Raw genomic sequence first — 144,179 nt, 5'->3', positions numbered from 1 at the left:
ACACTAAATTATCAGGGACCTTAAATCTGTAAAAATGAAGAAATCTGTGAAATAATAAGATTCTAAATATTCTCTGATGTAGAAACGTGCCAGCAGGCAACTGCAAGGGAGCGATATATGCAATTGCTATTGATTTCAGCTATGCAAGGATAACTCACAGCTGCTTTCAAGATATCCATTCTTTTTTCCTTTTCTAGCTAGTATTGCACAAGAAGCCATGATCTTAGCATGCACAGACCTTCTAGAAGCAAGATTCTGTACTCCCCATTTAGGGTGTTATCACTGAAAACTTCACTAGGCCATCCAGTAAGGAGAGAAAGGATTTATTATGGCATAATCCCTAAGAGTTAGCCATCCTAAAAGTTTTAGTGAACAAAAACTGGAAAGTACTCTGTGCTATAAATAAGCCCACAGCTATCATTTTCTTGTTCCTTCATCACCTCTTTCTACAAACCTGCTGCAAATATACACATTTTAGATGTTTGCTCTTTACAACTCAGAGTAGACAATGACATAAGATGGTTTCACAGATCTCAGATCACCAGCTGTGAAAAATATGGTGGCTATGGTGGGAAAAATACCGTATCTGCAGGCCCTGCTTTCCTAACATTAGATTACTTCAACAAGTAAAGAATTTCAATGCTATTCAGATATTTTCCTTGAGTATAAACCTTTTGTAACTGCATTCACCCAGCTGCATGCCACTAAACTCATAATTTTAAGATGTTTGTAAAAGCACAGTGCAGCTGGGAATCTTAAAGTACTTACAATGCAGCTGAGAGACGACAAGTTATGAACAGTTATTTGTATTGCAGCCTAAACAGAGAGATGCAAGGCAAATATCCCTCAGTGACTGCATCCCAGCCTAGTGGCAAAAGGAACGATTGCAATGTTCGACATCTGGAAGATAAAAGATATTATTAATCTCTTTCGAAAAGACTCAAAAACTGCTGTACAGTGATATCCAGAAGCTTAAAAACATATAAGGCAACTGTTTCATAAATTAATTTTTGTTCATGGTTTTATTCAAATAAACCTCAAAAAGAAGAACGAAGTTTTCCTTTTTTTTTAAAACTTCATTGACTCATATTAGGCCTGAGTTTGGCCATCAGACTTTAGCAGAGTAGTAAAACAAACATTACAATAGTCTACACAAAGAACTTCCTGCCATGCACCACCTCGCTGATTTCTAATACAAAAGTATTGCTTGGAATTGAATAGTGAATGGGACACATTTATGCCAGACAGATACATACTGAATCTCTGGCACTTCAGCAAATAATTTCACATTAGAAGTTACTAAAAAAGGGCACTGGATTGCATTGAGCATTAACCACAGTACATCTTAATACTTATTTCTAATAGCCTACTTGTGTGATATGTAATTTCTGACATAAATTACTAATAGCTTTTTCTTCCACTCTTTAAAAAATGGCCCAAAAGCCTGAGCTGGAAAGATAAACAATGATTTCTTGGAAATGGAGAAATCCACAGTAGGTAAAAATGCATGATCAGGTTTGACAGAGACTGCACCAAAATACGACATGCTCTGGTAACCTTTCTCCCACACACATCCCCAGTGATTTAGCTCAGCAAGTCCTTTCATTTTTCACTTCCAAGTGCCAAACTACTATAGAATAAATACTACACAGATTTTCAATTCGGCAATTTTTTGTGAAAGAGGGAAAGGTCTACTATGCAGCACATAAATGCCAGAACCTCAAAATAAAATCTCTGAGTACCACTAACATAAAATCGGCACCTTTCAAAACCTGAGGTACCCAAAATTTAACAGACTCTCAAAAACTTTTCCCACACTTGTTCATCAATCGTAACACCCATCATAACCCAGCAATAGAATTGATAAGTAAAAAAAACCAAAACACTATAGACAGTAACATATCACAGTGCTAAAAATCCATTTCCTGTTGTTGAGCAGTTTGGGACTATGAATTTATCTGCACAGTGATAATCAAGATGTGCACAGTGGTAACCAAGATACAGAGATAAGTGTTCTGCATTTTCTTGTTATGGGTGCCTGCAATTACCAGCTATCAAAATATAAAATGACTTTCCAGATGGGCTGGCTGGTCTGGTGAATTGTCTTAGCTAAATGAAGCTTATTTTTCTGATGAAAACTGGTGTGGACTTTCTATTGAGTAGAGTCTCTGGTAGGATAAACATACAGATGCTTGTGGCCCACTTTTTTCTTTTCGTCTTCAGTCATGTTATTATGGTACAAGTAGCAGAGGTGGCTTGTCCAACGTAATTCTTCCCTCCGAATATCCAGGGCTTATCCCTCAATTTTACTTTATTTTCAACAGATACTGAGCTCTCTTCCATTTACTAAAATCACTCTTCACAGGACAGAGTTCTCACTTTTCTGATGTTCACTAAAAATCTCAATGCCTGCGAGCTGCAGGACTCCCATGTTGGCTCTACACCAGATCTGACTGGTCCTAGCACAGAGTTTCTCTCACCAAAAAGATGTTTTGTAAGTGATGATAGGAGACAGACTTTGGGGCAATGTCTCCACAAGGTAAAACTGTGGGAGGAGACACAGCTAGGACAGTCTAGGCTATATTTGATAGTGTCCTATAAAGATGAGATGTACCTCTGCAAAATGGCATTAATCAAGCAATATACTAAAGCATCTTCAGATATTACGTCACAATTTTTTACATGTCAGTATATTGGCATGTCTTGATATGTAAAAAACTATCATTTATGACTATGTTAGCTCTGTCAGGTTACCATAACACAATCCAAACATCCTATTAAAAGGCAAGTTAGCACCACTGAACCATACTGTTTGTCTAAATGTGGCAGTCTAAACAGTTTTAAATTGCCAGTCTACTTCTAACCACATATTTTGATCCTGTTAAATTTTATTAGAACAGAACAATTCAAAGAGAAATATTACTGCCAGAAGTAATATGTCTAAATGCTTGTCCATAAAGGAGGTGCTTAGAGCGTTACTCTTACAGATGTACAGCTAAACTTTTAAGATCATACCAGTGTAACTACTCCAGGTTAATATTTTGATTACAAAATAAAAGTAGCTTGACATTATTTAAAACATTTTTAAAATAAGCAACATGAATTAGAAAAAAATAGGAGAAAATTTAAGGGAGAAAAAAAGTATGTGAAAAGAGATTGTAACCTTTAATTATACTGAAATAACTAAACTGAAAATTTACCTGCTGTCTTAGATTGCTGGCCTTTGTTCTCAGTAGGAGTGTTCATACTGTAAGAAATACTCTGCAAAAAAAAGTTCTTCCAATCTTCCCCAGTCAATGGGGTCAGCTGAAGATCTTAATGTAAATATATTTAATTATCGACTTTTACGTTAGATTTGTTCTTATGAGCAGTATTAACTGTGCAAACAAAAGGCATGTAGAAAGGGCCATGATTTCTCCCCCACTGCAGTATATATGGTCATTGTATAATGAACTTCAGTTGTCTTCCTTAATTCAGTGAGTAGTGAACGTTACAGTATTAGTCCACCACTCACTAAAACCAATTCAGAAAAAATTAAAAACATTATTTTTTACTATTCAGTAGAAGAAAGGATACTACCTGAAGACTACAATGGGCCAGATCATTAACTAATACAGCTGTAGCCTACCTGCATTTGTTGCAGCAGGGGCTGTTTTTTCTAACAGGTGAAAACCTCTTCCTGCATCTGTAATACATGATTTGTCCATACTGCATTTGCAGAGCAGACTTAAGTTCCTGTTAAGACTAATTAATCTGCACCAAAGCAAGCTACATCTGCAGAGCACAGCTCTTTGTGACAATGTGCATTTTATTATCAATATTGAAGGCATATAAAGTTCAATGCTTATTAGGTCCTTGTTTATAACATTTTCATGGACAATTGTCTACTCCATATTAGCCTGGAAATCCTCCAGTCATCTCACACTGGTTTGTGTCCCAGCAGGACAGACCCTTCTGAAGCCCTCCAGAATTCTGATCTCAAACCTGTTTAAAACAGCTGCAAACTGCCAGAGCCTTCTCATCAAGGCTGCCCATAAACCAAACAGAGAAAACACTGCAGGAGTACCCTAAAGGCTCATTGCATTATGGCACCCAGATACAAAGGAAATAATTTGGAAATCAAAAAATACAAACCCTTTCAATCTGCCAATACCAGGAGGAAGCCAAAAGTTGCAATCAGAATTGAGGAGAGAAACTTTTTATTGTAGACTTGAAATGAGTAACTGTGCATACTACCCACAAGTCCCACAGCTCAACGGGCATAATCCACAAATAGAGAATCCATAATGATACAGCATTTAACAAACCTATGCTGAATTACAGGGGGGGAAAGAAAACAACAAAATGTACATTTAGAGATCTCTTAGAACATGGAAAGCAAATACAGATGGCATAAAAATGCATAGGATTCCTCTTGTCTGAGTAAGAGGAATTAGCCACTCTGGTTCTCACTTTGCTCAGGAATTGGCTCAAAGAATACCATAAAGTTATGAAAAAGTGCCGAGACTATTTCTGAAGATCACCAACAGGCAGGCTGGCTTCATCAAAAACACAGTGAAGACACGCTCTTTCCAGCACAGCAAAATAGCTTCTTCAAGACATCACCCAGACTACACTGAGGGTGCTAAATCTCTGCTCAGCACAAGCTGCTGCTCTCCTCCACTTCCAATGCAAACCAGCACCCACCTTGTCAGCACCCAAACTGAGCAGCATTCCACCACGGATGTTACCTGTGACATCAACTACAAAAAGCTTAATGAGTTTCAACTTGCACACAAAGAAACTCTTTGCTCCTGACTTTTTCTTGTTTTCAAAATGCTATTTCATTATATTTGCACATCTAGTAGTTAAATATTCTTCAGTTTTGGATTTGAAAAATATTTTTCAACTATTGAATGCTAAATAAAAATTAAATATTAAAATTATATATACTTCACTATCTCAATGTAGATATGTGCAAAAAAATTCTATGAAATGTTACAGAATTAATAAGGAAAATATTATGAGTTTAATAAAAAGAGCATTTAATATTGCATAACTATATCCCTGTAGGCAAGTAGGAATATGAGGCACTGACTGCATGGTCCCCCCATTCTGCTTGAGGGATTCTCATGTTACATACAGCATTCCAAATACCTTGGCCCTTCTGCCTCTTAACCACTGCTGAATACCTCTTTGTTTTCCATAGCCAGGGAAAGGAGTTTCTTTTTAAAGTAACTAAGCTCTCTAAATTAGGGGATGGGTCTTCATGAGTACAAAGAACTGTAAGAATGTTTGCATTACTATTTTTAAAAGAAACATGCAAATTTTTCAGATACACATTTTCAAGATAAATAACATTTTCACATGCCCACATGGGGAGAGATTTGTAAAGAGCTCCTGTACTCATGTGAGCACTCCAGCAAAGCAGTAGCTTTTAAAACAGTAAGAGCAGTGCTCCGCATTGCTACTACATCTCTTATGAAGAGCACCTCAATATTATCCAGCTTTTTCGTTCTTCATCTGTTAGAGATTCTGTTTGGAAACAGGATTTTTTTTCTGCCTCATCCTCTTATTACATTACAAAGAGTAGCAATCTAGCACAAAGTCTTTGGTTTTTAATTCATCATTATGATTCAAGTAGTATGATACCTTAGGAACAAGACCTTGTCACAGAAATAATTTCAGGTAAGATCCTTATAAAAGCTAAACTTAGCAAAACTGAACTACCAGTCTTCCAAAATGTACTCAGGAAATTCTGTGTGTCATGTTAAAACAAGCAGAAAAGGAAACATTTTAATTAATGAACTTGAATGTTCAAACTCACCACGAGTCTTGCAGAAAAGGAGGAAAAACACAGCAAAATTACTGTTCTTGGTTAAGACCCCAAGGACATAAAATAAACAATATTTAACAGAGCTCAATTTTCATTTATCATTGAAATAATGAACAGTAGAATAATAATTAAATGTCATAAAGATTTCTATGGTAGCTGATAAAAGCAATATCATGAATTGCCTAGTAAATTTTGATTCATTCACTGTAGGTATGTTGATTTAGTGGCCTGAAATAACTATGGTACAAGTCCATTTTCCTGTTTGTATATCCACCATACTTGTGTGCCATGGGGTCTGACTAATGGGCCAGAAGATCTGGTTCAAAGATCTGCTGCAGCTCTGCTACCTCAATATCCTTGGACATTACCTTAAACTGTGTGGGTCTACTCCATTCTGCAGGTCAGGGCAGTCAATAGATAGATTACTGTGACTCAACAGTGTCAGGATTCCACTTCTTATTTAGGTCTACATATTATTGTTTCCTGATACACAATAACAAAATACAGGAAATGTAATGAAAGCACTTGCTTGCTTCATTATTGGGCAGAGGGTTGGGAGGCAGACTCCAAACTATTAATTCCTTTCCACACTGGTCTATACCAGTAACAGCAGAAGAAACAGGGTTCATACTTAATACTTCTTTTCTTTGAAGCATCAGTTATTCTACAAATGGCAATTTCAGAACAGATAATATTATCTATTTCCTGTTAGTAAAGATCTACAGCACAAGAGGAACTGATAAGCTTGCTTGCTGACTTACCAAGCATTCAGGGCAGCACACAAGCAGGCAGCAGTCAAACAGAATGAAAGACCTGAGGCCATTTCATGAAGGAACACTCAAGAAATCAGTGAAAAAACCACTAAGTTTCCATGAGGATTTTCAAGTACATTAGTGAAATGGCACCATATTTCTATAGCTTTATTCTCCTTAGATCTCTATCACCAACAACTCTTTGTTCTAAGAATACTTACAATAGGTGTTATGGTTTAACCCCAGCCAAACACCACACAGCCTCTTGCTCACTCCCCCACTAATGGGATCAGAGGGACAATCAGAAGGGTAAAAACTAGAAAACACATGGGTTGAGATAAAGACAGTTTATTAGGGAAAGCAAAAGCCGTGCACACAAGCAAAGTAAAACAAGGAATTCATTCACTACTTCTCATGGGCAGGCAGGTGTTCAGCCATTTCCAGGAGAGCAGGGCCCCATCATGAGCCATAGTTACTTAGGAAAACAAATGCCATCACCCCAAATATTCCCCTCCCCCCACCCTTTCTCCTTCTTCCCCCATTTTATACTCTGAGCCTGATGTCACGTGGTCTGGAACATCCCTTTGGTCAGTTGGGGTCACCTGTCCTAGCTGTGTCTCCTCCCACAGTCCCACACACGCCCAATTCCCTCGCCAGCGTGGCCATACGAAAAGCAGAGAAGGCCTTGGCTCTGTGCAAGCCTCGCTCAGCAATAACAAAAACATCTCTATGTTGTCAATCCTGTATTCAGCACTAATCCAAAACACATGCCCATACCAGCCACTGTAAAGAAAATAAATTCTACCTCAGCCCAAAACAGCACAATAGGATGGCAAAACCTGTGTCGGTATGGTTACATACAACATCAGCCTTGTTCCCATTTTATTTGTGTAGAACTGAAGGGGTTTTTTGTTTTTTGTAAACTGATAGTTATTGCAGGAAAATATAAACAAAATATGGTGTTGCTGACACTAACCACCTACTGATTTTACAGCATGTAAATGTTTCTGATTCTGATTACCTAAGAACTCTGCATGGGGTGTGTTTGTTTAGGTGTGAGAGAAAGCTTAACTAAAACAGTTTATCAGCAAATGCATCTAGTGGTATTTAATTCTGCTACAAGTTTAAAACAGCAGTAAAAGCAGGAAGAGCTCACTTTCAGGAGGTTATACCTCTTTCAGTTGTTATAATACACTAATGGTCAGAAAGCAAATTTTAAAATATAAAACAAATTTTAACAAGTGCCAATCCTGAAAGTCTTGAACAGATATTAGATCAATGCTTTGTGTCCCAGCCAGTTCCACTCCTCCAAAGGTGTGAAATAAAATTAAACCTAGATCTATATCCTTCTCCAGTCACCATGTACATTAAAAAGTACTTTTTCTTAATAGAAAATGAACAACTTTGTTTTCAAATTATGAAATAGAATTTTAAATAACGGAAATAACTCAACTGACCTAAACGCAATAATGTACTTTTTAGAATAAATCTAAGCTGATTGAGGAAAGCATAATAAAAGTTACTGTTCAGATGTTACCCACCTGAAATTACTACATGAATAACTCTCTAAGCCTATCTTCTGCATTTTTGCAATGGAGTAATGTGAAGAAAGAAAATCCATTCCTTTCCAATGCTTTTCATCTAATCATAATATATGTCCCTTTTCTAAACTGTTGATTAGGAACAAAGAAAATACACACAGAACGTGGTACTTGAACAAAGCATAAACCACTAATGTTGCCAGGAGAAACTGCTGCGCCTCCTACCCCAGCCATATGATCCCACACACATATCTCATCCTTTGTCCTAGCACACACTCAAGATAAGATGTGCCAGGATAGCCAGGACAGCAGGGCATCCCACCCAAGTGAAAACCCAGTCACACAAACACTTGGCCTCCCCCTAAGAGTGGGCAGGCAGGCCAGGCTACCTCCTTCAGCAGCAGCAAAGCTGGTAGGTCTGTAGAAGCTCAGCTTTACTGGGCTGGAAGCAGAGCCAACAGACAGCACTATCCTCCGTGACAGAAGAGGAGCTGGGCTGCTCCTCCCGAAGACACAGCAGGCTGCACAGAAAATACACCAAAGCCACCGCTGAGCTAACACAGCTCAGCACCAAGTGCCAATTCCCAGATGGATGAAGAAGTTGTGCATTGCTGGCCTCCTCACTCCTGCGCCATGGCTCTGTCTCTCAGCTCAGAAACAGACAATCCCAATATAACAGAAACAATCAATCTTCTTGTCCTGTTATGGTCTTGAATAGATTTATAGTTCTTTGTAACACACTTCCAAGAAGACAAATAGTGTCAGCAGTTTTGTACTAGTGGGATATTCTCAAAAGAGGAAGCACCTCCTTTCCCCCAAAACCAAAAGAAATAAAGCCCTAATGGAATAAAACTGTTCAGTAACTGTTTTGGAAGTCAGTCAGTGAAGGTATTTTGAAAAATATCCATACAGAAGTAAAAACTGATGGAACAGTAAAAAGCCATCTCAGAAAGTGTATCCAAAATTATCATGTTTTCTATTTCAAGAAGCGCAATTCTAAGTGGGGGTAACTTATCATAGCTCGGTGGGAATTCTACAGTAGCTGAAAATTCAGTTATTGAACCATAGAAATTCATATTTGAGCAGAAGAGACAGAATCAAATTCTATATATGCCTGAGAACACCAGCATGTTGGCTAGTAACAGAGCTGGTTTTTAATGCTGCCTTTCATCAGTAAAGCTAAGGAGAAAAAAAAATAAAAAACAATGACTGCCCCCATGAAAAACTAGGAGAGAAGTATTTTATAAACCTTTGTTAGTTTAGCTGTTATGAGGCTATTGCCTAACTACCCCATACTAATTTTATTGGCTCATAGCAGATATAATTTGAAAGTATTATGTTACCCACATAAACCATGCATATGGTTCAGAATGTCAGTGTAATCTGTCTGTGGGTAGGGTAATGTATGGTTCCAGAATAGAGATGGTGTATATAAATTATGCAAGGTATTTTCTAATCCTCATAATATTTCAGTGAATGGGACAGTCATTATGTAACAAATGTCTCCTACACCTTCCTGACAGATGGGACACGAGCATTATTGCTTTTCCCTGTTCCTTCAGGGCAGGTCACTCTCTCAGTTCACTACAGTAATGTTGCCACTAATTCTAAAGGCTTCATCATTCATTCAGATTTCAGCATTTCATTGTGGTGGAAAAGCTACCATTTTCCATTTGTTTCACATTAAGTCAATTACCTTTTACCACAGGAGTGCCAAAGGAATAAGAAAGTCACCAAGATGAAGTCTACAACAGTGCATGTAATGAACAGTTTTTCTGGTAATATCAAATGGCTATTTGCTTTTTCTTAAAAATTGCTTTTGAACCACTGTGAAACATTCCAAACATCTTAGTCTCCTAATTAAACAAGGACAGATTTGCAATCAGACCAAGGAGTATAAATATCTGCATCAAGTGGACAACTGCCACAAACCACAAACCCCCTGTATCACTCTGCACAATTTGATTTCTCTGGGCTTCACTCAGCAGACTGACACCAACATTATTTACTTTCTTTAGAACTTAGTTAAAAGATAAAGTTTTTGGATAATAACCCTAATTGAGCATATGTTACATTTAAATCAAGAATTTCACAATCCAAAAGCATGTTTTGGCAGTAAAAATGCTGTTACAGTTACTTTTCTTAAAAAAAAATAGGTACGTCCAGAAGTACAGGCAGGCCTATAGACTGAGATTTTGTAAAAATGCATTAAAAATAATACAAATAGCATGGCAATTCATATAACATGAAATTTCTATTTTTACCATTACATATCATAAACTCTCTTCTCTCAACCAGTTGCTTTAATTGGACCAAACCATTTTAGTCATGCTGTATGCATGGGACAGGCTCAGAAGAGGAGACTAAAGGAATCAACATTTCCTACCTTTGCAGTGACAATTCACACTACAAAATATGAAGCTACTTACAAAGATAAATGAAAACCTAAGGTCTCTTCCAATATTGTTGGGGAAAAGCCCCTTCCAGACCTTGATCAGCAGCTGAACGTTTTACTTCACATAATGTGCAATGTTCTCCAAACACTGAAGTCATGATCTTCAACACAAAGAGCAAAACACCACTGTGTCTGAAGCTTTTGTAGTGACAAGGATACTACAGGTGTGTTACGATTGTATGTCACAGCTGCCAAGATGATGAAAAACCTTTGCATTTTAGGAAGCTTTGTATTTTAGGCTTATTTGGATATACATTTATGAAGGCTGAAGGAAAAAACTTCATCCCACACACAGGTTATTTTTCTGTAATTAGAAGACGGGGAAAAAATTCTTTTACCTTTTATGTTTCTTTTTATCTATTATTTTTAATTGCTGTTGGAAGAAAATGAAAAGATTAAAATAAGAGCATCATCTCTGCCAACAAACATTAATTCTCATTAGCTTCTGAGAACCCAAATACTTTTCAAGAAATATCTTTTGTTAACATATACACTGTTTTAAATTAAAGATTTCTGATTCAGCTAATCCATTTCTTAGGCCAACTACCTGGGATGTAGGTTGGTGTTTTTCCTCACCTCAGATATCTTCTGAAAGGAGAAAGTATTTGTTGCCTTGTGGTCATCATACTCAGAGATGGAGAAATAATATGCTGTCATTTCTTCCGATTTGTAGCGCAAAAGTCAAACTCTATTTCTATAAATCATTGTCTTGATTTGATATTGCTTATAATTTGTTGAATCTTCTCAAATAGCAGTAACCATGATAATGCAGTTATGGCATATGATATAGCTTTGTAGAGTAAATGTAAAAAAGGACTGAACAAAGTACATGGTAAAAGGCATTTGGAATCCATGAGCTCAAAGAATTTAGATCAGCATATCAGTTAAATTGTGGTGAAACAAAAACACATGCAAGTGTTTAGAGATTGCACTCTAGTACAATGCACACATACCCAGAGAAGAGGGCCAGTTCACTGAAGCATTACAAATCAAAATGCAATCACTTTCTTGTGCTTAAAGTGCTCTACAAGGAACTGAAAGGTTAATGAGCAAGGTGGCTTTAATTGCTTTTCTCTAAATACATGGCCCATAAAATAAACATACCTGCCTTTAAAAGCTCCGTATTCCAAAATTTCTACAGTAAACATTCTCTGTTGGAATTTTCTATTCACGGAATTGGACTATAAATAGGGATATAATATCTTTAATATGTTGCAGACACAACACTCTTTACAAATACCCTGACTTTGCTAGAGGTTATAATGACAACAGTGAAATAGCTTAGATACCACTGGGAGCAATTTGTCAGTGCTGTGCACAAGGTCCAGTATTTTCCTATTGTAATTAGTGGCAAGTGCATGCTCACCATTACCTGAAAGTTACTGTAGTAATTCCAGATTCAACCAGATGTCCAGTGACTAGTGGAGTGTGCATGTACATATGTTTGGATAACACACCATCTTAAATTGCTCCTCTTAGTCTTTTGCAATTTATTTCATGTTTCCAACAGTTTTGAACTGGCAGTGTCAGCAACACATTTTTTACATCATTGAACAAAGACAACAATTATTTAAGTCATTTTTCCCCTCTCAGATTGAAAAGGAATAAAAATTGTCATATGTAGAAAGCCATAGGCCAAAGATAAAATCTTGGAAAACTTGACATAGATGCAAGGTGTGAAGATGAGAATTTTATGTTACTAGAGTTAACACCACAGGAATCGTTCCTCAGTCACTTAAACAATTTTTTTTTTCACATAATAGATTTTTTTCATAGGACTGAATGGTTCTAAACATTTGTATGGTCTTCAAAAAATAAGTTCAGTGTTTCTTCTTGCTTTGGAGGTGATATTGTCCGTTACACTTCACACCAAAATTCATGCTCTACCCAGCTCAATTACAGCCAGTGCCACAAATCCAATTACTTTCAAAAGGAAGCAGTATTAAGTCTGATCCTCACATTCATTGGATGGATTCCAATAGTCTTGAACAATGATCACATCAAAATGCTACAACTGCATTTTGTCATTATGAGCCACATGCTCCACACTACGCTCTTGTGTTCAACGGTATGCTCGCTGCTCACAGATCAGGCTCACGAGGTGTGAAACAGCATACTCAATTTCATGAGAGGGAAGTGCACACACCAGCCCTTCTTTTTTTCTTCCTCGTTTTTCTCCCTACCAGGCCATATGCTTGGTCTTACTAGCCAAAAAATTTTTGCTTGAAATAAAAAAGCACATTTTAGGAATACACAAACTCTCTGCAAAGGATTGCAAGTAAGCAATGAAAACCACAAAAATTGTTGATAAATTAACTTGATAATCTTATCATTACAGAAAACAGAATCTTTCTTTTAACTGATTCAAGCTTTCATTTTCTGTTACTGGATCTTATTTGTGCTTTTTGGGTTAAATGATGGTTTGATGCACTGTTTGCAGGTGGAGGGGGTTGTCTCCTCACTGAATTTTGACCCATTTAAAAATAGGGGAAAGTACTTGACTACTTCAGCAGTACTAAGAAATTTACATTCTAGAAATTACATTCTAGAAATTATTTTCTGCATTATGGTCATCCAAGTGTTCCCTTGATGAATATTATCTTTGAAGCTAAAAATGATTTAGTACATATTTATGAAGAATAAAAGGGAAGGTGCTTTTGTTGCATTAGGGAAAAAGCAAACCTCAACAAAAAACCAAAACATTGGCAAACTGGAGGTGAATTCAATGCTCAAACTAACTTGAAGCAAATAAACAAGTGATGGGTCAGATTATTTCATTTGTATAATTAAAAAACGCCATCAACTTACTCAAAAGCATGTAGAAGATCTAGATATTAATTAAATTATGATATTTGCTTGCATATCACTTTCAATGCCTGAAGATCCCTGCATAGCTGAGAAAACCCTTAGTTTCCTATATATATTTTATATTTTTACCCTAAAACTAAAGCTTGAACAAGGCAAATTAAAAAATACCTGAACTCAGCAAGTTTCACCTCAGCATTGAGAATAATGAGTCTGTGAGAGACAACAGTACACAATTTTTTGTCAATAGCGTAATGATTTAAAAGCCTTTTCTCCAGGGCATGGCATCTTTTCTCAGCTGAAAGGGCAAGCTTAGGCTATTGCATTGTTAAGCAGCTGACAAATGACCTTGTTGTCACACTTGTTTTAGGAATTGATCATGTCCAATTAATTCCTAGAAGAAATCAATTGTTCTTACCTAGCTCATTTACATTAATAAGAAAATATTAATGACTCCACTGCCTATAAGTATTGGAAAGAGAGGCTGCATTCACATTTCAGCCTACTGGTCTTTAAAGAGGATTCATTATCTCCTCCTACGAGAGCAAAACAAATACATATTTTTTCCCAGTTATTCAACATTAAAACCAAGTATTTATCTATGTATTTAACTGATACATGAATCATGTAGAAAATTGTCTTTGCATTGTTGGCTTATTTTTATGGGTGTAATATTTATTATGCATGACAGAAAGCACATGATAATTTTCTTCCATTGCTAACTTTATTTTGAGAGAAGAACTATGCACAAGAACTCAAGACCACAATTAGGATTTCCTGATCTGAGTCCAACATACCACAAGAGGAACAATGATACAAATGTGCAGGTAAAAGCAGTACATATTTCATTCCTGGAAATTATTCTTAGGAAAACATTCAAATAATCTTTGTGGTGGGATTTAAAACTCATGACAGTTGCCAAAAATCTAAATAGCGCTTTATCAAATGCTGGGATTAGTGTGTTTGTGAGCTACACACTACGAATAGCCCAGGTCTGAGCATTCATCCTGAACTTTCTTCCCAGAGGAAGAAATAGAATAGGAAGGTGCAGTTCAAGACAAGATTCAGAATTTGATTGCTACATTTTTTGTTCAGCGCATACTGCTATGACTTCTGGTAAAATGTACTCATTAAGTGTTACAGTAAATTGATCACATAATACTATGGAATCTATCATGTAATAGAAAAGGAATTTAAGAGCTGCATACCTAATATTATTAATAAAATGGGCCTGTGGATACAGACAGTTAGAGGATATGGTTTATATTATTACCTGATCCTAAATTACATTAAAGAGCTGATAAACTTAGAATTGCAAGGACAAAATAGACTTTCAATAGGATTTTTCAATTGGAAACTTCTGACTGGCTAACACATCTATGAGTGTTTACTCCCTCATCTCTTCTGCTTCTAGAAACGAGCCCTGAGCTTGGATCCTCCCCTTGGATCAGAAGTCCAAGTGTATCTGTGCAGAGAGGCTCTGCTGCCACCCTCTGTGGTATCTGAGATGAATCAAAATAATAACTGTAAATAAAATGCCAACCACTCTAAAGATTTAGGGACAAAGATCTCTAGCTGTGAAAGAACTGACACAATGCAAAATTATTGGCATGTGATTAATTATTTAAAATAATATCAGTAACTCTAAGGTACTGGCACAAAAGTAATTAAAGTGGTGGTGGCACATGAATGACTTCAGTACTGAAGTAATAGCTAGTTTTACCAGCTTAATGTCTTAGTAGGCTACTTTTGAAAAATTATCAAAGAGGATGCACCTTAACTATGTGTTTATCTCTGGTCTAGTTCATTGCTACTGTCATTTTTTTATCCTGAGACTTTTTAAAAAGTACATGGGTAGAACAAACATGTAATTTTTTTCCAGGTTGTCCAGCATCTCTTAATCTAAAATTCAGTAAGGCACATAACTGATTAATAAAGGATGTGTTTGGTACAAATAACATTTAATTTCCTCATGAGACAGACACAATACTAAGAGCAAACTGCTTGTGAAAAGTAATTATATTGATTATTATCTGATAAAAATCTAGTTTTCCAGACCATACATGGGATATTCAATCTATTTTATACCAGGGCAGATATGATGCTATTCCTTTGGTCTCACCTCTGTGAGACCAGCCCCTATTTAAATAAACAGTTTCCTACCCTGCACACACGACTACATTTCTCATTCACTACCTTAATATTCTGCCTGTTAAACCACTGATCAATGTGGTTATTTGGGCACACAGAGGATGAGTGCTTTGGAAGAGCAGCTAACATCAAATCAAAACTCTTCTGATCTTTTTTTATCACAAAATTACCAGCCCAATGCTGTCCACAGCAGTAGCAAAGCCATTCAGTTTCAGTGAAGGGGAAATCTACCCTTTCTCAATGGGTCTTCAAAAGTGAGCAGCCTTCCACCTTTTCTCCTCACCCTTTCCACTTGAATTTTATTTATTTTTCTGTAATTCTGCCCATCAAATAAGTAAGTACATGGCGCCCATGCTACTGCTCTTTGCTGTATTCTGAACAGCGATGACGTAGGGCCTTTGCTGGCATTCTGCAATGGGTCATTCATCCAAACTGTTCACAAGGAATAGAATTTAGCTTTAAATCTTCCATTTTTCAGAAACAGCAGAACTAAAATTAGCCATACAGCTTTAACTGGCTAGTTAAACAGTATCTGAAAATGTTACTTTCATGTGATCAAAATATTAGTCTGCCTTCATGACCTAAAAAATATTCTCTTATACATGAGAAGAAAAAAAAATCATCCTTCACTGTCACTGAAAAGAAAAAGAACATTAGATCCTTATTCACCTGTTTGGGAGAGGGCTGAGGAAAGAAACATTGTGTGCAAAAAAAATCATGCTAATGCATTGTCACAGTCAGGCTTGTATATTCACCTGAATGGTACCAATTTGCTAATATTGTTTTCATAAACGAACAATTTATTCTACATCATTTATCTTTATTCTAGTATCTGCATAGATACCGCAAACTACTAGAATATAATTTGCTTTCTTCTAGATTTTGCCTAGTACAAGAGAACAGACACTTCACAAGAAAAGTAAGAAAAAGGCTACTTTGTATCCAGACATCTCATAGTATATCACTTGTGAAGTTACAGTTCTGTTTGACAAGGGCTAAATTGTTTTTTCTTACTTGGAGGAAAAAACCGAACATCAATAGCAGGAAAATATCTTAGCTATTAATTGGGCAAGTAATATCCTCCTGATGCATTCCACAATCCCTACCAATCTTCTAAAACACAAGCATAGCAGTTTCTTCAATCATCATTTCATAAATAGCAGAGATCTGCTTCTCCTTATTAAGAAAAGAGGAAGGTGACTGGGGAAGAGGCCTTAGCCCGTCATTTACAGTATCTTGCTTCTCATGATAGTTGAGATTATCAAGAGTTTGCACATATGAGCTGCAAATACATAGAGGGAGGAGGTTACAGACATCACACCTTTCCCGTTTACTCTTTTATTAAAAACGGAGTTCCAAAGAAAATTCATCATTCACACAGCTATCTGGAGAACTCAACAAGCACGCTGAAATAATAGGGAATGTGGACCAGTGTATTTGTTCAATGAATGCCAGATGGATTTTGGAATTTGGTAATCAGGGATCTGGCATGTCTTTATAATATATTTGGGACAGATTGGAACATTTTTGTGTAATTGCTTTTGTCTCACTGAAATTAAACTACCTTTTACTATCCTTGTTTCTATAAGGAAGACAGAACTGGAAATCAAGTATATATGGTCTATACTGGCCTCTCTTTCCCATCCATGCCCACAATTACTTCTTTACTTTCTTAATAAAGTCACTGATGGGCCTATTACTTCCTAGCTATGCCAGTAAAAGATTCTGTAGTTACACTGTTGGGGTTTTAGTTTAGTCTTAGGTTTTCCTGTTAAAGGAATTTTCTCCCATATGCATATTGCTAGGGGACAAATAGCTGTACTTAAGAAAGACAAAAAGGGGAGTGAGGCGGGCCTGGATACTCCTTTGTCTACACCTGGGTGTGGGGTCAGTTCGCTCTGAGCGTCCGGAGAGAGAAGCTGCAGAGAAAGGAGCTGCTGCTTTCTTTTTGGCCGTTCTTTCTTCCTGCTGGAAACAACGCCGGGACCCCAAAAGCCGCTTTCCCTGCCCTGCTGGAGACCGAGCTGTGGCTGCCCTGCTCCGCTGCTGCTTCGAGCTTTCGCTACGCTGTAGCCCTGCTCGCCCTGCCTGCCTGGGCCTCCGTGGGTTTTTCCCATCTGGATACATCTCGTCTGCCACCCGGGATTGGCGTTCGTCCCTGCCGTTCTAGCCTGCCGTTCTAGCCTGCCGCTCTAGCCTGCCGTTCCAGCCTGCTGTTCCTGAGAGCCCGGGATCAGCTGCCCAGGGGTTTGTGAAGCCTTTGTTCCGTCCCTCCCGGGATCCCAGGGCACCGGTGCCACGTGTTTCCCGAGCTCGCTCCGGAGCGCCCCCTGCAGCCGCGGGGGAACCATCGCACCTGCCCTGCTCACCGGGAGCCGCCAGCTCCCCTACCGGCTGCGAGCGGAACTGCACCCGAGGGGAAAGGGCCTGACAGCCGAGAAGGCTGGGACTGGGTTTGTGATTGCTGTTACTGCCAGAGTTGTTGTTGTTTTGTTTGACTGGTTATATACATATATATATAGAGAGAGTAAAGAACTGTTATTCCTATTTCCCACATCTTTGCCTAAAGGCCCTTGATTTCAAAATATAATAACTTGGAGGGAAAAAGGGGTTATATCTGCCACTTCAAGGGGGGCCTCTGCCTTCCTTAGCAGACACCTGTCTTTCAAAACCGAGACATACACTTAGTTAAAAAGGTGTAATAAACATTACTTGAAAAGAAGACATGTCTTCATGAACTGAATTTTACAACACAAAGCTTAAGTTTATCAAAAAGCAAGACTTCAAATACTTCAAATGCAAGAAGAAACTCCCTACAAGGATCTGATTTATTCTATAAATAGTTAAGAGACTTAATTTATAGTGAACATTCTGAGTATAATTAGAAAACATATCTACCCTGACAAGCAAAACTAAGACTTAACTCTCATTGAAATTTGTCCCAGAGACTGATGTACCTGGGAACAGTAGGTTTTAATAGTTGAGGCTTGGTTTGATACTATAGCATTTGTAAGGTTATTGCAATATTTGATAATCACCCTTAATGTATATCTGGGGAGAAGCAAATAACTTTGACTAGTATGTTTGGGTATATTATTCATCAGGAACCTCTGATAGCAGAAAGTATTCTAACAGACAAAAAAAATCTTATGCCTGTTAAAGGCATTAAGAGCAAGCTCAAGTGCAGAGTTTCCATACCAAATGCCAAAACTACATAACACAGGGAACTGTGGCTAGACAACATAAATTCAAACTTCATGCTTTACACGTCTAAGCAGTTTTAAACACTGTCAGATTTCAGACAGATTTTTAGACAGATTTCTTTTTTTTTTTTTTTTGATACCACAGAAATACTGACTCAGTCAGGAGGTCCACTGACATTGATGTCTTTTAAAACTGACCTCAAGTTCCAGAAGGGGCAACAACTCCATTTAAGACAGAGAAAGACAACTGCCACAGTTGTACTTTTAGAATATGTTCATCCACAGATCTCCAAAATTTCATTGTCTCACTGAAGTGACATAGTAAGGAATACAAAGAAAATAGTTGTATTTTTGATAGGTTAGTAGCCTGTCCTTCTAACTACATAATGGTGCTACCCCTAACTATCTCTTCTGTTTTAGAATAGGGGAAGGAAAAGAACTTGTGTATGTCTCTAATTACTTCCATACAAGTTCAAATAACCATCATTTCTTTTCCCAGATGATATTCAATCCTTGTACTAATTGCTTCCATTTCAAAAGCACAAGATTCTTCCCACTCTAGTTGTGCCATACAGAATTATCAGCCATAGTTATATACACTATTTCTTGTCATAATACAGACTACTACTCTAATTAGTTCCAATACAGTTTATACATTTAATAGCTTGTTTGCTTTAAGTGAACAATCTTCTAACCCCTTCTAAAGGATTTTTACAACAAAAGAGATGTCTCAATTGATCTTGAAACTGTAAGAATATGGTCTGCAGGAACTCTGATAAGGTCCTCCACACAAAAGATTAATGAATAACTCTTTTTGCAGTAGTTCTATATGTTTCCTTCATCTTCCTTGACTATTCTCTTTTTATAGTGCTCACTTTTGGCAATACTATTTTACAGAGCTAAATATACACATTACTTCTGCATTGCAATACGATTTTAATGACACTGGAAAGGTAGAAACTACCCTGTTCAAGTTTTCCTCACACAAACAGATAAAACATAAAATAACAAAGAGGGGAAATAATATATATACTACATACCACATATTTTATACATACAATTATATAAAATTTTGTGTACGTATATAGACAAAGTTTTATAAATATTTAATACATATTATATATACAGACAATAAAAAAGTTTGCTGTTCACTCACTTCTCTGCTTCACAAAGCAATGAATCATGAAATAAATTATGGAAATGGGAAGAAAACCACACAGAACATCCTACAATTTACTGCCATTTTCTTAGGAAATACCTGTGTATTATCAAATAACATAGCAACTAATAAAGACTTCTATTTTAGAACTTTTCAAATGTTCCAGTTGGCTTCCTCTCACTTTCTTCACTGAGCCTGGGGCTAAGTCATGTGCAAGAGCTATAGAAGCATGGAAGTGGCCACCAGAGCAGACAGCCCAATAAGGACAATCACTACTAAATGAACCCTGAATCTGGGGTTTCCACATTTGAAACTCCACCCTCCCTTTGAACCTTTTTTGCTCAGCTTCCAAGACTTAGAAAAATTACTACCACAACCATATCTGAACTGCCATACTTTCTAAACAGAAACTACTCCATATTTGAAGCATAAAGGATTTTCTTCATTTTATTAGATAACTAATCAGCAAGTACTGAAAAGGAAGAAATTTTCTGTGTTGACCAGAAATAACAGCACAATTACAAGAAATCACCAGGCCTTCCTGAAAGACTTCAGAACCAGCTGCAGTCAGAACCATTGTGATCAGCAGTTACAGTAACATTTTGTTTTCAACAAAGTGAGGTGTAGTTGTCTTGCCTTTTACATCCATCAGATAAAGTTAACCAGATTTGCTTCATTTTGTAAGTTTTCATGTTGCTTTTGTGTGCATGCATTAGCAGCCTACTTCCATCAGTAAGTCACTCCACACACTTAGGCCACAGACTTTAAAGTCTCCATCTTGTGTCTTCAGGAGTTTCAGAGCAGCTTGGGTCTGTTCCTTAAGCAGTGTAGATCCCTGACAGAGGCAGCGGAAGCGCTCCCTTAATTCTTCCCAGGACAATTCAGCTTTGTCAAAGCAACTTTTAATCCACCTTCCCTGCAAGGGATCATAGAGCAAGTGGCTTCCCCAGGCGGTTAAGAGGTCCAAATAAGATCTGCTTAACTGAGAATAGTGACCAGCTAGAAAGGCAAGAAGGGAACATGGGAGGCAAAGGCAGAAGGCAGAAAATCTCTCCTGGTTGCCCAGCAGCCAGGAAAGCAGGAGCCCGGCGGTGCATCCGTCTTCTGCAGCATTCGCCTGGTACCCGTCTAGGCTGGTCCCATCTCGATCCCTGTCTCCGGCCTGCTCAGCGCCGCTCCCCTGCTTCAGCAGAGCCAGCGCCGCCGCCACGACCTCAAAGGCGCGGGGCTGGGGGAGCTGCTCCAGAACACCGCACAACCAACGCAGCTGCCCCGCGGCCTCCCCGACCTCCTGCCCCTCCTCCCGCAGCCGGTTCAGCAGCAGCTGCGCCTCCGCCTGCAGCTGCGGCTCTTGCCCGGGGGGACACCGCGGCGGGCGGCGGGGCAGCGCCAGCAGACAGGCCGCGGCCTTGCGGCGGGCGAGCAGCGCCAGGCCGCGGGGCTCGGGGCCGGTCCCCGCGCCGGGAGGCTGCAGAAGGCTGCGGAGCAGGCTGCGGCAGGCAGCAGGCGGCAAAGCGCGGTTCTCCAGCAGCGCCAGCCCCACCAGCTGTGGGCAGCGGCCCAGTGTAGGGAAGCCGAGCAGAGGGTACGGCTGAGCCCGGCGCAGCCGCCGCCCGAGGGCCTCCCGGAGCTCGGGCCGGGCACGGAACCGATCATAGAGGTGCTGGAAATACCGGGCCCACTCTAGAGCCCTGTCCAGGGTGAGGGAGTCCCAGTCCCGCACCAACGCGGAGCGGGACACAACCAGGAGTGCCGACAGCTGCTCCACCTGCCCCAGCACGACCTCCATGCCCCAGTCTTGGCGCTACAGGTTTGAGCGGTGTCCCGCCGGGAGCCGGGGCCAACCCGAGACGCGGAGGGATGGCGTTTGTAACTCTATTGGCTGAGGGGGACGTCAATCCGGTGCGGATCGAGCTTTTGTTAAAGGAGTCGTCGCTCACCTTCCGGCCGATCACTCAGCCGAGAGCGGGAAGTTGAGCCGAATTAAAATTATAAAAACCGAGCACGATTATTATATATTTTTTTAAAGTAAATCGTTCCCCTCTAGACCCTTTACCATCTTCGTTGCCCTCCTTTGGACGCTCTACAGTAGCTTTCTTTCTTTTTTGTATTGTGTGGCCCAAAGCTACACACAGGACTCAAGGTGAGGCCACACCAGAGCAGAACAGGATAATCACCTCCCGCGACCGGCCGGTCTGTCTATGCCAAGAGGCATAGAGCAATATGTAGCATAATATTCCTAACTATCCCTTAAAAAATAAACCTCTTCAGGAGCAAAGCCCCCCTGCCCCACCTTTGGGGGTACTTCCCAAATTCAGTGATAGCTCAGTCCCTGGAGGGCAGCCATGTCCGAGCTCAGTAGGGAGCAGGGCTGGCTGCCCATCACTACCCACGGCTCAGTGTTCTGCCAGGGGCTGGGCTCACCCTTCTGCCCTTCCAGTTAATGGCTTCATAGCTCATTAGAGATTCCCCAGGGCAACAGGCCTTCTCCGAATACCTGTGCCAAGCCTCTGGCTGCCTGCAGGGGTAATGGCAGACACCGGCCCTGGCTGCCCGGGCACTAACGCTGCTGGTATTTCCCACACAGATGCCGCCAGACAACATGGTAGAAACACTATAACCACTCCTCTCTGCAGTGACAAGAGGTGACTCCTCTACTTCCACCTCTGCTAGCTGAAGGACAAATTTATGCAGCAAGCAAGGGGTATTAGGAATGGCTTCACACAGCCTGTGTATTGGAGTGACTGTTCTCAGGTGCTTGCCTAATGTCCACTGCCTCAAGGGCTTCCACTCTGCTGGGTTACAGGTTCTTTCCCTCTATCCTCATCTATTTGACAGAGCTACACTACATATTCCCTCAGAGTGTGGAATTGAACAGGCTGGTCTGGCTTCTGGCAGCTTCCACAGGAGCACCTTTGTGCCCCTGCTCCTCAGGGTTGCACCAGTGGCATCCAGGTGCTGGAGCTGTGAGGTTTGGGAGCTGCTGGATATTCCTCTGGAAGTTTGCCAGCCCTGTGGCACAATCCTAGCCAATGGAGCAGGTCTGGAGATAGCAGAGTGGCCTGGTGAGTGCATGGTGAGTCCCTGGTGCCTTTGGCTGAGTTGGGTTGCAGCAATGCCCAGGGGAAGAGGGTGGACACCCTTCTCACCCAGCCTAGCAGGACATGGCCCTGTGTCCTGTCCTGGGATAACAGTGCCAACCTGCCCAAGCAACTCCTTTAGCTTTCTGAAAGGCACTTACAACACCTGGCATAGTAAATAAGGTTTGACTGGAATTTACTGCAGGAACCAGTAGTAGAAACCAAACTATAATCCTGTGAGCTACACTACTGTAGGGCAAACTATAATGCCCTTTCTCTTGAAAGAGCATTATGCATCCTCATGCAGAATGTATGTTCTCTTCTATACATCCTAGTGCTGCAAATAGTTTCCCCTGAGTTTGTTATTAAACAAATAGCATTTTTGGGTGATGGAGTGTGCAAGGACTCTTGGTAGCTTAGATAGTAAGAGACACAACACTTGTAGCTCTGACTTCAAACTAACATGGGTGAAAGACAAGAAAGAGGTCAACAACTTGCTTCTACTGCTTTCTTTTCCACTAAGGAAAACTGAAATGTGTGGACAGAGCCACTGAACCCATTAGAATTCTGTGTCTAACTAGGAATGTGCGGAGACCTTGTCTCATGTCCACAGATCCTTGGCCTAAAAGTAACATCAAAGCTGTTGGTGACCAGCTTCTCTAATTCACATCACACTTCGAAAATAAAGCAAAAGACAGATTAAGAAATTTGCAAGGGTTTAGATACTAGGCTCCCCTCTCTAAACCCTCTTGTAGACTGCCCTAGATGGTTGTTTAGTAAAAGTCTTTCTCAAGTACACTCACTAAAACAGATCTCTCACCTGACCTATTATCCTATTTTCTTATTTCCTATTTTTCTTATTTATTATTGAAAAAAACATGAAGCTGTAGGCTTGATGCTCTAGGTCACCTGTAGGTTAAGGGCCTAATATAGGCATTGGAGTGAAATTCTATGGCCCTTGTTTGTGATTGAAGGAGCTCATAACAACCTCTCAATGTCTATGAATATAATGTATTTCAAGGTACCATTCTAAAATACTTGGTTTTCCCCTGAAAAATCTCTTTTAAGCTTTCTGTTAGATATTAAACATTAAATTGGCTACAGATGTCTAGAGATTTCTTGCATTGTTAACAATAGAATTGCTATTGTAATTAACAAATTAATACTTACCTATCATCTGCCTTACCTGTATATTCCAATGCATATTATAAAATAATATACAATGAAGAGAAGATGGAACGTGCAAACTTTGAAGTTACATACAGTTGAGTGCAGCACTTTGGGATGTTACTCTGTGTTTTACTTAAATGAAAAAGTGACAGAAACCTGGAGTGGTTGGAATATAATTAAAATTTTATATATAGTATGTAATATGTAATATATATATATAGATATGTATATATAGGCCTCTCTGGTTTAATACAGCACATCTTGAATGAAGGGTTGTGGCACAGAGGAAGAAGACTGTTTCAGTGAATTCCATGTTTTATTTTGGTAGGGTTGTTTTTGGAGGTGCATATGCTCCATGACATAAAGAGGAAAAGATATTTCCCTTTACATCAGACAACTTTTCACAAGAATTCTTTCACATTACTGTTCTTTTTCTTTATTGGATAAAGCATTTGAGTTTATATCCTCATAGTGTATGTCTCTGTATCTTTCAGTTGAAAGAAATCAAATAATCACATTTGCAGCACCGGGAAACTAACAAAAACAGGTTGTGAAATTCTAAGTAGTCTGGAAAAAACACTGTTATCTGGAATACTCTTGCATGGGAAAGGAGATGGCCTGTGTGTCCTAATTGGTCTCGGTAGAGCTAACTGAAAAATTAAATATCCATTTCATGAAAAACTCTGAATATTTCAGCTTTTTTTTTTTACTTAGGGTGAAAATTCTAAATATCAACATTTTTCCTCAAAAGGGCACAGGTTGATATCTCTGTAATAAAATGGTTCATGCAAAAAGACATTTGTGTATTTCTAGGTATTGCAGCTGCATTTAGTCTCCTGTCATGATCGGGATGCATATAATAAAAAATAGAGCCTAACGTGAAGGAGCAGCAGAGTTTTGCATTAGAATGCATTAGAAAATTATTTCAAGGAATGAAAAAGAAACAAGGTATCAGTGAGACTGTTATGATTCTGTTACACTACAATAGTCCGTAAAAACCGTAATTCTTTCTTTACACTCACCATTAAAGGAACTCCTTTTCTTCTCTTAAGTTTGTGTTATTATTTGAGAACCTGACCATTCTCAGAACGCATTCTAGGATCTTCCACTGCAAGAATGGGATCTATTTATCAGTTGAATCATTTGCTGGGGCAATGTACCATGTAGCAATCAAATCAAATCAAATCAAATTAAATTGAAAAATTGGCTTTTTCTTACAGGTGAATTATTTGCATATGAATTTTAAGACCTAGTACTCTTTTCTATGACCAGTCTTGGATCTAGATAAGTAATAGCTTGTGTAGCCATAGGGTTCTTCCATAGTAATTACCATTATTACTAAGCCTCAAAAATTGTATTTACTGTCTATCAACTCATATTACGACTGTTGCTACCTAATGGTATTGCTGAGTTGTATACGTATTGTTTAAAAGTATCTGTACAGTGCTGAGTTGGTTTTCTACCTGAGGAACACCTTAGGATAGTTGGGAGATACTTAGGAAGAGAGTACTGAGAGACTGAGGAGGTGAGGTAGAGAGTTAATATTGGGGAAGGGGATAGGAAAGGGAAAGTTCATGTTAGGATGTCAGGAGATACAGTAAGAACACAGAGATGGGGTGGTGTGCTGGTTTGGCCAAATTTAGAAATATATCCTCTGAGAGAAGGCAGGTCACAACCATCCCTCCCCCACCAGCTTTGGGAAAAAAAAAATTTTCTCGAAGGAAAGTGAAAGAGATAAAAACTATTTCTTTAACAAACACATGGGAAAAGAATAATAATGCTAAATAATAAAATCTCTTGCTGTGGAGAAAAAAACCTGGGAAAGTGTCAGAGTCCTCCCTTTGGTCTGCTCGGAGCTGGGGCTTGGTCCAGGGCCAGGCCCTCTGTGCCCAGTGGAAAGTCCTCCCGATGTGTTCCGATATTGAAGGAGTCCAGCAGAAAAGGGAGAAAATCCGAAATTCCAGGGAAGAAAAAAAAAATTCAACTCTCAGTCTCTCTCCAGAGAAAAAGAAGCTGAACAACTGGCCAAAAGCTGACTGGAAAGCAGCAAACTGGATGCTTCCTCGCTCCCCTGACGCAGCTGAAAAAAAAAAGTCTCTATCTCTGTGTGACCTTGAACAAGCTGCAAGCTGCTTTGAAGAAGTTTTGCTTAGGGTTTCCTCCCCCCTCTCAGGCTCAGTTTAAAGGCATAGAAAGGCACAAAATTAATTCCTGGGCATAGGGCCACTATATGGGATACACAAAGTAACCCCAAGACAGGCAGATAGAATGGTGCGTGGATTTTCAAATAGCACTGTGTGCTGAGTGTGCTTTCCTGCTTGATTACTTTTTTAAAAAAAACAAATTGGTTGTTTAATATCAACCTTCTTCCTCTATTAATGATACTTGTAGTAGTCTCTGATACTGTTTTAGGGTGTGTTTGGATGTGTATTTCATGTTACGTAAACTACGCAGTCTCTCTATTTTTACCTAACAAGAAGTGAAACTCACAATGGTACACTGTGGATACAAAAATGCTGCTAGCAAGAATTTTTCTTGCTACTTTCTAAGTCTGTGGGATACTTTCCTCTCTCACGGAAGATATTTGCAGAGTGTATAAACCATGAACACCTGCGACCTTGCCGAGCTTTGTTTATAGTACAGTAGGAAAATATTTTGACAATGGGTGGTTTAGGATTTTAGCCATTCACCCCCAAGGGGTGGCTTATCCTTTGTCCAATTAGACTATGAAGAAAAAAGTCTATAAAAGAGTTTGTAAAATAATTAAATAAATCAATCTTTCTGCACAATTCCTGCCTGTTGGATATCTCTCTTCCTCCATACAGCTGCGGGATATGGTAATAGGTACACCTTAAAGAAAATCATACAGAAGAATTATCACTTCATTACACAGTCTGAAAAAATAACCTTTGTTTTGTCTTATTTAAAAGCAAAGAAGAAAACAGAAGAGAGAACAGGGCATATTTTAAATGATAGGCTAGAGCAGATTTACAGATTTACAATCGCAACACATGGGATTGTTTGCATGTCTGCTGTATGCTTCTTCTAAGTAACTGTGATAGTATGAACAGGGGTGGCCACTGTTTCCTGTGTTGTAAGTTTTGCTTCTGTTTTGTTGTTATGTTTGTTTGTTCCCCAACAAAGTCTATTTTTTTTTATTTAATCTCTAAAATAGGCATTAAAATAAGAGTTTTGAGGGTATTCATCTACGTTTGTGTTAAGCTGTAGTAAATGTTCCTCCATTACAGCTTTTGATTGATAAGATACATGGCAAAGAAAGTTGATGAGGAAGTAAGAGAAGTGTCTGTTAGGTACAAAAATCTGGGAAGTCATTTTCACAGCTCCCTGAAAACAAGCCCACTTTTCAGTGAAGCACTGCAAAACAGTTTCGCAAGCCTTGCATTTAATATGAATTACTCTGCTGTTTTATCTAAGCTGAGAAGTCAAGTAAAACATTCATATGAAGTTTTATGGAACCAGTGAGTTTCTTCACTCTGGTTATGGAGCCAGTGAAATTCACCCTGGCAGGAAATACCAGTTTTGAGGCAAAATTGATCAAAGTAGCCAGAAGTCTGGGTTTCATTGTTGTATTTTCCTTCCTCTCAGAAGTCATACTGGCTATAAAATGGTTATACTATTTCTCCTGAACAGAAATGTAGGACATTGTTTACTCATTCTAACTGGCATTATAAAACTCCAAAATGGTCTTTCCTTAGGTAAGGGGGTGTTACTGTAAATTACGAAAATGAATACATTGAGAGACATGTATGATCATCTTCTATATTTCTGGCACTAATATTCACATTCTAACTGTAAGGAGACTTGTTTAGCTGCCTCAAATTGTGTGTTAGGCACAAGTTTGCCACACTTATTATCTTACACGTAGTGAAGACTCTAAACTTGTGAACCATTCTTGTACAATTTCTTTCTATTTCTGCAACAAACTCTGTGGAAAACTGAGGTTATTAGTCAAACCACTACCTGGCAGACTATGTCACCCCTTCCATACCTTCTGATGAGATACTTAGATTTATTTTTTTGTGTGTCAATGTAATCTCTCATTATCTCAAAAAAGAGCAAGGCTGTGGTGGGCTTTTGGTATTAGAACAGATCAAATTGCATAATAAAGGTGTTGAACCTACTAATTTGTACATCAGCATGAGCCTTAGACTGTACAAAAGGCATATCTGTCATCGGGGGATTTCCCCTGAAACCTCTTTGTGAGTCCTGCCTGAAGTGTATCAGTGTATTAGTAGCAATGCCCATTTGTGATGAGTAAGGCTATGATTTTAGTAACTGGTGTCAGTGGTGAAGCATCAGTTTTGCAATGCACTAGATGAAAATTGATTGAAAATCAGCATGTTGAAAGAATGCTATATGTAACATGCCACTGAGATAACCTAATTTTCACTCTAATTAGGAACTTCACCTATGTCTGGCTATACCAAAACGAAATTTTTAGGAAAATTGTATAAAAAGACAGGCTTTGCTGCCTAGCTCTATTTCTAGTTTTGATACTATGAGTCAGAACTATACTAGTAAAACTGCTAAGCTAGAGTATAGTTCTTCAGTATCATAGACATAAATGTAAGTGTAATTGTAATTGGTTGGCAAATGGAGTCATCTTTTTCTATGTGAATAATCAATTAGAAGTGAAATTAGACATTCAAAGTTCCCTTGCACCATATGAGCCTTGTTAAATGATCATGTATGCACTCCAAAAAAAAGTTGCAGCTGTTATGTGTGTATTAGCTACAACTAGTTTTGCCTGAGGTTGTTTGTGTTAATGCATTTTTAGCTTATATTTGCTGTGGGATAAGAGCATGCATTAATGTTGCTCAGCTGATGAATGGTAAAATATTAAGCTGTGTGCTTTGGTCACTTGCCTTGGTTTGTGACTGCCTTTAGAGAGATTTAATTTGCTGCCTGTTGTGGTGATGGGCTTGATAGGTCATAGCATGTACTGATGAGCTTGCCTACATGCCCTCTTTTCCTTTAAGCCAAGGAAATTCTTATCTACTTATTTTAAGTACTTTTCTTATGGGATCAGGTGCACAAATTCATCCTTCTGAACCATTCTTCCAGCTTGAACCCATCCCCCCTCTTTTTGGGTGCCTGTTAAGAACTGTCTTAAAGAGCTATCTGTTTTAGAGATCATCTTATCAGAATCCTCTGAAAATAATATTTCATAAAACTTGAGTCATAAAGGCTGGCTATGACTAAAGGTTTGGAAGTTTGATATGTAATACTCTAGTACTTGTATGAAGTGAAGAATAGTTGGACTCAGCTTAGTCTAGTGTCACAGGTTTAGTATTGAATGACAAAGTGGCTATAAGAGTACTGGAAGAAAAAAAATATTAATGTTTAAGAATAACAAGTAAAAATTCTTTCCTAGTTGTAGATTCTGTGTATTTCCATGACACCTAAATTGCTGTCATTCACAAGAGTTCAGGGAGATCTTATAAACACATTTTCATATTGGATTTGGTAATATTTTTCATTTACATAAAAAGATATATAAAACTCTATGCAAGACAGCTATGTATAGAGATATTTATATGTATGTCTGGGTTCTAATACCAGAAGTCATTTGGATTATTCATTTTCATTGCCTTAATATCCTGAAAACATCTCAAAATTGTCAGATACCACTCCTTTGCAGTTCTATACAGTGTCTTTACGAATAATACGTCTGTGTATTCAGAGAGAGCTGCACTAAAACACATATATGCACACACTGGGTAGACATTTCTTTTTTTGAGTGATAAGGCTTTTATGTACCTGTTGTTTCCATTTTCATGTCTCCAAAGCTTTTATGTGAATTTTTCCAGCACATTTCTCATTATTCTCTCAAATTTTACTCTGCTGAATGGCTGCAGCTTCCAGACATATAACCTGAAAAGTCCTGGGAGAATTTACATAAAAACAATAAAACCAAGGAAATGGAAACCACAGAATGTATACATAATTTTTTTTTTCAGTCTTTGCTAAGAAGATCATTGGTTAATACTTACAAACTAATCTGATTTTCCATTTTAACATCCTTTTCACTGTGAAGCAAATGTGGGAGAGTGGGATGGTAAGAATCATTCTTGAAGTGAAGGGGAGCTTATATGTGAATCTCATTAAGGTTAAAAGATTTTACTTTTCTCCATCCTAGTATATCAAGAAGAACATCCCATAAAAAAAATCATATAAGTGCCTTAATCAAGCAAATGTTAATGCAAAGCTTTGAAGGGATTTTCCTTCCTGTTTAAGAAAATTGAAAGGTTTTTTTTTATTTGTTGGTTTATTTATATAAACACATATAAAGGAATACTGGATTATGTTATCTACACTCATAATGTCCTCTAGAAGCCGATCATTAAAACTCATACAGCCACTTATAGGAGCAATAGTACAGTAAAATAGTACAGTGATTTTGGTTTCTATTGACAGCTGCTTGCTAATAGCAAGTTGTGTACCTGTCTCAAAAATGCCTCTAGCAGTTAAAGGATTTTTCCTAACTCCAGAGTTTTTAACTTAATGGTGTTCTTTAAGAATTTTTTTCCACTTTTTACAGTAAACAGAGATATTTCATTAGTAAAAAGGCCCAGAAACCAAAATGTTTTGGTGTTGCCATTTCTATAGCAGTTAGGTTTGTGTATTTCATGTCAATTGCATATTATCTTGGTTGTCTGACATGATTCCTAGTCCAGTGCACTTAAGGGTTTGTGTAATGGCAAAGATTGGAGCTTTTGTGTATATTCAAAAAGCATGACAATATAGGTAATGTATGTAGTATGATATGCTAATTCATAGCTGGTCCTGAAATGTTGCTATTTGCTTTCCCAATTAGCAGTGTTGACTTGTACTTGTAGAAAAGAATAACAATGGGCTAAAAAAAAAGGCAGCAGAGATGAGATTCTAGCACATAGGATATTTGCATAAACCTAAAAGCCAGCAAAAGAAAATTCTTGTGCAGTTTGTACTTATGGATGGGGTGATGGTGATGAGTGAAGATTAATTCCTAGAACTAAAGAAAAAGTCTAAAAGAAAGGTCTGATTTAGTAAAGGTCTTTTTTGTGAAAAAAAAAGTAGCAGTGGCCCAGTATTAAACCTGGAAATAATAAAATTCATATTAATTCCTTTTGTTCTAACAAAAAGAGCAAAAACACTACTCTTAGTAGAAAGCACTGTTGAAAGTATCCTCATATTTCTTGGTATGGCAAAAGCTTCTTTTATTTTGAGAAAAATATATTGGTAACTTCATCAAGGAATAATTACTCTCTCAGAAATGTATTTGAGTTTTATATTCTGCATGGGGAAAATGACATGAAACAATGAAAAAGTATTGTGTCTGCTTTTCTTTCTGTGAAATGCTGATGCTCATCAGCCTTTGAAAGAGTGTTAAGTTCTGTTAACTGACAACTTACAACCCTTGGGAGCTGGAATTGGTCCCTTTGGTTTTCGTAGAAAGAGTTGGATCTAATAGTTCTTAGAAAAGGGACAATATGGATCAAGTCTTCAAGACAAAACTTGCCGATGATTCACAGTTCTAAACCTCTCTGAACGGCTCAACCTTAAAATTGTACCCCAAAAAACTTCAAGAGTGGACCCTCGAAAGCAGTTGCGGGAAAAGCTGCAAGTCGGGGGAAAGGACTCACATGCAGGCAGAGAGACTCCTCTTCCTAAATGGACTGAACAATATTTGGAAGTGGGCGGCTGTCTCGTTGTGATAATGTTTTCATAGCATGAGCAAGAAGAGACTTCTCTTTCTAAATGGACTGAACAAGGTTATTATGGAAGTGGTAAACAGACTGAACATCTTAAGGGTTGTCTTTTCACATTGTCAGTGGGAGAAGGGAGGAAGGTGGGGGGAGGAGGAGAGTTCTGAAGGTGGTATAATTTTTTTTTTTCTTCTTTTAGGTCTGTTAATAAACTTCTTTATATTCTTTCAAGTTTGGTGCCTGTTTTGCATTTCTCCTAATTCTTATCTCACAGCAGATAAACAGTAATGAGTATTTTGGACCAAACCACTACAACCTCCTAAGGGAGTTAGGCACCTTGCCACAATAGCAAGTCAATGGGAACCAGATGCCTAAGGGTCTTGAGAGCTCTTGAAAATTTCTGTATTAACAGAGGTGATTGTGTCCAAGTTAGGGATCCTCATTCATGTAGTGAAAGCATCCTGTGCATCTGGCAGCAGTCAGGATTTATATAGGAAACACAACAGTTTGTAATCTGTGTGTAACTCACCTAAATACTGCAGTGAATAGATGCTATGAACTACAGTACAGAAATGATTTATCCAAGGAAATAGTCCAGAAAATTTCCATGGGGTAATCTGAGTAATTTTTTAATCTCAGAATGCAATTTGGTTCTATTTTCTTTAGTGGTCTTTGTGATCAAAACAGTAATTTCTCTACGAATGAGAGGTTAGAATTTTCTACTAAATAAAGTTAGGAAGTAAAATTACTTGGGCTAAATCAAAATGCTAGTTTACATAAAATCAGTATGGTTTATCTATTCTATTCAAAAAACTTGGGAAAGACGAAAGGGTCTTGTCAATCCCTGTCCTGTTGACAAAATCGAGATACATGTCCTGGTTCAAAACTACCATTTCATTTGCTGGTGTGCAAAGAACCACAGAAGACATGGAACTGGAAATGCAGAGACTGCCTGCTAGGATGCAGTGGTTCCTCAGAGAGTAGGCTTAGAATGGGCTGATATTCAGAACAGAAAATGTTTGTGTCTCCTTTAGTTACAATATATTCAGGGTGTATTATTTATTTGTCTGGATTCCTGATATCATTTTGTTCTTCCTAGTTTCCAGGTCTTTGCTTTTACAGTTTTTGAAATCATTCCCCCGTGAAAATTTTGCAATGTGTGTATTTAGGATTCATAGCAAACATGAAAGTTTCAAGTTATACAAAAATTATTGGTTCTCGGTAATTTGTTCTGTGAATCGATGCCTTCTGCCTGACTTGCTACTATAGCCAGTGCATCACTGTCTCAGGTAACTTGAATTAACTAGTACTTGGGAAGTACTGACAAAGATATTGGTCCAAAATAACAGTATGGATCTTACTTCATTTTTAAATTTTTATTTTACATTAATAAATTACAAATAGTAACTTCAGTCCTGTTCCAAGCATCTCTCCAGTTATTGTATTAATGGATATAAACACAGATTTAATCCACAAGGTTTGGTCATGGATTTCCCACTAAATTTGTCTCTAAAGTGATTCAGCAACCCAGTTCTTAACAGCTCACTGAAAATACCCAGTCAGTTGTAACTAGTCTGCCATGTTCAGCAAAATCAGTGGAATTGTACCATATCCCAGGGGAGGGTTCTGTTGCCCTTCAGAAAACTGGGAGACCCTGTAGCCTTTTATTAATTTTTTAAAATATATTTTCAAGGAAAGCTATTCCAAACTCTCTTTTTTGAAAATTTACATGCTGTGGGCCTGGCATTCTTTGTACTTGCTCAGTAGTGCAATACTTTGTACTTTCACTGAAGTGTAGTCTCTTGGCTTCATTCACATTTTTACATTTGTTATGATTTGCCCCAGAAGACAGGTTCTTGTTAATAGATCCCTTGGGGTAGATTAGAGAAAAATAACCCTGAATGATCAATGGTTATATATATATATATAAAATTATTTTATTATTATTTTATTATTATTATTTATATATATGTGTGTAGGGTTTATTTGGTTGCGATGAAAAGGAGGTATGTAGCTGTTTTGGTTATTATTATCTATTGTAATATAGCAATATAAAGATAACACTTCCAAACACGTATGAAGGAAAACAAAAGAAAGTGTAAGAGTAGAAAGATACATAGTCACCACCTGTGGATTAAGCAAGGACACTTGATTGTTACAATTTCGATGTCCCTTGGTCAAAGCGATGGTCGCATTCTTGATACATCAGGGGTGAGGAGAGCCCATGAAACACAAAGTTCGACTGGTTAATATAGGCTCAGATCCAGGTGGGAGTTTTACACTGTATGCTGTAACACTTTGGATCACAGGGCACTTTGAGGGTCTTCGCTGGTTTATGACACCTTCTAGGACATGACAGCTGCCTCTCACATCAGTGTAGTTGAGCCAATTATGGCCCATCAGAGGGATAAATACATTCAGGTCTACATGAGAATGTAGTGGTACTTCTTCCAGAGGAGAGTTTTCACACCTGAGCCAATTATGTAAAGGGAGGAGATTGGCATGATAAAAAGCACTATCCCATCTTGAAGGATCTGCTTCTTATCAACTTCTTATTTGGCACAAAACCCAGTTTGTAGCTCCCAGCTTGTGCACCTCCTCTGCACCTGGGCAATTACGTTGCACATCATCTGCAAAAGCACCTGTTGCTTTTGTAAATGGCTGATTTTTTGAGTCATTAAGTATTAACATTCCAGTATCACAGCATTTCTTCTTATTTGCCTTTTATAGTATCTCATCGAGAAGCAGGCAGTGAACTCAGCCTATTCATAGGATATAAAATATAATTATATATTCAACTTAGGTTACCTATTTATTGCTAGGTTAATGATCTGGTTTTATTATTGGAGTAATAAAAATTTAAGTTAGCTGAAGAACATTATAATTTTTATCTCTGTCCAGGAAGACTTAGTGTATCACCAGTTATGCCATGGTAGATCACTGCATAATTTTGTTTACCATACATTTTTTCTACAGATCAAAATTTCACATCTATGGCTATGAGGGTGGAAATATAGGTCCTTATGATGGATTTAGACCCTAGCACTTGTGTATATCAAGACTGCAGTATTTTAGATTACCGGTTTTCTTTTATTTTTTTTTTCTTTTTTTCTAGTGAAGCCTGAGGGCCACAGATACAATGTACCATATTTGGTAGCAAATTCCATATGGAATTACTAGCATCTCATGCTGTCGTATAATTCAGATAACCATTCTGAATATTTAGTCTTAGTTATTTGGTCTACTTTGTGCCTAATTCTTCTCACTTGTCAGACCTACAATATTTTATAAGGTGTTTTTTCACATTTGTTGAATTATTTCTTGTTTTAATTATTTTGTGGGCTCTTTGCCTGGACTTGTGGCAGACGAAGAAGTAGAAATGTCCTAAATTTAAAGATTACAGAGAAAAAGTTTTAATAATGAAATTATGACTCTGGTCTTATTTGTAAGCATGGCTATAATGTTCACAAGGTTAAAAAACTAGCTTTCTGTCTCTGTCTTTCTCTCCCCATTGTTGGTTTTGGGCATTTGATTTTGAAGTTGTTCTGCAATTTGATCTTACTAAAAGTTTCCCAATGCATTTAAGCAACATATGTCATTAATGTGGGGAGCTGGGTAACCAGTCCCACCATTGCTTGTAATTCAGCCTATGACAGGCAGCAGGAAAGCAGAACAGTTTTGGCCAACCTCAATTAGGAAAACATGCCCAAGGCATTGGCTATAGCATAAAAAGAGATGCATCAGGCTCTCCCAAGAGGAAAACTAAATGTGTACATTGTTGAACAAAACCAGCTCCAGATTTTTGACATTTGATATGGTTAACAGAATAAAGAATCATTCCCAATGAAGAAAAGGGTAAACTGGAAAAGGATGATCTGTGGATTGCAGGTACTGAAGTAACATACTAAAAATATAAACACTAGTTTTTTGTCAGCAATTAGATATTCCCTTATCTTGTTTCAGATTGTAATGCTGTGAACTGGGAATTTTCTCCTGAAGGAAAGGAAATGTGTCCTTACATGAAGTATAAGATCACAGAGATGATTCTGCTATTGATCAACCTCTTCACAGCAAGAATGCTTGTAAAAGAGGTAATACATTTAAAAAGTAGTATTTGTAATTTGTTGAATCTTCTGTCTGTGACATCAAAATGTTTAATAGGCGCCCCTTGCCTCACAACCCTCATGAGATATACTCAAAAATCATGTTATAGATTGTACCTCTGAAGCATCTGCAAGATTAAATAACTTTTCCTTAAATACTTTAGGATCACACACAGATTTCTTGTTTTGGTATGACAGCAAGTGATAACCAGAGCCAAGATTATTCCCAAACCACCTTATTTCCCTTCTCTATTAGCATTTTACCAGATACATGGCTTGCAGTGTAAGGAAGAAGGAAAGACAGGGAAGGGAAATATGCGCAGGATGCTTCTATAAATCAACTTAATAAATCAAGCCCATCTTTATACAATTTTTGGTGTGCACTTGCATCAGACTACTTTATGAGATTATGTTTTATGAATGTCTATTTTACAGATGGGAAAACTAAAATAAAAAGTGATTTAGCAGAACTCATAGAACAGATACATTTGCAGAGCTGGGAAAAGGAACCGAATCTCCCAACCCCACAAGACAGGAATAACTTATTAAATGAGCTGGCATTCACCCTGTTTCATTTGGCAATGTAGTATGGTGCAGAGGGAATGGTGTTCTTTCCATTAAGAATGCTTTGATGATGACACTGTAATAGAAGAATGAAAAGGAATGCTGGACTTGAAGCCTTCCTTAAGGTATAAGATCGACTGTTTGAATTGATAGTTGGAAAAAAAGTCCTGGAAAAAAATAGCAATAGAGGTAGTATCTCAACAATTGCTTCTGAGGAATCTTAATTTGGAATGTTGATAGAGAAAGTATAGGGTTAGGGGATAAATGCTGTGTCAGAAGCACCAGGAAAAATGTTGGGAGAACTGTGAAGGCAGCGTGGGAAGAAACTCAAAACTTGCAGAAATCTAAGCATGCACCTAATTTTCACATGTAAGGACCATTCTGTCTCTCTTCCTTGCTAGCCAGTCAATAAATCCTTAATTGCCTTGTTACAAAGGCAGGTTAATTACAAATTACACATTTTGTGAGTGTGCATCACTTTGAATAGGGTAGAATTTTTTGCTTCACAGATAAAGCAATGTAAGAAAAACAGAACTGAACTTGTGAGATTGCCAAATATTCCTGATTTATGGGGCTTTGATATGGAAACAGGATCCTAAATTGGACTGCAGAATTTGTTCCAGTGTCTAGGCTAGTGTAGTTTGATGAAATTGCTGTGTTTTCATTAGGTAGTCAGTAGGGAAGAAAGACACATTTGTCTCGCATAAAATACCTCTGTATGCCACATATTTGCTTTGGGATTGACCTTAGCATTTTCATCTAGAGGTATCAGATCACTACCTCTCCTACTGAAATACATTTTTCCCCATTCAGTAAAATATTACAATTATGCCTCTGACTAGTATAGACTGAAGTGTTGTGGGAAAATATCAGTGTGGTTATGATGAAGCTAGGAAGACTTTGAATTGAGTCCATATACTTCTCTGTAAGAAGAGATTTAAAGCTGTATCTATAGTTATCTGCGGTTCTCTCAGATTTGGAATAGCTGCTGATAATTTTGTTCTTAGTACCTAGGCTCAAAAAAGCGCCTAATCTGATTTAATTAATGGGAGTTTCACTGTAAGGGATAGAATTGGGACCTGATTTACTATAAAAAAAAACTCAACAAACTGTTTTCATACAAAGCCCAATAACAAAAGGAATAAGTTAAAGGGAAGGAAAATTGAAGTGATGAATCTTAATGATTTAAGAGAAACCTAGGTACATGTCAAGAGAAGGAAGCCATTGAAAGCAAAATGAAAAAGAAGGAAGGCAGGAATTTGACCAGCCATGGGGGAAGTGGGTGGGCAGACATTATTACTGTTAGAACATTTTCGTTCTAACAGTACATTAAATCTTTGTTGAAAATAATTTTTGAGTTCCTGAAAAACTAATTGGTCTTCTGGTATTCTTGGTCTGGAAATTTTGCAGGTTTCAAGAAATTGCAATGTGTGCATGAGAACTCTTTGTAAAAATTGCCTCCCAAAGCACAGCATTCACCTGTTAATTCCTAAGAAAATTAGTTTATGTATTTTGTTTCAGCTACTATAAAACAACAAGCTGATAAAATTATTCCGAAACACACACAAGAAGACAATGTGGCAGTGATAGCTGTTTAGATCCTCTTTTTCTCACTGCTCTTCTTGTGATGTCAGCAGTTAAAATCTGGTGCTTCTATGTGACCTCAGATAACATCCTATTTTAATGATTTGTCCATCCCAAGTAGAGACCAACCACAAAATCTAGGTCTCTTGTAAAATATAAGGAACAGGAATGGAGACCATCGCTTCATTTACATTTGGGCTAGTTCTGACAGATATCTGAGTCAGATTAAGTTGCTATACATCTCAATCACTTTCAATTGCTACATCGTCTTGTGAAGAAGACAGTGTAGTATGAGCTATAGTTAGAAAAGTTTAGAGTTCTGTATGTGAGGGTATCATTGATTTCACTCCAAGAAGTGAAAGGTGAAAGGAAGGTGTTATGAGGCCTACCCAGTATAGGTAGGGATTTAAATCATCTTTATCAATGTAGTAACTGAGGTCCTCATATTTAAGAAAAAATTAATAATAACTGTCTGCTTCATTCATGTTTAAGGCACTGTTCGTTTAGAGACAGATCATTGTGCTTTGTCAAACAGAACATAGACTTTGGCCTGGTAATCATTGTATAGTTGTTCATGTCAACTGCATGTTCTGTATCCATGGATAAACAATTATGACATTCAACCAAATAATACCATTCTATATAAATCAGAATTGTGAGCATTTATTCTATAATGTTTGTCCAAGTGATGCACATACTATAGACCTGGATCTTCTGAGATTCTGTGTATGCTGGTGCACACTACATCAATCCAAGCATCTCCATGATAATAGAAATCTGTGTTATTGAATCAAATTTCATCTGGGTGTTTTCCCTGACACTAATGAAGATTACTCCAAAAGATTAGAAGTAGGTAAGTTTTAGTAAATATGATGCAGAGGAAACAGTTAACTTGTATTTGGACTTGAAATAATGAAAATTGGCTTCTCTTAGATTAGAGCACTCAGTTTCACATTTAAGAGTAAACCAAAATTTCATTAAAATTGTAATTATTTTTAGTTATATATAATTATATGGATAGAAAGTACAGTTCTTGCATAGTAAGTTTACAAGGTGGAAGGACAAAACATGCTACTTTTATGGTAAAGGAGTTGTTTGAAGTTTATTCATAGAGTTTTAACATGACCCTTCCATTGCAGGTTTGATAAAGTTTGGTTGACTGTGAAGGCATTGTGTGTGTTGAGCTGAATTATAAGAGGACGGAATTAACTTACAGCTTGTCTTATTTTCATGGTAATGAAAATAGAAGATGATGCATAACTGAAATAATTTTAAATTCTACCCATTTCATTTTTTCCACTATTCTTAAAATTGCATACAAAGGACATATTCTAACTGAGATTTATACATTATATTCCAACTGTTTTAGAAAAAAATGTAAAATAAGGTGTATCTGACACCAGTTAGTGCAATATATTTAAGCGAGTTCCATAAGGCTATTTTTATTGATCTCAGGCCTGCAAGGCTATTGACTACTCTGCCTTTTTTAAAAGTCAAGGAAGACATGGAAATTTTTGGCAAAGTAAGTACTATAATATTGGGACAATACTGGATGATTTATGAAACACGTTCTGCACTCGTGGCTGCTCATAGTCTAACAAACTGACCCAAGTATCAGCAAATTTTTGTCACCTGTGACTCTATTTTTTGAATTTTAACTTCTGTGGCAGGTACTGAAAAAAAGAATAAAGCAAATCTATTTCTGCATTTCAAACTTATTTAATTTTCAGTTAAATAATTTAATTATATAGTTCCTTTAATGGCAAAAAGCAAGAAAATCAGCAGGTATGATATTCTCAACTCAATATACATTTAACACAGCATTTCTGCTACACAACTCAGTGGCTCTCTCCCATCTCTTTTCTTTTAGTTGACCAAGGTTTGTCCTGTTTAATGTACATATTTTAGGAGTTGATACAGAATTGGGTTGCCAGTCATTAATTTCATTGTATCCATTATATTTGACCGCTTTTTTTTTACTGGTCAGTTGTGACATTAATTACATATGGAAGAAGGAGTGTTTAGGTAATTTGGAAAATTAGCAGGAAAGTGGGATCAACAGATACAAGACAGATGCCTGTGTCTCTGCCTGCTGAGAACTTCATCCTCCACTCTACCTTGTCTTTCTCTTGGTCTCTTTTCTTCCTCCCGTTCAGTGATTGCTGCTTCAGCTCCCTGGGCATTGAGAAACCTTTGATCTAGGAAATTTTCTCTCCCATTTGTAAAGGACCTGCAAGGTACCTTCACAAGAAAATTCTGATAACAGAATGATACAGCGCTCAAAGGTCAACAGAGGTGGTGATTATAAGACAGTTTTTAGAAAAGGGCTGAGGAATTACACAGATAAGATGGGCCATTGTGGTCATCCTTGCTGACCTTGTGCTCCAGAGTTTAATTATCTATGCATCAAGGTTTACAATCTGAAACCAAATAAATCTTTCAGAATCTTTAATCCTGGGGTTTTTTGTCCTAAATTACAGAAAGCTTATGACATCTTTAGATAAAATTTGTTGCATCTCAGCCACATACACACATCTATTATGAGAAATAATTTTAACAGTAGGAAAGGAATATTATCTAGATGACAATATGTATGAACCATTTTGTCATGGTATTAATATTGTTCAGCTTTCCCACATGCACCTATGACTTCCAAATATGCTTTATTTTCCTCAGTCACAGTAAGTCCTCCCTCTCCCTCTCCTTTCCTATGTCTGTCTTCAGTTTGTTTGGAAGTAGACTGTCAAAAGTATTATCAGAACATGTGGACACAGGAGGCTGAAAGTGTGAGGACCTAAGATTGATTATGTGGAGGACTAATGAAAATGATAGCATTTCACAAGGAAAGTTTTGTGTATTTCCTCTGCAAAGGTAAGCAAGGCTGTTATTGAAATAACCTTACGTAGAAAATATGTTTCTGTTCAGGCTCCAAAGTTACTGTGTCAAATTTGAAAGCCAAATTCTAATGCTAAATGGTGAAAGAAGTGTGAATCTCAGTTTGTTCATAATTGTGATGTTGCTACTGAAACTTCCATACATTCATATAATAGACATTTCAGATGCATACTTGGCACTGTGTTTCTGTCATTTTTGCTTGTGTAAGATTTGACCTAACCTTCAGTTTTTTGTTTTTCTTAACTCTTGTACTGGATGTTATGTTACATATTGCTTGTCTATTATCAATCCTCAATAGAAAAAGATACATAGGTAAAGTATCTATGAATGCAAAGTATTTTACTCTCATGTTATTAGATTATCCTTGGGTACAAACTGACCGTATAAAGGAGTGCACAACCAACTTCAGCTTCAAAATCTTACAACTGCTTTTCCAGTCCTTCCCACTGGTACCTATGCAAATGCTCACATAAGATTTATTGCATGGCATCTGGAAAAACCTCAGCTTAACTCCCTGTGCAGAATTACTCCTAAGCTTAGTAGGAATCTTGTAACTTCCAGAGAATATGAACCATGAGAAGCTTCTAGTCAAGATGTAACTGTTGCTTACGGGAATGTTATTCAACTTCTCTAGAAATTGGCAGGACTTTTAACTACAGGGGACATTTTAACAAAATTTGTCTTCTCATCTCAAGCTGGTTTTTATATCAAGTTGACATAAATTGGATTTAAATTGCTGCTCCTTATTAAATAACAAATAGAAAATCTTTCTCAAGGTCAGGTAAAAACTGTAAGATAAGCAAGTGCATTCAGGAATCAGTTCATCAGCTCGCCATTGGTTCAAACCCAGTGCATTTTTAGGATATATTTTTAGGGCTTTTTTTTCTCCTTTTTTTTTTTTCTGAGCAAAAAACTGGATGAGCCAATGAAAACAGTCTTGACCAGGGGCATTAAGATTTTGTTAACTGGATCAAAATTAGGAGGTAATTTAATTGTGTGCTGTTACTCACATAGTACATGGCTAGAGCTCATCATAGTTAACTATATCAGCATGCTAATGAACTGCTCTTATTTAAGTAGCACTCATCACAGCAGTTAAAAGCCCATCAGAAAAGCATAATAATAGTATAGGAATACAATAAATAACAAGAGTGCATTTGATTGGCCAGGAATGAATATCTGCTACTCAGAGAATAGGAATTTGCTTAGAGTGCAATTTTTGAGAAATAGCCCAGCATTAATTACACAAATCAAGTTTTCCTAGCAGATCAGTGTACAAAGAAATCAATGTAAATAAAAAAATATGGGTCGGTTTGATGTGTGTTTCAGCAATGAAGTTAAAACAATTCTTTCAGTATAATTATACATAATGTGTTTTGACTAGAGCAATTTAAGTGACTCTACACTGTAAAAGAAAAATAAGTGCAGTTTGTCTGGAACACTCTCACTGAAAGTGATAGCATGATACCATTAGGAAACTCAACAAGACAATCTACATTGATGCATTAAGAGAAGCAAAACTCTGAACATCTGTTTCCCACTATTGAATTCACAAAAGGGGCTTTGCTTTGCCGGGAATAAGTGAAAAAACAACAGTTGGAGAAGGTTATCTCTGACATTTAACAAAATGTTGAAGAATCACAAAAATGACGTAAGGTGAGAATGAAATGACTGAAATAATGGTGTGCTAAAAGTTAGCTTGGCAAATGAAGCACAGATAACAAGAACAAGCCAAACCTCTACCCATCACTCTTAAATGTGTAATATGAATGATCAGTTTATGAACAGCATACTTTTTTATTCAAGATGGACTACAAGGTGGCCTGAAATGGTTTTGGAGAAATATTCAATAAAGAAAGCTCCCCAAGATATTTCTTTAGCCAGAAAAAAAAAAAAAAAAAAAAAAAGTGACAATTAAAAGATATGCCTATAAGTGTTAAAAAATTCCAGAGATAATAGTCAAATTAAAGAAAAAACAGGGTTTTATCTTGGTTGTGACATTTTCTTTTCTCCTTTTCTTTCCTTTTCCACAACCACGAATCTTGAAAAGGGCGCAATAATAAAAGAGAAATGGAACCAAGAACCAACTCGCTGCCAAGGGCTGTAATACAATATCTCAGCATTTCAAGGGTAAATCAGTGTGAACTGCGTTTGCCGTCCCTCTGAAAAAACTAAGTCTTGAACTTCCGTTCAGTCAGTTCGGACTGCTGAAGGATAGGAAATTGGTGTCAGAGAGAAAAAAAAAAAAAAAAGAAAAAGAAAAAAAGAGGGGAAAAAAGGGGGGAGGGGAGAAGTGTAAAACAAAACAAAACCGGGTTTCCTAAAGAGAGCATCGAGCTAAGCGAACAGAAGTATGAAGAGAGGTAGCGCGGCTGCTACCGGCCCGCTCAGCTCCGCTCGGGGGGACGGCGGCGGCTGCCGGAGGCGAGAGGGCAGCGAGTGCGGCCCCGGGAGGCCCTGCCTGCCTGCCCGGGCCAAGGTGGGAGCCCTGCCTGTTCCCCCCCAGCCAAAGGTGGGAGCCCTGCCTTCCCGCCCGCCCCGGCCAAGGTGGGAGCCCTGCCTGCCTGCTCCCCCCCTCCTGGCCAAGGTGGGAGCTCTGCCTGTCTGCCTTCCTGCACGCCCCGGCCAAGGTGGGAGCTCTGCCTCCCTGCTCCCTCCTCCCCGCCAAGGTGGGAGCCCTGCCTGCGCCAGCGGGGCTTGTTGCTGGCCTTACGGCGGAGTTGGCCACGCGGGCTCCTTTAACTTGAGGGCGTTTCGTGTGTCTCGCCGTCTGCTCTCGAGTTTAAAGAGAAAGGGGCCGGAGCGAAGCGGGAAGGTGATCTTTGCCCAGCGGCTCTTCATTGCGGAGTAGGTGCTTTTGTTTCCTTCCCCGCCATGTCCCAAGGCGGCCGCGGGGGTACGTCGGGGGAGCAGCAAGGCTCGGCTCGGTGGCGGGCACCGCGCCGCACGACGGGGGTGGCTGCTGCTGCTGTCTGGTTGTGGGGGTTTGATGGGGTTTTGGTGTGGATTTTTTTTCCTCTCTCTCTGAGGAGAGCTTTTCAAACGTAGGGAGTTTGAAAGCATCACGGAGGCGGAATGAGAGTGTGCGTGGGTGTGTGGGCGGAGGTCCACGCGTGATTCTCCCGGGGCTCACCGCGGCGAGGCTGCGGGTTGTTGGCGGGCTGCCTATGGCATCCCGCGGAGGGCCGGGGCCCGCGGCGGGTTTGCTTGGTCCTGCCCCCGAGGGGCAGACCTGGGAGCAGCACTTCCAGCACTCATGGCAAAACCATTAGCTCAGCCTGAGTTTGGAGGGGCCCCGAGGAGGACAAACGCTTCGGACTCCGCGGCGGGTGAGAGCGGGGCGGGCAAGAAGGGACGGGGGTGGGTGGCTCTTACTCACTGCGCTCACCCCTGGCCCCAACCTCTGGTTTATCTTTGTGGTTTCTCTAGGCAGCCCTGGGGTGCTGGTAGTGCGAGAGGAGGAGGGCGGGTTTGTACGTCTGCAGCGCCCGCCGGAGATGCGAGCGTCCGCATGTGAGGCTGCGGCAGCTGCGGCGCAGGAGGCGGCCGAGCCTCGCTGCAGCGCGAGCGGCTGCGCCAGGCGCTCCCAGCTCGCGCCTCCGCCGCCCCCAGAGGCAGGAGGACGAGACCCCTCTTGTGCCAAAAGCCGCCCTTCCAGGGCTCTTGCTTTCCTCTTCAGGCTCTAGATTCAAATCTCTGAGGATAGAGTTTCACTTTTAAGGAGGCTCTGTTTCTCCACTAACGCTCTACGTGTAAGGAATGAAGGTTGCTGTCATCCCTATCTAGGATTGCTATGTGCATCCTGCTGCAATGGTGTCATCTGAGCCTGCTGTCTCTGCACGCTCCCAGGGGAGTACAGCTCTTGGGACACCAGGACGGATGCCTTGCAGGCTCCCCAGTGCAGCTGCAGCATACTTCTGACATTACTTTGAAATGAAAAATGAACGAAGTATTATTGGTCTTCTATGTACATTAAATAATGTATTTTTTGTTTCATTGCGAAGTAGATGCTGTGCCAATTGTAACAGTTTTATGATGGGTTTTGTGATGTGGATTGTGATTTAATAGGGAGTTTCTGAACAGGACATTCTTAAATTCATATTGTATGGTGCCGTAGGCCATCTGATCAGGATTATACTGCCCTTGTTGGAACCATGGTCAAACCTATATGAAGGTGGTGAAGTGCTGAAGAGTCAATACTATCCTCAAGTTACAGCTGTCACTTACTTTATCCTACTGACTTATTTGGTCACTTTATTTATTTTACCCACAGTCCTATTTAAATTGGCACACTTACTATCCCAAGTACCTCTTCAACTCCACTTTACACCTCTCTGTTAAACTTAACACTAATTTTAGGACAAGATTTAGAAATGGAACATCATAATTAAAAGCAAAGCTGATGACTGAAAGTCAGCTTGTAGTACTGTCTGCATGGTATCCTTGCAGCAAGAGACACTTCTACTCCTTGTGAGGTGTGGTATGTCAGTTTAAATATGTATTTCTTTTTCTAACTGGTGGAGGTTGAAATTTCTTTTGTACTAATTTTTAATGGCTATTTTGCTTAGACAAGCAGAAAAACATACAGTAAGAGCCAGGCAAAGAGGAATCAACTTCAAAGGTTTTGGACAGTGTTAGGAATCAGGCTCAGTTTCCAGGAGTTAAAATTTTCAGAGCAAGTATATATTGAATGTTCCTAAAGTTTTGTTTTTGTCTGTGTGAGAAAGACTTTCTGCTTTCCTTTTGGTAAGGAAGACATTATCAAGGCAATAAAATTGTTTCTACTAGGCATAGTCCTGAAAATGTCTAGATTTCCAATGATTAGATCAGATGTTTAAGTGCAGTTAACTTTGTTTTGGTCTGACCTCAGACCAAGGGCCTTACAGGTCTAAAGTATAGGTAAGCTGTTGTGCCAGGTTCTCCATCCTCCCCTCTAAGTACTGGAGACACTTGTATATTCGTAATGTAAAGGACAAAGGCTTCTTGTGATTAAAACTTACTCTATCAGTGTAGATCACATTTTGATGTAAGCCATGAAATATTCTAATTGATTAATGAGTTTCAGATGTCGGTTCCCTTTCAGTGCCCCTCCCCCTGCTCCTATGTTCACTATGCTCCAAGTTAATCTGGGAAAACTCCAGAAACCTTGGGCTAAATTGGTTGTGGAATAGTTTATAAGGATAATAAAAAAACTAGAAAAATTAAATTTCCTTATAATGATATGCTTGTTGCATTTGTCAGTTTAAGTTTTATCTGCTTGTTGATGAGTGAGTGAAGTTAAGATTACATGTAAGGTACATGTATTTAGGATGTTGCAGACAAGAATGACCTATTGTTTCTTACAGAAGAGAAAGCTCTGCAAATAGCTCTTGAAGAGGAGCTATGTGAGGTAGTAGCAGAATGACTTTAAAAATGATTGTGTTTGTTTTTATGTATGTAAAAGGGCAAAATGAGAGTGATTACTCTTCTGTAGTAAACTGGAAGTTGCAGGTGGTAAAGATTGACTAAGTAACATCTAGCAGTGAGTGGCAAGTCTCTGGTTTTTTTCTTACTGCTTCTTTTAGTCCATTTTTAGGATTTCAAGAAAGGGAACTTTCACAGTTTCAGTTGGGAAAGTCATTCCATTGTCTTGCAGATCTTACCATAGCGAACAGTTTCCTGACATTAAAAAATAAAAATTTTTTAGTTATTTTTATGGCTCTCAAAGGAAGGCATTCATGTATTTTTTTCCCTCTTTCTGCATATATGTGTGTGTATACACAGATGTATATATATGGGTGAGGGGGTGGAAAAACAAGAGCAGCCTTTAGTCTGTGAACTGATGTTATACTCTCCAAATCTGAAAAATATGTCAACACTGAGACAGGAAAACTGAAGTAAGTTTTAAAATGCGAGTGTATTTATCCTTGGTTGTGGTATGTCTATAAAACTGGTATTTGATGATGTGAAGGTGGTGATTACAATATGGGTCCCAAATTGTGGGCAGCTTCATTTCTACTTGCACAATTATGCATTTCATTCTGCAACCTAATTTGTTTATGAATATTGAATCTTAAGCCTTTTTTTGCACCCAACGTGCCGTTACAGTAAGTGAATGCTTCATGCAGTCCACTTAAACTCTAGTAAAAGTTTCAAAAGTTCTGTTCTTTTCCATCTGCTTGAGGTGATTAGAACTAGCAGGGAGATCCAGCAGAGACCCTTGCCAGATACACTCATGAGCTCTGTTCTGGCTTTTGATCCTCTGTCTCCGCTCCTTCCAGGTTGGCTGCTTTCCAGTAGCATTACCTTCTCTTTAAGACAGCAGGAGATTGTCTGCATTTATAGCTGATACCCCACTGTCAAAGCCAATGTACAGTCTAGTGCTCAAGTTCCAGTTCCTTCAGAGAAAAACTTGCTGCTCTTGTCTAAGTTGCTGTCTGTTCCCTCTATCACTGACAGTAAAGCAGTTGCACAGTTGTGTGTATGATGTTTAGTTTCTTCTACAGCTGCTGGCTAATATGCTTCCTCACCAGCTCTGTAGAGCAACTAGGCCACTGAACTGGCATATGTGCAGATCTTCAGTCCTGGATAACTCTGGTTTGGCTGCCAACTGCACAGAGCCAGTCAATGAACTTGCCTGCTAGGCAATAGTGCCTGGGTGGGCCAAACATGATGTCTGTGCACAGTGTCCCCGTCGAGCTGTTATGGTGCAAAGGGCACAACGTGTAGGACCTTTGCATCAGAGGTGATTTGATTGATCCCTGTAGGGAGTTCTGCATTTGCTTTATGATGAATTTTTTTTCCCTCCACAGACACTTTTAACTTATTTTTATTCTTTTCTAACCGAATACAAAGAAAAATGCTTGTTTCACTGGATACTTAACATCTATGCTAATTCTTAAACTAAGTCATAAAGAGCAAGTGACTCAGCAAGATTTCTTTGTTCCTGACCTGGAAGGATTGTATGTAGGAGCAAGCTGAAAGAAATGGTTCAAGTACCTCCTTTCATTTGAGGATTAATCCACATGTTGTAATTGGGAATCAGGTTGAAGCAACAATGTGGTATAGAGAGCACTGCATAGCCAGCAGCTACTGAGTATAAGCTGTTATGTATATATGCTGGAACCGGATGGGTAATTTGGAGTAAAAACTTACTGGTTTATATGATTAGCTAGCAGGGTAGAGCACATGTATTTTCTTTGTATGTATATCTATACATACATGCAAGCTTTTATATGTACATTTTTCCTATACAGAGTGTTTTTTCCTCCCTTTTTACACTTGGTTGAAGAAAATTATCACAATTTTACAGGTAAGGAGGTTGGTTGGAATAGGAAAGGGAATTGAATCTGAGGATCTGCAACTGTGAGTGCTTCATTGTGCATCCAGTTTTACTTTCTAGATTAAACAGTCTTTGCCTCCTGTGTGTTTTGAGTACAGTGTATCATTCTTGATTCCTTTTTTTCTACCATTTAACCTCAACAAAAGCCAGTAGAAATACAGAAGATCACTTGTTTGATTCTCATTGCTTTCACCTGATGATCACTGATAACAATCATCAGATAGTGTAAGGTTACACTGCTGGCAAAATACAAGCTGTGAACTGCAATACACAAATAACTAAATGCAGTACTGTAAAGCAAAATAAGAACTTCACTGTTTAGGAGGAGCAAGCAGAGAGAAATAGGACCTTTTATTGTGTTGAATCTGATACACATCTCTGGGTGTACTGTAAACCATCCCACACTGAATTCTTCGTCTAGACAATAAGTTTAGGAATTTGAGATGTCATCTTCTTATTGAGAGAGGTCAAAAAAAGGGTTGTGCCACATAAATATGACCTGTAACAAAACAGGATTGAAAGTAGTCAAAGACTGTTCCTCATCTACATTTTGAATAGTAGGGGGAAGCAGTTGCTTTAAAGCATTTAGAGGTAAGTTTTGAGAATGCTTCTGCGTACCAGGTCAGCCTCAACCGTTTACAGAGAAGTGCAACAGTCTATAAAATATTTGACACGTTTGTGTTGGCTAGTTTTAAACAGCTGTATATATGATGATTTGATGTTGCTGTTAGAAAGTACTGAGATTAGGAAACCCAATATTTTTTCGCTACTTTGTTCATACTTTGTTTGCCAAAAGGAAAGGATGAAATAGTTGTTGGAGCCAGAGGCTTGCCTCAGCTGTGGTGATGTATCCTTGAAAGCTGCTGTCTGCTTCTGATGCAAGTTAGTCCATTCCTCGGACCAAACTCCTCATTGATAAATTTTCAACAAACTTTTCTTCAGTTCACTAAAAAATAAATATATTAAGACATTTTAAGGAAGAGATTTGAAGGTATCTGAGTGATGAAACAAGAGCCTGGCCTTCACCACAGGAAGAATCTTGAAATGGATCTTGAAGGAGCTCAGGACTCAGTTGCTGTCACCTTCACATACTATCTCATTTTGGCTTCTTCATGGATCCCAACTATTATGTGATGAAGTTCTGATATGTATGTGCTAGTACAATTGATGAAGTAGATGAACATTTGAATGGAACTTGGGTACTTCAGTACTGAAGTGTTGTGAAGGCTTAAGTTAAACTTAACAAGTTCAGTAGCGATCAGTGTTTGCATGAAGAATAATTCAGAGCTTGAAAGTTTCTGATGCTTCCAGTTTGATAACTGACCTCCAGTAGAATTTGCAACAGGAGATACTCTGCTCCTTGAAAGCTGAGTTTTAATTTTTTAAGAATTAATTTTAAAAATCCAAAGTAGGAATTTTGTGGATTTTACTGAAGTGTAGGGCACGTTTTCAGAGAAGTAGTGGTAAGTGAAAAATTTGAGGGTTTTTTGGAAATGAAATCCAAGAAAACTTACACAGAGGTAAGGCTGGATTGTATGTGATTTTTCTGTAATTCTTCAGGCTCTTCATCAATATTAACTTTCTCATTCCCCAGTCCTCACTTTGCATGCCCACTTTACAAATTAGTGCATACACTATTTTAATTCAGGGTTACTATTGCAAGCAGACCTAGACCCAGTATAGAGATGCCTGAATCATTTTCACCTTCTAGAGACTTTTGTCACTTGTCTGTCTGGCTTTTGATATCTTTCCAGTTTCTCCTGAGAATGCGTCTTATGGAAACTGCCTTAATCTCAGAGTATCCTTCTTGTCTCTCTTTTTTCTCCTTATTACCACAGTTACTATGAAACTGAAGCAAACTTGCATTCTCCAAGATCTTTGTTCTCCCACTTTTCTTCCCTGAATGAGTCTCAAAAATTTCTTGAGGACTTTACACAGCCTGATTGCTGAGTTAGGTCAGTATGAAATATACTTAAGGACAACACTGTATTTTAGAGACTGAAATAACATCCCTATTCCCCCAATTCTCTATTCTGCATTTCCACAGAAACAGGCCTGAAGTGTAAATAGACTGCAGTGCCTCTTCTGTGTACTGATGGGGAAACCTAGACTGCTTCTGTGTAGCTGTTTAAGAAGCCTTCTTTCAGTTTTCTCGTGTCTTAAAGAAACGTAGCTTTGAGACCATAGAATTACTTCAGCCTCATCAGTGTCAGCAGCCTGTATTGTATCTGGCTGACTGTCAGGCATATCATAATGTTGGTGATTAATTAGCCCCAGGTTCCCATAGGGCACTTCATATACATGGTCTTGGAAGTGATGAAGTAGGGTGAAAGAAAAGGGTACTGCCTGTTGTTTTCTTCTTAACACAGCTCAGTGTGTGTGTCAATTTTTACCCTTCTAGCAGGGCAGACCCGGCGTAGAGTTTCATGATTAATATTGCTCTGTGCATCCTTGAAATATAAAATAACAGAATAAATTTAGGTTGGAAGGGACCTTCAAGGGTCATCCAGTCTAACCCCCTCCACAAAGCATGTATGAACTGGGAAATTATTCCCAGTGAAGAGGTGCAGGGTCTAACAGGCTCCTTTAGTAAAGCAGTTCTGCTTTTTCTGTTGTTTTTTTTCCAATCTGTATGTAAAAATAAATAAATTGCAGGATTTTCCTAAATATTTAGATACATACAAGAATAAGAACACTCTCTCTGTCTCTTTTTTTTTTTTTTTTTAATTGTATTTTACTGCTATCATTTCAGAGGTAATTCAGGAGAACAAACTAGTTTTTAGTTCTCAGTGTATCAGTGGAAGTTATAGACTCCAGAAATTGGTCAAAATTATTTGTGGGCTCCTTCTGGAAAGCAAGTATATGATAGATACTTGATTTTTCCTGTATAATCTTTGAAGACAACTGGTGTCAGTTATCTGTCTTGCCTCTGTTTCTATCTAGAATGAAGCAGTGATTTGAAAGACTAATTTATGTGGTTCTGAGTGACTTGGAGAAACTTTAAATATACTGTCATTGAAATTCCTTAGGTGTTGGTAGCTTCTAGTCTGAATCAATATATTTTGAGAGTGGCATTCCAGATTGATTTTTGCAGAGCTAACATTCCAAGTCTTCTCCCTCCCCTCCCTTGCAGCCTGCCCTAAATGAACAGGTATGATTTGAATTTAATTAACCAGGAAGCCATAAATCTAAGCTGACATTTTTACAAAGTCAGTTTCACAACAGAGCTGTGCATAAGTTATGTTCTTAAGTCTGCCTTAAACTCCTCTGCTTTCAAACAAACTTTGATACATAAGGATTTTTTTTGTTAGAAAAATGTAAAATCTACTCATAATTCAGAAATACGTGTTTATACAAGAGAATAAATCTTTTTAATGTATATTTTTGATCCTCCCCAACTGAAAAAAAATGTCTAATTTCAGGTAGAAGTATATTTGTAATGAAAGCTGTGCCTATCTCAAGGGCAAGCTAAACTTCAGGACTTGGGGTGAGGTACTGTCAACAAGAGCTAAGCAGATCTTTTGCGAACATGGAATTTAGTTACACAGAGTAGGGTTAAAAAATGCTGGAGTATTTTAGTACAAATACATTTGGAAAGGTCAGTTACAGCACAATTTTACGGAAAGGCAATTTTTTTTACATTTAGTAAATATTTTCCTTTTTTTGACAAACAAATTGTTTTCAGTATTCTCATTATTCAGGCCATAATGGATAGTATAACAAATTGTTCTTTTTTCTGCTGTTGTTTTTAAAGTCACACATATCTCCTACCTGGTATGAAAGGTATGAAAAGGACAGAAAGAAAGTGTTGGCAGATTATTGTAAGTTGAAACCAGTTGACATGTCTTACCACAATTGGTGTGGATCAGCCAGTTGACAATAGGCAAAGGACTATTCCTTATGGGTCTCACATTCACTTAATGTCTGTCTAGTGCCACCTGTACAAGACCTTGTGTCTGCTGGCTGATGTAGTCTACAGCCTACTAGGCAAGGAAGTATCTCAGCTCCTTGCTGCAAGTTTCTGTCAGAGAGGAAGAAATAATGTTTCTTTAGCACGCTTCTGCCGCAGGTGGGGAATTAGCCCTTCAGGCACAGATATAGGTCCAGTGGTTCTAACATCAGTGGCTCCTGTGACTGACAACACTTAATACATCATGTGCTAAAGATTAGTTGTCTTACTTGAAACTAAAGTTTCAGTAAGTCATCACTGAAGCAGAGGGGAATTTGGGAAGTGACCAGTGCTAGCTGTTCTGCTTTCTGAAGAAATAATGCTATTCAGTCAATGTATTTGGTGTAGTTTTTTCTTTAAGAATTTTGAAGCTGTAGAATAGATTGTTTCCATCTGGTTACAGCATTTATTAATTGCTAATAAGTTTGCTGTAGGAGCATAATTGGGTTGTTCCCATGTTATTTTCTGGGCCTGATCCAAAAATCTCTGAAGCTCTCCAGTTAATCTGAATGGATATTGGGTCAAGCACCATAGTGAGTTGTTAGCACTCAATGTTTATTTTGTTTATTTTCAAAATGTTTATTTTGATTTGATTTTAATCATTCCTTGCAGAATATTTGGTTGTGTTGGCAACATGTAGCTTGGTGAGTACAAATGAAGTTAACATTTATCTGTATGTTTTTTTAATTACTTGCAAAAACAATTAATTAACAGAACAAAGCTTCAGTCACTGATGTTTGCAACCATGTGTTAGATCCACATCTGTTTGTCTGATACCTGATTTCTTAGAATCATAATTACTACTGTTACTATTGAGTCACAGAATGGTTCGGGTTGGAAGGGACCTTAAAGACACCTGATTCCAACCCTTCCCGCTGCCATGGCAGAGACACGTTCCACTGGACCAAGTTGCTCAAAGACCTGTACGACCTGGCCTTGAGCATTTCCAGAGATGGGGATTATCTTCTGGATGGGATTATCTTCTACAATTCTAAAAATGGAGTGCATGAGACTTTATTTGGTATAATGAAGAGCTTTCTTTTCTTTTCTTTTCTTTTCTTTTTTTTTTTTTTTATATATATAGTTAAACAGGTACAACAAGCGGATAAGCAATGTGCACTGCCCTGAGCCCGAAGGCACGTGGGCCTGGCCTCTCCGACATGCATCAATACAGTCAATGGCTTGCAAGTAGACACGAGGCCAACTTGCTGCCAATGAAAGAGGATTTGGCCCTGTGGCTCACAAACCTACTGGGTAAGGTACAATAAGATGGAATGCAGATACTGGGCAGTATGATAACTCATTCCACTGTTAGCTGGGAATTCAGATTTCTTTGTGTTTCAAAAATAAAGTTAGTTATGATTAGGTAGCTACCGCCATATAGCGCAAATGTTAGCAAGGTCAGAAAAGCTAATGAGTAATTTGCCTCCATTGTGTTTCTGTGAGTAGCATAACTGAACATTATATATTCTGTGTTTAGTTTTCTTTCAAATTTCCTTTTAATTCTTTTTTTTGCGAGTATTTTCTGTACTTATACCATTAAACTGAATGGTGCTAATTGCTGCCTTCACCTGTGGCTTCCATTTTTATTGATAGGCCTCCTAAAGAGTATGGTGTACTGACTGTCTTGAACAGAAGGAACCATTAAAAACCATTTGCTGATCAAACAGTCTAGTAATTGATAAGGCAATGCATGCTGAGACTTGTGGAAGCCTGTGGAAGTCTGTGCATAGAGGGGTTTGACGTATCATAGCTGGGACCTGGGGATTTACTGGTTGCAGCTGTACATCTTGGTGTGTGAAGACAAGCCATATTGTCTTCAGAAAACGATGCAAACCAAAAGCTGAGAAAAAAAATCAGGTAGACATTAAAAAGAGAGAATGAGATTGTCCCTGGCAGGAAGGAGACAACATCTTGAGATGAAATTTTCCAAGAAGGTGGAATTTAGAAGCTACAAGCCAGGAACTAGTATGTTGTTTGCTGTGAACACTCAGGGAAAAATGGCTTTTGTGTGATCTCTGTAAAATACAAAGGATACTACCAAAAAAATACATGACTTACACAATACCTCATCCTAAGGGAGACATGCCAGTAACTCCTCTCATTAAATAAAGAGAAGAAAAATATTTCAGAAGTTATGTTTACATGAAATTTTAGTTGATGGGATTTTGGAGGAAAATTTCGATGAGCACTTTTAAATTTGGTGTGTATGGTTTTGGAGGATTTATTTAATTCAAAAATAAAAGATGAAAATCTGTTCTGGTGAGACATGGGCAGTGTCTTGTCATGGCAAATGCTGTAGTTAAACCATCTCAGTGATATCATACAGTAATAGAGTATATCCAGTGTCTTTCATCAGCACATTCTATATTGCTCTATTTCTTCTTTTTTAAGAGAAAGAAAGGGAAATATCACTTATGACAGATGTGGTCGATAAGCACAATGTCAATAGAACACAGTGTTTTGCAAGTGGACAATACCCATTTTTGAGTTGAATTGAGTTATGAATCTGCAACTGCAAAAGTGGCAAGTGTTTTAAATGATATTTGTGTGGTACTTCCATTTAAATTAATGAGTTTTGAATATAAAATTGTCTGTGCAAAACCAGAACAAAATTCAGAAATTTTCATTCCAATTACCACAAGACAGTAATCCAAGTGACTGTTTTTTGAATTGGAAGCAGCACATTCCATTAAGGATTCCATATATTGTTTAAATGTTTTAAACAATGAAGTTTTAGTGATCCACTCTAAAACAAATAGAAGCTTGTTTGCAGTTTGTAACAGAGTTCTCCCAGTGATAAGTTTAGGAATGAGGTCACTCTTTGAGCAAGAAAGTAGCAACTAGCAGGAGGTTCTGAAATGCCAACTGTAATTAAATATCTGATTTTTCATATGGACACCAAGTTCTGCACTGCAGAACTAAATGGGCACAACCTTATTTTAATTAAGCAGCATATACAGTTCATTTGCTTAATGCATTCCCCCACACCTTTTTGCACCAAGCTCTCCTCTTTTCAGAGTTTGTGCTGATGAATTGAAATTATAGTGATTTGTTAGACTGCTTTGAATTCCTATGTAGACATTGTTATTCAAATTAATAATTCAATTAGGTTAAAATTCACATTCAAAATAAATTAAGTGTGAATTAAAATAATTATTATTCATAAGAGTATATTAACTCAGAATTCAAATTTTGTTTAATTACTGCATAATTTGGATAAACTTTAAGTAGAGAAGGGATGTGTGAGCATGCTGCTGAACAGTAAGATAGAAATGAAGATACAGCACGCATTTTTCAGCATCCTAAAGGATAGAAGAATATGGAAGGCTTTTTTTATTTCTTTTGGGTTTTTTCCCTCTACGTGGAAGAAATAATTTATTTTGCATTAATGGTCAGTAGATCTTTACATACAAATACTTGCATGGATGTGCAAGTAACACAGTGCAGATAATACTGTGTGTATCCACATCCTAGCTTTCTCTGTCTGTATCTTGTGTGGCTTCATTGTAAGTGGCCTTATGGCAGTTTTCATGCCATAAGATTTCTCAATTTGTTAAGGAAATTAATCTGCATTTCATTTAACTTTTGCCATTTTGGTTCATGTTTTGTTTCATTTATATTTTTGTCATCCATCTGTACTAGGACTCAACAAGGACACATAATCTTTTCAAAGAAATACAGATTTAAAAAAAAAAATTAGGCAAGAATAGGCCTGAAACTCTTTGAGGTAGTTTGATCAAGTGATGGTGTTTTAGGAGATTTTTATGGAGAGACAGTTATGTCCTATACAGTGTTACTGGTTGAAATGGTAACGATTTTGCAGCAGCATAGCCCGAGGTGGGTTCAAAATCACAAACTGGAAAACATTACTGGGATATTGCACTTTATAATATGAATGAAGTATTTTGATATCAGATAGAAAATAGGCACAGCTAGAATTTGACCTTACCCAATTGATAAATTAGAAAACTGTGATACATGGTGCAGCTGGAAAACAATATTGAAAGAATTTTTAATCCTGAGACTTCGGATATTTAATTTAGGATTGACATTGTTGTGCTGGTTTTTGTTTACTAATCACTAGTACTTTTGTATGCACTTTGCTAATTATTTTTGGAACCATATCAGGGAAACTCAGAGCTTCTGAGAGGACAGTTTGTCATTACAGCTCCATTGCTGAATAGATTTCAGCTGTCTATCATCTGGGAAAAAGGACATTGCAGATGAAATCCACGTGTCAGATAGGATTAACTAATACAATATTGTACATTAGAGCATTTTCAAAGTGGGACATGTCAGTGTTGTGGTTTGTCTGCTGGAGAGGAAGATTGCAGCCATAGATGTTGTGTCTCCTGTCCTTGATTCTCTCTGTTGAGCTTTGGTGGCTCAGTCAAGAGTGGCAGTGACAAAGCTAACTGAGATGTGTTAACTTACCTGACTTGCAAGTCATGATCATCTCTTAGCCTTGTTTCTATTAGGTATAGAGCCAATGAAGCATTTGGGAATGCTTTCACTGCTGACAAACTCCAAATTTGGTAGATTGCGTATATACTTTAGTAGAAAGTTTTTGTGGATACTGAAAAGTTCTTTTCCACCTTGAGCAAGCTGCACATGGGAATTAGCACCCTTGGGCCACAGAACTCTTCTAGCAGAGGCAAAATGGCAATTTGAAAGATTTGTTTGTCTGCTTTACTCTCTAGTATTGTCTTGTTTCCTTTTGTGTGTTTGTGAAATGGCTGACATAAGGAGTAGGCCTCCTCACCAGCCTGTAGTTTAGGACAGGTACAGAGAGATGGTTTCTCTGTTTCCTCTTAATCTTTTTCCCCATTCCCAGAGTTCATTTACAAGCTGGGTTATATTGTCTTTTTATTCCATCCAGCTTCATTTAGCAAGTGGAATTGACTACACCTCAGGGACATGCTGGGCTCCAGGTTTTCAGTCCTGAGGCCTCTTCTTAACAAGGAAGAGGGATTCAGAAGCTCATAGCTGAGGGGCCAGGGAATGCAAGATGCTGAGGAATTGGACATGTAAACATTGAATATTGTTTGATGCATGTAAAAGTTGCTTGGGCAAAAAGTGAAGAAGAGAAAAGTGGAGAAAAGGAACAGAGGTGAGGATGTTAGGAGAGGCATCAAGTTGAAGACAAGGCTGGGTATTTAAAGTTTGTTGAAGGAGGTGTAAAGTTTGAGGTTGGAGAATGGTAAGTCTTCTGCGAGAAAACAGTCTTTCTTTGAATCTGAGTTAAATTTGTGTCAGCTTAGCGTTCTTGCTCACCTTGCTGCCTAAGAGCATTCTGTAACAGAACATGTATTTTTGACATCAATTTGTTCAGATCGAGCCAGTGGGAAATGTGGGAACCCAGAGTGCAGAGAATATTTCTCTGCCTGTTTTGAGGGGTTTCACCCCCCTGAACAACACAGCCTTTGACCTCTGTCCGTGTTAAAAACTGCCTACTATTAGAAAAGAACTAGAAACTAAACTAGTGTAAATTAGGTGACAGAATACTATGTAAGATTGTCACAGGGTGAAAAATTTAGAGGTTTTGGGTTTGTTAATGTAGTAAATAGATAAAAGCAAAAAACATAAAAATGGAGGATTGTTGTTGTTCTCCAGAGCTGCTTCTTCTTCTACTACTACTACTCCGTATTCTGCAGTAAAAGTTGTTTGGGATGATTGGACAAAGAATTCCGCAGTTCCTGGCTGTATTACTAAATAATTGGTAGAAAAGTAAAAATAATGTACATTTTTAGTAACCATTGGTTGATTTACCTTTAAAAAGGCTGTGTAATCTTGATAATTCGGCTTTCTCCTGTATTCTCTGCTTTGTACTATGTCTGGATCACGCTAGTGACTCTTTTTCTCTGATAAGACTTAATAAACAACTATCAAGAAGCAGCGAAGGCTGAGAGTCCCATTTGTCTCTGGAACTCCTGGCAAGGACTTTGAAAGCTCTCTCCCATCAGGAGAGATTTGATTATGGCACAGTGTCAGGAAACATAGGTTTTAAATGTCTGAGTATCAAGATATTCACAGTACTGACACCTCCAGTGATTCTGGTGGCACTGATACAGTTTCTTACTTAGTTGAATTGCTTTATAATTTTCTTTATTATCAACATGCCTTTGGAATTTTTTATACATCCCATTTCAAGTAAGTCATAATGTTTCAATGCTTTCAAAGATATTTCTCCCGCTGTCAACTGTTGTAGGGAACAGAGAAGCCTTGTCAGAAAACTACCAGTTTTGTATGTGCATAGTCATTGGCCTTGGTTTTCTTTATTTTTATCACATTTTGTTTTCTTGGGTTTATATGCCATGTGAATTGAAAGGTCAGGAGCAGTTGTTTTGGTAGTGCCTCAGTATTGTAGATGTTTCAGAGATTCACCTGAGTGAAATATTTCTTTTTGTAAACTACTAGTTTTGTGTTACTACAGAAATGTACAGTTAAAATGCTCCATGAGCAAGTTGTGAGGCTGGAGTCAGTCTTGCACTGTAGTTATTACACCAAGTGTAATAGAGGAATCAACTAGATTTGGGTACTTGGGTCTTTCAGTCTCTCTGCCTTCTTCTGAAGGCTCTGGTTGTCTGAGACCTGTAGGGAAAGCTTTATCTTTGACACACCCAGGGCGTGCACTCTTTTCCGTTACTCTTTCATGGACCTCCAGTCTGGTTTTATTAGGTCTGGGTGACCTTACAGACAGTTGCATACACTTTGCAAGTGGTAGGTGTTCAGGTGCAACTGTTTGACTTTTTAAGGGGAATCTAGTGGTTATGGTAAAAGAGAGGGTAGGCAGTACTTGAGAGGTTTCTGAAAGCCTTCGTATTCCTGGATTTTCTTCTCATACTTTCAGTGTTGTTTTTTTATGATACTTAATGTTATTACCATTCTATAAAAAAATTGTAACTGCTTTCTTGTAATTATAGGGGGAGCTGTACATTTTTAATGGAGTTTAATGTTTTTTCCATAAAAATACATGGAGCAATTTTTTTCCTCAGGTTATGAACATTACTCTTATTTGAATCAATACATTTCTACTGTTAAATATGTCAGAGTGTCTGTTTTAGCAAAGAAATGCCACCTTTTGGAGCCATAAAATACAGTGAATTGAAAGCTGACAGCTAATATACTTTTCATTGGAGACAGATGTTCAGTGCAAAACTCATTCTTTCAGATTTCATAAAGGTGAATAGAACTCAAACAATCCAGTTTAGTGTACAATATGCCATGACCAAACTGCTAATGCAATTCAGCACTTAAGATAGATACATTATTAAGTAGCAGAAGAAGGTAATAGAATTTTTCTGTATCTTTGTAAAGAGAAAATATCCTTAAATAAGTTTTGAGGGTTTTATAACATTCTATTATTGTGAAATGATCCATAAATATCTATAAAACATAGGACAGAAAAGATATGTAGAACGTGGTGTGTTTTTTTGGTTTGCCTGTGTGAAAAATTATGCATTTCAAATGACAACAAAAATTTTTAGTCTGTTAAAGATACTTGCAATAAATTTTTTAGAAGAGAAGGAATGTATTATAAAAGGTAGTACTCAAGCAGTTCCTGTAACATAGTTATTTTTAAAAATTAGCTTCTAGTGGCTTTATAGCATATTATAAAAATGCTGACAGGGTAAGTGGGAAAGTATGTAGCTAGAATGGTGGCAAAGGCTTTTGAGATGTTGAGCTGTTCAGTTTTTTATCTCTGGGCTATTATAGTTTCAGTCCTGGCTTCATTTGATCCAGAGATATGGCAAAAATATTATCAGCTGGCATAAGCTAACTCTGCATGTCTGCAGTGCTACTACTGCTCTTTTTCCTGGAGAAGTCATTTATGTATATAGGAGCTATAAAGTGGGCTACATGGCAAATAGATTTAAGTGGGAATAAAAAAGGGAAAATCTTCATGCTAAAAAGAAGTAAGAGTGTGTTAGAAAAAACAAGTTTCACTTCAGTGAAAAAGAGAAGTCTGCTCTACCTGAAGGTGGTTTGCTGCAACAAACTTTATCTTTTTTATTTTAATTTACCAAACTGAAAAGACTCACATTTTGGGTTTTGCCCAAAAGATGCTCAAGTATCTCAAAGTTTTCAGGCAAGGGCCTAGAGAAATCAGCTTTCCTACAGCATTTTTAAAATCATACTGCTTTATAATGCTGCTTTGTTCAGTATTGTGACATTGAGGATCAGGTTACAATATATCAGCAAGAAGTTCAGTACTAATTTATATTCTTAATTTTTTGTTACTTTTGAATGTTATTTTTCCCCTCTCTTCTTAGCAAAAAGATACAGGAAAGCTTTACTTTTCTTATTTTGTTTGACAAAAAAATTGCAGTGAACCTGTTCTAAACAGATTCATATTTTCAGAAGTTTCTAGACATCTCATAGAAGCAGGAGTGGACCTGGATGGGATGAGGACCCAGTCTCACTTTAGTTTTAAAATATTTTTCTTTTTTTTGGCACGTTAGACTATTGTTGCTAATGCATGCTGTGTAACAACCTATGAAAAATGAGTTAATAGTGTTATTTCCTAAATGGCATATGTAAATACTGGGGGGAAAAAACGCTCATCTTAATTGGAAGAACAAGAATTATTTCCTGATGTTCTCTTGATATGAGGGCCGAAAAATACAGCTGCTCGTCAACATAGTGTCCAAAGTGAAGGCAAATTTTTCAGCAGAAATGTGAAAATGAAAAACTTTCAATAAGAAATAGGAATATTTTTACTGGAAATGGTATTAAGATCCTGGAAGTTTAGTCTAGGATGGTAAATAATTTCCTTCTCATCTGGGGTCAGTGTGCAATCTCATCATGGAACACGTGATCCCCTCTTCCAGGGGGATGTAATTACATTGCAATGTAAGGTTGCTCTAGAAGAGAGGACGGACAGTTTCTGGCAGCTGAAGTGCTATGTCATATAGTGTGATATAATAATTGATATATTTTGAAAACAGAGTATTTTAGCTTTGTTCTTTTAGTGAAAATTTTAATCTGTGAGGCAAGTAGATACATAACAGGAAATTTCACTCTTCATAGGAGCATTTCAGTCACTGTCTTGTCTACTTCTTGCAGGATCAAGACTTAAGAGTCTTCTAAAAATATACAGCCCTTTCCTTTTTGACATGGTTTTCTTCTGTTACAAAATAAACTGTTAGCAACTCATGCTATAACTGCACATATACACTGGTGTAAACCATTTGCCTGCCATACTCTCTCTTTTAAAACATTATGTTAAAAGCAGTAGATCTTCATATAAAGTGAAATATGTGGTGTTGGATATGCTAGAACTATTTTTCAAATATCACATGCCTTCCCCAAAAAAGCATGGGGTTTTTTTCATAATTTGCTCTACCAGTAAAGTAGTATTAAGGTTATTCACAAAATATTCAAAATAATGCAAGTTTTTCAGTTAAAGCTTATTTCAAAATATTGTCCAGATTTCTTTTGATTTCTCTTTTCAGAAATGCAGTCTATATTATTGCATGCTTTCTGCCATGTTAACTTTCTGTTTGCTGTTCAGGTAGAGAAATAACAGCAGAAACCTTTATGGAGAAATTGGATAATGGTGCCTTGCTTTGCCGGTTAGCTGAGACCCTGCAGGAGAAATTTAAAGAAAACAGCTTTGATGCAAACAAGCCTGGCAAAGTAAGTGTTGGTCAACACTCTAGAATCTAGTATCTGATGTATCCAATCATTTTGGTACTGATTTTTTTTTTTTTTTTTTTTTTTTTTTTTGACAATTAAGAGGTTTTATATGTGGAGATTCTGCAAATGGGTGGGGAGGTAATTGCTCTGTGTAGAAAAATTACAATATAAAATTGGGGGAAATAATGCTTATTTGGTATTTATTAAAGTCTCTATGGAAAGCAGTTACTCAAAAAAGTACTTGTAATATGTGGAGAATAAGAATAAAAAAGATCTAGCAGTGGGATGTGGTAGGTAATAGCGAAAATATGATCCTTGTATGTATTTTCAAGGGGAATATTAAGTAGCTATGGGAGGTGTCTTTTCCTCCAAAGACAGCTCTAGGGAGACCAGTAATAAAACTCTATTGTAAGTTTTGGTGCCTTGAGTTTAAAGATCCTGTTGGTGTACTGGAAGAGGTTTCAGTAAAGAGTTGAAGGAATGATATGGAAAACGTGAAACTTAGAAGATACTGAGGAGTTTTGGAAGGATCAGTTTAAAAACTTGTTTGAACACAACCTTGCTTTAATTTTAACTATTCTTGTAGGGCAATCTTACTGGGAAAAATTCAAGAGTGCGGCAAGTCTATTTCTTGGAGAAGTTGAATTAAATGATTGACACATTAACACATTCTATGTGAAACTGTTCTTCTTTTTATGGTTGCATTCAGGTACACCTTCCTTGAAAGCTAAAACAGGCAAATAAGGAGCAGGTAAAAAAGAGGCCAAGAACAGAAATCATATCATGCATCTTCTATTCTTGATGTTTTCATACCTTGTCTGTAGCAGGAATTAGGGCATGGACTAAATTTTTTCAGCTGTTCTGAAAACTGACAGTCTTGCGTCAGTTGCACCTGTGTAAGTTGTTTTCTTGGTTCCAAGTTCATAATTATTGTTGTAGAAGAAATTGTCTGTCATATTTCCTAGTTCAAATTATAATCAGGACTTCATTAGTAGAAGTACTGGGTGACTTCGGAGTTCCTCTTTATAATATGGTCTGGCTTGTCTTCACCTAAGTGTCATGGTGGTTTTCAAGTGAGAAAACACATAGGGCAGTCTTTTTGATTGAGCCTAGGAACTAGCTAGGCAGAAGCAAGGGTTACTCATATGGTTTTTTGTGTTCTGAGTTACATTAGAAACCAGTTAGACATTTGCAGTCCCATATGTGGTCATTATTTAGATTTGTTGGTCTTTGTTTTTCAGGCTGGTACAACTGACAGTGAAATTAAAGGGAAAAAATCTGCTCACTGCTGTTTTCTCAATGTATGTTATTTCATACTTAGTATAGTAAGAATTCAACGAAATGGCAGAATAATAGATTTTTATCATTGTATACTATTAGGGAGCTATCCATCCTTTCAGATTTTAATTCCCTGTGTAGCACTCTTGAGCAATAGGATTAGTCTTCATGGTGAAAAATATGACTTTGTGGTGCCTAGAACATTTACGAGGAGATAATACTGTATGAAATTTAGCAAAGAAAGAATTCCAAAATCCTCCCCTGAATCATTATTATGCATTTTATTAATAATACATGTGGAATTTTGAAGCCATTTGACCCTTGCTCTGCACAGGAAAACAGAAACATATTCTTTCACCAAGGTGCCCAGATGACTTCACTGGCAGCTGGGAGTAGCCACTGGTTTCTATTGAGTTCAGCCTCTTATCAAAATAGATAACACACTTTTCTATCCATATATGTAACTTCTAGTTTTTTTAGATAGAAGCAGCTGATATAAAATGAGTGGCTGCCAGAAGGATCAGCTTGCTTGCTGCACCAGGTTGCAGCTGAGTGAGGAAGAATAAGGACATAGTTAATGCAGGGAGTGTGTGTAATCTTACTACGGCCTTCCAAAAGCTTGAAGATTTGGTCTGTTTTCATAAGCAAGTTTTTCCTTGTTTCTGAACGTGTACCTATGGAAAAGCTTCATAAAATATTTTGGGTTTAGTTTTGTCTTAAAGATGATACATCCTGCTCTGATTGATATGTATTATTGATCATGAATTCATTGTGCATCTTGCTGGGGCTGTCTGGCCAGTTTTGCAACTCTAGCAAGATGTAAGAAGGCATTAAAAGCTAATATGGCATGCACTGATTTACCAGTATTTTGCCATAATTCCTTAAATTCATATTCCACTACTCTACAAAATAGCAGAGGTTAAATCCTCTTGCTTCTGGTTTAATAGCTTGTGCAATAAGTTTCTAGTCATTGTCAGTTTTGCAGTTTGTTAACTGAACTGTATCATTCCCTTTCCTATTAGTGAGCATTGAACTTTCTTCAGATTTCAGGAATCCCATAGGTCAGCATCAGCCTTTTTGAGTGTGAAATAAGTTGGGAAAACAGATCAAAAAAGTTCACAAAATATTGTGTTTTCCAAATCTGGAAGGAAGATTGTCATGTTGATATCAACACTTTCTTTTTGTGTCATGTGGAAACACTTGTGGATACTGGGGACATTTTCAAAATACATAGGAAACTACTGGTAATGTGACTTGGGGATAGAGCTTTAAGAGACTGAAAAGTGTCTAATGGTGTGTGATGCAAAAGTAGTCTTCTCTCCTTAAGAATCAGAGGCAGGCAAAGAAGGCATAACTTTTTATGCATGAAGGAGATAATGGAGTTGCTTTTTATGAGTGACTGGACAGGTTAGGATTCTTGAGTGTGGAAAGAGGGGCATATGATGGAACTTGCAAAATCAGGAATGGTGTGGTAGAATGTAATTTTCTATACAAAAACTATGGGACATTGAATGAAGCTGGTAGAAGCCAAAAAGGGGGGATTGTTTACATACAAGCTGGAAAATTCTTGTCAAGGAGTGCATAAATTTACCTGGGTTCAAGCAAATACTGAATAAGCTAATGGAAGAGAGATCTCTTGGAAGGCTGAATACACAGCAACCCCACCCAGATGAGGAAGTCCCTATAGCTGAAAATGATTAGAACTTGAGAACGAATAAGAGTCACTCCTGTGTTCTGTGCGTTATTGTTTCTTGGGGATGAATACCCTGCTGGATGTGCTGGTGGACAAAGGGAAATCTATCACAAGAGTCAAACTTCAAAGAAATGATTTTAAATTATATTTATAGTTTTTGTTTCTGTATAAAGCCTCTTTAGGACTGAATCCCTGCATCTAAAAATACCACCTGGGCCACACTCTGCATTGGTATTTGTTTTTCAGGGCAGTAATGTGTGATCTAGAACACAGGAGTTTGGCAGCCTCTGGTGCCATTTATGCAGTCTCTGCATGTTGCTGTTGCGAGCTTAATGCCATAATAAGCACCTTTGGATATTACAATAGGTCTCTGTGTCTTCCATGAGTCTAGCTACTTCGCTGTTTGATTGGTTAATCATTCAGTAATAAGATATTAAAAGCATTTCAGTTTCTAAAGCGGAAGCATTTAAAAACTGTTCATTTCAGAAGATGTTAGGTCCTAGGATTCTTTTGCAAGTCCCAGAAGACAATGTTCTTCATTGTTAAGCAGCTAAACCGTGCTTCAAAACCTGATTATTCTGAAAGCATTGATGTTGTATCTGATCCTTTGCTACAGACAGACAAAATTTTTGAGTTTTAGTTGAAAATGGGGTTTTTTAGCAGGGAGGCTAGTACTAGACTGGTGTGACTATACAATGTATTTTTTAAGAAGTATTTTTTTTTCCTCTTTCTGGAGATTTTTAGAATCATAAATAAATCTAATCATGTATATTTGTAAAATGACAAGGAGATGACTGGTATCAATCTTAATAAATGCTCAAGATTTGTATGGTAGTAAGTTGTTGAAACTACCTGTGCTGCTGCTAATGAAGTACTGTCTTGAAACTACAGACTTACTATTATAGCAGCAGTTATTCCACAAAAGTAGTTAATGTTGCACAGTGCCATTCTGTAATTTTCTCCCATTGACTTGCATTTCTTCTACACACTCTCCTGTCAGTATTTTGCTTTTCCTGACAGACAGTTAACTTGAGAATTTCACAGCTGTACAAACAAATCCAGAGCATCAAGACATGTGCATTATGCAGAGAGCCCACATTTGATTTGGTTTGGCTTAGATTAGTAAGACCATTAAGATTTTTAAATAAACATAAACTGTGTTAATTGTTGTTATCATTTTTGTAGCAGGGCACAGTAGTCTGCCCACCTTGAAGCTGCTGATATATTTATAAACACTCCACTTAAAACAATGTCTTCATGAAGCAGGTTGAAGGTGAATTATCCTTTTTCTCCAAGTTCTCAGAGTAATCAGATAAATTTCAACTCAAATCTGTCTTACAAATACTTTTGAATAATGAATTGGAATGTAAAATTTAACCTCATTTTCAGGAAGCCAGGATTTATTGATTTGTCCAATAAAAGAAATAGAAGTACAAAAAAAATCAATCCAGATACAAATATTTCTGGATTCCTAGAATGTTTAATTCAAGCATGCATTTAATTGCACTTCCATTGAAACTCTATACGAAACAGTAATTTCTGCACACACGCATTCATGTCCTAACATTAAGAGATTCTGTGCACAGCTTACACTTCAGATACTATGACTATGGGTATTTTCTAATTGTTTTGGTTCCAAAGCTTTGACTTGCTCCTGGGAAATGTCCTTTGTTAATCTGATGCTCGGTGAGTGTAGATCACTGTGACAAGCATTGGCTTCTCAGAGTCACAGAGGTTTGCAGGAGGTGAGATTTTTGGCCTTGTGAGGGCACTTTGAGAGTCATGTTATGCAGTTTAAGAGTTACAATTAAAAGAATCTGTACCAATTATTGAGAATTAGATCTGGAATCTGGATCTTGCTCTTAGACCCCAGATGGCCAAGCTGAAAGTCTGATCTAATCAACATGGTGGTTTTACTTATACTGTAGGCTTCAGTTTCTCAAGATTATCTGTGCCTTATAGATGGGATGAATGTATGGTATTCTGTAAACTTAGTGCCTTGAACCTGTCTGGCCAGTGTAAAGAGACATCAGCTGCATCAGAGCCATGTTCAGGTGCCCTCTGTAAGTTATAAATCTGACTCTCCAGTCGAGAATTGCATGAATAGGGCTGCACGAATTTTTAGGCTAGGAACAGATCCTTGATGGTCTGGAGCAGCAATTTACTTTTCTGCACACTTGTACTTTCTGGACTTTCATTTTGCAATAAAAGCTCAAGGAGCCAATTTCTAATTATATACATTATAGATATGGCTCTCAGTTATTCGGGAGGATTAAAAAAATACAGCATTGTCTTTTTGTGTATTAATCTTTCTAGTGGCAGACTGATGTGGATGTGAGAGGAAAAGAATGATATTGCAAAATGATTCACAAGTGCTAATCCATCTAGAAGGAATAATTTCCACAAGACTGTAAAACTGCTTGTTAGAGAGCTCTTTATATGTTGCTCAGACATGTCAATAGCTTTCTCAGTCAGCTGGGTTGCTACCAGGTTTCTTGCAGATACTGTAGGATTTGTCTGCAATATGTCACGAGCACAAACCTTCTATGCCTCAACAAATACTCCTACACCTAAAGTTTATACTTGCAGGAGGATTGCATGGTAGGATAGAGTGCTGTTGCCCACTGGACTACAAAAGGAGATTTCTGAGCAATTCCATGTGTTTGTCTGCTTGGCATGTTCCAGGTGAATACATTCAAGAACTACTTAAAAAGGTTTTAAGTACACTTCAAGCCATGCATTGTGTTGGAAGCAGAGCTATATAATCCTGGAGGGTAGCACCAAGACATCATGTGTCTCTGGATTGTTCTTCACATTGATATTCTTGTCCTTAGGAAAGCATGGCTTGTTCCCTTGTTTGGCTGAAGCACAATGTATGTGAACTGACCTTGCTCTTTTCAGTGAACCTGAGGCAGGGATTCTCCTGCATACCTCTCCCTCTGCTCCAGTTTAACATTGCAGAAATAACCAGAATTTGCATCACAAGCTAATTGTCAGGGAAAAAGAAGGGCAGGTTTAAGTATTTAACTACTTGGTAGCTACAACTTTAGAAAATATCATAATGATGCAGACTGCAAATCAGGTCATGAGGACCAAACTTCTATTTCTAATAATATCATTTAACTAGAAAGCACCTCAAGTTTTTTTCCAGAGATTTTAATTAACATTGGCTTTGTATGGAATGCTAATACTTAAACGCTTCATAAAATTTATATTAAACCTGGATGTTTTTGCCATTACTTCAATCCATGTATTGCAGATAGGGATGGCATATTTTCTGAGAGAAATTTATAAACAGCCATTTTTAGATTTGCTGGATTTTGCCTCTTTTGTGAAATGCATTGTAACATTCCTATTATTTATTTTTTAAGTATTTAAAGCAAAATGTAGAAATCTTTGTAACAGATCTTTCTATTTGGCTTTTTATTTAGACTACTAGGAATAGATTGGAACAGAAATGTAACAGAGACTTGCATGAAAATTACCTTATAAATTGAGAAAACAACATAATTTAGACCAATTGTCTTCAGTTTACTGTGCAATTCTTAGGTCAAAGTTAGTGGTAGTTGTTCTTTGGGAATAATGAATAAGGAAGAACTACAGAATTTGGTGCAATTAACAATAGGGTCTTGAAGTTAAATATTAAACCAAAATTTCTGAAACAATGGGGATGGTGAATGTAAGTGATGACTGCAATGCAGAAGAAGAAAACAGAAGTCCCTTTGAGGCACAGACATCAATTTATAGCTACCATAATTATGTCTAATTTATTTATTTAAATAAATATTCCAATTTGTGTTTGTTTATGTAAATCAGCCCCAAATTCTTCAAGTATGCAGTAAAACTTGCTCTCAATTTGAGGCTGATCTAAGGCTGATTTAGATATTTGGCTGTATAGGTAAACACTTCACCATGTTTTTCAAATTGTGGAAGTTTTTAAGTTCTACACCTGCTTAGAATTCCCTGGGCTCTAGCAGTTTCCTTGTGGTTTCTAACTGGAAAACTTACACAAATTCAGATTCTTTATCATAATGACAAAAATGCAATTTTTTCTTAAAAATTAACATACTGGGCTTTGGACCATCAGACTTACCTGCAGTGAGGTAGATATTAAATTCTTCCTGAATGTTTTCAGCATCTGCATAAAAAATTTATCTTTGTTAAACATCTGGAAATTCAAAAAACAAACAGATAAAGCTGTTAAACAGAAAAAAAATAAATCTCAAAAAATTCTATACTTCTTTAGACTGCCTAGATCTTTCACAGTCTTCTTGACACTTGTCTCATGGGAGGTAAAGCACCATTTGGAAAAAATCTTACAGAAAGGGCTGGAAAACCCCCACCTTGCCTTACACTTCAGAAGGTCACAAAATGTGAGATTGATCATGGGGAGAAAACCAAGTGGAAGAGGAAGAAGAGGCATAATGGTAATACAGCAGTATATCCACCATTATATATTACATCAAGGAATTTGAATAGCTTCTTACATTTATTACTTAGATTGACAATGAAAGGCTATTCACTGTAATTCCATAGATCAAAGTAATGTTATTTGGCCACTGCCAGTGAAATTATGGAAACCTTCTCTATGTGAAATTTTAGAACCTGTAATGTGTTTTGATGAACTTCAACTATTTAGTTAGAATTTTTTTAAGCATTGTCTTTAGCTTGGGTTCTTCTGGACTAATAAAGGTGGGAAAGTGATTTTGAAATTGCTGTTACTGAAATTAGTTGGTTTTGTCAAAATTTAGTATTTATCATACTTTATTTTGAGAGAATCATGTCCCTTTTGAGAATGTGATGTTTGATAAAACATAATTGTGGGGTTAATAAGATGCTTTTCAAAATATGTCCCATGAAAATCCACCCAGACTTGACCATTTATATCTCATAGAAATACTTTCATATCTCATGGAATAATTGCTGCTTATTGGCATGTTCATTCACAAGTCATACTGTGTGACAATGACACAAACAAATGCAATTCTATTAATTGCAATTCTCCTATTTTTCTCCTATTGTAATATAAATGAGGGAAATTCAGAAACTAGGATTCTTCTGTCTTCTTCAACTGACTCTTTGCTAATTTGGCTCTAAATTCTGAGGTTATGATGGTAAAAACTCAGGATCATTTGCCAAGGATAAGGTGTAATTACCCTCTGAAATAGCAGCTGTGAGAATTGCCCCATTCTGTTTTAATCAAATATTACTGAAGAAGACTATTATGAAATGCCAGTTTTAAAAATCCCCTTATAAATGTTAATTCTGAAACCCAGAGATCTAAGGAAAAAACACAGAGCATTTATTGAATTTGAGTGAACTACTGAATCCCTGTTTTCATGGATACTGTAAGGAGGTCTTTGCCATAGCTTACCCTAGTGTCTCTCTCTTATTCTCTCTGTTTATAAAATCTTAATGCACTTCAAAAAAATTTTAATTGAAGTGTCTCTCTTGAATGCTATCTAATTTTAGTCACTATTTAATGCTATTATAGCATTAGAAAAAAAACAAACCACCTTTGATTTTTGCATTTGGCCTGCTAGCATTTTCAGAGAGTAGGAGTAATGGCTTTTAATTAGTAGTGCATACATGCCCGGAGATTCCAAGTTACTTCTTCAAGATTTTGAAAGACTATAGATAAAAGTGAACTTGTCAGTAGGCATGGATATGTTACAGAGGTAGATGTCTAGAAGTTTTAAAAGACAATTTATAGACCTCCCCAAGTCTTTGGACTATAGTGACCTAATGCCACCCTCAATTACACAAATTGAGTGGAAAGGAATAGCTCATCTGTTTAGATGGGCTCTCTGTTGTGATCCTCCATGAGTTGTGCTCTCCATTGCAAGATTCCTGGTTGTGGGTCTCTGTGTGGTACCCGGCTGCCCACCAGCCAGCCTCTGAGAGATGGCCTTCTAGCTCTAACAGACATTGTGATTTTGCCTCCATATGTTGAAATGCACATGTCCTTTGACTACATTTAAATTACTTATTAGTAAAATAAGGAAATGTGCTTAAGCTGGTGAATGAAGCCCCTGCCTTGCTGGTTTCTGACATTATTTTACTTCTGGGTATCACAGTTGTACAGTGCATTGTCTGTGGATTGAATCATCTCTTGTATTCCTTGGCTTTCTGGCACACTGCTAGAGGTAAAAGCTGCATTGTTTCCGTGAAACTAGGTTTTCATGACTATTAACACTATCCTTTGTGAATAACCAATCTTTTGCTGTGTGATGAGTAAGCTGTGTCTTGGACAGAGCACTTAGAAGAAAAAAGCCATGAAAAAATGCTTAACTTTAAAAATTATGTTGTTAAGTTTATTTTTCATATATGCTTACTCTTAAGAAGCTACAGCTAATGCCACATGGGAGAATGTGTTCTACTTTGACATTTAATACCATGGTTAAAGCATTCATTTAGCCCTGCATTTATTTGAATGTTGTAATCTGTATATTTCTGCAAAGCCTTGATGATGTTAATTATTTTTATTGACATATTGTAAATCTGTTGGGGATTCCAAAGTATTCACAAACGCTTTCTTGGAATCTAGGAAGTTGATAAGGAGTGATTTTTGGCTTTTAATGGTCTCTGCAGTGATTATGTAAGGTAAAAATCTGGTAAACACATGATCCGTAAACTTGAAATCCAATCTCCTATTCCATTAAAATGACATAGCTCTACAGGACATGATATGACAATGTAAAGACTATATTTCACCTAAGGACAATGTTTTGCTACTTCTTAAGTGAATTGCTTTGGGGTACTTGCTTTGTTGTGTGTTCAATGTTATTTTTCATTAATCTAGAAGTTGTTCCTAGTTCTATGTCTGTGGAAAAATTTGGCTCTTTTTTTGGTGTCTCCTAAGCCTTCAAAACTTCCCTGCTGAGTTCTCGTATTCCAAATTTTCCCTGGGGTTTAACTTTTATTTTGCAGCTTTAGGAGGGCTGAGGCATTTATATTTCTTTTCTTAATTCTCTTTTTTTCAGTGGGAAATGCTTAGTTTTAAATTCTATGTATGTATTTCCATATTCAAAATTCTTTCAATGTATTTTGCATGTGCATTTAGCACATTCTTTTGACTGTTGGTCCAGTTGTTTAAGAATACCTGAGCAAAATGAGGAAAGAATCAAAGGAGGAAAAGGATTGGTATTGGCTACAGAGCTAAGTAAAAAGGCAAATGGTAAAAAGTTCTGAAATAGATACATGTTCTCTCTAGCTGATATAATCACATTTCAATATGAATTTATGCGCACATAACACTAAGTGGCCAAGCAAGACACCACTGCAGTCAGTTGCTGAATAGCATAATTTCCCCACTGCCCCCTCCCCCCCATTTTGGTTAATGTAGTTCACCAGGAGATAAAAGCAAATTTTTCCTATGAGTACCTAGCAAACTGTAGCCCTCTTTCATAGCAGACAAAGTTGCTCATCTTTTTCTTTTTATTCAAGCATAAGTGACAGTTCAAAATATTCTGAAATCATCTTTTCAAAGAGGGAAGTATGATGAATAGTCTTCAAAATATGGCTCAAGCCTAAGTCTGCCATAAATAAATGGGGATTTTAGCATGTGTTTGTGAACTCTTGTTTTGAAAAAGCAGTACAAAAGATACATTTTTCCATGTGATTTCAGAGCATCGATGTAAAAGAGTCTCTTTTGGATTTAGAAGTGAACCTGACAGCATTTTTCCAGGATTGCATCATATGTTTCACTCACACTTTCACATCCTGTATTAAACCACATGCATGCACGTCAACAAGACAAGACTGTAAAAGGAGTGTGACTGGGGAATTGTTTTCCTGATATTTGATAGGAGTAATTGCAGCCACTGCTGCTTCAAAGCCACTGTGGTTATACTATACTATGTCAACAAAAGTCAGTTTTGCCATGTGGAAACCTAATGACTTCAGAATGATCTGTTAGAAAGCATTTTTGAAATAGGCCATTTATACAACTCAGGCTTCACGCAGAAATATTTTTTACTTTCTTAAATAAAAGCTTTCATGTGTTATAGTTTGAACAGTACAGTGACAGTTTTGGAAATATTAAAAAAGTAGACTTCTGTTTAAGAGGTGGGAGCAAAATTTAGCAGGTGATAAGAAAATATGAGTATTTCCCTATGATTTCTGTGATAAACCTGGTAGGGCTATTATTGAATAGAAAAGAGGGCAGGGGTTTTTGCTGTTCTCTTCAGCAAGACCCTAATATTGTGGGAAATGGGATAAAACTTTGATATATTTTAGTGAGATCATGCAGTGTCAGGGATATTCATCTGTGTAGTATTTGCTCCAGGAAATGTCTTGAAGCTTTTGTGGTCTTTTTGGTCCTTCAATTATGTAGTTGTTGTTCCCAACAATGTCTTGTTTTTACATGTGATTGTTTGTCACTTCTGAGCTGTTTAGGACATCTGTTAATCAAACATCTTTTCTGTCACTATGAAAATAAAGAATATCACAAATTTGCTTAGTTAAGTGTGGTGTTCTGTACCTAGACTCTTACTATTTGCTCTAAGTAGCTCTTACTACTTAAAAATATGCTTCTAAAAGACACTGCAATCCTTATAACTGCAAAGGAATGTTGCAAGTTCCATGAATATCTAAGCTTCATAGTGAAGCTAGGTTAACTGATGTGTTTAAAAGTCTTAGTTGTCAAGGCATAGAATTGTAATTTATGGATAGTCTGTTATGTGTATGAAATTTCAGGTGATTACTGACACATAAACCATCTGTTCTGATTGCTCTTCTTAAAAGAAATTCCACATTCAGTCTCTGCAATATACATAAATCAAAAGATATAAAATATTCAGAACCAGATTTATTAATGTGCTGTTAGTACTGGGGAGCAGCAGTGACCCAAGGGTCGCTAGGGGTTTTCTGCATTCCTGCCAGGCATTGCAATGCCTTCCCAATGGCTCCTTAAAAGAGAGGCAGTGCAGGTTCTCCTGGCTATCTCCTCACTTCTAGCTGCTTTTGTACTGCTGAAGGCCCTGTGCCACAGAACAGCTCCTGGTCTCCAGGACCAGTGCTGGAGGCTTGCTTGTGCTGCTGGGTTCAGGGCCAAGGAGAGCAGATGGGTTGTGCCCACACTGAGCCCAAGTCTCCACAGGATTGCCAGATGGCAGCCACCAGCCATACACACAAGAATTTCTTTTTTGTGTTGTTTGGTTTGGTTTTTTGTTTGGTGGGGGGTTTTTTGTTGTTTTGGGGTTTTTTGTTGTTCAGTAGTTCTAAGGTAATCTAAGTGGTTTATTACAGACTTCCAGAGCAGTGTTTAATATCCTTAGCAGAACTTGAAAAAATATAGGCTATTTATTTTGGTTATGTCAGCACAAAGCAGTTTAAAGGTACAGAATTGTCTAGAGCTGGAGAGCTGTGTGGAAGCAAACAAACCCATTATGATGTCACCAGCCCTCTGAGCTGTTCCTGCCATTAGAAACAGGGTTTTTTCTTGGAGGAAGACTCACTAGTTTTCTGCAAAGGTAACTCTGAGAACAAAGCAGCACATGGACGCTGTGGAAAAATCCAGAGATGAGAACTGAAGAGTGAACTGAGAGGTGACATGACTTGACAGTGCAGGTCTGCTCTTACTTATAAAGTAACTGTAGCCTTATGTCCTTTCCATTCTCTCTGAAGTCCTTATGCACAAGTCTGCAAGTGCCAGGAATACTGGAGCTGGCTTCTTGGTATCTCGTTCCTGTCACAGGGCTGTTCATCCATAATAGATCATCCAGAATTTGTGCTTTTAATTTGACATAATAAATCAAAATTTACAAAGAGTATAGTGGTGTCAGATATAGTTTATTTAGTCCCCTTATGTTGACTATTAGCTCAGTTGATTCAACATACATGTATCACTTCAGATAATCCAAGCAGAGATGATATGGGAAAAGAATTTCATTCAGTTTGATTTTCATGTTGTTAAACCAATTTTAGAGCTGCAGGTAATTTGATTCAGTGAGAATATGATCAAGTATGTACAGTGGATGTTTTATGTAACTACATTGATACAGTGCTATGAAATGGCACCTTTTTGCACCTACTGACAAGATGGAGTTTAATCATAAGCTACTAAGTATTTTTGATTCCACTGAAACACTAAAAACCACAGATTAGTTGTCAAGACCTGAGGGAACCAAACTACCGTAGTAGTCACGACCAGCCTCCCCTGGGACCCTGACCTGCACTCTCTGCCCATGGCCCAGAACCTCCCTTTGACCTCAGCCCTGCTTCTTGCCAGAGCTACATTGTGACCAGACCATCTGCAGCCTGGCTGCCTGCTGGCTGGGTTTCATGGCTAGGGCCTCAGCATCTGCTGCAGCCCTGAGTCCAGCCTTGTCTTCTGCTGTTTCTGACTTGCCTTCCCTGGGCACACTAGACCTGACTTGGCTCTTCCTCCTCTAACAGAGCAATAGTCTAAAGCTCTTATGTTCCTGGCACTGCCTTATTTGGGTGCCCCGGGACTGCATCATTGCCAGTGAGCAATGTGTGTGTATGCCAGTGAGCATGTGCCAGTGAGCATGTGCCATTGAGCACACTGTGTGTGCTGGGATCACCCTTTGATCCTGGATTATCTTCCCTCATGGAGCAGCCCAACTTGCTGCTCTCTGCCTATTTCCGATTTTGCTTTGTGCCAGTCAAATATCCCTGCCCACACCCACACTGCTTGTTCCTCTTTTGCACTGGAAGAGGTAAGGTCGGGTTGAACCTTCTCTTGGAAATCATTTTGAAGAATGAACTTCTTTAAGGTTTCTGCAATGTTTTGTATAAGATTCTAGTGAAAAATCATGAAACAGAAGTCCTGTTTTGACAGCTTTCCTCTGTAGCCTGGACTAGCTGACCTTCTTCCAACAGGCTGCAAGAGACTTGTGTGACTCCTTTTAAAAGAAGTGAGTGTACTTTTAAGACTATTAGATTTATCCAGTTAAAATCTCCTGGGAAAGGGTAGGGAGAGACAGAGATGGACAAATGCTGCATTACTTCTTCCTAAAGACTAAGTCAATGAGAGGAAATTCAATGTGAGAAACAGCCAATAGAGTACAAGAATTTGCCTCAGGATAGATACTTACTGTTTCTTTGAAGAAATTAGTGTGATGTGAAAAGAGTGCTAGCCTAAAAATTTGTCGAGTGCTGACAGCTTTTTATTAACTTTTTTTTAAGAAAAGGAAAAAAAAAAATCACTGATCTGTGAGGAACTGAGAATTCTTTTCCACTTTTTCTTCCTTTTTTTCCCTCCAGAAGAATGGAAAGGGGGCAGAAATAATGTTTAAAAACTTCATTGTGCTCTGATCCTTCAGACTGATCCATATCTAGAGCCCCTTGAAAGAATTCACATTTTACAGTTTTTTTATTTATTCTGGTGTCTTGGTTTGAGACAAATTAGGAGGAAATGTCCTGAGATTAACTTGTCTTCTAATGGAAGGCAGGTTTTTGCAGCCCCTCCCCTACAGGTTTGAAAGGAATTTCTTGGAGGAAAGTGGAAAAAAACCCTGTTTATTTAACAAGGAGGGTGCACGTGGGCACAAGGAAAAGAAAAAAATTAATAACGTTAGATAATAAACCTTCCTGTTGTGGAGAAAGATGGTGGATTTTTTAGAGTCCTGTTCACCTTCTCCCGAGGTCCTTTGGAGCTGGGGTGCAGCACCGCAGGGCATCCCCTCCGGGCCATGATGTGGGGCTGCTGGTGCTGTTCTGGTGGTTTGGACCAGAGCAAAGCTGAACAGTTCCAGAAGAAGAAGAAGAAGCCATAGTTCCGGGAAAAACTTCTTGCCTCAGCTAATGAACAAGAAGCTAGCTAAAAAGCAAAGAATTTTAACTCTCCGTCTCTCTCCTGAAAAAAAAGAGCCAAGAGCTGGGGAAAAAACTGAGGTAGTTACCTGTGTTTTGAACATAGGCCACCGAAAGAATTCCACCGGTGGAATTCCACTAGGTCTCCCGGACCTAGTTTAAGGGTACAGGACTCATGTCTGGGCATAAAGCCGGCAATAGGGAATACAGTATCACACAGTCACCCCAGGACATCTGGTTTAGAGAATAGCTGTTTTCACTTCCCTACTTTCTTCTTGCTTTCCCCTCCTTGTTCCAGGATGGTCCAGGAGTAGATTTTTCTTTAAAATACCATGTAAAATTGGTCGGTGTTTTATATAAATTGTAGAAAAGTATTGAGCAAATATCTCCTTGCAAATAGTTTGAACCATAAGCTAATTTTTCCAAAACAAGGAAATGTAAATTGTATAATTGGAGTAAGAATCATGGGGAAATGAAAGCTAGATGGTGATTTGAGGAATAGATTTAAATGCATAAATCTGTGAGACATATTTATATATCTAAGACAATCTGTAAGTCCCCATTGACATATTGGTAAGTACAATGGTGTTTAGCCCTGCAGTTGTTCTGTGTTCAGTTTATTTGGTTTATTGGGTAGATTGCAGTGAGTAGCTCTGCATGTAGATGTATTCTGCCATTACAAAGCTGCTGTCAGATGTATAATATAATATTTAAACTCCTTCTAACCTGTGTATAATACTGATATTATTATGCTATTAGAAGCTGTTGTAGGGGGAAGCCTGTGTCTTTTTTTTTTTTTTCCTCTCCCCATTTCCAGTAATTTTAATCTAGGAATGAGCAGAGATGCCATAATTTCAGTTTTCTACCTCTTAGCTCACTTTTGACTAACTACTGACTCCAGAACAGAAGTAAACATTTCATAAATCAGCATTGAAAAGCAGCACATTCAAATTAACATAAGGTCTGAATTCCTCCATGATTTAGAGATTCCTAAAGTTACATAGCAACAATGTTTCATTTTTTTGTGTTCCTTTGGCCATGTATTACAGCTATTTTTTATTTGAGGAAAAGAAGCCTTAAGTGAGAACTAAATGCTAAGGACTTCTTTGTGTGTGTCTCAGTAAATGTACCAATGTAAGCAGCAGGATTGCTGTGGTAATTACTCCGTTTGGTACAGATATTGATGCTGTAACAGTAGCATCCTGTCTGATATTGAAATCATGTAAATGTAACTGCTCTGGTACAGTGAGAGCCTGCCTCTATAGACCTTGACCTAGTACCTGCTAGATTTACACTCCTGTGTTGTGCACAGAGGACTTCTGTGTGCTGTTAAATGGGAGACAGTGAACTTTCTGAAGTGTTTGTAGTCTTTGGGCCTCAAGACCTATTCCTTTGCACTATGATTACCTCCTAACTTAGAATTGAAAGTAATTCAACCTTAATTGTGAGAATATTCCGTTCCTAGTTTAAAGTCTGTCTTTATAATTTTTTTCTTTAATTCAGTGAATTGGACCAAACACTAGATCCCAAACCTGTAGGTAACAATATTCCTAAGAAGTAGCTAATGTTGGTTCTGCTCTCAACTTCATTGCGTGGACTGTAATGATGCTTTTGGAAAGACTTTGTGGTTGAGAACTTCATGCTGTTAAATTCACTTCTCATGCTTCTTTGCTTGGAATGCTTTAATGGCCAAGGAAATAAGTTGGTGAGAGTCATCCATCTATGCAAAACTTGCATAGTGATTTCATAATACTTAAGTATTATACTAGCATGTAGCATTTAGCTAAATAAAGAACTCCTGTTTTCCAGACCTTACCAGTTCGGAAAATTCCATGCAAAGCCAATGCTCCTTCAGGGTCTTTTTTTGCACGAGACAACACAGCAAATTTCTTATCCTGGTGCAGAGATGTAGGTGTGGATGATACCTGCCTGTTTGAATCAGAAGGTTTGGGTATGTATTTCTTTATTCTTTATGTAGTAGTTGGTAATTTTAAATAACTTTTCCTTTGTGTTTAGCCTTGAAAGACAGAAAGGCTTTTTAATAGATCCTGACTCTAAATCTGACCTGTGTTTGACTGTGTTAATTCTGCCACTTGTCTGTAAAATGAACAAATAAAGTACACATCATGTAATGTTCATTTAAGTCAATTTTAAGAGGAACTTAAATGAGAGAAAAATCTTGCTATGTTTTCTTGCACACAAATTATTTTTCACCCTACACATACTTTTCTTGGCATGGAATGCTGTTCCTTAGTTCAATGTGTAAGATGGTGCTTTTCTGTTTTGGGAGAGTAGGATACAAGTACACGCTCAGTTCTGTCTGCAGACATTTGGCTATTTGTGCAGATTTAATGAATTGCACAGGAGGCAAGAAGATACAAAATTTTTCTGTTTCCTATGCTGACCATTTTTTCCAGCTGGCTCCCTTGTGCATTTCTGTACAAAAATTATCCAGTACTACTGCTTCAGGGTGTTTCATGAAAAGAACTGTACTGCTTAGGAAATCAGTGTTCTAATACTACATATTCTTCATTGTTTTAACTCTTCTCTCTTCAAAGGAAAATTTACGAATCTTGATTTCAGAGTCTTTCAGCCAAATCTTATTAAAGAAGAGAGTCCAATGTTTGTTATCTGAACTCAGATAAAAGTGTAAAACAGTCATGGTGACAGAGCAGATTCTATGGAAGACAAATGAACACACTGTGCTGAATGAAGAAGCTTCTTTGTTCTGTTGCTCAAAAAGCCTTTGCCTTTTGAAGCTCTTACATGTGTTGTGACTGATCTATTTCCATACTTTTACAGTCTTGCTCTACTTCTGTAGTCTAGCACAAATATTTCTGAGACAATTTTTTCTTTTTCATTTGTCTGTTCTTTTATCCTGGGAGGTTTTTTAATTACATTATTTCATATGTCTGGGAGAAAATGCTTAGCACAGGACAGCTTAGTAACACAAAGGAGACAAATAGTAAGTAGAATATATGTATTGACTCTATTTTGTTAATTAAATCTTCAAGATGAAATTCTTATTTGATATGGTAAATCATGTGGAAGATGAACAATAATTGTAGTTTTAATGATTTGAAATGGTGAAGAAGTTGGATATTTACCTAGGACCAAGAAGCTTGTAAACACCAGGAGATGCAGATCTCCAATGCCTGGGATTGGCAGAAGAACCTCTGGTTGATAGAATACGCCAAGGTATTCGGAGTTTGTAATGCTATGGTAAGCCCAGCGGTTTGCCACTGTTGCACAAATTTATAGTGCACTTTTAAGAAACTAGATCTTGTTTAGAGATTGAATTGACATAGCTGGAATACTGACATTTCCTGGTAAGTTAATTTTCACACATACACAGTGCCTTGCCTGCCATAGTAAAACACAGACAGCAAATACACCTGAAAAGGTGGTGCTCCAAAGGAATTCCTCGCTCAGAAAACTGTAGTGAAATGTAACTGAGTGTGCAAACCAATGCTCTATTTTGTTGGATTAGTGAATGATTTTCTTCACTGATTAAAAACTAGGTTCTGTTTTTCTTCCCTTACTATATATTAGTAGAAAAGATTTATGGTGCTGGAAATAGGATTAGGACTTGATTTTTATGAACTTTGAGAAGGAGCTGGTAACCATGCCATTAAAAAAACAAAATATTGATAAATCCAGTAGCTATTATTCTCTCTCAGTTTAAGCATTAATTCAAAGTTTTGCTTTCTTTTGAGATTTTCCTAATGCATTAGAAAAAATGATAAATCATAACAGTTGCCAATCTAAAGCTTTTATGTTCCTCTCTCTCCTACAAATCACTTCACCAATGCATAGGAAGCAAAAATTCAGCAAAGGTAAGTAATATCAAAGGTTCTTTTCAAAGTAGTGAGAAATGTGTGTGAATGACATTTAAGTCTTTGCACTGCCTCATTGAATTCTGTATTTATTATGATTAATTGTGGTGAAATTATGGTTACAGAGGTAACTGTTTTCTGTATTTTCTTCTGTTTTTCCCCATGGCTAATAAACTCAGTAAATTGGTGTGTAAATTGTTAGTGATAAAGCAGCTTTTTTCTGTCTGTGTTGGAGAACCTTGTGTCAATGTTCTCAATTGAGTAGATTTTTATCCTTGCTTTTTACTCTTATTCTGTCTGCTTTATGGTATGTAAATACTATGTTATTTAATTAGAGCACATAGTGATATTTTCTTCATGCTACTGTATCATATAAAACATTCTTGAGGTCTTTCTCTGGCAAATATGTATTCTAGAATTATAAGAGTGATTTTGAAGATTAAGTGCACTGAAATACTTGAATGATGGATTTATGACACTACTGATTTTGAAAAAAGTACCAAGTATATTAGAGATCAGCAAAATGAGATCTATACTAGCTAAGATATTAATTGCTCTTATTTCTCATTAAAAATACTATCTCATCATGATGAGTTCAGTAGTTTTTGAAATCATGCAAGTATAACTGCACACAAATACATCCAGCACTCCCAACTTTTTAGCACTGAGACTGAAGTGATATGAAGGTATTCCTCACTGGAATGGAACTGTCTCAAACAGAGCCTAGAGCAGACGGGGGCAGTCCATGCCTGATGAGCATGCAGGTAATTGATGTTAAGCAGAATCTTGAGTATTCCTAGAGGCTTGCTTCTGCAAAGGGTTAACATTTCAGAGCTGATCCAGACAAGCAGGTGAGCAGGCATATTCATGTCTTTTTGCTCTTGTCCTTCACTGGTGGACTAATTTAGCAATTTATGTAATTATTTAAAGTTAAGCACAGTTTCAAATGTTTTGTTGGATTTGGGCTATTCAGATGAGCTAAACAAGGAAACAAGATTGAAGTCTTCAAAATAAATAGAAGCAAAATAAATAGAATGAAAAATAGAGGTGCTTGATATACTAGTAGATATGATTATGCTGTCTAACCAGTAGTTACTTTAAATATCATTGAAAGAGAACAGTAGAGAGCTCAAAAGTTTGAAGACTTGTCCTACTAATTTGTTAATAGTCTATAATATGATGTAGTTTGTCTTGCTGAAGGTTATCATGCTTTAACATAGGTTAAAATGCAGACAAATTGGAAACACAGTTTCCTGTTAAGATTTTTAACACAGCCAGAGCTGACTGGTAGCAATTTATCTCTAAATGCAGAGACGTGGCAGGAAAGTCTCCAAGTTAATGCCTTTGCAAAGAAAAGGTGGCTGGGGTACCTGCTGTATGAGCTGCAGTTCATACATTAACATCTGTAAAAATTATAGCAACACAGTATGTAGGGATAATCTTAAATGCTGCAAAACAGAGGAACGCTCTGCATGCTCCCTGCACTCATGGCCAACTTTAGCATGCTTGGTTTTGATTTTTTTTTATTTTTAAAGTTAGTTTATTTAAAGAAGAAGGAATTAGCTTTGCTAATAGCAAAAGTCATGATTCGAAATTCAAATTTTGACCATCTGTGCAAATCTTGTGGTATAGTGTCATTGAATGGTCTTCTTAGATGTATCAGACTATGTAGGACTCTGAACATGATGTGCTAACTCTTTGCAGTGTAAGGATGTTAATACTGCCTGTAACTCCTCTGTTCCTATAAGTATACTTTGTAAATTCCCGTGTATAGGTTTTAGGGCAGCAGATTCACAAAGCTATGGTAGTTTTATTTATGGAAGCATTCTAGGTGGAGATATTTGTAACTGTGCTCACGCCTGTAGAGTATAATACTCAAAGAACACTCTTCTTGGACAAATAAGAATGGTAAGATTTTCTATGATTGTTTTAGTTAAGTGAACTTAAAGCATAAGTTCTGAACTCTTTGTGGTAATGGAGTGTTGTTGGATGATTATAGGATTTGGAACCAATGAATATTCTGCATCTCTTCCATGATAAAGTCTACCCGGCAAGAAAAGGGTTTGCCACCAAGTGTGCGAGCATGCTGATATGTCATTTGTTTGGGGAGTTGTTGAATGCTGTTGATGGTTAATGTTTTGTGCCTGTGTATTCTATACACCTGTTCACACAGTAGATGACATGGACTTTTTTGATGCAACTGATTGGTTAGAATTTTATGGACAGGATTCCTAAATAAAAGCATTTAGTATTTTAATGGAAATAGTAAACTGAAACACAAACACCTCTGATCTCTCTTATAACATTGTTGGTTTAAAGGTTATTTTAAAAAATACTCAAATGTTGTTTGCTTAAAAATATTTCATACATAGGGGAAAATTATTTTTTCAATTAATACTGTAGTTTATTTGGTTTCAAGATGCAAGTTTTTTCTGTTCTTTTATACTGACACATGTACATATTGTAACACCGTGTTAAAATTTACATGAAGTTGCATCAGAATAAGATTTTGTCCCATCTTTCACAACTCTTTACTAAATTACTCATAATATTACTGAATATGTATGATTTTGAGGACTATAGAAGCATCCTGGACTCCGTGTTGTTACCACTGGATTTGCATGTTAAACTAATGAATTTTAGTAAATTATTAGTGTTTAGATGATCTCTATATTTCTTCTAGATGAATTCTTTACTATCCTTAGATCTAGTATGTTTGACACCTTAATTGTTTTGAGACTTCCGTAAGTGATTGAGCTGAAACAGGGCAGGGAGTGTGGGTGAGTGAAGCACAAGTGTGTCATAGCATAACTCTCATGCAGAAGCAAGGGTAAGTTTGGGATAAGTTAACAGTGTTGACAAAGCAATGTTGGGGGTTTTTCTGACGAACAAAAAGCCTTCTGTAGGATCAGAATAAAAATGAAAGGAAAAAGTGAGAGACAATAGGAAGAAGGATCAAAGGACGAACCTTTTGGAAAACTTTACCTAAACTAGTGTGAGTTCTGATGACAATTGGAAGCCTGTGACAATAAATACTTCATAAAACTCTGCTTCTAGTGGGCTAAGGAATGCTTTAGAAACAGAAATCATATTTACTTTTTGTGATTTAGCTATGCCTGATATCTTAATCTTTAAAACAAACAAAAAAAAAAGGTAGTTTATGTTAGAAGAAAGAGTGACTTCATTAAAAATTGTTTATAAGAGTGTTAGGAGCCAAGATTTGCAACTTGGCAGGAAGATGTGAGAAGTTTATTTCTGTATTGTGATTGGATATTCTAATAATTTAAAACAAACACAAAACCACAAACAAAGCAAAAAACCTGAGGGTTTGTTGTTGTGAACTCTCAGTTTAAACATGTTCAGCAAACACATGGACTCCATGTGAGTTGTGTGTTCTGTCTCCTCACAGTCACAGGTTCTGATAATGCTGAAAGCAGAGGCTGCTCCTCCTCTGCTTCTCCTGGTAGCATCCAGGCACTGAGGTAAGGAGCACTGGGGAAGGGACCAGTGAAGGATGCAAAAGTGTGGCGAACAGTACATGGAAGTACATGGAAGAAGCACAAAGGTTAAATGAACAAAAGAAGAAAGACCTCTAAAAAGAGAATGGGACAGCAACAAGATGGGAAATGTTATTGCCAGAGAGAAGCAAGGATAAAAACTTCTAGGAGCTGAAAAGGAACTATTGTTAACAAAGAGTGCTGGAGGTAGCATGTTAAGATGCAGGCAGTGAGGACAGCAGATAAGAAGCATATAAAGAGATGAGATGAGATGAGATGAGATGAAAAGCAAAAGGGTCTATAACTGTCAGGACACCTAAAATTAGCACTATTTCTCTATCTTCCCATTGCATTCTTGTCAAGCAAATTCCATCAGTGAGATTCTCTAATATATGGATATTTCCATTCATTTTATGCGGGGAATTTGCATACAATAACATTTGTTTGTCTCTGAAATCCCCACATACATATGCTGTATAGTCCTCAGGAATGCTAATATTTTCTTGTTATAAGCACTCTTAGGAGATGACCTGATGTTGGTTTTTGTGGTTGGTTATTGTCTGCACACGTCTTCATCCTGTAACAATTATTTCACTGTCTCACATTGTTCAGTGTGAAATGCATGAAATGTGTCTAGATTATGTTGAGTCAGACTTGCTAAAGGTCTGTGAATTTTGTTTGGGTAGAGCATTGTTTTACATTTTAAATCAAATTCTCTTCTAGCTATATTTATGGATCTTTTTGCAAATAGTAGTAGTTGAACCTCTCTTTCTCCTCCATTCCAAAGTCATTCAGATATGCATACGAATGAATTGCAATTGACTCTTTGACTTTTCCAAACCCAGTTTATTTCATTTAGATTTTGGGGGATGCCTTACTTCTTAAAATCAAGTTTTATTTTGGGGCTGTCCCAACCGGTTTAAAACCAAAGTATTAGAATACACTTCTAGGGTCATGAATGTAACACTTTAAAAATACTGATTACTAGTATAGGTAAGTATTTAATATAATTACTGTGTTGTAGTTCTTGGGAAGGAAGAATATTGAAAATAGCTGAATGTCCAAGTGTTCATCATTTATGTTCTTAGTAACAGATGGCTGAAGAATAAATATCTTTCCTAGTGCAGTGCCTGTCTAGTTTCCATGCTCTGCAGTTTCACTTTTGGAAATATATTTGGATGAGATTAGAGGACAAATACATACCTCTCAAAGGGCTACGCAGACACTAGGAAAAGATTTTGGGGTGAGTATTCAGTTCAGACCACTTACACTTATTCATGTCAGTGGAGCTGCAAGTTGAAGTCACAGAAGCTGAAGGTCTGCCCCAGGGTGTTAGTTACCTAGAGATGTTTAAAACCTAGAGATGTTTTGGGTCTCATACATACATAGAACAAAGTTATTACTTTCAGAGCTTTAACTAGACATTAAAATATCTTTTTCAGGTATGGTATTTTTTCTTCATGCATTTGAGTTTGGTGAGTCTATAGATTACAGATTGACCTTAACTCATTTTAAAAAAAATATTTTGATGCTGTTCAGTCTTTTACTGATTTATACAAATTGTCACACAATTACTTTTTGGTCTCAATTCAATCTGAAGTGTAAGGTGAAAATTCTTTGATTATTGTGGAGATTTTTAAAACCTGATTTTTACCCACAACATGAGGGCTTTACTCCAATAGGTATTTCTGAAGAGTAGATTACAATGTACTCATAATTACTTTTTTCTCTTTTCTTCTATTTTTCCTTTCTTCTTCTTGGAGTTTTGGGGAGTTGCTTATGCAAACAGGCACAGACTTTTCTTCATTTATTAATTTTGGATTTTGCTTATATGCTTTGCTGAACTTCTTTACAGAACATTACCTATTCTGAGTTGTGGGGGGAAAAAATGTATTGCTTTATGGTGGTATTTCATAATTGTTATAACTTGCCCCTGAAGGCAAGGGTAACAGGTTCTTGCTAATAGATTCTTTTTGGCAGATGAGAGTGAAACCACACTGAATGACTAGTGTGTTTATATATATATATATGGCAGGTTTATTTTAGATTAATTTGGTTGCAGTGGAAAGGAGGTATGTAGCCATTTTGGTTATTATCATCTATAGAAATGCAACAATATAAAAGTATGAAGATATTATTTAAGAAAATATAGGAGGAAAAGAGAGAAAGGATAAAAATAGAGAGTGGAGTAAGACTTAATTGTTGCAATTTCAGTGTCTCTTGTTTGAACTGATGGTCATAGTCTTGCTCCATCGAGGGTGGGGGAAGCTCATGAAACACCAGATTCAATGGGTTAATATACAGTCCGGTTCAGGTGAGAACATCCAGGGTACCTCCCCTGGGGCAAGGGTTTTGCACAGTCTGTTGCAACCCTATGGATCATGTGCAGTCCTTTGGTGGAAGGCCCCAGAAATGAGTCTGGGCACACTTTAGGGAACTTTGATGGTTTATGACACCTAAAACATGTCATCTGCCTCTCACATCAGTGCAGCTGAGCCAATTATGCCCATCAGAACGGATGTATGCCTTCAGGCCTATGTGGAAGTGTGAGTGTCCCAATACCTTCCACAGAGGGGTTTTTTACACCTGAGCCAGTTATGTAAGGGAGGACATTGCCATGACAAAAAGCACTATCCCACTTTGTAGAATCTGCTTCTTATGAGCCTTTTCCCTTATTTGGCTCAAAACCCAGCTTGTTGCTCAACAAAAGCTGGTTTGTTGTGGTCATCCTCTGGGGGTGGGTGCACACCTCCTCTGTGCCTGGGCTGCTCTTAAACAGTTCAAATGTTACACACCCCCCTTTCCCCCCCCCCACCAGAAACTCTCCTCCTCTCTTTTGGTTAGGGAGTGCCAACCTGGCCTCAGTTAAGCACCTGCTGCTTTTGCAAATGGATGATTGGGACATTAACCCTTAACATTTCAGTCTCTCACAATGAGAGATCATGCTGTGTCACAGCTACTTCTGAATCATAAAAAATCTATTCTATGTGGAATCCAGGCATGGAGACTTGCATATATGTGTGTATGTATAAAGAAGAAACTTTTTTTTGTCTGTTTGGGAGTTTCGTACTGTGAAGAACTGATTCCTAAAGCATTCTAGTTTCATATTTGCTTTAAGAGTAGATGTAAAAATAATTCAGGACCAAATTTATAGTGAGGTATATCTTTCTTAATGCAACTTTGGGGTTTTTTTAATTTAAATTGGCTAAGAAATATAGTGATCTAAAGGACATGAATTCTCTTAGTCTGTAGAAAGAAAGGTATCACTCTAATGTTATTATTTTTGACATTCTACTAATGAAAGTATTCTGCCAGATCTTTTGATTAAAGTTATTAACTGCTTGCAGATTATGAATTATCCCAAATAATTATTCAGTGATTTAGAAAACTAAATGGGACTTCTGAACTGTTTGCACTCTGAGAACCATTCATCAATCCCATCCTTTTTATTCCAGTAAAATTCCACTGCAAGCCAAAGAAAACAAACATTTATCAGTCAAGAGTTACAGATGTTGATGATTAGGTTCCATTCCGTCACTAAGATCTTTAAAGTAGCTTTTATTTATCAATGTTTTCCATCTTCATTTTGCTTTTCTAGTACTCCATAAGCAGCCAAGAGAAGTGTGCCTTTGTTTGCTGGAACTTGGAAGAATTGCAGCAAGGTAGGTGAAAATATTTATAGATTGATGAAATATTTGCATTCTTGACAGCAGTGGCTATTGACAGACATTAAATCAGCACATCTCAAGCTAAATTTTGTGCTCATTAGGTTCAAATAGAATGTTTGTTTTGATGTCCCTCTTGAGAGCAGTTGTTAAAAAATATTACAAAATCTCTGTACCTCCATGAAGATATTTGTTGGCTATCCTTGTATTAGGAGAGGAAGGGTTTGAGAATTTTTTTTTCTATGAAGCTTTGAGCTGTTTCTCCTTCTAAAGTCAGATCTCTCTACAAAAAAACTGTGATTTAATTAAGTTTACTGGTTATAAGATGATCTTCACATGACCTAAATCTGACCAAGATGGTTCTAGCCATGCTGGACCTTCAGTACATTGAAATGTTATCTTTGACATCAAGACAAAGACTTTTGCTAAGCAATCAAAATTACAGTAACTAGAATGTGATTTTTTCCCCCTTTTTGCAGATGAAGATTTAACCACCATAGTGCATAAGATTTACTAAAAAATACATGAGCAGCAGAGCTGCTGCCCAGTCTTGCCTGTAAATTGCAGTTGCATTCATCCATGTGCGTCAAATTGGAGTACCTTGCTATGCAGATAATTTCATCAATTTCAGAAGAATCCTTGTGGTGACAATCAGTGTGAAGGAGACCCTTGTTTATTCCAAGCTTAAGAACCAGTATTTGCCATGTTAAAATTACATCATGTGTATTCATATTTTGTGAATGAACTCACATGGAAAACAAGAAATTTGTCTCATGGTCAAGTTTCAGAAAGACCCTTGCTGTCAGTGGAAGCTTGCATAGGAATAGCAATAACCAAAAAAATAGTTGATTTCAAGTTTTCAATTATTTTGTTATCTCTAAAACTTGGGTTAAAAAGGCAAATCATTTTAACTTCCCACAAAGAAGAAAGAATTTTGATCTGCAGGTGCATAATGAAATTGATTTTAATGAATCTTAATTTACCTGAGCAAACAAACTGTGCTTTCAAGACCAGCTTGGAGATAGACCCTATGCCTGAGGCATAACTGTCAGGAGTATCTGCCCCAGTTGGTTACTTGATAGTATCCAGCTTCCTCAGGGAATGCATGTTAGTAGTTAGGTAGTGTTGGATTCTGCTAAAGTTGGTTGAGTTAGATTAATCTCATTTTGCAATGAGATTTGATGTCTCAATAGATCTACAAGGGAATGAAAATAGAATCTTATCCTTTATATTTGTCTTAAGCTTCCATGTCTCAGATGCTTTCTGTTCCAGACATGAAAAGAAATACTGAACAAGTAAATAAGCCATGTTGTCATTTATTATGCATATCTATCCCTTTACTCTTAAAATATTTGTATTTTATTTTTTATTTATATTACCATATATCATTAATGATTATTTTATGTATTTTGTTTATGTTTCTGTATTTATGTCTCTTTATTTTAATTTTATTTATAGCTTCAGGGTCAAATAATATGTCTGTCTACTTTTTCCTGCTCTAGTATCTCTTCAAAAACAAACAACCCCCCATTTATAGTCTTGTACACTTCCAAGGTACACCAAAACTGAAGTAGAATGTCAGGTTAATACAATTGAAAACCAAATACGTGATGCCAGTTTTGCCTGAGCTGTGGTAAACTAGAACTGTATGGGAAAGAAGAACTGGTAATTGCCTTCATTAGATGTAGGAAAGAGCACATTAAAGTGACACTGCTGTGCTGCTTTAAACAGGAGAGAAGTCAGATGTATGCTTTGTAAAGCAAACCAGGTCTGTTGGCAGTCTTAGGGATCTGCTTTCCAGAACAGGAGCTGCAGAGATCTTTGAAAATGTGCCTCAGTCTGTTTTTGAAGAACGAAAAGAGTAAGAGACACTGAGTAATTTTAGAAGCAGAAAGATATGTTCGAAGTGGCTTACTCATCACAAGGACTCAGCTTTTGGCACACTTTGCCCAGCTAGATTATTGTTTGTCTTCAGGGTCTGTAACTCCCATAAGTCAACCTAAGCTCTTTTATTTAATGCAAATAGACATGTGATTGAGGCACAAGTGAGGAAGAATGAGGATTCCTTGAGGAGGAGTTAAATTGAGTTCTGTTCTGTATTCAACAGATACTCCGTGGAGGAGGGGAGACAGGTGACAATTTATTTACCTCTGCTTTAGTAATCCTTTTAGCATATTATCTCATAGTGTCCTCTTAGCCAAATTAGAGACAGATGGACTTGATGGATGGACTGCACAGTGAGTGGGAAACTGGTGTGACCACTGGCTCAAAGAGTAGCAGTTCAAAGATACCAATAAAAATACAAGTGCCTGATAAATTATCCTGAATTTCAGTTGTTTATGAAAACAAAATTTGAGATCGTCTGTGAAACTTCAATAGTTAAAATGAGCCCTTGTGTCACTGACAGATGTTATGTGGTCACAGTGAGATGATTTATGAGAGAGGGAACCGTCCTACGGGATGGAATTGACCACTGACAATGCACAGGACTATTGCAGTGGGTTGCACAGATCCAGCATTCTCCCTAAGTATACGAAAGTCAGAGATTATACAATGGAAAACAGCTAAATTATCTTTTCTGCACAAAGAGTGAAGTTCTTGGGTTACTGTTAAACTCTGGGGGGTTAAACAACCATCACAGGTCTTTTGGAATTACTGTTGAGCGATTTCAAGGTCTTTCTGCTATTGTATTCAATTTTACCTTGATAAAAATGGAAAGTGGTGCTCTAAGAAGTCTACCAGAGATCATGTTACAGTCCAATGCTGCTTCATGTGTAGCTGTGAGAAGCCAGACTAGAAAGGAGCAGAAAAGGAAATGCTCAGCATACCTGCCCAAACAGAATTTGCACCTCTGCCCCTCTCAGAAAAGATGTGGTTTTTACAATTTCAGCTTTCCAGCAACTTTGCTTCAGGTTGATACAGCATGTGGAAAAAAAATGGGTGTTTTTGTTCATTGATTTTATTTTTCAACTTTTCACCAGAGGAATTCAGAATACTGGAAGTACAGGAAACTTTAAAAATCTATCACAAAGACAAAATGTAGAAATTATGAAAAGTAGTAGAAGCAAAGAAGCAACATTTCTTACAGTGGAAGAGTTTTATGTGATAAGTAAGGCTGTATGCAGGAGCAGGCTTAGAACCCAGTGGGAATTTAATAATTTACAGCCTGTCAGCACCTGCAGACAGACAGGAAGTAAATAGATTGTATATATGTGCTTGCTTCAATGTTGGCTGACTTTTCATTAGGCAGACTGCACCAGTTAGAAGCCAATACAAGCACAGATTTGGTTCTTGGTTTACTTTCTATTAATTTACTAGGCATTAGTATGATGAAATTAAATGTTATCAGAAAAACTCAAAAGCTAGTATATGCACTTATATCTTTTCTCTGTACACTTCTATCATTATTATGGTATTTAGCTTAAATTTTCATTATATATATTTGTTACTGCTCAATATTTTAGCGTCCAGATCTTTATCTAGATAAGTCAGTATAGTTCTGCATCTGGACTATGGACTTTTCTGCTACAGAAGAAAATATGGTTTCATTTGTGCAAGTAGTTTGCTATGAGAAGCCTACCTGGCATGATAACTCTTCCAAGCTGAAGTCATTCTCTGAAAAAGGAACTCTATCTGTTTTTCTGGGGTTTGTTCAGTGTTGGCAGATTAAAAAAAAACCGAAAAAACCAGAAGGGGATTATCAGGAATTAGGAAAATGAGATGTGCTTTTAGACTTCTGAGTTCTGTCCAAGCTCTGCTGCTTCATGTGAGATACTGACTCAATCACTTGCCATAAAGCTTTCAAAAGATCTTTCAAAAAGAACCTTGCTCTTCCAGTGCTCTGTTTTGGGTTTGTCTGTGCTGAAGTTGCATGTATTTTGTTCTAGCTGGAGCTACAAGTGTGTTGCCACTGTAAACAGAGATCTGAAGACTGGCTGTCAAAAATCAATTAGTAAAAACACTAACCACTTCTGAAGAGTAGTGGCCATGTCTCAGTTTACTTACCTATAAATTCAGTACAATAGCTGAGACCAGGAAAACCCTTAATCCCTTTACATTTGGATTTCTTTGAAAAATACTAACACAAAACTGTCATGTAATTTGAAAAGATGCTGTTTGGAAAGAAAAAAAATTTAAAAAAGCACAAATGTACTGAATTTGACTCTGTCCTGCATGGTATAGCAATTTTTGAGATCTAGTGTTGTTCATAAATTATTCACCAATATATATGTTATCAGACAGAGAAGTTGAAAAAATACCTGTATTTCCTGTAAATTTGATTAACTGAGAGACTGCATCTAAATTATTTTTTTCTATTAATTTGACATGATGGCAATAATGGTTGCTATATTTTGTACATGTTTACTGATGTGCGTATCATTCTGCTATTGCACAGAAGGTAGAAATTCTTTCCACTGTTTCAGTTTAAAATACATAATACTTTATATGGACTAGTAATTTATTATTTGCATGTTTCCAAAAGGTTTGGGGTGGAACCTCCTGGATTAATAAAATTGGAAAAAGAGATTGAACAAGAGGAAACATTTTCAGCTCCCCCTCCATCTCCTTCACCATCACCCACAAAGTCTCCTGGGAAAAAGAGCACAGGGAAACTGTTGGATGATGCTGTAAGTTGTGGGAGGAAGCTTCTTCCTATCTTACCCATTCTGATATGCACTTACTTGCAAAACACACACAAGCCTGAGTTTAACATCTCACTCTATTTTAAACATTTGTAGACGTAGAGAGTTTTGGGGTTTTTTTGACCACAATTATTTATGTCTGAAGCTTGGAAAAAAAAAAGTCACACTGCGTAGGAGCTCTGCAGCTTAGCCTAGCTTTGTGCTTAGGGCCACATTCCCTTCTTATTACTCTTTTACTCCTTATTCACCAACTCCCACTTGGTACTTTGTCTGAGGAAGGACTGAGTCAGGACGAGATTTGGCTCATACTGACTTGTACTGAATGTTAACAAACACTTCTAAGATATTTCAGCCTAATTTTTATGCTGTTCTGCATGATTCTCCCATAGTTAAAAAACAAGCATTGTTTTCCTCATTGTTAGAACAAAAGTATCTTGCTTTGAATTTCATTAAACTTGTTGCAGCATATTGAGTGTTCATGTTTCTGGTGCAAACCCATAGGGGTTCATTTGAAACAGCTGGAATCAGATGAAAAGGACACATTTTGAGACCATGAAGAGGTTAAACTGGAAAAGTAAAAATCTAGCCTGTAAAAAGAAGCAGTTACCATAGCAACTACTACATTGCAAGGTAGATGTGCCACCTGGGAGTTACAAAGCACTTCTTGAAAAATCCATGTGCCACTTTCCTGTTACAAAGAGCAGATGGAATATAATGTTCATTCATTTTATTGAAACACTTTTTTTATTTGATGCATATAATTACATTTAAAATTTTCTGGTTTGTATTTCTTCCTTAACTTTGCAAAAGCACTCGTGTTTCAACAGAATTGAGAAAGAACAGTTATGTATAGAAGGAGGATGATGACTGCATATATTGTAGAAATTGAACAGAGAGTATCTAGGTTTTCTCTAACCACCTCCTTTAATTTAGAAAGCAGTACGGATAGAAACAGAATGGAATTCATCCAGCTAGATTCCTGACCGGCACTGCCCCAGACACTCACACCATAAAATAGCAGCAGTTGCTCATATAGTCCAGACACAAAGTAAAATAGAATATAATTCCTCCCTCTGCTTCCTTATTTGATTTCCAAATTCCACTCAATACTTCTGTGTCCTTTGGGACAGTAAGCAATGGAACCCTCAATAGCAGGATCAACAGTGAAGATCTTATTATCCTCTGTTTTACACTAGAATAAATCTGTTGGCTTTCATTCTCCACAGGCTGAAGATTTTGCTTACACAGTTCAAAATAACCTTGAACTTGTTTAGGCCCAGCTACTCTGAGTTTTTGGTTCCTTAGATGAACTCTGGTGGATGAAGCATTAAGTTCTGACCACCCATTTTCAGCTTCGAATTTCCAATGTCTCCAAGGGTGATAAATGCCATAGGATACTATGTCAGGAATCCTTGATTATCAAACAGTATTCAGAGAGCCATTGCCAAAAAGCTCCCTAAGCACAGTCCCAGTCCTGGTACTATATTCCAAGAAATACAGCAATACACCTTTTTCATCCTCAGCAACCTGCACGTGGATTGAAATCATCAACCACTGACTTCATATAAGTTATTCCTATTGTACATTGACTATCTAAATAGTTTATTCACCAAAAATGGTGGCTAAGTCTCACCCATGTTGATAAAAATCACTTGAGTAACTGATCTTACAATGCAAAAAGTGACTCATTCAAACTGAGGACAACTCATCTGATACTTGAGAAACACTTTTTGTGTGTAAAATACATGTGGAGTTCCTCTGTTAAGTGTTATTCTAATTATTTTTTTCATAAAAATATCATGCCCTGATTTAAAAAAAGAAATCTTAAGAATACTTATAAAAAACCCTCCACAAAGTAATAATGTTATTCCGATAAAGGCACTGAGCAATTTTCAGAAGTAATTGGAAAGCCTTTGAATCACTCAACAGGGCTAGTTTCAGAAGTATAGAAACAATAATTGGTTACCTTATAAGTTCTTTATGTCTTATTTAACATACTGAAACTTAATTCTTAAAGCAGATCTGAAAGCCATTTGTCCTTCAGAAGCCTTATCTATTCATGATAACCAAAACACTTACTAGAGTGCTACAGATTTGGCCAGGCATCTTTTCTTTTTATGAAACAATTTAAGACTTTAATTTGTTAGCTATTCTGAAAATATCCTTTCCTGGGCCTCAGACCATTTTTACAGGCCTTGGTTTACAAACTGGATATGAAAATGTCTGGAATATTATTTGAAGTGGACAAACATCTACAAGTTCTTCTGGCATTTTGCATTGTTTGATGCTGATGTACTAGGTATGTACTTTGTCCAAGAAAACCACAGTGTATGAAAATGCTGCACTTATTCTTGCTGTTCCAATGCAGAAGTGCAATATGAATGTCAAATAAGAGTTTCACAGCCAGATCTGCTCTTGATATTGATGCCTTTGCTACTTTCCTATCATTGAAGAGTACAAAATATTCTTTTACTAAACATCACTGCCTTTGGTAGCATATGCCAGAACAAGGAGGCCAAAGTCAAGCTGATGCAGCTAATAAAAAGCAGGAAAGTGGTTTTCATCTGTTTTTTCTCAGCCCTTATTTTTGGGGCTATGTAGTTAGGTTTGGCAGTGATAGTGTACTTGAGGTAGTTTGATTGAACTAGCCCTAACAAAGAGATGATCAAAGGGCAGTTGAAAATTCTGGGGAGTGTCTTGGCAGGAGTTTTTAATCATGTCACAGTATTTTCTGTATGCTTTTTTTCTAAGGTGGTGTGCACAATTTTAAAGAGGCAGGGCCTCTTACTGGTAAGGAAGGTACCTCTATATTTATATGTATTTAGAAGGCAGGATGCATCTTATGACATCTTCATTTTGCCTGTTACCTGTATTAACACTGTGAGCTGATTCACCATAAAATACTGAGAATACATTTACAAAAGGTTGATGGTGAACTCCATGTAACAAACTGTTTGACTTCAGATAAAGAGTGCAAATTTGATGCTGAACTGTGTGACATTTGTCTCTATTTTTAACTCATCTCAGCTACTAAATCATTGCTATCAGAAGCACCCATAGGGTGCTTTCTGGGATTACAGAAATGTTAAGAAAAACCAAGAAGAATTAAGACTTATATTAAGTGATATATTATGACAAGTGTCTTATGGAATGTTTTGCTATCCATGCCATTTTAAATAGTTTCTATTAATAACTTCTTGTTTCACAGGTTAAACACATTTCTGAAGATCCACCTTGTAAATGCCCTAATAAGTTCTGTGTGGAGCGTCTTTCACAGGGAAGATACAGAGTCGGAGAGAAGATCCTTTTTATTAGGGTAAAGATTTTATTTTTACTTTGTAGTAAATTGCTATTATCTGCTACCTTCCACTTTGAAAATTACATCACTGATTAACAGGAAAAAACGTTTTCTTGTTAACCAGCACTGACTCATTTTTATGACACAGTTGGAGAATAAATAATCCACAGTGTGTTAACTGACGCAAGGAATTATTAGTATGTGATAAATATCCTTCTGACTTTAGATCATTGAATTTCCTCTCTTTTTAATCAATTGCAACCAAAAGAAAAGTCTTTAGAAATGGACCTAGTGACTTCTCAGTTTGGCTTGAAAGAATATCCACTGCATTAAAGCATCCTTTCTCCCACTCTGTTTTGACTGATACTATTTAACAGGTCAGGATATAGATCAAAGGCTTCATGATCACTGAATTGCCAAGTCATGACTAAGATATATTGCTAAAGTAGCATGAGCAAAACATTAAAATGCATAGTACTTCATTTGATTAACAGATATTTCCAAACCCAGAATTGTATTTCAGACTTTGTATGTAGAGTATTAACTCCCATAGCACAAAGTTAATCAGTATCAACATTTGCCAGTATTATTATATAGCTGAATTTAGCATATCAATACTTTCAAAGCTTAATTCTTCTGATCCACTTAATCTTCTCTATATATGTCAATGGTAATAATAATTGAAAATATGCTAATCTTGTTATTCTGTAGTTGTATGTTAAGAATCTGATTCATACTACGCTTCTTTCCATCCTCCTCTCCACATGGACTACTCTCGAGTCATGACTTGACAAAATGATAGATCTTGCTCTCAAATAATTGTTATCTCTATTTTGCTAAAGGCACGTAACTGTGACCTGATAAAACTGAGCACTTGTAAACAAAAGAAGTCAGAGGGACTCCTTGTCATCTGCAGAAGTCAAGTTCCTGGTTCAGCAAAATACCAGAGTGCTTATTCAGTCATAAACTTCTGCTTAACATAACTTACAATGAAGTCAATGAAGCCAGATAAGGATTTGGGTTTTGTCAGGAGTGTAAAGTTGGAAACGTGTAAGTACTGTGCTGAATAAGGATTGAGAACTCCTAATTAACTCAGTAATAGATCATAAAGAAGAAGAAATAAGAGATTTTTTAAATCTCACAGATAGTTTGAGATTTAACATGCTAGTAGAAAGGATCAATAGCTTTTCTGGTGTGTAGCCAGTAAGACTTTTTTTTGAGAAACTTGAGTTCTGCCAGAATGGTGAGTGTCAAATTCCCTTTTGCTGGCTTCTTTACTGTGCAATCTAGTCCAAGCCAGATTTCATTCCAAGTTTGCAAACAAAACACGCTTTTCATATCACACTACTGCATTCCAAGTTGAATTGTGCAAAAAAATAACGGTAATATAGATTAGATATTAAACAGCAGTATTAAAGATCATTCCTAGAAAACTTATATCAATGGAAACTTGCCATGCATTTCAGTGGGAACAAGTTCATGTTTTAGAAGGTTTTAGAAGTCAGTTGTTTTTTGGTTTTGGTTGGTTTGAACCTCATTTTGGAACACTTCACTGGATCACAGTAAGTTTTTACTCTTCACTCTACATGTTCTTGTTGTGTACATAAGTAGATTTATAAGCCTTTCTTTGGAATCCTATCCTTCACACTTGTGAAGCACATTTGAGATGTGTAGCTGATTTTTAATTTTGTTGGTATTTGGCACCCTATTTGATGCCACTGAGGTAGTTCCTCCTACACTCTATGTTCTTCACACAGCATGACACAGCCAAATACATACCATTTATTTACAACCCAATGTGTTCCAGCTGAATTGAGACCAACAGTTTTTTCATTGCTTTAAGATGGCTTAGTATACCCACTACTGTATTAGTCCATTAAATTTTTCCAGTAACCTCTATAGAACTTAAAACATCTGTAATTTCAGTGATGCTACAAGTATCATTCTAGTAGGAGTTAATACCTATTAATTGATGGTTACGGGTTTTTTTTCAGAAATTATTTAATAATATCATATCTGTAAATGTTTTTTTTTCTAATTCTGCAAGTTCTGTTAGGAAGAAAACCCAAAACCAACAAACAAACCAGAAGAGAAAGTGTCCCAAGTTCCTCTTTTTATTAATTTATATCTATATACGAAACAAGTGAGCAAGGAACAGCAAAGCAAAATAAAACATGGCAGAGCATGGATTTCATGCAGAAAATCACAGAAACAAATTACATGTGTCAGCATAAATTAATTCTAAGGAAAGAAAACACTGTGGAATATGTAGTAAAAAGCACATGAGTAACAGTCTCATTAAAATTAATTTTTTTTTAACATGGGAAAATATTTAAATTCCTAATAGAATTTTTAAATCATGAATTAAGGGAAATTATGAAAGTTCATGAGAACATTAAGATACTTAAATCTCCTGATAAAATTGCATGCCCCAAAAGCAGTTTTTTACGCATGAAGTGGTTCTGTAATGCATAAACTGAATGCAATTAACATAATGCTGTGGTGGCTTAGATGCTAAAAATTTATTTTCAATAAAAATGTATCTGCTTGTAGATTCTTCTTCCTTTCTTCCAAATAGGAACGATTCTAAATTCCACTTACACAGAAAAGATGGAAGACATGTTTTACAGTAATGGAATATATTAATTGAAATAAATGACCACCTTATTTAAAACTGAAACATTGGTTTACAACTAGTGGGATCTCTGTATGTGTGCAATATACAATTAATCATTTGCCTTTTCACTCTCCTACCATCCTACCATTATGCCTTAATCTTTCAGAATGGAACAGAATGAATAAGCCTATTTTTAAAAATAAAGAATAACAAGTCATGAAAACTTGCACAAATGTTTGTTTTATAAATTGGGAGAGTCACAGAGTTTGAAGTGCTTGCTTCTTGCAGAAGGCAGCAAAGAGAAATTTTTATAGTAAGAAATGTCAGTCACACCTTTAAAAAAAGTACTTTTTTAACAGTTTCAGTGACAAGAATTCTATTTTCAAGTTACCTCATGTTGCATTGTATATGCATTAGTATGAACATTTCCCACAAACTAACCAGCTTCTGTCAGAAAGATCTGTCGTTTTTGTCCATACCCATGACAACATTCAAACTGTTGGGAGATTATCTCCTAGTGCAACTAGGAGTCACATTAGATAATACAATGGGTCCTGTTTTTAAAGAGTCTGATTTTTCTTGTGACATATAGATGTTCTCTATCTTGCAGACCAGTTGATAAGTATGTGATTGCTCTTAAATGATTGACCTTGTATTCTTAATATAATGTAACATTATTTTACTATAGTAATAATAAAATGTTTATTTAATACTTTCTTCATCTAAATCCCAGGAAAGGAAAGGTGTTATTTACCTGCTACAGAACCTGTGTAGAAACTTTATTTTCAGATTCACTAACACAATAGATGTATAATATGTATGTTTATATAAGAATCACTCTGCAGACTGTCTAGTGTGCACTATTGCCTTTTCCTGGTGAAGAAAATGTACTTGTGTATAAATACAAAAGTACATTTTAGTCCAAACGATCCCGGTAGGGATGATGTACCATATACCATACTGGAACTGGAAATAAGGAGAAATAGAAGGCACATTGATTATACAGATCTCAAGACTCAAATGTTTTGTTCTGCCTTTCCAATTCAAATGCATATGTATATTCATAGCGTTTTCATGGTGTGTTTCTGTCTTTTGTTTTTCCTTCAGCATCATTTTCCTAGCTTTTTTTGTCTTCCTTACTCCAAAGATTTTCACAGTTATTCTGCTTTTCCCAGGCCTATTCACTTCCAATCTGCAAAAGAGTTTATGGTTTTAGTAGTGAAAATCCTTCCCTAAGCTTTATCCATAACAAATAACTTTCCAGGGTGTTTAAAATGTCAAAATCTTGGGCAGATCAGGAGTTTTCATTAACCTAACTCCAAAGAAGATGTAGTGGGATGCCTGGGATCTTGTGAGTGAATTCTGAAAACACGTCTTGGGCCTCAGAGTAGCAACAGTCACTGGCCTCTTTGGGCTTCTAATCTCAGTCTTCTTGTGTTTGTAGACAACTACAGTAATTCTCAGCTTGGGACTGCAAAAGACCTGGGGAAAGGCATGTCTGAAGTCCAGCTCTAGTTTGTGCCCAGATGCAAGGTGGTTTTAGAGACCTTTCAGCCAGACACTTCTTTACTCTGTGCCAATTCCTCTCCAACAGCTTTACAATCACAAAATAGATGACATTTTAGTCTTACTTGTGCTACTGAAAGTGGAATTATTCTCAACCTTCTCAGGTTTCAGTCATTGTTTAAAAAAACAAGTCCTTAAAGGGCCAGTAAAATTCACTCCACAAGACTCAGAAACTCTTGGACAGTGATGCTGAACATATCATTGGGGTGACTGGAGTTGAGTGCTGCCTATAGAACTGTCAGGAAATCTGTTTTGTTCTATACTCCATCATTAATCTGTTGACATTAGGCAGAACCCTGCCCTGCCCCATCTTAAGCTGCAGCTTGCTTGTTCTTTTAGTTACCCTTTCTCTCCTGCTTCTCCCTTTTTTCTTTATTTTTTCCCCCTTCCTGCCTTCAGCTTTTCTGATTTAGGCCTAGATGCCTCCATGGAGGCAGAAGCCCATGGACATCTCTCTCTTCACTTTGTACCTGATGAAGCTGTTTTTTGCACTCAATAAAAAAACAGCTACAGCTAGACTGTCTGGTCCTGTGAAAACTAGACATTTCTAATTAAATTGTTGACTGACTTTCACTGGGGGTTATGAAAGTAAAGTAAAGTACTAGAAATTAAATAAATAATTTTTTGCCCCTCTTGATTTAATTTTCTACATTTTTTCACTGCATTTGTGCAGCCATTCATGTTCATTTAGTGTCTAGAACTTTGAAAGGATTAATTGGAAACTTCTTTACAAAAAAACCCCTTTGTAAGTCAAATTATTAGCTCCTAATTTAATGGAAAACTGTTGAAGTTACTCCTTTTTATTTTCACCCCAATGAAGTTCTTGTTAGACTTCGTTGAAATTTTTTTACAGAATATATCTTTGATGCAAGTCAGATTCAGTGGAACTGACAGGCTGTGCAATAGCTCTGCAGTTTTTCTCACTAGCTTAGACTTGTTTGCCTCAGTGACCTCCTTCTGTGGACAATCAAGTATCGTGTCTTCTTTAATTCCCAGTGCCTCCCTCTATGCATTATTGTACGAGAACCCCACTTGGAGATAAGAAAAATTTTTAGCAAATCATACAGTGCTTTTTTAGGGTGTAAAGCATCTTCAAGAAATGTAACATTCTAGTTCTTTAAATGACTAATACATCTGTGGTCATTTTCTGCCATGGTATTTATAATTTTGGCTTCCAGAACTGAAGTTTTAACAATATTACATTCCCTGAAATTAGTAGAAAGAGAACTCTCCCTTAGGAGGAGGCTAGGGTAGAGCATTCTGAATCTTTATCCCTAAAAGCATCACCCTAAATTTCAGCTGACTTCCTTAGCAAGAGCTGAAGATGGCAAAGCAAGACATTCCCCAGGTGCCTGAGTTTCCTCTCTGGCAGGAATAAGCTAGGGTAAAATTACCCTGCACATCAGCGTTGGAAATATTTTCTGTGTGGTAATTAATTATACAGAAAATTGTCAATACTTTAAAGATGAGTAAGAAAGCTAGAAAAATATGTATTATAAATCTCATTATTTCAGACTTTTTTTTTCCCTCTATACTGAGAATACAAAAATAGACCAAATTATATGGCTCCCCTCCTCTCCTTTTTTTGGTTCTCTTACTCCTTTTATATGAAAAGTACTGGACCAGCATCTCCACAGCTAAGAGCACATATAGAGTGCTAATCCACTCCACCATTAATCTACAGGCAAGAATTTTCAAAACAAAAAGGCCTTTATTTATAGGTATTGTTGAGAACTAAGGATTGGGTCCCATAAGTTTATGCTGAAAATGTTAGTGGGGGAAAGTATTTCCTTTCTCTCAGTTATTTTCTTGAGTTTCTGTTAAATAGATGAATAGGTTTGTAAGAATCCGTTTTACATTTACTAGACAATAATACATTCTACATTAATGATGAGACAGCAGCATGTGCTCACAGTTTAGAAAACAGTTTAGTAAACCTGATCCTTTAGAAATAGAGATGCTGCTATTCATAGTGTTGCTCTTAAAGGATAGCACTGAGCTTTACATTTCTTCTTTAAACTTCTCCTTTGGTGAGTTGACAAAGTATGACACTAATGGGAATAATATTTAACAGAGTCAAGGTAAGTATGCCTGTCTTTTATAGAAGAATGCTAAAATATTTTTTAGGGTGAATTTAAGTTAATATTCTTCAATGTAGGTTTAGATAATTACTATAAGATGCTAATTAAAAAGGAAAAAACCCACCTGATTCTTTTTGATATACACTGTAGAGTATACTTTTATACTGTAAACATAAGTCATGCTGCCATCTGGAGAAAAAACAATAAATGTGGCTTAAGTGGTGGCATCAGTTAAACACAGCGTCTGCACTGTTCATAAGGGATTGTCCTTGGACATTTAGGATTCAGGCATAAAAGTGAATTGATTATCTATTGCTATATTTCTTAGCTTTAGTGTAATACTCTCAAAGAAATCTTAGCCTTCATGGGAATTTCCAATTGGGCTTAATATCTTGACTCGGGAATGATGGTTCTGCATAGAACTGGGCTGGCCACGATTTAACAAAAATGGTATGTAGGCTTTAAAAATATTTAACACAATGTGGTTTGACCTTTCTATTCCTAAAATAACAGGAAGAAGTTAAAGTTCATTTTAAAAAGTATTTTTATTTCTTTGTTGTTCTCTTGTCAGTGTGAAAGCAAGTTTTTTCCTCTTGTAATATCCAGTTATACTTTGTAAGCATTCACATTCTTCACCAAAAACTATATCTAGTATAGTTTGTTTTCAAACTCCGCTGCACCTCTGACAACATGCAAGATGTGTGTAAAGGTATAAAGTACTTTTTGCAATAAATCAACACAGCAGGATTTTATCCCATGTCTTTATTGATGACTTTGTCCTCTGTGATGCCTTCTAGTCCTGACCAGAGGAAAAGTATAAAGGCTATATTTCCAAATTCTTTCTCGCGTTGAAATACAGAACATTGTATTTTAATGAGAATAGTAATGATTTGTATGGTAGAGAATTTATCAACCAGTCTGTTCCACTACGATTTTGTCTTTCCAAGCAGATGTTGTCAGATGCCCACTCTTTCTAGAGAGATGGGGGAAGTAGAATTTTTATTTTTGGTTTTTATTCTCTTAAACAGTTTCATTTGTTTGTTTTAGAATCCGAGGGATTCCTTCATCTCACCTACAGGGTTCTTTCAGTGGGGAGGAACAAGAAATTCCCCTCTATTTTCTATGATGATTAATAGGATTGATAATCAAACTACAGAGTTACATGGCATTTTATAATATTTATCTTTCAGATTAAAAATGTAAAAATTAAACTGTCAATTTGATATATTCTTTGTTATAAATTGTGGGGATTTTTTACATTGATTTATTAAGATTCTATTTTGAGATACTATGTTCCAACTTTAAAAGAAAAGAACCCCCAAAAAAACTTTAGCTGCATCTACATCAGTCAGTAGGAATTGACCATCTTTCAAAAAGTAAAAAGAACTATTTAACAGGAAACTCTCATGGTAGCAAAGGAATAAAACAATGAAACCTTTATCTGTAACAGTTATGTCCTTTTAATTTTTTTTAGTCTAGGAGCCAAAGACTATGAGAGAGTCATGATAAATGCAGTGTATCTCTCTTATATTGCAATAACATAGAAATAATACTCCTAGGATATATTGAACAATGCTTTTTCAGTGCAGATTTTAGATTTTTATGTAATTTTAACATTTAAAAATTTCCTTTTAAATATAATTTGCTTTTAATAATTTAGGATAGTATCAATAGCTATTTTTACTTCATATTTTAAATTACATTTGTTAATGTAAATAATTAAAGAAAAATGACTGGCAAATATTCTTGCCTACAGTAAGGTAGAATTAAGGAGAGAGGTTTTAAGGTTAAGTGCACTGAAATTTGATTATTCTAATTGTTATTCTAATATAATGATAACTTGCCCTTCAAGCTATTTGTGCTGAACATGTATAAAATTTAGTTCATGATCAAAACACATGAACAGGTTAAAATACAGGTTTTAGTAGTTCTGCACAGGTACTTGTAAGATCCTAGACTAGCATGTGTTAGTTACTGTTTCTGCTTCTTGAACTGGTCACCTCCTTGTATATCAAAAATAGAAATAGTTGTATCATGTGACTATGCCAGTTCACATGGGACCAGAATTATGCTTCCATGGCACCTCTACCAGCAGAAATCACGAATGCCCAACAAAGGTCAACATTTGATCCTGACTTTATTTCCTTTGGGGTTTTTTATTTTTTTTCTTGACATTAGGACATTAAGTTTTGTGCATCAAATAACGAATTTTCACTGAAGTTTGCTGTGTAGTTTCCCTCTTTTAGCAACAGGACATTAGGAAAACTGTAATTACTGCATTTTTGCCTTGATGAAAAGTTTATTGCTTATCACATGAATGCTACAGAGTAAGTACCAACTTAGAGATGGGTTCAAGTTGTTAGAAAAACCCTGAAGTTAGTGGTAGCCTACACAAGCCAAGGGATAAAACTTCTCTCTTATCCTAACGTGGAATCTGGAGTTAAAACTGAATATGCAGTCGCCATCATTTATCCTCTTCTGAAAACAATATAGTTCAACATACTTCCAAAAATGTTTTTCTTGTGATTGTTTTCTGGTAATGAACTATTTCATTGAGGGTTAGCTGTACACAAAAACAAACTTTCCCATATATTTTGATTTTTAAAATTGTGAATGCACAAATTTCTAAAACTTAGTTAATACATCTTTTTTTTTAACAGTTTGTTTTACAAATCTCATTGAGATCTAACAGATGTAAAACTGATCTGACTTTTAAACATTGTTTTGCATGTTTTAATGGAAGTTTAGGAGCATCTCTTTTTACTCTTTTTGTTGTCACTGATTTTTGAAAGTTCAGAACATAACAAGAAGAATATGTTGCTCTAAGGAAGTTTTAAATACAGGAAACATTTTCTTTGCCAAAGATTAATAAACTCTGGAGATCCCAGAGTCAACTGTTACCTTAAGTGTATTTTCCAAAAACCAGCAACTACTAAACTGAAGACCAGCTATAGACTGTTTGTCAAGTCATAAATCAGCATCACTTGATTCAGATTGCTTTGTGGTGTACTGTCATGCCTTTCTTTCAACTCATCAGAAATGGATTTACCTTAAGGTTTGAAAAACAGCTCAAGCCTCTCCCACCAAATTCCACATACCAGGACACTAAAATTGTCTTACTTTATCAAGATAATATTTCAATCATGACAACAGATGCTGAAGTGCTTTAGTTGTTACAAACACTCTATTTAGATAAATATATACTATGGAATTTACTAGATATTTTACTAGGTATTTTAGGTTTTTCAGTCCTAAGAATACACCTCTTGTCTAACCAAGTAGATGCAACTCTGTCTGAAGCTTTTAAAATTCAGAAGGGAGACAGAACTTTGCTCAAAACATGCCATTTACGTTACTTATTAAGTTGTGATTGCTTTTGTAAATAATACTGAAATGACATTAAGTAATTTTAAAATTTGCATTAAGGTCTTATCATACATAGAATCATAGAATAGTTTGGTTTGGAAGGGACCCTCAGAGGTCATCAAGTCCAATCCCCTCCTTTAAGCAGGGTTATCTTCAACTAGACCAGGTTGCTCACCCATCCAACCTAGCCTTGAATGTTTCCAGGGATGGGGCATCCACAGCTTCTCTGGGAAACCTGTGCCATGGCCTCACCACCCTCATTGTAAAACACTTCTTCCTTATAGCTAATCTAAATCAACTCTCCCTCAGTTTAAAGCCTCTTGACCTGTCTCGTCATAGCATAAGGAAAATTGCTGCTTCCTCTGCTGTGTTTACTGCCTTTGACAGTCTTGCTTTTCTCATCTTTAACATATTACCATGTTAACTTAACATGAACTTTATTGTATTTAAGAGTAATTATTTATTCATAAGGAGACATGTTTATAAAAATTTGGCAAATGCATAGCCATGAAAATTTCCTGTCTCATTTGAAGGAAGATTTAATAATCCCAAAGATTTTGTAAATATGAAGGAAATGGGTTTGTGTCTCTGTCAAAGTTTTTCATGTGTTAGACTACCTGTAAACAAACTGGTTTCTACCTCATCTATGTTTTGCCCCAGCAACCCCTCATCTGAAACCCTTCCTTTTCCTGAATTATTATTTTTCCTTATGAATGAAGATCTCAACGAATACTTGATCTTTACACTCTGAATTTCAATCTAGAACCCAGACATAATTTTGACTCTTTCCACTAGAATAACGATGGATATATGCTGGTGCAAGTGGTTCTGGTGTGGCAGGGAGATTCAAAGACAGGTGCACCCAGAGCCTTTTGGCTTGGCAACCAACTGATGGTTTCCTGGTCCTGTTCTACTAGTGTGGTTTTATATGGAGCATATCAATAGATCACTTAAAGATGATCCAGCTAAGTCACAAAATGAGTTTCTATGAGAATAATTTTTTTTTTTTTTTAACTGACACAGATATTTAACATTTCAATACCATTTTGCTCTAGCATGTTGCTTTCCCTAGAAAACATTTGAGCTCACTTAAACTGGTTTTGCTCCAGGTTCCAAAATACCTCCTGGTTTCCATCAAGGGAACATATAGAAATTTTTTGAAGTAGTTACTCTTTTTACTCAGGTTTCATTCTCCATATCAGACCTGAGAAACATGTTGCCATTAGCTAGCCTATTATACACACAGTTAAACTAATATAGCTCACTTAGTTTCAGACACTGTAGTTGAAGATAATACTTGAATATGTTTTTGGACAATAAATTGAATTCTTTAAACTACATGATAGGGTTTAAAAATTCCTAACCTAAAAAGTTTCCCAGTCAAAATGTATGTATTTTAAATGTATTTTAAATAATTTTTATTTTTATTTTAAATTTTCTTTTAAAGGTATTTCTGTTGTGTCTAAGGTGTAGAACCGTAGTAGTATTCAGAATTCTGTGAAGAACCTTCAAACCCGACTCACATAAATCAAGTAAAATGGTAGGCTGCAAAAAACTCAGGTTTTCAGAAATCTCAGTGGTGCTCATGCAAATTTCTTGGTTCATTTTACTTAACAACTTCCTCATGATTTACTGAGAGGCAAGAGGGAGAAGGAAAATTTAACATTTCATAAGGGTACAAAGAACCCTGTTTCTGTTTCCTTTTCTCCTCCCCACCCCAGTTTCTCAAAGTATTGGCCAGCCAAAGAATGATATCATGGCAATTTAATGCTGAAAGTGTATTTTGTTCTCAAGTCTCCCTCCTTCTCTTTAGTCTTTGCTAGAGTGGTGGAATTTTTTTGTCCTGTTTTGTTTTTGTTTAAATTTAATACAGTGCTTGCAAAAGATGCTATAGAAAGTCCTGCGTTAAGACAACTCTGGACATAAATCTAGATTTTCAAGGAGCCCATGAAAACCTGGTCTGCATGTACTGATAATTGTGTATAATGTTGTTACAGATTCAGCTGTAACGTAGCTGATTTACTCAGGGTTACAGTCTTACTGGCCTAATTTTAGAACACATTTCCAACTGAGGAAAAGTAATAGCAAAGGGGATGTGGTTTTGTTTAGGATTTTTTTTAAATTCACTATTATCATTTTCGTATTCAGACCTAACCCTGAGTCCCTTGCAAATAGCTCCAAAAAAATTAAATCTCTGAGAAGTAAAGCTGGTTCTCAGTGCTTCAGGAAATCCCATCAATACAAAAAAGCTGTTGAGGACAAGTAAGCAACCAGTGCTTTTGGAGTATCTAAGTATATATGGAATAGTAGGGGAAAGGCTTTTTGTTAAATGTGCAAAGCATCCACATCCTTTCTTTCAGACTGGTGAAAAGCAAAACGTGACATACTGATTAGGCTTACGATGGTGCTTCTCTAACTCTGTTCTCTACTGTTTCCATTTAGTTCAAAAACTGGCCTGAGGTTTGAGCCAGAGGAGATGTCTTAAAGCTCAAAGCTTTATGCAATATACCATGGTGTTTGTAGCATGAAATCTTTGTTGTAGGAAATATGGAGATCAAGTGTTTGATTCACGGCTGGCAATGTGCATATATGTGTATCTAAAAGGTTGGTGAATGAGTATTTGGTGAAGCCAAGACTCTGGCTGTGTTTGGCTTCAAGCCATCAAGCAATTTTTTGCAGATGCTAGTGAATATGAATGTATTGACATTTAATACTTCAGGAATTGTTATGTAATATCCCCTTTTTGCTAATACTAAAGAGTCCAATTCAAAAATAAGAGCATCATGATGATGAAAGATTATGTTGATGTGAAAATAGATATAATTACATTTTACACTATGATCTTCACATTCGTGTTTCTTAACTGTTCAAAATTCATAATAACTACTTAGGAGATACTTTGAGAAGAAAGTTACATGGAAAGAATTTCTCAGCACTGGTGCTTAGCATTAGCAAGGCTTGTCTAAGGGAAAGATCTCTGTAACTTTGTCTCTGTCTAGAGGTACTGCTTGGGGCTATCCATTATGCAATTAAAACTAATAGTCTTGTCCTAACAATTAGTTTTCACTTTCAAGATTAACATAATAACAAAAACTGTTTAAAACGCAAAGTCTTTTTAGAACAAAAGCTAAGACTAATTTAATGGATTCTCCAATCTGAAGAAGCTTTGTTTTACAACACACATTCATTTGGCTTTATTCATAATACAGAAGTGGAATAAACGTTATGAAGATGTGTTATAATCTACCAACTTAACACATATGCTTGCATTTAGGAACTCTGGTCTGCTCTATACCCCATCTTACCTGGGCAGTGTACTTCATGTATTTTATGTGAGAGTGTGTGTGTGTACACAGCTATACATGGGTGTGTACAAATGCACATGTGCCACACTACTATCTGTGAAACCATAGTCCTCTGACTAAAAATTTTGGTGATGTCAACTCAAAATACATCAAGGAGGGTTAATATGTTACCTTGGTAATTTTTAGATGTCCAGGTGAATTAAAAGAGAGAACTTTAAGTATGGCAAATGCAAGAAGGAAATGTTGATTTAACCTTCTCTGTTATGGCCATGAGTTTGAAATATTTATGTCTGTAAGCTAATTTTTAATCAAGAACTGTTTTGCAGAACATATGCACTATAATGAAAAGTAACTTTAATAAATGCTGCATATATTTAATAGAAACTGCACATAGAGAGAGACACAGAGATCAGCGCACAGAGATTCTGTAGAAATTACTTTCCTCAGTGCCAGCTGGGAAACTGATTCCTCATTAAAAATTGGATAAAGCTTTAAAGATTTAACAGATCTGTTAAATCAACTGAAAATTTTAGAAACTGCAACAGTGGTTCCTAGTCAGGTCTGTGTTTAGAATATGAAATAGATATAAGTTTGGACACACAGGGTTTCTTGAATGTTCAGATGGAATATACAGCTAGAGTTGTTGTGGTGCCTCTTCTGTGATAACCTGAAAACAGGAGGAGAGGAAAGGTTAAAAAAAACATCTTACCTTCTCATGGATTAAGATATGGCCAGGGCACACCATACAGATGTGGAACATAGGAAATACTGTCTACCCCACAGTTCAGATGTAGCAGCAATGAATGAGAGACAATATTTGACAAGGCATTTCAGTCAAGAATGTTTCCATTGCTTTTTCAGGCTTTACTGAAGCATCACCTAATCACCTTAACAGAAAAAGAAACCCCAAAACCCCCTCAAAACCAAACCCAACAAAACAAACAAACAAAAACCCAAGTCCAACAAACACAAACCCAAAAAAACCTCCAAACCCTAAAGCCCCCAAACCACCTCAAAACAATGTCATCGTAGTGTGAAGTCATCTTGTAACTATTCATTAAATTCTCTATCACTCTATTGGAACATTATCAAAGGAAAATTTATGATTCTGACAATAAGTAAAAAGTATTTCTCTGAAGGAAGTAGGATGAAGTATTGAAGTATGCAAGGATACTTGCATACTTGGTGCTTACATACTGGATTTATCTAAACATAGCTCTTCCTTTTGCTACAATTTTTTTTAATGAGTTTTACATAGTTCTTGCTATTGTAATCATTATTTAAAAGCATACATGCAATAGAAGTACTGCTTCTGTTCTCTTAGCTGTGTTCGCTCTGCCTTCCTGTCCTGAAATACAGGACTGAATGTTATAAAGTTTATTCATGCTTCTGAGTAAGTGAAAAGTGGTTTGTGTTCTCTAAGACAAGAGAGTCAACATCGAGGCTAGCTATACACAAATAAGCACTGAGGAAAACACCTTTGCCAGGAGTCAGTTCTAAATCAAAAACAAGTTTACATATTAAAAGGGAAAGATAGAAACTCTGGGCTACTCTGTTAGAGTCATCAGTGTCTTTTTGGCAACTAGCACGTTTTCCCTTTCCAAGACCTTTGCCAGAACCTAGAAAGATCTTTCTTCTGGTATTTGCAGAAAGATATAAAACTGATGAGTGCAAAGAGATCCAGCATACTAGAATATATACAACAGGGAATTTCCATGTGATTGAACTGAAGTGCTGTCAGGTTACAGCTAGCAGCTATCAAAACTAAACTGAATTACTAATATTAACTTTAAATAATTCATTCCTGTGTCAAGAGAGTTACCAGAGTCCTGAAATTATTATATTATTATATTACATAAAAATAGCACAATATGAAAAATCTGTGTACTCTAAGTTTGATTGCTTCTCCATTTAACCCCATACATTTTTTATCTTTAAAATTTCACGCCAAAGAAGTGGGGGTTTTTTTGGTAGCATTCACTGCACTTTAAATGGATTTTGGGGCTTGGCAGCTGGTCAGCCACTCACAAGTGTCATGAAAGTACAGGAAACTCCTGGAAAGCATTCCAAAGATAAACTTGAAATTCTGTAGAACAAAAGTGATAGTATTACCATGATTTTTCCTGGATCTGTCTCATGAAAAAGTGACGATTACGAACAAAGTTAGTATCAGATGTGCTGTCAAAGTAGGGCTGTGGAGAACAAGAACATCAGTATTTTGTCTTTTATTGCCCAAATTTACCAAACGTAAATTCTGGCAGTTTCGTGTCCATGTAAAATATATTGTCTTGGGTTAAAGCAGATAAAAATTCAACATTAACATATCAAACTAGATGAGACTGGTTTCAGCTGAAATTTATTTTGTGCTAAACTGTTTAGAAGAAAAGCCTGAATAAAAAAAAGTTCTGAAGTGATATGTACAGTTTAGGACATTAGAAAGATTTATTAATGTGGCTGAGAAATTAAATACTCCTAATTTGTATGTTTAGTTATGTTCAGTATTAATGGAGTAGTAGGGTAAGGATATATATATAGTGCTGGTAAGGAGATTCAAAAAATGCTTGTAATGACTGTGGCAAAATAGTGATGTGTGTGAAATGAAACAGTTAACTTCAATACATAAAACTCATACATTTTCTAAGCTGAAATGCAGATCCTTAATTTCTCTATGGCAGTATAATTACAGAGAAAACCCATTTTAAGTTCAAATATATTAGAAATTTGCTTCAAGATGATGGCAAGTGCTAATCTGATCTAAGAAAGAAAGAAAAAAGTAGTAGCAAGAAAAGCTGGTATCAGTGAAATATCATGCAGCCATGTTGTCATATGTTAACTTCTGCTCATGCTGTCCTCATCAATGCAACTAATTCACCTTGGACTTGCATTTGGATGGCTATTTTTTGAAGCTGGGAGCATGACCAGTTGTGGATTACCTGCTTTCACATTGCATCAAGAGTAAATTTTGTCCACTTAACAAGCTAGTTTAAATTTCCAGCCATTTGCACTCTTCTCCAGTTGATGTACTTGGTATGTAATTCCCAGTATTATTTATACTCTGGTCAAATTTGGCCCAAAGACTTCCATGCAAGTCAAGTCATTTGAGATATGGTGGATTTGAAATATGTAAAATACTACAGATGGCACTTGACTAGATTTGACTCTCTAGCCAAATATATATGTGTATTTGGATCTATAATCAAAACTGATGACTGCGGTCTTGGATAAATAGTTTGTGATCTGTAATATCTTAATTTTATTTAAAGTTTTTCATTCCATTCAGATGATTTTCACAATTTTTAACACATTAGTATAGCTTTGGTTCATTACTGACAATGCTGGTTTCATATATTTGCAGTGACATAATTTCATTCCAATTTAGTAACATCATGCCCCATAGACTCACACTGACATCATTTTGAAAACTTTGAGAGAATGCTTTGTAGTATTTAAAGGAAATTAAGCCTAAGTGTAAACATTATTGAAATTATGCCATCCTTGTTCTCCTCTCATTACCCCAGTGTAAATTAGAAGGCATTTTAATGAAACCCATGGAGTTAAATAAATTTATTTCAGGCCTGTACATTTAAAAGAATAACCTCCAGTCTTAATTCAAGCAAGAGCTAATAAAACAATCTGTCTCCAGATGCTTTCTAAATGTAATTTTCTTGGTTATGCATGTAGCTTTGTTGATTTAAAAACCAGGGGATGGAGGTAGGAGACAGTTTCCAGATTTCTGTCTCGTACTGTGTGACTGTTTTCATCATTTTGGTGTTGCCCTTAACTGTTCATATATAAGCCTGGAAAACATCTTGAGACTTTTTTGTTCTTTGTCTACTAGATTTTATCTAAAAAGTGCAGGGACTAAGGTTTCCAGCATAACTAAGAATCATAAAACAGAAGGAATCCGAAGCACTTTGTAGGCAGCCAACCAGAATCGTGGATTATCTGTGCTTTGCATAGGTTTTCTGAAGTACCTTACAGAGTCCTGACAGTCCTTGTGAATATAATCGGTATTGGTTGAAGGAATATTATCTGAGTATTGCCAGCTCACTAATATTTTTATTAAAAGCCCTTTATCTCTGTTAGAGATGCTAGTAACCAAAATATTCTTCTCCGAAATAATTTCCCCATGAAGGGTATAGCTGCTCCTCTCCCAGTAATAGGTCAATGGAAGCAGTGATACTGCAGGGTAGAACTGGCAGTGTATTCACTTCTTGGGACCTTGGGTTTTTTGGAAAATGTTTATTTCCTTATTGTGTTCTTTAATGTCAATTTACATGAAACTAAAGACTGCTTGCATTTTTAATGTACCCTATATGTAAAGGCAAATCTAGCTGGAATTTGGCAACAGGGAGAACACTGTGTTGTTAAAAGATGTAAGGGTGAAATTTTTTTCTTGTGAATTGACATTAGAGTGAGGCCAAAGGACGACGATAGCAGAGACTTGCTAGCACTCAGGACTATGATGAGGAGATAATGTGAAAAAGAGTGAAATAAAGTAGACAAGTGATGCATTTTTCAAATTACTGCTGTACAAGTAAAAAAAGCCATATAGTATCATATATTGGCTTTGGTTGGAAGGGACCTTAAAGATAATCTAGTTCCAACTCCCCCACCATGGGCAAGGAAAACCTGGAATTAATAAAAAAATAGCTGTTAGAATGAGTGTATAATGTACTAATATTCAGTATAATTACTGTAATGTTAAGTATCAACTGTTAGTGTCTGTTCACCAGATATACAACAAAGAGCAGATACAGATGTATGCATATTATTACCTTTAATCTTAAATGTTGGTCAGCTCATGTTTTTTACCTCACCATGCTCCACCTGCAGGCTTATGAACATACACAGTTATGAATCCAGGAGGGCATTTTTCAAAAGAAGAAAAGGGCATCTAGTTGAATGAAGCTGTAGAAGTGGAATTGCATAAATATGAGTGGGGGAAAAAAAGTCTTTTTCTTTTCTTAACTCTTCTGCCCATGATTTGTTCTTCTGTCCATGTACCTTTCCTTCTTTATATACATTCTATAGCCCAGGATAATGCAGGAGCAGCATTGGTCTGGAGTCCAGAGTTCCTTACTGCCTGTGATAATTAGTGAGGGTGTAGGTGCAACTTATCAAGGGAAGGAGGTGGAGTCTGGAGTAGTGGAAACCTAGGAACTCAGAACAGAGCCTTAATGGGAGGAGATGGGATTACACCTACTGCTGCACTACACCATGAGGAGAAGCAATTGAAGGCCAAGCCTTCACACCATGGTCCAAAACTTTTTGGAAGAGAGTCAGACTAGAAAATCTCTTTGAGTATATTGGGAATTAATTTACATTTCTGTAGAACTAGACTGTGCAACTTAGGTATTTGGACAAATCAACCAAATTACTTTCAGGATGTGAGTTAACAGCTACTACTGCTCCACAACAAATGTTCACATGCAGTCTTTCACTTTAATGTAAATGTTAAGCAATAGTTCCTAATGGACAACACTAAAATCATACTGCATCTCTTTGAGGAATATTCTGGCCTTAGAATACCAGACAGCTAGGAGATTTGAACAAGAACAGTTCCCTGTTTTCTCCTTGCCATTTTGGGGTACCGGATTGCCATGGGGCACTTGAAAAAAGGTTTGCAGTCCGCTCTGTTTCACCGCTTATTCCTTTGTGCTTCTTTTCTTTAGCAGGTTTTAATTTTCTCTCACCTGTAATGCAAGGAGCAGACTTCCATGAAGCTTGTGGGTTGTGAAAAGTACAGGAAATAAACATCCTGTAGAGGAAAGATGGAGGAAAAGTAGGTGGATTAAATTACTGAAGTATAAACCATCCTTAAAAACAATAAATGTATCTGAATTTTATCTATTAATTGCTGATGCTATTAGAAGAGATTCTTGGAAGCAGTATCCTCAATATAGCCACATTTTAATGAGCCTTTTTGTAGAGGATAGTATAAAATGTAGCTTCCTTCTAAAGGACCATATTGTTAAATATATTTGCGATGACTGGACAATAGCACATAATTTTGAATTAGTCAGAATAAAGGCTGGATTAATTTATTTACATCTCTATTTTAGGATCACTAAGCAACCAAGGACAAATGGCTTTATATCTGGCTAGTATATTGTATTGCTTTAAAAAGCTTTTTAAATGAACATTTGTTCTTTGGCACAGGGATAAACAGATTGTAAGCATATTATAGCTTCTCTTGGGTAATTTCTGGATTTTAGTACATGATCTCCCAGGCCAGTGTAGTCCTATGGCTGAAACTTCCCCAGTTTTACATGTCTCACTTTAATTAAATTTGTTCGTTTGCCTTGTTGGTGGTGTTCTTTTGTGTTTGTTTCTTTATTTTTATATGTTTATTTTAATAAGCTGCAGTCACGGTAAGGTAGGGGCTAGTGCACATTGAAATTGTGCACTATAGGTTATTCATCTTCAGGTACGTGTAGACAGCTCAATAATTACGAGCACAGACCAATTTCATCTGCAAGCATTCAGTGAGGAGTTATGTTATGTATGTGTTAATCTTAAAAACTGCTCTTAATTTCAACCATACCCACCCTCTGACTGGTTTTAGCTCAGTTATTGGGAACTGTCCTTTTTAATGTTGATGTTTTATCCACATATACTCAATAGCCATCAAGTGTGTACACGGATGAAATGGAAGAAATAAGTCTTGTTATGCCAAGCCTAGAGACTTGAAATATAGAATTACAGTATATTTACTTGCTGAAGGATGTGAAAAATATGTCTTTAGAGTTTATAATTAAACCGACATCTCTCATAAATTTGGGAAGTGAAATAGTATTATAGTCATTACATATTATTTTCTCTTATGGGTTGGATCTGATGCCTCAGCACTTGCCACTCCTCAAAGTAATGCCATGAAGAAGTAAAAAGCCTGAGTAATAAAGGCATTACTGAATTTTTCATCCAAAAATATATGTAGGCAGTTTCTGCATCTGCATCTGAAAGTGTGAAGACAATTCTGAGCATGTCCAGAAAAATGCAAATCTTTCTGGTATTCTTTTGTTGGGACCCTCACTTTAAAACTATTGAATTTTCTTTTGCTTACTTGAAAGCGTAAAACCAAATGAGGCAGCTGCTAATCTTGAATAAATTAATAGAAGGCAGAAAACCATTAAAGTCAAGGTATTGGTTACACTGACCAGTGCTGAAGACCTCTACAGTGTCATATATTTTTTAGTTCTTCCTAAAGATAAATCTGCAAACATAAAATGCAAGGCATTCAGTTCCTTGTTAAAGTATCTGGAAATTTTTAATTTTTATTAGTTTTCATTGCACAAGGAAATGAAAAAATCCTACCTATCATTTCTGAGATCTTCACTTGTCTAGAATATACTTTTTTATTCCTGTTTCTCATGCCTTTAATTGATTGTAGTGTTTGCCTGCCTCCTTGTGATTTTCCTTATAACTGCAATCCTGATGTATTTCATAGCTTTGGCCTTGTGGGGGTTTTTTGACTTTTTTGTTGGTTGATTGATTTAGTTTGGGATTGGGTTTTTTTATTGTTGTTTGGTTAGGTTGTGATGACTCTAGACATGCCATTTATTTATTTATTTAGGATTTCACATGTTAAATTGAAATGCTAATGGTCAACTTGAGCATGTTACCATATGTATATCAACTAAACTTAATTTTGAATGTTGGATTAATCAAAATACCTTATACATCATTTTAAAATTTATGGGTCATGATTTTTACCACTAAGGGACTGGCAGCATCCTTATTTCAACAAGAGGCAAAAGATGGTGATTTGGGGAAAATGGGCAACAGTCACTTTTGTGACAAATATTACAAAGATCACAACGACAGGGAAGTTATTGTTGGGTTTGCTGTACTGGTATCCCAGAGAATGGGGACACACAACAAAAGAAACAATTAAGCATTTTAACTCCAGCTTCTGCATTAATCTTGCATACACTTGAAAGCAGCTGTTTGTAGCAATTTGGAAGGTTTAAAAAAAAAAAAAAGTCCAGACAGGGAAACACATAGATTGCTGCAGTTGGATGTATGTGGTAACCGAAATCACTCTGTGCTGGACTTAAAACATCTGTCACTTACCACATGCACATCACTTCCAGAGGCAGGCAGTGAGCAGAATGCTGTAGATGAAGATGTGCAGTTTTTTATTTAGTTGCAGGAGGTACTTTCTTTTTTTTGGCTGTTTTGAGGTAGGAAATTAGAAGAAACAGAATGAGTCTTGATAAAATGGCTAGAAAACAGATGGCAGTTCAGGATTCATAAGAACATTTTCATGTACTTCTGCAATCCTATAACACGAGCATGTTCACGTGCAACCCACGCACATTTGCATGAGGAAACCGTAGATTCGCTGCATTCAGTGGCAAAATCCAAACAGATGATCACTCTGCGCATAAATACACTCTGTAAGTGACTCAATATCCTTAAAGGAATGTAACTTAGGAGAATCTTGATAGTTTGCGTAAAATTAATTCCTATTTGTATTTAGCGGGGTTTCTGTTTTAAATTTGTTCACAGTTTATATACAGAAGTCCTATTTTTATTTTTTATTAAATTCTGCTTCTAACTTATTCTGAATAGTACCTCAGTGCTCTAATACATGATTTTAGAGGTATTTCTTGAGGGGTAAAAACTTAGTTGACATTAGAAAGTGAGAGAGAATTGTCTCTTTAGCTATTTGGATTTTTTTAAAAGAAACTTTTCAGGGCCTCAAATGCTAATAGAAAGATTAATCATTACAATTAAGAAAATTAGCTGTTTGTTTGGCGTTTTATTCAAAGGTAAGAATAAAGTCTTTTTCTTCTTTTTAAGAAATCTCTCATAAATTTATTTTAGCAGCCTCATGCTAATGTTTTTGAACTTTTTTTCTTAAAGACAGTCTCCCCCTACCCCCATTATTTGTTTAGTATATATGATTTTCCATAACTCCATCCAGAGATACCATTTGCTAGTTGATGCTTTCTCTTTCACTTACTCTCATAAACTCTGTCTGATTTCTTTTTATGTATTTAATCTGTTTGCCATATCATCTCTTCTGGTGAGTGTTGCATAAAATATTTCTTATGAGTCAGTGTTGCAGCTAAGAGCAACTAGATTTCTGCTCAATATCTCACATTTCAGTTGATAAGGACTAGGTCTTCCTTGTGGCTGGCCCAGACTGTGTCTGGAGGGGAAGAAACAAGTGTCACCTTAATTGCCCTCAGACATCAATCAGGTGCACCAGATGTCACCCAAAGTACTTGGAAATGCACAGTCCCTTTACCTACAAATACCATTCTGAACATGAATCCCATGTCTAATTAATTTTCCTTGCCATTATTAATCTTTGCCCAAGACACAAACACCTTCACTTGTCAGAAATTCACTTGTTCTTAATGAACAGGAATTGTGTTTACTTCTGCATCCATGTTATTTCTTGCACACTAAGTGCTTCCCTATGCAGGATGCTGTTTTCAAACAGTAACCAAGATTAACCTAGTGTTAATTAGACATGAAACATGTGCTATTTCCAAATTCTATAAAATTGTATCAGAAACTAAATTTAAGGTTTGAGGGAAAATTTAATCAAGAATAAGAATTTCAAATGTCCAAACCATCGTGTTATTTTTATCAGTACAAAAATGATTTCATCTTTCAATCTTGATTTCAGTTAGTTAGGCAGGAATACTTGGAATAATTATTTCAGTGAGTCTGCTATTGTCTGAAAACAGAAATAAGCAGTTTCATTAAGTGCAATATTTCTGCTATAGTCAATCCCAATGCCTTCCCTCTGTAGAAATGTTTAACACAACTGGTTTTGCCTTAACTCCAGAGGTCAACAGCTATCTGTGCCATACAGGATTTACCTGGCTGTGGTTTCATCCCCTAAAACCAATTCCTGGCTGCTTCAGGTATATAAATGGCTGAACTCCTGTGCATGTAGTGGTTTATGCCATTATACCAAGCATATTGACTTCATCTCTTGCCATGCACAAATAGACAGAGGATGTTGCATTTTTGAATGTGAAAAGGGAAAAAATTCCATTTCCTCACTTGATTATTTCTTTTGCAGAAGGCAAGATGTTACTTCATGGCTTCTAAGTATCTTTAGTGATATGTAGAATGACTGCGGAAATGCTCACCCTCAAACTGGGACTTTTACACTAAACAAGTACTTGTTCTTCAATGTCTCAGCCTTAATGAGATCTTTCCATTCACTTCACTTGCAAGCGGATCTTTCTTTGTTGCTATCCCATTCCTATAAAATTCTCAGTTTCCCTGACACTGCTTTCCATATGTGTCTTTGTACTTATCTCAGGTCCTGAGGTCAGGTATTATGTGCAATTTTCTTTATCATTGAAACTATGGAACAATCTCTACTACCTCTTCAGCAGACTGTGTATCAAAGAAAAACCACTGCTGTGCTGGATGCCATAATTTATGGGACATTGTTAACAGTCCCACTTCCAGTTTGTCCTTTCAGGCTTTCAAGTTAACTACAGTGAGTTGCCCTGAGATTCCCCTCTCCATCCTTCATTATTCCATGGGCTGCATCAGTTCAGGATTTCAGTGGGCTGCTAGATTCTTGCTTACTCTTAGATGCCTGCTGAAAATAAATTTTCTTTCCCTGTGTCTTGGTTTGAGACAATTTAAAGGAGAACATTCTGGAACCAAGTTGTCTTCCTTTAAAGGGTTCAAACAATCCCTTTCCACTAATAAGGAATGAATACAAGTAGATGAAAGTGAAAAAAACCCACAAAAATTTATTAACAAACAGAATGCCAACAGGCAGGAGGAAAAAAAGTAAACAACTGCTAGATACCAAACTGCTAGACCTCACAACCCCACAGAAACTAAGAGCGGCCCGAAACGCCACTCCCAAAATGGCACCCGCCAGAGGCGGCCGTGTGGCTGAAGGACACGGGAGATATGACGTCACACCCTTCCCTTCTAAAATGGCGCTCTCCAGGCGACCGCATGGCCCCAGGAACAGAGACGGGATGGCGACAGCCCCTACTGGGAAGGCAGGAGCTACAGAGCAGTTCTAGAGGCAGATGAAAACTTGCCGGTTCGTGTGGGGTCCGCGCCGCTACCACCGCTACCTCGTGCCGCTCGCGGGTTCTGGCGCTGCTTGTGCCCTGCTCTGCACCGTGGTGGTGGGGTGGCGGCGGGAGGTGGGGTGTCCCGACCCCAGCACCTCCCTTGCTTTTTTTTCTGCTGCTAGAGTTTGCAAAGTTCACTTCGAAACAGTTTGTCATTGTGAAATGCACTTTCTGCGATTGGCTACAGTTGCAAACCCAAAGCTGCCACAAAAGAGAGAGAGCTCTGCTCCCATCTTCTCTCCTGGTGCGGGGTGGCCTGCAGGGACCTGCAGGCGCCTGTGGAGCTCCACCCAAGGCAGTTCAAACCCACTAACTGCAGTCACTCCGAGCCAAAGGGGAAAACAAAAAGGGCCCAAAAAGGGAAGGAAAAAAGAACCCTTGCCTGAGCAAAGACCAAACAGCCCGCGAGCTAACACCACGTGGCGAAAAGCAGCAAACCACCCCAGCAGGGAGATTTTAAAAACACCCGCGATAGCAACCCCCATACACAAGGGTTCTGGATGCAGGGTCTGAAAGAGATGGTAACAATTTTTTGGCAGAGATAGATATGGAATACAATAACGCTATGAATCACCCCAGGACACCTTGGCTCTCAAGTACTGTTGTCTCTAACATTCCACTGGGTACTTCTAGGCTGCCTGTTTATTATCGTTTTACTCATCCCCACATCCTATTTTCTACTTGCTTATTCTGTCACCACCCTGCTGTTGCTGTACTTCTCACAACCCACAACTGACTGAGCTTCAGTGATACCCCTATATGTTGTTAGATTAGATTTATCAGAGTACTGTTTTCAGCAATTGCTGTTGCCCCTTTTGGGAGTCTGTGGTGCTGTCCTAGTATGATATTCTGCTGATATATCAAATGGAAGATTTTTCTGGTACATCATTCCTGATACCACTGCAAACATGCCATTTGCCTGCTCTCTGCTGTAAATGGAGGCTCATGATACTCTTATTTGTCTTTGATCATATAGGACTTTAATCATTTAGCATCCTATTCATTTTTAGACACCCTGTGTCTTCATGATCAAATGTGTGTTTCCTAGCTTCTTCCAGACCTTTATAAACCAAGATATAAGTAAAAAGCCATCTCAGCTTTTCCACATCTGTACCTCTTCTAGGGGAGCTCACTAGGAACAATTTACAAACATTTTGCCCTTGGTATTGTGTTTCTAACCTGATTACATGCTAGTTTCCTGAGCTGTGACTAAATCTAAGTCAATTTTTGTTTTCATTTCATATTGCTGTGAGGCTTGATAGAGATTTGCTTTGTGCACAAACTGTAAGAGTGGAGCAGGATTTTGCTCTGTGTAAAGGAAAGGCTCAGGGTTGAGATTAACTGCAAGCACTGTTCCCAGATTTTTTAAGGGTTTTACAAGATTCACTTGCCTTCCTGCTACAAGTAATTTCAATCATGTATTAATTATATGTTACTTAAGCAGTGTTTTAATGTAATATATGTCATACCAACAAGGTATGTTAATATCTGAAGTATTTGGTTTTGAGCTACAGCAGTCTTGATTTCAGTGGAATCACTAATCACTTACTTTTGTGTCTGTCTTCATCACAGATGTTTTCTATTCCCAGTTGCATTACCAGCGCTGCACCGAAAACATGACATCTTATAGTAGCATTCGATAAGCACTGTAAAAAAAAGATTTTTGATAGGTAACGTAGTTTAACAACTTGGGTAATTATTACAGAAGTAAATTGGAAAGTCATGAGGTAGAAATCTCAAAGGACGTCCAAAGGCACTTAAAAATGGAATATAAAAGGCTTGAAAAGAAAGTGAATCCCAAGAGACATAGGCAGTCTCATTTTAACTCAGCTTTACTTACCCTTGTTTGCCTACATTTTTCACAGAAAGGAGTGCTTTTGAAAATGGAAGCAGTTGCCAAATGGACAGTTGTATCAGTTTAGAAAAAGGAGAAATCAACACACAAGCAAAATGACAATCAATTAAGTAAAGATGAGTTGGGTGGAAGAAATTCACTTCGTATTCTAAATGACAAGAGCTATGTGTTTTAGTGAAGTAGAACAGCTGATGTCGTTATGCATCTTTTTACAGAAATATCTGTGAGATGAAAAGGAGAACAAGAAGGCTACTTTGAAAGGAGTGTATTTAATTAACAAAGGATATAGTGATTAGAGTTTTAAATCCTTCATTCTAGGGGCCTTTTCATAAAAGAAAAAAAAATTACTTATTTTAGCAAAAGGATCTGGTTCAGATTTCTGAAAAACATGACCCAAAATATCACTATTCTAATTATCATAATAGTTTTTGCCTAGGAGGAGTACATGACATTTAGTACTCAGTACAGTTTTGCAGAAAACCTCACTTACTTTTAACTTCCAAAGGATAAGGGTGTATGCTTAAAACCACCAGCTTTACCGTGGCTGACCTCCTCAATGTTCTGCCTGGAGAGAGCTGTCTATAGTCTTCTCTGATGAGTTTTGTTTGTGAAGTGACAGCCAAATTTTGAAAATAAGAAAAGTGAATAATTACACCTGCCATTTTCTGTTTCATATTTTTAATGTTTAAATAGCCCTTTGGGTATTTACATATCTGGATGATTATTTAGATGCCTTTTGTATTTGTATACACAAAGTCTGCTTGTTCCTTTGATCTGAAACAGAGGTTGTTTCAATAAATCAAGTGGATACCTGTTGATGTGTTTAATACAGCCCAAGATGTAACATTAAAATAAAATTCTTTATAATTCAGAAAGTATGTTAATTCTAAAACCAAACTGCAGCATAGCTAGAAATATTGTGACAAGCAATTAACATACGCTCTTGACATCTTTTTTTTCAGGCTGAGCTTTTTTATGATGTTTTTTCCAACTGAGATTCATTTACTGTGATTTACTACACATTCCCTAAAAATGAGAGGAAGATGTTAATCCAGAGAGCAGTCTATTTTCTGTATCATTATCATGATGTCTGAAGAGAGAGGAAGTGCAGGATACTTTATTGGGGTTTTAGAATGACAACACAGAAAGTCGGAGCTGGTCCCTAAACAAATCCATATGTAATGGCTGAAGTTGCATCATCTGGAACTTGTAAAACTAGTAGACATAATCCAAAACATTTTTGTATAATCCTTTATATAAGAGGGGAGCTAGGCAAAATGTGACTTAATGAGGGATGACAAGGGAAAAAGAGGAGTGCATATTTCCTGGTTTTCAGGTGGAGAAAGACTTATTTTTACTTATTTATTTTTAGGATAATTTAGGTTGGAAGGGACAAATAAATTTTTATCTGCCAAAATACACATAATTAGACTGCAAATAGCTTACTTCAGTGTGGATGAATAAAATACCTGGAATTAGCTACATAATTTGCACTTTTTCAGATTTGTAGAGGTGAGGTTTAATTTGAATCCCTTGGATGTGCACTCAGGCACATAAGTGAGTTCTTAAAAGTCTAAAATAAGCTTTATTGTTTTATTAGACTAAAACATTTCTCTAAGAAGGCACAAATTCAATGACAATGTGGTAGGTACAATGTTGGTTATAAAGTAAACCAATAAAATACATGAATGTGCTGCTTTATGATACCTCACTGGTATTTATTTGACTGTTCTGTATGGAGAAACAAAAGAGAGAAATGAGTAAAATCACCAGCTGAACTCAAGAGCAGACGAGGGAGAAGTTACACTGGCACTTGGAGAAAAATTTTATTTGAATTTAGGCAGAAAATTCTGGTATCTCCAAATAAATTACTTCTGTTGTACCTCACTGGATTGTTTTAATTACAATATTAAACTATTTTATTAGAATGTAGTATGAGCAAGACTTAATTGTTAAAATAAATGGAACTTCATTTTTTTAAATTTTTTTTTATAATTTTCCAGAGATAGAGGAAATTGTTTTGGTGGTTTGCTCTTCACTATTCCTTTTGTATAGACCCCTATCCCATAAAGAAAAGCCAGTTTTGAGACATATAAAATGGTGACTTTACTACAATACTTTCAAAAAAATAATCTAAAAGTATTCATGTTCCCTGACATATTTCTACTAAACACATGAAGAACAGAATGACTCCATGCTATAGGACTAGGAAAACATGTAGCATTTATTTACATAAAATATGAAAATCGTTTAAAATACCAGCTCATTTTCTTACAGGTTTTTTTAAAATTTACTTTTAAATTGCAAATAAAAACCACTCTACTATTTCTTTTCCTTTCCTTTTTTTGTAAAGTAAACTACCGTCATGTGGTTTTGACTTTCAATTAAAGTAAGCAGTTTTTTACAGCAGAAAAAGTGTGATTTCCTTGTGAATGGTTGCCTCTCAAGAGTGTCTGTGTTTTTTCCTGCCTATATAATTTCAGATGCTGCACAACAAACATGTGATGGTTCGTGTTGGAGGAGGCTGGGAGACTTTTGCAGGTTACTTACTTAAGCATGACCCATGCCGAATGCTGCAGATGTCCCGAGTAGATGGGAAAACTTCTCCAATCCAGAGCAAGTCTCCAAACCTCAGGGACATGAATCCAGACAATTACCTGGTTGTTTCTGCCCATTACAAAACCAAGAAGGAGATTAAGTGAAATAAGCCTCTCATGTGAGTGGGACTTTATGTATGTAGGTCCAAATTATTTTCCCAAGTGTAGTGAATTTAGTTAATGCTTTAAAAGGACTTTGGAAAAATTAACACAGACTGGAAATGACACTCCATTTTGAAGATCTTTGAATTGTAGAACTATTTATTTCTAGTACTGTATCTTTTATAGCAAATTACCCTTGATAGGCTGATTACTACAATCAGATAATAAATAGACATATATTTTTAGCCAAATTATTACTCTTTAATATGTGAATGTATACTTAGAGCTACATAAAGGAGCAGATCCTGTTAATGGAAGAAAATACACAATAAAATATATTTGTATGAAAACCTTATTACTTCGAATCCCTGACTGTTAGGCTAGTTGAAATATATATATGCAGGTGGAAAATGGGTATTTGGGGAGATTATTTGGTAATGTGTCTTGAAATTAAATAAAAATTGACTGTTTCTATGTTTTGCAATCTTTTCTTAATTAGTAGAATATAATGGCTTATTGCATGCCAAACAACTTCTCAAAGCCATTACTTAAAAGAAAAAAAGCCCAAGAACCCCCTTCACACCATTTTACTATTTAAAGCTGAAGACAATGCTGAGTGTTCGATCTATGTGTAGATCCTTTGTGTTTTTCATGAAGTTGCCCAATATAGAAGCATGGGGAAGTGGACAGATTGCCCCTTCCTCTGTCAGACAGTAGAGTTGGTTGGTTGTACCAGTGAGGTGATGTTCTGCAGCCCATTAGGGAAGCAGTAACAGGCGTACAGCCCTCAGACCCAAGGAGGAGCTTCAGAAGATGCAAGTCCCTCTGGAGTCACAAAACACCGCACTGTTCTTGGATATGAGCTTTTCCTTCCCCTTCTTTTTAATTCTGTTGCTCATGCTAAATGTGAAATATTCATTACCCTGTAAGCAGAGTGACTCACATTCTCATAAATCATTCACACACCTCTAATATAGCTAAAGGCGTATGTGGGCTTAGTTCATGATTTTGGCTACTTCTCTATGTTTATATTTGGTAATTTATGTGCCTTGTAAGATCCTAGAAAAATCATTTTATAGGATTGTTTCACTGACTGTATAAATTTACAAATGAAATAATTTTTTTTAAAATACACGTTTTGAAACTCGTATTATTTGTAATCTCTCATCTCCACTTTGCTGCTACCAACTGGATGCCTACAATACACAACACTGCTTGCTGTCCTAATAATAAGCCGCACAAAGTAAGGGCAAACGTAACACAGAAATACCCAAATTTTATTGAAAATTACTTTTTCTTTGCAGGGAAAAAAAAAATAAAAAGCATCCTTGGAATAGTTTTTTTCAGTACTGACTAATACTTTTCTCTATTTTCTGATGTTTAATTTTTGAAAATGGTCTTATGATCTGCTCCTGTGGTCTTTAACAGCAAAATGTCTATGGGCTAGAAAGGATCAAGACCATCTTTCATGTTCCATGCCTTATTAAAATCAGCACCTTGTATCTCACTTCTGTGGACAAAACCTACCTCATCTAAAAATACCTGCTAAATACAAACAGTTCACAATTGCTTGGTCCAGAAGACAAAGTAGCAGGGCATAATTCCAAAGTTGCAGCCTTTTATTCTTATTTTGAAACACTTGCTAGGAGGATTAAACACATATTCAAGCAATAAATCCTTTGAAAAGCCATAGGAAGACTCAGTTGTCATAGAAGCAATATATGTCCTCCATAAGGAAGCAGAAAACAGACCACAAGCAACATTTTATTGAAAATGTAGCACAGCTGAAAAATAATCATTATCTTAATATAAGCACTGAGAGATCTGTTTTCAAATGAAAAGAGAAAGGAAAAAAATCACTCATGAAAATGTGAGATGTTTATTTAGAAATAAGGGCTAGTTTTTTAAACATAATTACTTGGATTTCATAACATCACTGAGGTTGAAAAGACTTCCAAGATCTTCATTTTCAACCTTTATCTCCATCATCCAAGACTTAAGTTTGTGTTTATGTTGCTTTTTTAAATATTTGACAGTGTTTACATATTAATAAATCAGAGCAGGTAATTATAGAAGAGGTATTCTTCATTTTATTTTAATATTAAACTTTAACAGTCCTAGTAAATCCAAATCAAAATTCTAAATTAAACTTGGACCCTTTTATGTGCTTGGACTATACCTATCAAAATAATCTTTTTTTGATTCAGGGTACTCAAAAGTCTTTAAAAAAATCACATTAGAACACTTCCTGACTTAAAACTTCAACTTTGCCAGTTCCAGAATGGGAGGCCTAGAAAGGATTTTATTTTAAAGTACTGCCAGTACCACCTGATGTAAAAAACATGCAGGTGGGACTTACTGCTTTTGACTGCATTGGTGTGGGTGTGAATAAAAGAGGAAGAAATGAAAGCAAACAAAAAAATGCAGTAAGCTGATTAGCCTGGAAGAAGGGGTTGGAGGTAAGTGTTGCTGATCTGATAAATAGTATCTTCATAGTAGTGTATTAGGTCCTGTAGCAATATAGGAGTTGGAAAATTTGTTAGGAACTTATGGCTCAATTTATAAAGCTAAAGTTGAGCAGCAGAATCTTGCTCAAAGGCATACAGCCCTTGTGGCAGTGATGGAGGCACAACAGACTTAGGTCATTTTCCGTGACGTAGTGATTTTAACTATTTTGCTGTGTAAGTTGGCTGAATGTGAATGTTGAGGAGGCTGAAGTCCTAAAAAGTTTAAGTGATAGGAGCTGCAACAAAGCCTTTTCTCAGTCCTCGTAGACCAAACCCCATGGGAGCTGTCTGAATAAACTGTGCTTAATCTCAAAATGGATAAATTATGTAAAAGTATTTATAAAAACCATTATTATTGTATAACATCAAATGTGACTCACCACACTGGAAGCCATTCAGAATTAGTTTGGAAATGTAACTGTAACATCTGTTATTGCTCATTATAGGAAGTGCATTCTGTCACCTTGCTATGAATACATTACCTGGAGATCTTTTTCCAAGCAGGATTATTTACATCACTGATTGAGGATAGGGTTTGTTCATATCGCTGTTATAGGGATAATTGCTCCTTCCTTTGCAGTACCACCTTTTTTTCCAACAGGAATTTAGAGAAGAAAAATCTATGGCAGCTAGTTCAAGGATTGTTGGTGGGCATGAGTGAAATGAGAAGGCAATATATGTGTGGGAAGGTACAGCAAGTTCCTTGTAACTGAAGACTCAACCCTGAATTCATTACACATGTTCACTTTTGATCTGGAAGAGGAGCTATTAGCCACATCACAGTGTTATGGAAGCATCTCCTAGAGAGGCTGACAAGGGTTTGGTTCTTTTTGGGTTTACGCTTTTCATTGCCTCATTGGCTGCTGCCCTGCAGTACCTGACAGGGATGGAGGTACAGTGATGCTTCTTTGCTATGTCTCCCACTTTCTTAGCCTGTGGCATGTTGTGTAAAGGTGGAACAGACAGGTGGGATCACACAAACGTTTATGGGGCTGGACAGGCTTTCCCAGACTGGAAAAACTGCTGGCACTGCTTGTGCCTGATGAGCTCTGTCTCAAGAATTTAGTGTTGTCACTGTGCCAAATCCACATGCTGAAGTCATCTGTGTTCCTCATCACACGGCCCACTGTGATGCTGTCCATCCTTGTGGAGACACAGCTTCTGTGTCTTCCCAAATTTCATGACATTTGCTACAAACACACTCTCTCTAGCATAATCTGTGTATTTTAACCATATGCAGTGGCAAATGGATTCACTTGGTTACTGCAACAAAGATGATGCTATCACACTCATGGAAAGTCAGCTTTTCAGTCCAGTTTACCAGCACTGGGCTTCAGTCTGTCAGTTTTTGAGGTGATCTGCAAGACTATACAAGATGAAGAAAAAAGACAGAGTTGTACTGATGTAAACAAAGTATCAACTGTCTACATAATCTACATGAACAGGTTTATTTTAACAGCCTCTGAGGTGAAGTAAACGTCTATGATTGGGGGAAATAAGGACAAAACTGTTGTGTCTCACATTAACTTAGTGATGCACTAAGCAGTAAGACAGACAGGGAAGACATCTCTAAGAAGAGAGCAACTCTACATGGCTGTCAGCCTTACTGTTTAATGGTACATGTCAGGTAGCTACCAGCTGTACACTACTAATCTGCAGTAGTTCCTGCTTTCACTCTCAACTGAAACGCAGCTTAAAGCAACAAGAAGTGTTTTTATTTACCCAAATAATTCCCAGTCTGTTGAGCCTGGCTGTTTGGACAACTGGATGTGTATGGGATAGGAACTTCTTTTAAAACAGCTTTGTAGGTGATTCGCAATCTAAAACAACATGCTCCCACATCCTCTGATGTGGCTTCTTAGCTGTAGGAATAAATCCAACATTCAAAACAAGGTCTCTTAAGAAGCACAGACAGCTCTGGCTTTTACACAAAGGATGGAAAGAAAAATGAGCAGGAACTGTGATTGGTTTCGCTAGGTTCTTTCAATGGCTTTAAATGAAAGTGTCCATGGCACTAATGCAAGCAGAGGCTTGGATGACAAGAGACATAGTTATTTGTTCCCCTTGCAGTTTTGGGGGAACAGTATGAAACAGAATGAAAAAAAAAAGTTTTAAGTTTGAAATATCACAAGTGACCAACTAAGTGTAAGTGCTGCTTAAGTGTCTTTGTAGGACACCTACTGTGAGGTTAGATTGAAATTCTCATTTCAAATTAATGTTTGAGATACTTTTTTATAACTCAATGCCTTTTCACTAGACTTAAAAAAAAATTTTTATGACCAGTTAATACACTGAAGAGAGCCATTACCAGCAATCAAATGAAACTGAAGGCATTCTTCAGCCAAGGACAGAGCTGTTTTCAGCCCGAACACCATTATGTTAATATCAAAATTTCTCCTCAACTCAATTCTGAAGGCTAAGCCAGGAAACTGTGTCAGGACTGCGCTCCCAGGACAACATTAGGCAGTACTGAGAGGTGAAAGACAAAATACATAGTTCAAGGGGGGGGAAAAAAGCCTCTATAGTCTTGAGGCCAGGTCTATAGTCTATAGGTCAGAAATGGGGCAAGTGCAGTACTGAACGCATGCAGAATGCTCTCTGGGAAAAAGAAGATGTTTCTGCACTGTAAGTAGTCCACCTAAATAGATAACACAGAAATTTTTGGAAATAACCTGTCAAAGAGATGGCATGGTAACTATTCTCCTGTTTGTTTTTCAAAATCCTGAGAAGGGCAGCATTGCCCTCTTGTGGTAATAAATGAGAACAACTAATAACAGGATTTTTAATTTCATGTTTAACTTTCAGTATTCATTATAAATACGTACAGACTCAAAAGAAATCCACATGAGAAAATGAGAACAATTACTACACACATACTAAAACAGCATTCTTGATCTAAGTATACAGGATTTTAAAAGGTCTCTATTTTTTTTTAACTATTCACAAAATTATTTCGTTTGTAAGGACCCACCATGAATCTACTTTTCTTTTTTTGAAAAAGGCACTAAATTCCTAAGCAGTTCAAGAGTCATTAGGAAACAGAAAAGAAATGCTGTCATCCACATATTAAAACATATATATATACACACAACTTTCTTAGAGAACTTAGGACTTAGAGAAAAGTTTAATTGTAGAGCTTGAAATAAGCATCAAAATCAACATGTGGGCACCTGAGCTTGCTCAGGCCAGTCATCATACACAGATAGACAGACATCAACTGACCAGACAGTATGCACATACTGACTTGACTACATGTAAGGAGGCCACTTCCAGCTGACAGGAACTCTTGACAGGGAAGCAATAAAACATGCATGGAAAATAAACAAAATTGGCAAAACCATAGTGTTCAGAATTAGTTCTATAGTTTCTTAGTCAGTATTTCCACATCTGTTGTCCCACAATGGCAAAGTACTGCTGAGTCTTCAGATATAAACAGCAAAAGCCACATGATGAGTAAGCGCCACTTGGCTGCAGAAACTGGCAAGTTATTGGCAGTAAACATCAATCATCTTCTCTTCAGAAGTCATGTGTTACCCAACCTGCCACTAAAGAAACAAACAACAAAACACACCACAGGTTCGTATGAAGATAAGGAAAAGAAAGGAAAAATTCTCAACTAAACGAACACCATTAGGCTGTCTAACTACAATAAATTCTCCATTCACCTTTCAATTCTCAATTCACCTTTTATCCCAGCAAGTGATGGACATGCAGTGTACCAGTGGCAACTTAACAAACTCCTGCCGCCTGAGTCATACATGGCAATGAGGGCAAAAGATAACGGCTTATGAAGCTTGAGTTTTAATGATCAGATACATCTATTGTTTTGGAGAGATTGTAATTCTTCATTAAATCTCTGCCTGGCCTTCTGAGGTAAAGTTTACATTAGAATAGCAGTAGTAGTAAACTTGATCCGTATTTATGCCAACACCGTATGTTTCTTTTGTAATGAGAGACACATACATAAACCCAAAACCATCACCCTACTAAGTTCAAATGTTTTCTGTAAGCTCTGAAGGAAGGGAGACAATCTCAACTGGCACTGAATAGGGACACTGAGTACAGGATAACACAGTGATGAGGTCCCCAGTGCTGAGAGACCTGTAAAACTGATGCATCATAGATGTAGAAACTGGGAAGAGGGGGGGGGGGGGGGGGGGGGGGGGGGGGGAAGCTCTCTGCCATTCCTGCTGTCTTTCTGTCCTAGTGATGAAGTCTCATTAAGAACACTGCATTAGATAATGACACATGCTTCCATTTCTATTCCATTTCCCTTCCTCCTGGATTTTCCTCAAGTTACTTAATCTTCTACATGACAAAACAGGATTTTCACAGTGAATATATGGACAGTTTAATCATGTTGTTTCTTTTTAAACTTACTCTCAGTCCTCCTTCTCCACCAGGACGTGAAGCTGCAATTCTCTTTTCTATTTCTTCCTGTTTCTTTTTCTTTTGCTCCACAGCATAAGCATTCTTAATACCTCGAGAGGAAGCCTGAGAGAAAACACATTTGGGTAAGACCAAGTTAGTTATTTTGCTGTAGAGAAACCAAACTGCATGTCTTGGCAACACCATTTTATGAACTGTGGTTTGCATGAAAAGACTGAAGCACTTAGTAATGCTACTATTGTATCAAGATAGCCCTTTCAGGATATTTCCTCATTCTGTGAGCTCTTGGTCCCACAGATAAGTGAGGGTGTTTTTGTTTCACTTTTTTTTTTTGTTATTACGTCCAGGTGAAGATATTTAATCCTCAGAGGCAGAACCAGAACCTCCCTTCCCAAAAGTCCACAAATTTTTAGTCTGTGCTCTTTTCAGTGTCAGGGCCTACTCTTAACCCTCACAAACAGGGGAAGAGAAGGGTTGTGTTAGTAGTGGTAGCCCAGGCTGTGAAGAAATTCAACTTTTAAACTGTGACCTGTGAGAAATAACCTGCATGATAGTCTACCTTTCAAAATGTCACAGGATGTGTGGGTAGCAGGAGTACCAAATGAAAAACCTGTTGTGAACTGCCTGCTTCACATCCTTGTGGGAACTGTTTAATGACAATCTAGACTAGATGGCAGGAGTATCAGAATTATATACAATTAACACCATGAAAAAGAAATAGAAAAAAAAAAAACTTTTTAAAAAGTGATTCTTAGCTAAGTTTAGGATTACAATACCATAGCAGAAGTTATACAAAAGATGCTAAAATCTATCAAGGCAAAACAGCAATGTTCTCACCTGAATTTTAAGGTCCTGACAATAAGCTCAGTTCTCAGTGGGGTACTAAGGCAAATCTTATCACCAAATACCAACCTACTTAGACCATACGATCTCTGCCTTTTAGGAAACTGGCCTTCCACGTGAGTCAGGTACCCAAACTGTCTGTAGCACCCCAAAAGGAAGAACAGCTCACATGACGTCAGGATGGATAATGAGCAGCTAAGAAGCATGTGCAGGAAAACACTAAGCAGAGAAGGAAGGACATCTGATCTACTCTGTCGTCCCCTCACATATGCAAAACTAAAAATGGCTGCTTGCAAGACATGTCCATTACCCAACATTCAGAGGCTAAAATGACCTCTAAGATAGTCCTGAAAAATTCTGGTAGATGTTTTAGCCCTTTGTCTTCCATGAAAAAGAAAAGTAACAGAGCGTGATACTTCCATTTTTCTTTGGCAGCATAATGGATCCCACAAAACTTCAAGGACATCCACAACCCTAGTTGCTTCATTTCTCCTTCCTCTCAGGAAAGCTTTTTAGCTAGATATTTCCTACAGTTATGCTTAAAAACCCCTTTGTGACTGAAACCCATTTGTGATTGAAAATAACGTGGATTGCTTTTAGTACATAGAATGATACAAAATCAAGAGTTTTAAGGAGTCTAAAGCATCACTCAGCACTCAGCTGCTGCTCCAGTTATTTACCAAACTTCCTTCAAACTGGGTCAACATGGTCCCCATGCATAATGGTCAATTCCTAATTCAGTATGTAATGTCACTAACATTCACACAAATAACAATCCCTTCTCTGCACAGTTCAGCTGTGATCTTTAAGACATACCATTCAAAATCTACAATAAGTAAAGAGTATATGCTGTAAGTCTTTTTAGAGGTATGTAAGGAAAAAAACCAGGATGGCTATTCTGCTAGAACATTTGTATCCTACCTCTTCTAACTTTAGATACCAAAGCAGTTAAAGCTTGACAACATTAAAAAGACAGAAGACTAAGTTAATACTACATCTTTGCTGGAATCTGAGCTGATAAACATGCTCAAACTGTTGCCTTGTTGATAAACAGAAGTTGCAAGTGCATACAACCTGCATTTTTAAGAAAAGTACAAGTGCAGTACCACTTGAAATTGCCACTGCAACAATTGTTTGACCACTTTGGTTTGAATATTACTCAGTCTCTTGTTTTCAAGTCTTAGAACAAGGAAAAGATCATGTTGAACTTGCTCTTCCAGTTCTTAGGTTTTTTATAAACTACTGTAAAGTATCTCCCATCCAAACAAGCTCAGTTACCTTGCAATGGTCTTAGAGCACCTACCTAGCTGTGAAATTCTTAATATACATAAAAAAGGTATAAATGTAAGACGTTAGTAATACTAGGAAAGTACTTAATGACAATTCCCACAATCCAAACATGACACCCAGTGTTACCAGAGAAGCCACAGCCATTCTCCCCATAAACCAGTTATCTAAAAATAATTTCAGTAAATGGCATTTTATCAGACATTACCTCCATCTGCCTCTTTTCAGCAGCTTCTGCTAGTTGTCTTCTTTTTATTTCCTAGATATAATGTTAAAGACAGTGAAATTCTATTCCAATATAGTCTTTGCATTCTTTTTAAACTCTTAATTTTGAAGTACAACTCAAATCTGTAATGTGAACTCCCACAAAATGTCAACTTCAGGTCAATTAGCATCATCTTCCCCTGCATTGGCAGCCTGTGAGAACGAAGTGTTTTTAGTGACTAATGTGCCAGAAGAGCAGCTGCTGACATATATACAGTTAAACCCCACCGAAAAAGTGCTATTTAGCTGTTCCATGCCTTCACTCAATCCAGACTGGGGTGAAATGGCACGCAGTGCATGAAACATCCCTTTGGAGTTTGGAAAGGGGAATGCTTGCTCTCCCAGGTGAAGCAGGCTCCTTTCCTTCTCCCCCATGAAATCCACAGATGAGGCATACAAAGCACAGAGATGGGCTCTTACCTAGGAAAAATGTCATCCAGTGGAGGGTAGTTAGAAGCAAGCATCTCTATGCACTGGAGAAAAAAGGCCAGCTTTTCCTATTTCTTGTAAAAATGGGGGTCATATTGACTACAAATATGCACTAACATGTCTCTCGCGAAACCCTCCCTCTCCATACAACCACATAAGTGCCCACGCGTGATCCGTGCGGCAGAGCAGCAGGAGGTTCTGGAGCGCCAGGCCCCAAGCTGCGGGGTGCCCTGGGTAGCCTAGGCCCAACAGTTCCACCGCACGCCGGGCCGGAGCTTCCTTTTCCCAGCACAGCCACTGTCTCCTGAGGCACTGGAACAACCCCGCGGTCTGGCCTCCATGTTAAAGAGGGAAAGTCACCACCCCCCTCCCCACACCCTCATCCCCGCGACGCTGGGCGTCACTGATAAACAACGGGGAGAAGGAGGGGGGAAGGCGGAGGGAAGGAAGTGGGACGGAAGTGGGACCGCCCCTGGGCCGGGAGCCACCGCCACGGTCCCACACTTACCGGGTCGGGCGTCTCCACCACGTCCTTGACGGCGCCCCCCATGCAGGGCAAGCACTGCCCCATGGCGGGCCCGACCGCCTGCAAGCCCCGTGGAGGAAGCGGCAGCGACTCCGCCCACGGCCCCGGCGGGGCGCCGCGCCAGCAATGCCCGCCCCGGCCTGGGGCCGTCGGGGGCGGGCGGGGCCGGGGCGGAGGCCGGAACGGGGTCGCGCGATCGCCGCCGGTAGTGAATTAAGTGGAAGGCGTTCTGTGACGGCAAAGGGAGAACAGTGTGATTGGTTTCCCAGCCGATGCCGGGTTCAGGGCCCGCTGGCGGCGTGCTCCGCCGGCGGCCAACATTTCTGATCCCGTGCACCGCCCGGCGGTGCCGGAACGCGGCCGGTGAGGCCGGCGCACATCTAGCTCGGCTCAGGTGGTTGAAGGTGTCTCTTTCTGGCTCTTTTGCTATTTATTCAATTTTTTTCTTAAAAGAAAGAAATCTTCCAGTTATTTATAGTAGATTTCAGCATTACCCTATTCAACAACAGTTCCTGAATTTGAGTGTTGGTGCATACATCAATCCCCAAGGATTATGTGAGGAGTATAAAATGTATTCTTCACAAACGATCATGCAACTCAGCTTCTTGTCTTCCTTGGTAATTTTGAACAAGGTATATCCTTTTTGCACCCGTGTTCTTGTCCCAGCATTTATTTCATGAGCTTGAGAGATCATACATTATTGTAAACCACAAATTTTAAGTTTTTTTGTTTGTTAACTCCATACTTAATTAGGCATAGAATCATGTGGCTTGGGTAGAATCATAGAGTGGGTTGGGTTGGAAGGGGTCTTAATGACCACCTAGTTCCAAACCCTCTGCCATAGGCAGGAACACCTTCCACTAGACCAGGTTGCTCCAAGCCCCATTGAAGAAGGGGCGGTCAATAGCTAACTCATGTAAGCACAAGTTAACTATTGGGAGACAGCAAATGTTAGTTCAGACAGCAGATGTTAATGACACAACCTAAGAAGCCGAATTCACCCTAATCTTGTCAAGATAGAGGGGACAAGGATCATCTCAGAGACTGCTGAATCATTCCTCGAAGGACTACGCATGCCCAGGTGAAAAGTGCACTGTGAGGAAGACTACTGGTCTTCATCAGAAAGACCCCCGAGGAAGAGGAGAGGCCTTCCTCAGCGAGACCACCAGGACACACAGCGCATGCGTGACCCGTATGCTAATGATATTAATGACTTCCGAGAAATAATCTGTGTAACCACACCTGTCCCAAGGAATGTGATGAATATTCATAATTTAACCCTTAATACTGTGTTGTAGGGAGCACCGGTGTGTGTGTGTTTGGAGGAGCGATCCCCACACACCCGGTGCGCCGAATAAAGCAAATACTCACTTCTCTGACTCTGTCTCTGAAGTGTCTCCTGGCCCGGTTGCGGCACGATTCATCTGGCACCCCGAGATGGGACCCTCTCTGCCCGGCTGCCGGATCCAGGGGTAAGCAGAGCTCCCAGTAGCCACCCTGAATTTTCAGGGGGAGCTCAGCTGTCCTTTAGCTCACGGCGGGGGCAGACAAGGATGATCTGCACCAAGTTAAGGTATTTGTTATTCCTTTCAAACACAGAAATACCTCCAGGTCCAGGGTTTGAGTCCCTGAGGGTGGGTTGAAAGTCCCGAGGAAGACTGGGTCTCCCAAAATTAGTCCTGGGCAAGAGGAAAAGTGCTTTTAAGGGGTTGGACCCCGACTTTTAAAGGGGTTGGACCCCCAGGGGTTGGACCCCACTGTGAAAGGTACCTTTAAGGGGTTGGACCCCACTGTCATGTGCTATTGTACTGCTATTTTTGTTTTGTCTTTTGCTATTCCTCTGCTGTGTGAGTGAGAGTGGATGAGACGTGCTGTCTAAGTGTGAAACGAGTGAGGAGCGAAGCGTTTGGCAAAGAGTGAATGAGGATAAATCACATAAACCGTTGGTTTGGAATTCAACCTTACTGTCCGAAGGGGGGCGGAGTTTAGAGGAGAAAGATTTTAGTTACTGAATTGAGAACACCCAGGCCCCAACGCTTTTCTAATATAACCCCAGCTAATTTCCCTTTTAAAATCCCGTGCCGTGTGGAAACAGTTGTGAAGCTTGGGTTTGTTTTGGGTTTTTTTGTACATGTATTAGAAAGTGGTATTTCCTATTAGAAAGAGTGAACAGTGTCCATGTTGCTGGAGGAGAGAGCTTGGTATTAGACAAGAGTGGCAGAGCGTGGCTTTGTGGAAGGAAGGAGTTGGTTCTGTGGTTGTGGGGGTTTTTGGCTGTGGAGAGAGAGAAGAGGGGGAGAAAGGACGAAAGAGGCAATGGGATCATCAAAAAGTAATAGTAATAACCCAGAAAGTAATAACCCAGAAAAGTCCACTAGGATGCATGCTGGCACATTGGAAAGAGCTGAGGGGAGTCCCTGGAGGGAATATAAAAAAGAGCACCCTAATTAAATATTGTAATCAGTGGTGGCCACTCTAGAGATTGGATGATGGTGAAAAATGGCCAGAGAATGGCTCTTTAAGATATAACACTCTATTGCAATTAATGTTATTTTTAAGGAGGGAAAATAAATGGGATGAGACCTCCTATGCAGATTGGTTTTTTACCTTAAGACGCAAACCAGAGTGGCAGAAACAATGTGGCATCAATCTGGCACCACAGGACTCTATGGTCCTCCTCCTAGAAAAGGAGGCAAAAGGAAAAAACCTCATGAAGAGGTGTTGCTCATCATGCAGTATTGGGCAAAGATGTTTAAAGCTCAAAGCTGAGAGAGACCAGGATCCCTTGGAAACCCAGGAGCTAATGGGGCACAGTGGTGGCACCCTAACATCGGGAACAATGTCCCCAGCACCCCAAACATCCTCAGAGGATAGTGGGGATGAAGGAACAAGTGAGGCTGGCTCAGGAATATCATCCAGAACTAGGAGCAAGACCCCTGTAGAGAAGAAGCTCATAGCACCACTTAGACAAGTGGTGGGGCCAGATGGGGGAATAACAAAAGTTAAAACACCATTTACAGCTTTGGATTTAGATACCTGGAGGGAGGCAGCCAGAATGTATAGAGAAGACCCTGAAAAGGTAGCAAAGAGGTTTGAATTGGTTGTTAGAAATAAAGATATTGATTGGGAGGATATAGACCTCATGCTGTCAGAATTAACTGAGACAGAAAAAGTTGCTGTAATATCCACAGCAAGAACACACGTGCAGGGACAGATAGCTGCTGGGACATTATATGGAAATGTAGATAACATTTTTCCTACAGGACATCCACACTGGGACCCCAATGATCCACAAACATACCCGTTCTTAGTTAGATACAGGAAATTAGTACACTGGGGGCTTCTAAATGCTATACCTAAAACAGTTAACTGGTCATTGCTATTCAGTATTCACCAAGAAACCACTGAATCCCCAGGTGCATTTATAGAAAAATTAAGGGATAATATGAGAAGACACACTACACTAGACCCAGCTTCTGAAATTGGGCAGCAACAGTTCATATCCTTATTGATGGGGCAATCAGCACCAGATATACGTAAAAAACTGCTAAAGATTAAGGAACTAGATAACAGAAACTTAGAGAAACTTCTGGCAATGGCATGGGAAGTTTATAAAAACAGGGCACAGCCCCACACAGTCGCAGTGGCCCAGGTCAGGGGATCGGGATTCCCCAGGGGCAGGAGAAGGCCCCCACCCAGAGGACAAAGGTAGCAACGCCCAGGCTCAGACCAATGTCTGTTATGTGGTCTGGGCACTGGAAACGAGACTGTCCTATGAACTGTGCCGTGACCCCAGTGCCACAATCATCAGCGCCGCCAGGACCAGGGACTGCAGCACAGCTGTACCAGCAGTGCCGGGGACCAGCGGGTCCCTCCCTAGCTGACCTGCTGGTCAAAGTTAAGCTAGGGGAATGGGAGGTGGAGTTTTTGGTAGATGCTGGAGCCACATTCTCAGTCCTGAATCAGACTTTGAGTCCTGTCAGTAATGATTATGTCCAAGTTGTTGGGGCTACAGGGAAAACTGAGAAAGCCTATTTTTTGAGACCCTTAAAATTTACATTAGGCAAAAGGATGGGAATACACCAATTTCTATATCTTCCAAACTCACCTAAACCCCTGCTAGGCAGAGATCTATTAACCTGGTTACAAGCCAAAATAGAATTCACAGAACAAGGAATGAGACTACAGGTTCCTGAAGAAAAATTAATTTTGGCCTTAAGTTTAGCAAATATCCCTGAAAAAGAAGGAATACCCATAGATGATGAGATAAGAGATCAAGTAATCCCACTAGTATGGGATGTCAAAATCCTGGGAAGATCAAAACGAGCTTCCCCAGTGGTTATTGAATTATTAGAAGGGGCACAGCTGGTGTCAGTCAAACAATATCCACTAAGGCATGAAGCACGGGTGGGTATAGAACCAATAATTGCCAAATTTATCAATCAAGGGCTGCTGAGAGAGTGTAGGACCCCCTACAACACCCCAATTCTACCAGTACAAAAGCCAAACAGAAGTTATCGGTTAGTCCAGGACCTGAGGGCAATAAATGCAATAACAAAAACACTGCATCCCATAGTAGCCAATCCTTACACCTTACTTACAAAATTACAAAGTGATTGGGTGTAGTTTTCAGTTTTAGATTTAAAAGATGCTTTCTTTTGTCTGCCATTAGCTAAAAGGAGTCAGGAAATTTTTTGCCTTTGAATGGGAAAACCCCAAAACAGGGAGAAAGAGACAGCTCACATGGACTGTATTGCCACAAGGATTCAAAAATAGCCCCATGATATTTGGAGGTCAATTATCCCAAGAACTGGAAGCCTGGACACCGCCACTTGGAGAAGGTACACTCCTGCAGTACGTTAATGACCTACTGATAGCAACAAGGACCTGTGAAGACTGCAAAAACTGGACTGTAAGTCTTTTAAATTTTCTGGGACTAAGTGGATGTAGAATCTCCCCTGAAAAGGCTCAGCTAGTCCTCCAGAAAGTTACATATCTAGGGTATGAACTGGCAGGAGGGGAGAGAGCCTTGGGAGACAACAGGAAAGAGGCAATTTGTCAAATGCCCCAGCCAACAACAGCCAAAGAACTGAGAACTTTTCTGGGAATGACAGGATGGTGTCGATTATGGATCTACAACTATGGACTCATTGTGAAACCTTTATACCAACTTGTAGGTTACGGGCGGGTTCGGACGGAGATCTCTAGAGTCTGATCTTGGGACATGCGGTTTATTGCAAAGGGCGTGGGTATAGGGGCACTGCTCAGAGCTGCCAGACTCAGCTCGGAGCAGGCCCAAGAGAGCAAGAGAGTAAGCAGGTAAGAGAAGGAGAGAGCAAGAGCAAAGAGAGTGAAGAAGAAGTGATGAGAATAGAATGGAATGGAATGGAATCTTGGTTACAATACAGTAAATCATCTTCTGTACTGAATATTCTAATTGTCACTAACCAATCTAATACAAAATACAAATCCTATAGCATTTACATACAGCCTATAAGAGTTCTTATATTACCATAGAGTGTTACATCTTAACTTCTAAAAACTACTCTTTGGACCCCTTCTGCTGAGCTAGTAGGGTCTGCTCTGACCCTTGGACCTGCCTGCAAGCAGAGGGTATTGTTCAATCAAGAGGGGATTACCTTCAGTCGGCCATACCATTGTTTTCCAGTTGTTCAGTAACTAAGACTTGGTATTTCAAAAGTGGCTTTCATTTCGATGTTGCCTGTAGTTTTCATATTCCCAAAATCTTTTGTCAGGCAATCATATTTATAAGGCTTTCCTGTTTCATCTTCCCCAACACCAACCCCCTTTCTGATGAACAATTAAGATATTAGACATAGTCCTACTCGTCATTTTTTGCACACACTGAAGTATACAAGGTACTGGTACTAAAACTATAATTATTACTACTAGAATAATCAAGCCTATTTTACAGAGTTCCCTTAGCCAAGGTGCAAAGCTCCAACCATCAAACAAACTGTCTAGCCAAGACGGGTTATCTGTTGTAATTTGGTTAGCTAGGTCCCTTAGGTTTTTGTAACTGTTTGTGAATGGAAACAGAATGATCGGATAAGTTCATACAGCATAATCCTTCAAAATCTTCACAGTCATGCCTATGTGCTAATAAAAGATAATCAATGTAAGTTTGGTGTCTATGGCTGGGAGTTGGAGAAATGTGATGATTATCATATGGCCAATATTTATCAAAAGTACCATTACCAAAACCTTCTGGAAAAGGCATTCCAACTAAACAGGTTGAAAAAGGTCTGTCAGGGCTTGTGTCAGATAGACAGATGGTATCGGAGCCTGTAGATTTGGCTAAAGCAACCCAAACATTTGTCTTTGGTTGATTTACAGGTAAAGCTTCACTGCAAAAACAAAAACAAAAGGTTAAAAGCAACATGCATCTACACAAATAATGCTAAAACTCCATTCTTTTCTTGAGCTGTTTCTGGCAGACAATCTTCTCTCAGTGGTTCTGCCGAGTTCACATTTCAGTGCTGGCTTCTCGGCTTCCACTCGCGGGGTCACTGGCTGAAGTGAAACCGACAACGGGCTTTGATGTGTGGTACAGCTTCACGTTCTTTGCTGGAATCCACTTGGTTCCTTCACCTGTGGAGAGACATGCAAATCCCTTTCCCCACATTATAAGATCATATGGTCTTTCTATTTTTCCTGATGCTAAATTCTTAATTAAAACTGGGGGGTGCTCTTTCAGTTTTGCTTTTTTGTTGTTTAAGAAATGTCTGAAAATGAGGGGGTCAGGCTCTTCTGCAGAGCTGTTCAAGAAATTAAAAACATACAAGGCTTTATTCAACCTTCTTTGAGGTGTAGCCTGGGCTTTTCCCCTTTTCTGTTGATTTAAAATGCATTTTAAAGTTTGATGTGTTCCTTTTAGGGTACTTTTTAGCAGTTGTTTAAGATACGGTGAGCAAATGCCACTGTATCTTACAGTTCTTTTTAGTTCTTTAATTTCGAGAGTGGGGATGGGAGCCCACGTTTTAGGACTGTCAGGCTGTTGGCTAGCTATCACAGGCTTAGTTAATAGACTAAGACTTTCATCTTTATAGATTTGGGGTCTTATTTCATAGCAATCTGTTAATTGAGAATAATCTGAGCACTTTGGAGGATTTTTTGATTCAGAAGGTAGCGCTGACAAGCTCTCAGAACTCGTTTTCTCTTTCTGGGTTGCAAGATCCCCGTCGCTCGCTGGCGGGACTCTGGGGCTCATTGCAAACAAATCTGGCTGCTTTTCAGAGTTTACTTGTGTTAGATTTAAAGCATCAGCTCCGGCAGAGGGGCTCTCCGTCTCCCCTGCCACTGGAGCTGCATCATTGCCCTCCGTTCCCCCCCTGCTCGCGGCTTCTGAGGCGAGGCTGCGATGCGCGGAGGGATACGGCTGGGCGGCGGAGGGATACGGCTGCGTGGTGCCGGGGAACCCCAGCGGGGGCGGCTGTGGCGCGGGGATGGGACCCGGCAGGGGCGGCTGCGGCGCGGGGATGGGACCCAGCAGGGGCGATGATGACACGGCAGAGCTCGGGAGTGGCGCAGCCGATCTCGGTGGCGGCGGGCAAGGAGGCGGCAGGGCCGCGGGGGACTCGCTCAGTGACTCTGGCACAGCCAATTGAGGCGGCGACGAGCGAGGGGGCAGGGCGGAGCTGCGCGGTGGTGGGGGGGGCGCGGCGAATAGTTCCATTAACGCTGCACAAGCCGGGATGAGTTCTGCGGTACTCTTGTCCCAGCGTGATATGGCATTAAATAATTTGATTCCCACTGAGTCCCAAAAGTCTCTGGTGTAGACTGCTGAACGGTCAGCATTTGGGAAATTAATCAGAGTCCATTCTAAGAGGTTTTTTAGCTCATGTTTAGGTACTTGTCTTGAACTAGAGCTTAGTAAATGCTTAAGTTGCTTATAGAGATCTCTGTCATTGGCAGAGTGGGTTTGTCCCATTTTTTTAGACCAGTATGATACTCACTTAGATGATGTCGCAGGAGCAGTGTCCTTAGTCAGAGGTCCGTTGTGGGGGGCTGGCCAGGCACTCCACTCAGCACTCAGGACGCTGCTTTTCGGTCCTTTCTCAGAGCTCTTTTTTAGGCGTCGCTTGGCAACGGCTTTCCGTGCTCAGGACCTCACGGGTGGGTCCGCACTGAGCTCCAGTGCGGGCGGTGCTGAGCACTACTCGCCTGTGCTCAGGGCGTGCGGCAGGGTCCCTCCTTAGAGCTCCGGTCGGCACTGCTTAGCAGCGTGTCCGTGCTTGAGGGGTGATACGGCAGACTTCGTCAAAGAGCTCCAGGGAGCCGCTGCGCAGCAGTGGCCACCTGTGCTCGAGGACTGCCAGGCAATTCCCTCCAAGAGCTCCAGGTAATCCCCGTGCTCGAGGGCTGCCTCAGCAGAATTATAGAGCTCCAGCTTTTACGATGCGCAGCAACAGTATGCCGTGCTCACGACACGTTCTAGGTGGCTATAACTGGTCTTTTAGTTACCGTCCATGGAGAAGTCTCCCACAGATGGAGAAAGCTGAACCGGGCGTTCAATCACGTTGTGCGCCAGACTGCAGGTGCTGGGTGTGGGTTCGGCAATCACGATGGGCGCCAGACTGTAGGTTCTTGGGGGGTTCGGGAGATCTCTATAAGCAGATCTTGGACAAATGGTTTATTGCAAAGGGCGTGGGTATAGGGGCACTGCTCAGAGCTGCCAGACTCAGCTCGGAGCAGGCCCAAGAGAGCAAGAGAGTAAGCAGGTAAGAGAAGGAGAGAGCAAGAGCAAAGAGAGTGAAGAAGAAGTGATGAGAATAGAATGGAATGGAATGGAATCTTGGTTACAATACAGTAAATCATCTTCTGTACTGAATATTCTAATTGTCACTAACCAATCTAATACAAAATACAAATCCTATAGCATTTACATACAGCCTATAAGAGTTCTTATATTACCATAGAGTGTTACATCTTAACTTCTAAAAACTACTCTTTGGACCCCTTCTGCTGAGCTAGTAGGGTCTGCTCTGACCCTTGGACCTGCCTGCAAGCAGAGGGTATTGTTCAATCAAGAGGGGATTACCTTCAGTCGGCCATACCATTGTTTTCCAGTTGTTCAGTAACTAAGACTTGGTATTTCAAAAGTGGCTTTCATTTCGATGTTGCCTGTAGTTTTCATATTCCCAAAATCTTTTGTCAGGCAATCATATTTATAGGGCTTTCCTGTTTCATCTTCCCCAACACCAACTCCTAAAATAGACTGGGGGAACTCACCTATGCTGGACACCAGAGACTGATAATGCATTTGTAACTCTGAAACGTGAGTTAATGCAAGCTCCAGCATTGGGCATACCAGATGTCACTAAACCTTTTCTGTTGTTCTCACATGAGAGACAAGGACTGGTGCTGGGACTTTTGGCATAGAAACTGGGACCAAACAAAAGGCCAGTGGCTTATTTCTCCAAGCAGCTGGACGTGGTCAGCCAAGGATGGCCCGCCTGCCTGCGTGCAGTGGCAGCCGTGATCCTGAACAGAAGAAGCTCGCAAGTTCACACTGGGCAAGCAGATAACTGTTTTGTCTCTCACACAGTGTCAGCAGTGCTCACACAGAAAGGAAATCACTGGTTAACCCCATCTCACTTTCTCAAACACCAGGCTGTCCTAGCAGAATCGGAGGATGTGAGTATCCAAGTAACCAACGTTTTAAACCCAGCAGCTTACCTCCAGGGCAAGGCTGCTGAGGAGCCTGTACAGCATGACTGCATTGAAACCATGGAGGCAGTTTACTCCAGCCACCCAGACC

At 37.9% G+C, this 144,179-nt stretch overlaps 3 protein-coding genes and 1 long non-coding RNA gene across 9 annotated transcripts; 1 reads left to right on the top strand and 3 right to left on the bottom strand.

Moving 5' to 3' along the window:
- Nucleotides 1–18,203: 18,203 nt before the first annotated feature.
- FANCF (FA complementation group F) lies at nt 18,204–21,739 on the bottom strand. The gene has a single exon (XM_032113216.1). The coding sequence runs from the start codon at nt 21,668–21,670 to the stop codon at nt 20,594–20,596; it is 1,077 nt and encodes a 358-aa protein (XP_031969107.1). The 5' UTR covers nt 21,671–21,739; the 3' UTR covers nt 18,204–20,593.
- A 21,563-nt stretch (nt 21,740–43,302) lies between these two features.
- On the top strand, nt 43,303–124,627 carry GAS2 (growth arrest specific 2). Of its 5 annotated transcripts, none has more exons than XM_032111337.1 (10): nt 43,303–43,465; nt 53,341–53,510; nt 61,774–61,898; nt 78,457–78,598; nt 80,464–80,483; nt 82,483–82,558; nt 87,579–87,642; nt 92,129–92,273; nt 95,497–95,604; nt 123,938–124,627. In XM_032111337.1, the coding sequence occupies exons 2-10, from the start codon at nt 53,369–53,371 to the stop codon at nt 124,154–124,156; spliced, it is 1,041 nt and encodes a 346-aa protein (XP_031967228.1). In that variant the 5' UTR covers nt 43,303–43,465; nt 53,341–53,368; the 3' UTR covers nt 124,157–124,627. The 5 variants fall into 5 exon arrangements, with proteins under 5 accessions (XP_031967228.1, XP_031967227.1, XP_031967226.1 ...); XM_032111336.1 differs by lacking the exon at nt 43,303–43,465 and adding an exon at nt 43,523–43,833; XM_032111335.1 differs by lacking the exon at nt 43,303–43,465 and adding an exon at nt 44,146–44,315.
- LOC116445131 lies at nt 113,298–121,383 on the bottom strand. Its single transcript, XR_004240661.1, has 4 exons — nt 121,149–121,383; nt 116,598–116,697; nt 114,218–114,282; nt 113,298–113,432 (listed from the first exon to the last, which is right to left on the bottom strand). It is a non-coding gene; the product is annotated as an uncharacterized LOC116445131 (long non-coding RNA).
- Nucleotides 124,628–129,431: 4,804 nt separating the features above from the next.
- SVIP (small VCP interacting protein) lies at nt 129,432–134,755 on the bottom strand. 2 transcript variants are annotated; one of them, XM_032111341.1, is made up of 4 exons: nt 134,381–134,573; nt 133,388–133,438; nt 131,041–131,154; nt 129,432–130,205 (listed from the first exon to the last, which is right to left on the bottom strand). In XM_032111341.1, exons 1-4 carry the CDS (start codon nt 134,441–134,443, stop codon nt 130,191–130,193), a joined length of 243 nt encoding a protein of 80 aa, XP_031967232.1. In that variant the 5' UTR covers nt 134,444–134,573; the 3' UTR covers nt 129,432–130,190. The 2 variants fall into 2 exon arrangements, with proteins under 2 accessions (XP_031967232.1, XP_031967231.1); XM_032111340.1 differs by lacking the exons at nt 129,432–130,205; nt 131,041–131,154; nt 133,388–133,438 and adding an exon at nt 133,445–133,863 and having other exon boundaries at nt 134,381–134,755.
- Between the last annotated feature and the right edge of the window lie 9,424 nt (nt 134,756–144,179).

This window comes from Corvus moneduloides, chromosome 6 (genome assembly GCF_009650955.1).
Source record: "Corvus moneduloides isolate bCorMon1 chromosome 6, bCorMon1.pri, whole genome shotgun sequence".
Classification (NCBI taxonomy): domain Eukaryota; kingdom Metazoa; phylum Chordata; class Aves; order Passeriformes; family Corvidae; genus Corvus; species Corvus moneduloides.
The sequence above is the reverse complement of the archived record's forward strand: the minus strand, read 5'-3'. Positions and strand labels throughout refer to the sequence as shown.

Coding starts and splice junctions, on each gene's coding strand:
- FANCF (XM_032113216.1), bottom strand. CDS start 21,670: ATGGAGGTCGTGCTGGGGCAGGTGGAGCAGCTGTCGGCACTCCTGGTT.
- GAS2 (XM_032111337.1), top strand. CDS start 53,369: ATGTGCACTGCCCTGAGCCCGAAGGCACGTGGGCCTGGCCTCTCCGAC. Junction 61,899..78,456: donor ATGCAAACAAGCCTGGCAAA/GTAAGTGTTGGT, acceptor CCTGTTTTCCAG/ACCTTACCAGTTCGGAAAAT. Junction 82,559..87,578: donor AAAAGGGTTTGCCACCAAGT/GTGCGAGCATGC, acceptor TTGCTTTTCTAG/TACTCCATAAGCAGCCAAGA.
- SVIP (XM_032111340.1), bottom strand. CDS start 134,443: ATGGGGCAGTGCTTGCCCTGCATGGGGGGCGCCGTCAAGGACGTGGTG. Junction 133,864..134,380: donor TGGTGGAGACGCCCGACCCG/GTAAGTGTGGGA, acceptor CATTTTTCCTAG/GTAAGAGCCCATCTCTGTGC.